Source organism: Moschus berezovskii, chromosome 8 (genome assembly GCF_049115385.1).
Source record: "Moschus berezovskii isolate FMDL1 chromosome 8, NW_MosBer_1.0, whole genome shotgun sequence".
NCBI lineage: Eukaryota > Metazoa > Chordata > Mammalia > Artiodactyla > Moschidae > Moschus > Moschus berezovskii.
Genome location: NC_142467.1, coordinates 48955494 through 49099672, shown reverse-complemented (window position 1 = coordinate 49099672; position 144179 = coordinate 48955494). Strand labels below are relative to the sequence as shown.

Genomic DNA, 144179 nt, shown 5'->3' with positions numbered 1-144179 from the left:
GACCAGGGATAAACCCGAGCCCCCTGCATTGGAAGCACAGAGTCTTAACCACTGGACCACCAGGGAAGTTCCCCCAGGTCTCACTTTAAATTCATTTGAGAAAGGCACCCCAGACTCCTCACGTGGCCACCAGGAAGAACCTTTTCACCCACCTCTCCTCTGAAGGCCTGTTTCAGTGCCTGACATTTCTCCATAAGACTCGAGGGTCACTTCTGTCTAAGGAAAAGCACATAAGGAGTTTCACTTGGCACAAAGCAGATTGTGTTCTGCTCTGGGGTCTCACGAGTACACTTAGTTTTGGGCAGGCAGGGCACTTAGAGGATAAAGAGATGGGGACGCAGTGTACTAAAGGAAGATAGGCTCAAACATCACAGACCCACTTTTCTCATTGTTTCATTTCTCATTATAATGGGTGTTCATTATAGATAATCAAAAGATGAAAAAAAAATTAAAGCCATGATTTTACAATCCAAAGATAGCCTGCATCATCACATCATTCTTTATCATAACAACAACAGCAATAGAAACAAGATTTATGGAGAACTCACGTGCCACTGGAGAAGGGAGTGGCAAACCACCTCAGCATTCCTGCCTTGAGAGCCCCATGAACAGTATGAAAAGGCAAAAAGATAGGACACTGAAAGATGAACTCCCCAGGTTGGTAGGTGCCCAATATGTTACTGGAGATCAGTGGAGAAATAACTCCAGAAAGAATAAAGAGACGGAGTCAAAGCAAAAACAACACCCAGTTGTGGATGTGACTGGTGATAGAAGCAAGGTCCGATGCTGTAAAGAGCAGTATTGCATAGGAACCTGGAATGTTAGCTCTATGAATCAAGGCAAATTGGAAGTGGTCAAACAGGAGATGGCAAGAGTGAATATCGACATTTTAGAAATCAGCAAACTAAAATGGACTGGAATGGGTGAATTTAACTCAGATGACCATTATATATACTACTGTGGGCAGGAATCCCTTAGAAGAAATGGAGTAGCCATCATAGTCAACAAAAGAGTCCGAAATGCAGTACTTAGAGGCAATCTCAAAAACAACAGAATAATCTTTGTTCGTTTTCAAGGCAAACCATTCAATATCACAGTAATCCAAGTCTATGCCCCGAACAGTAATGCTGAAGAAACTGAAGTTGAATGATTCTATGAAGACCTACAAGACCTTTTAGAACTAACACCCAAAAAAGATGTCCTTTTCATTATAAGAGACTAGAATGCAAATGTAGGAAATCAAGAAACACCTGGAGTAACCGGCAAATTTGGCCTTGGAGTACAGAATGAAGCAGGGCAAAGGCTAATAGACTTTTGCCAAGAGAACACACTGGTCAGAGCAAACACCCTCTTCCAACAACTCAAGAAAAGACTCTACATATGGACATCACCAGATTCTCAACACCAAAATCAGATTGATTATATTCTTTGAAGCCAAAGATGGAGAAGCTCTATACAGTCAGCAAAAACAAGACTGGAAGCTGACTGCGGCTCAAATCATGAACACCTTATTGCCAAGTTCAGACTTAAATTGAAGAAAGTAGGGAAAACCACTAGACCATTCAGGTATGACCTAAATCAAATCCTTTACAGTTATACAGTGGAAGTGAGAAATAGATTTAAGGGACTAGATCTGATAGACAGAGTGCCTGAAGAACTATGGATGGAGGTTCATGACATTGTACAGGAGACAGGGATTAAGTCTATCCCCAAGAAAAAGAAATGCAAAAAAGCAAAATGGCTGTCTGAGGAGGGCTTACAAATAACTGTGAAAAAAGGAGAAGCAAAAAGCAAAGGAGGAGGTGGGTCTTGGAGGATCCTGCTGTGATTTATGTCAGAGAGTGTTTTGCCTACGTTCTCCTCTAGGAGTTTTATAGTATCTGGTCTTATATTTAGCTCTCTAATCCATTTTGAGTTTATTTTTGTGTATGGTGTTAGGAAGTGTTCTAATTTCATTCTTTTACAAGTGGCTGACCAGTTTTCCCAGCACCACTTGTTAAAGAGACTGTCTTTTGTCCATTTTATATTCTTGCCTCCTTTGTCAAAGATAAGGTGTCCATAGGTGCGTGGGTTTATCTCTGGGCTTTCTATTTTGTTCCATTGATCTATATTTCTGTCTTTATGCCAGTACCATACTGTCTTGATGACTGTGGCTTTGTAGTAGAGCCTGAAGTCTGGCAGGTTAATTCCTCCAGTTCCATTTTTCTTCTTCAAGATTGCTTTGGCTATTCGAGGTTTTTTGTATTTCCATACAAATTGTGAGATTATTTGTTCTAGTTCTGTGAAAAATATCGTTGGTAGCTTGATAGGGATTGCATTGAATGTATAAATTACTTTGGGTAGTATACTGATTTTCACAATATTTATTCTTCCAATCCACAAACACGGTATATTTCTCCATCTATTAGTGTCCTCTTTGATTACTTTCACTAGTGTTTTGAATGGAAGAAAATAATAGCAAATGAAGCAACTGATAAAGGATTAATCTCCAAAATATACAAGCAGCTCCTGCAGCTCAATTCCAGAAAACTAAGTGACCCAATCAAAAAATGGGCCAAAGAACTAAACAGACATTTCTCCAAAGAAGACATTAAGATGGCTAACAAACACATGAAAAAATGCTCAACATCCCTCATAATCAGAGAAATGCAAATCAAAACCACAATGAGATACCATTTCACACCAGTCAGAATGGCTGCTATCCAAAACTCTACATGCAATAAATGCTGGAGAGGGTGTGGAGAGAAAGGAACCCTCTTACACTGTTGGTGGGAATGCAAACTAGTACAGCCACTTTGGAGAACAGTGTGGAGATTCCTCAAAAAACTGGAAATAGAACTGCCATATGATCCAGCAATTGCACTCCTGGGCATACACACCGAGGAAACCAGAATTGAAAGAGACACATGTACGCCAATGTTCATTGCAGCACTGTTTATAATAGCCGGGACATGGAAGCAACCTAGATGTCCATCTGCAGATGAATGGATAAGAAAGCTTTGGTACATATACACAATGGAGTATTTTTCAGCCATCAAGAAAAATGCATTTGAATCAGTTTTAATGAGGTGGATGAAATTGGAGCCAATTATACAGAGTGAAGTAAGCCAGAAAGAAAAACATCAATATAGTATACTGACGCATATATATGGAATTTAGAAAGATGGAAACCTGAAACCTGTGTACGAGACTGCAAAAGAGACATAGACATATAGAACAGTCTTTGGGACTCTGTGGGAGAGGGTGAAGGTGGGATGATTGGGGAGAATGGCATTGTAGCATGTATATTAGCATATGTGACCAGTCCAGGTTCGACGCATGATGCAGGATGCCTGGGGCTGGTGCATGGGAATGACATGGGGGGAGGATATGGGGAGGAGGGAGGTGGGAGGGGGGTTCGGGAGGGAGAGCACATGTACACCCGGGGCGGATTCATGTCAATGTATCCCAAAACCAACCAATATATTAATGAAAGGTAAAAAAAAAAAAAAAAGCAAAGGAGGAAAGGAAAGATATACCCATTTGAATGCAGAGTTCCAAAGAATAGCAAGGAGAGAGAAGAAAGCCTTCCACAGTGATCAATGCAAAGAAATAGAGGAAAACAATAGAATGAGAAAGACTAGAGTTCTCTTCAAGAAAATTAGAGATACTGAGGGAATGTTTCATGCAAAGATGGGCTCAATAAAGGACAGAAATGGTATGGACCTAACAGAAGCAGAGATATTAAGAAGAGGTGGCAAGAATACACAGAAGAACTGTACAAAAAAGATCTTCACGACCCAGATAACTACGATGGTGTGATCACTCACCTAGAGCCAGAAATCCTGGAATGTGAAGTAAAATGGGCCTTAGGAAGCATCACTATGAACAAAGCTAGTGGAGGTGATGGAATTCCAGTTGCGCTAATTCAGACCTTAAAAGATGATGCTGTGAAAGTGCTGCACTCAATATGCCAGCAAATTTGGAAAACTCAGCAGTGGCCACAGGACTGGAAAAGGTCAGTTTTCATTCCAATCCCTAAGAAAGGCAATACTAAAGAATGCTCAAATTACCACACAATTGTACTCATCTCACACGCTAGTAAAGTAATGCTCAAAATTCTTCAAGCCAGGCTTCAACAATACGTGAACCGTGAACTTCCAGATGTTCAAGCTGGTTTTAGAAAAGGCAGAGGAACCAGAGATCAAATTCCCAACATCCGCTGGATCATTGAAAATGCAAGAGAGTTCCAGAAAAACATCTATTTCTGCTTTGTTGACTATGCCAAAGCCTTTGACTGTGTAGATCACAATAACCTGTGGAAAATTCTTTAAGAGATGGGAATACCAGACCACCTGACCTGCCTCTTGAGAAACCTGTATGCAGTTCAGGAAGCAACAGTTAGAACTGGACATGGAACAACAGACTGGTTCCAAGTAGGAAAAGGAGTACGTCAAGGCTGTATATTGTCATCCTGCTTATTTAACTTATATGCAGAGTACATCATGAGAAATGCTGGGCTGGAAGAAGCACAAGCTGGAATCAAGATTGCCAGGAGAAATATCAATAACCTCAGATATGCAGATGACACCATGCTTATGGCAGAAAGTGAAGAACTAAAGAGCCTCTTGACGAAAGTGAAAGAGGAGACTGAAAAAGTTGGCTTAAAGCTCAACATTCAGAATACTAAGATCATGGCATCTGGTCCCATCACTTCATGGCAAATAGATGGGGAAACAGTGGCAGGCTGTTTTTGGGCTCCAAAACCACTGCAGATGGTGACTGCAGCCATGAAACTAAAAGATGCTTACTCCTTGGAAGGAAAGTTGTGACCAACTTAGCATTATTAAAAAGCAGAGACATTACTTTGCCAACAAAGGTCTGTCTAGTCAAGGCTATTGTTTTTGCAGTAGTCATGTATGGATGTGAGAGCTGGACTGTAAAGAAAGCTGAGCGCCGAAGAATTGATGCTTTTGAACTGTGGTGCTGGAGAAGACTCTTGAGAGTCCCTTGGACTGCAAGGAGATCCAACCAGTCCATCCTAAAGGAAATCAGTCCTGAATATTCACTGGAAGGACTGATACTGAAGCTAAAACTCCAATACTTTGGCCACCTGATGTGAAAAACTGACGCATTTGAAAAGACCTTGATGCTGGGAAAGATTGAAGGCGGGAGGAGAAGGGGACGACAGAGGATGAGATGGCTGGATGGCATCACTGACTCAATGGACATGATTTTGAATAAGCTCCAGGAGTTGGTGATGGACAGGAAAGCATGGTGTGCTGCAGTTCATGGGGTCACAAGAGTTGGACACAGCTGAGTGACTGAACTAAACTGAATTGATATAAACATCTGGCCTGGAGCCTAACACACAAACACTCAATAAGTGATAGCACTATTAATTTAAAGGAGCCTGATTATACTTGATCATACCAAGATTATGTAATTCTAAGAGTCTATAAGTGTTTATTTCTAGATAAATAAGTATTTATTAAAAGACGCTTACTCCTTGGAAGGAAAGTTATGACCAACCTAGATAGTATATTAAAAAACAGAAACATTACTTTGCCAACAAAGGTCTGTCTAGTCAAGGCTATGGTTTTTCCCGTGGTCATGTGTGGATGTGAGAGTTGGACTGTGAAGAAAGCTGAGCGCCGAAGAATTGATGCTTTTGAACTGTGGTGCTGGAGAAGACTCCTGAGAGTCCCTTGGACTGCAAGGAGATCCAACCAGTCCATTCTAAAGGAGATCAATCCTGGGTGTTCATTGGAAGGACTGATGCTAAAGCTGAAACTCCAATACTTTGGCCACCTCATGCGACGAGCTGACTCACTGGAAAAGACTCTGATGCTGGGAAGGATTGGGGGCAGGAGGAGAAGGGGATGACAGAGAATTAGATGGCTGGATGGCATCACCAACTTGATGGACATGAGTTTGAGTGAACTCTGGGAGTTGGTGATGGACAGGGAGGCCTGGCGTGCTGTGATTCATGGGGTTGCAAAGAGTCGGACACGACTGAGCGACTGAACTGAACTGAAGTGTTTATTTCTAGATTCTCTGTTAGTTGCTCAGTCATGTCCAGCTCTTTGTAACTCCATGGACTATAGCCTGCCAGGCTCCTCTGTCCATGGAATTCTCCAGGCAAGAACACTGGAGTGGGTAGCCATTCCCTTCTCCAGGGGATCTTCCCAACCCATGGGTTGAACCTGGGTCTCCTGCATTGCAGGCAGATTCTTTACCATCTGAGCCACCAAGGAAGCCCCTCTCTAAGAATCTCTGATTTTTCTCACAAAGATCAACAGTTGTAGGGCTCCATCAAGGGTACAGCCTGAAGGATTTCTGACAGTCAGTAAATCCTCAGAGGAGGCTGAGTCCCCAGGGAGACATTCTTCTATCTCTCTGCTTCCAACCGTCCCAGGAAGAGGCTGGGGCTGTAACAATCTCTGGGAGAGAACAGTTGTGATGAAATAGTATTTAGAGAGCTGGCATCACCCCAGATGTCCTCTCCCAGATCTGTCTAGGCATTGGCACTAGGTATTCCCATGTGGTGCTATCAGATGCTCTTTAGAGAGCCTCACATGGAAGGGAAGGGCAGGCACCCTCTTGATAATAAGGCGGCAGTTTAAGAAAGGGTTAATTGTTGAGACTGGAGGGTTTATTTGAAGGAGAAGGAGTTGGAGGATGGGGGTACTGGAGGTGATGTGGTCATACATTTAGAGCATGGGCACTGAGAATGATCCTTGAGAGCTCATCCAGACCAGAAATTTAAAAACTATGCCTGAAGGAATTCATTCTATTGCCTTACTGCCTACTTTGGGGTCGGGACAAGAGCAGGGGAGGGTAGTGTTCGAAAAGCTGGTTGGGTGAGTCTCAGTTCAGTCAGTTCAGTTCAGTCGCTCAGTCGTGTCCGGGTGAGTCTACATCCCCCTCAATTCTTCAACCAGAAGAATTCCCCCGCTTTTTTTTTTTCTCAACATGTCTAGAGAGGGTTCTGTTATCTAGAGTGTGTCTATTCATTGGTTTGTTTTTTAAACTTGAAAATCTTGGTTTTCCAACCTCTTCATTTTATAAGTTCAAAAACAGGTCCAGAGACAGCAAGATGAGGAATAAAGAGGTAGTGTTTAAGAATCTCCATCCTGGGAGGCAGGGCCTCTGCTGGTGAAGTGTTTGCAGCCGCCCTGTAATCAGGGTTTGCTCTGGGTCCTGGCTGAATCCAGCCAGGGCAACCCCAGCACTGGGAGCTGCTCTATCCTAGTCAGTGGTCAGATTTCAACTCCAGACCAAATAGGGTTTCAGACCCAAGTCCCAGAGATACCCCCAGCTGGTTGCTCTGACAAGATCTTCTCAATTCGGGCAATCAAAGAGCCAGCCAGTGCTCCTGGCCTCTCTTTTATCCTGCCCACTGATTGGTGGCTTCACTGAAGGCTCCTATCCATAGAGGTTTGGCTATTAAAACATTAGCTTTAGTTTTAAAAAATATACTATGGCCTCCCAAAGATGTCCACATCTTCATCCCCAGAACATTATATAGCAGAAGCATTGAGCTCACAGATGGAGTTAAGGTTGCTGATCAACTGACTTAAGGATAGTATGCTAGGTTATTCATTCAGGTGGGCCCAATGTAATCACAAGGATCCTTAAACATGGAAGAAATGAAACTTTGGGTTAAATCCGGTTCACCTACCTTCACTAATCAGGTCATTTTAAAACTTGCATGTCCTCCAAGCATCATGGAGCCTGAAGGATAAGATGTTTGCCCAAGTTATGTTCTAGGACTTGGAATCAGCCATGTCTAGTTTGAGCTGAGCTGGTGAAGACTGGATGGGACCACAGACCTTTTAACTGGGCAATTGTTAGTGACCTTTGGACATCAAAGGGTGGAAAACACCATGTTCGGAACATGTGGCCTAGTTACGCCTACACAGAATAATACTTACTGAACCTTTTCCGAATCACCTTTCCCCACGCCACAGACCAAGCTGCTTCTTTATTTTTCATCCTGTAGACACTCCGAGCCCCTTGCCTTTGGGATGCGAATTTGAGACTTGATCTTCCTGTTCTCAAACTCCAGTGGCGTCACAGGGTTTTGACTGTCTATTCACTGAAAAAAACAAACCTGGTTCTGTAACAAAGGGACTCACATGAGAGAGTCAGAGAGGTGGCACCATGATGAAGACTTGGTCCAACGAGGCTGGCTTTGAAGACAGAGAAAAGGGGGACGTAAGCCAAGGAATGTGGGCAGCCTCTAGAAATCGGAAAAGACAAAGAAACATCTTCCACGAGGCCCTGCTGACACCTGAGTTTTAGCCCCATGAGAACCATTTCAGGCTTTTGACTTCCAGAACTATAAGATAATAAATTTACGTCATTCTAAGCCACTGAGTTTGTTACAGTGCCAGTAGGAAATGAATAAATTATTCATGATAGCTGTTTATTGAACTTCTGTCATATTTCAGGCACTGTGTTAAGTGTTTCACATTTATTACTTAATGCATATAATAGTTCTATAAAGCAGGGGTTCTAAATTTTCTAAATTTAGAAAAAGGGACTCAGGGAAATTTAGTGACTTGGCCAAGGTCACACAGCTAGTGTGTAGCAGAGCAAAGAGTCAAGTCCAGCATCTCTAGCTCTAAAGGCCATGTGCCATCAGCCTGTCCAGGCTCACCTCTGCTTATCTGGAGTGGCTTAGAGAATACCTCCTCAGGGAATCTGTGTTTTCAGATGACAGACCTCGGTGTTCTAGGCCAGGGGTCCCCAGCCTCTGGGCTGCGGACCAGTACCTCCTGTCGGATCAGTAACAGAATTAGATTAAAGTGCACTATAAATGGATGTGCTTGAATCACCCTGAAACCATCCCCCACCACTTCCCAGTCTGTGAAAAAACTGTCTTCCACGAAACCAGTCACTAGGCCAAAAAGGTTGGGGACCACTGTTCCAGGCCGCCTCTTCAGTATTTTGAGTCCAGCTGTTCTCTCAGAGGCTTCAGTTCAGTTCAGTTCAGTTCAGTCGCTCAGTCGTGTCCGACTCTTTGCGACCCCATGAATCACAGCACGCCAGGCCTCCCTGTCCATCACCAACTCCCTTAGTTTCTTATAAAAAGAGGGTCATAATGCTCATTGGGTGCACTTTTGGGCTATGGCGACATTTAAACCAGAATGTGGGTGGTAAAATTCTCTGAACTGTTAAGTGTTCTCCATGTAAGAAATTCAGAATAAACCTCTTCACACTACCAAGACTTCCCCAAACCATTGCAACATCCTTTCCCTCCAAGGCTAGGAGCGGCTCCCAGGATATTTAACCCCACCAGGGACACCAGGGAGAGCTTTTATATTGTAGTGAAATAAAAGAAAAAAATATACATCGGTCCTCAGTTCCTGACACCAGTTCCTAAAAACCCTTGGAATTTCCCAAGTGATAGGTGCACTAGAAGCATCTTAAAATGTTTGGTCTTTGACCCTAGTTCCCAACACAGAGTTCCTAGAGCTTTTTGGATTTCTCAGGTGACAGGAGTGTCTTTTGTTCTAATGAGGTGACTCTTTTGGGCTCCTGGATGAGGGCTGGTCACCAGAAAGAGCAAACCATAGTTAGAAGCTTGGGCTTTCAGCTCTACCCATGTCCTCTGGGAAGGAGAGAGGGGCTGGAGACTGAGTTGATGGAGGATGTCTACATGAAGAAGCCTCCATAAAAAATTTTTAAATTGAAGTATAGTTGATTTACAATGTTGTGCTAGTTTCAGGCATACAGCAAAGTGAATCTGTTACACAAATACATGTATCCACACTTTTTCAGACTCTTTTCCCGTATAGGTCATTCCAGAGTATTAGGTAGAGTTCCTCGTGCTATAAGCAGGTCCTCAATAGTTATCTATTTTTATATAATAGTGTGAATGTGTCAATCCCAGTCTTTCAATTTATCCTACCCAACCCCCAGTAACAACAAGTTTATTTTCTGTATCTGTAACTTTATTTCAGTTTTATAGATAAGTTCATTTGTAACCTTTATTTTAGATTCCACATATAAGCACTATCATATGATATTTGTCTTTATCTGACTTACTTCACCTAGTGTGATAATCTCCAGATCCACCCATGTTGTACAAATGGCATTGTTTCATTCCTTTTACTGACTGAGTAATATTCCATTGCCTCTCACATCTTCTTTATCCATTGCTCTGTCCATGGCCACTTAGGTGCTTCCATGTCTTGGCTATTGAAATATTGCTGCTAAGAATGTTGAGGGTACATGTATCTTTTTGGATTAGAATTTTGTCTAAATATATGCTCAAGAGTGGGGCTGCTGGATCATATGGTAGCTCTATTTTTAGTTTTTTTAAGGAGCCTCCATACTGTTTTCCATAGTGGCTGCACCAATTTACCTTCCCACCAACACTGTAGAAGGGTTCTCTTTTCTCCATACCCTCTCCAGCATTTGTTTGTAGACTTTTTGATGATGGCCATTCTGACTGGTGTGAGGTGATTTCTCATCATAGCTTTGATTTGCATTTCGCTAATAATTAGTGATGTTGAGCATCTTTTCATGTGCTCTTTGGCCATTTATATGTCTTCTTTGGAGAAATGTCTGTTTACATCTTCTGCCCATTTTTTTTATTTTTTAAAAAATATAACAATACTGAGCTGCATGAGCTGTTTGTAAATTTTGGAGATTAATCCCTTGTTGGTCCCATTGTTTGCAAATATTTCTCCCATCTTGTCTTTGCATTTTGTTTATGGTTTCCTTTGCTGGGCAAAAGCTTTTGAGTTTAATTAGGTCCCATTTGTTTGTTTTTGTTTTTCTGTTACTCTAGGAGACAGATCAAAAAAGATTTTGCTGTGATTTATCTCAAAGAGTGTTCTGCCTATGTTTTCCTCTAAGAGTTTTTTATAGTTTTGGTCTTATATTTAGGTCTTTAATCCATTTGGGTTTATTTTTGTGTATGGTGCTAGAGAATGTCCTAATTCCATCCTTTTACATGTAGCTGTCCAGTGCTTCCAGCAGCATTTACTGAGGTGACTATCTTTTCTTCATTGTATACTCTTATCTCCTTTGTCATGGATTAATTGACCATAGGTGCGTGGGCTTCTTTTGAAGCTTTATATCCTGCAAGGGCTTTTTTCTAGTTCCAGAGAGCTGGGGCTACCCTCTAGTTTCTGTGTACACATACTAATTCTGCCAGCAGCGTATCTGCTTGAGGCAGCAAAGACTGCCTGTGGGGAGAAATGTGCAGTGGCAAGGCCAAGAAGAATGACCTGTCGGTGCTTGGATGCCCGGCTGGAGCGAGCGATCCTTATGTCAAGGACTCCATCACGGGGAAGGCAGGAATAAAGGCAAAATCGGTCCCACAGCATTGCCCCTTTGAGGATATAACAACTGAGTTCAGATTTATCCTGTCTCAGTTGAGTCTCTTAAAATAAGATTTCCTGGGACTCTGCCTCTTTTGGAAGATGGAGGTATTCAGAAGGCCTTTGCTGGCCTGAACAAAGGGACACAAGCAAGAAGCCAAGAAGGGCAAAGGGATTTGTGAGATTCCGTTTGCAGTGTGTGGGCAAGGTCAATGATGGTGGTGGGGAGGGGAGTGGTAGGTGGACCAATTAGAAGTTGCACTTGAGGCCAGTGGGATAGGAGAGCTGGTCAAACTGTGGGTGGGGAGAATTCCCTGGCCATCCAGTGGTTAGGACACCGTGTGTGTTTGGTTCAAACTCTGGCCAGGAAATGAAGATCTTGCAAGCCATGGTGGGTAGGGCCAGAGACCAATATAAATCCTGACAGCTTGACTGGGGATGAGGGGAAGACTGGGTGGGTGGAGCGATAAACGTTGGGGAAGGGGACTGTCAGCTAAACAACTGCTTCTCACTAAGCATCTCAGCTCTTGCCCGTCTCCTGCCCACCCCAGCTGGCACCCCAAAATGAAACCAGCACAGTCAGTTCAGCTGAGAGACTCCGTGGGTGCAGACACAGGGAAATACAGCTGCTGGGCTCTGCACTGCCAGGACAGCACGAATGCAGAAGGAAAAGACCTGCATCTTCACAAGTGCCCTGGAGTCAGGGTCTCCAAGAACCTCAACTCAGAAAGTCCTTCAAACCTGCCTTAAGTACCTCTTCTTAGACCCATCTGTAAAATGAGGGAACTGCACTAGTGGTTCTCTAAGATCCTTCTTGTGACATTCTGGGATTTTTATGGCTAGTTCCACATAGAATGGGGGAGTCAGAGTCCACCTTTGTCCAACAGAGGAAAGAGATGACTCTTCTAGACTCAGCAGTGTCTCTCCCTTACTCAATTCCAAACATAACAGTAATGATGATCAAATGTAGAAGGTCTTGACCATGACTATCAGCATCACTTGGGAGCCTGTTAAAAACAGATTCTTAGACCCCCCTGCCATTAATTCTGGACAGATTCTAGAAGCCTAACAAGTCCTATAGGTGATTTCAATCTTCAGGAAGATTTGATAAGCAGTGTATCTCAACTGTAGCTGCACATTAGGGTCACCTGCGGAGTTTTTATTTTTTAAATATTTTTTAATTGATTTATTGTTTTGCTGTGCCAGGTCCTAGCTGCGGCACACAGTATCTTCTGTCTTCATCGCTACATGTGAACTCTTAGTTGCAGCGTGCGGGATCTAGTTCCCTGAACAGAGATCGAACCTGGGCTCCTGCATTGGGAGCATGGAGTCTTAGCCACTGGACCACTAGGGAAGTCCCCAACCAGGGAACTTTAAAACTACGGGCACCAAATCCTCACCTCAAGCCATGTTCCAATGGGTTTGGTCTAGGGGTGGGGCCCAGGAATTGGTTATCTTTCAGGCACCTCAGTGACCCTACTGTGCAGCCAAAGTTAAGAAATCTATGCATTTGTCTACCTCTGAGCTGCTTTACCCAGTACAGAAGGCTTTTAACAGATGTGGCTATTTAAATCCAAATTAACTAAAAGCTTAAAATTCTGTTCCCAGGTTCCACTAGCTACATTTGAAGAGCCCTATAGCTACATATGACAAGTGGTTACGTATTCAGCAACACAGATGCCACTACAGAAAGTTCTATTGGTAGCACGGCTCTAGAAAACTGGTCCCCAGATATTCATAATTCCTACTCACTGTACCATGATGTACCAAAGAATCTGATTTGAGAGTGTATTACTCAAAGTACCATGAAAGAGTTTGATGAATGTTTGCCTTCCACAGGCCTGGCGTCTCATATCCAGTATCTCATTGGCTTCTTATCAGCTCTGCAAAATAATCCAGAGTAGGATTATTGCTTCCACTTGATAAACAACCAAGGCTCATGGAAGAAAGGGATTTGTTTAAAGTCCCACAACTAGTGAGTGGCAAGGTTAGGAATCAAATCAGAAACCTGGACTTCTAGTTCAGTACTTCCAGTGATGTTTTTCACAAAGGGCCCTTTAGAGACCAGCTGGTGTGAACACCCTCATTGTATAAATGAAGCCACTAAGATCAGAAAGGGAGGGAAAGAGATTGCAGACGCACAGCAAACTGATGACAGGCTGAAACCAGTAAACTGGTGTTTAGTCTTCAGGCAGAGCCCCATATGAGAGAGCAAGGAGCATGGAGAATGGGGATGGGGAGACAAAGTGGGATTTCAGGTCCCCGCCAGGGACCTCCTGCTTGTAGGTAGTGGTGGAACATCAGGAAGCTAGAAGTCAGGCAAGCTCATTCTCTCCTTGCAGACCCAGAGGAGCTCTTCTTCATCCTCAGGGAGGATTATATGAGATGGTACAGCTGTGCAGCTATTGGCCAGTTCTGCCTCCCCATCAGGTGACCAACCTCCTGGCCTAGGGGACACTGCATTGGGAGTTCCCCACTGAAGAGGCTCCAGTGGATGGGACCAACATCTCCCTCTTTTAAAGTTTCATTTTTATAATTTTTAATTGAAGTATAGTTAGTATACAATATGTTAAAAGTGTATAACATAGTGAATCAAAACATACATATTATACTCCATTTACAGCTATTGTAAAATACTATGGGGTGCTGTTAGAGCAAGTGCAACCAATGGCCACTGCTGCCCCACCTGGACCACGCATACTCCAGGCCCCTGGGTCACCTCTGCATCCCTAGATGTTCTCTTCCCGGGTCCTGGCTGCCCTAGACTCAGTGCCAGGCTGTGGTGTGGACTGAGCGGGGCCAGGCGTTCGCTCAGATCGGGGGTTGTGGCGAGGTGGTTGTTGCCAGGGCAGACCTCTGTGCCATGTCTGTCGACAGGCCAGCACCCGTGTAAGCCTCATGAGTGGAGTCTAGGCTCTGCCAGCGTTTCTGTTGGTCTCACTGGTTCTCCAGGCGGCCACAAGGGCTTGTCCTTTCTGTGTGGGACCCTAGGACTGGAACGTCCAGTCTGTGGCTCCACCTGCTCACTCCCCAGGACGAGTGTCCACTCGTGTCATCAGACCCTTCTCAGTCCCCTGCCAGGGTCACAGCTCACCCATTGCTTTGCTTCCCATCCAACCTGATTCTGTGGGAATCTTTTCGTAGCCTTGGTTACACAGGAACTCTTCTAGTTTCCAGATAGTGCAAGATAGTTTCTTGCACACGTAGATGTGTTTTTGGTGTGTTTGTCGGGGGAGGTGAGCTCCACGTCCTCATACTCAGCCATTTTGTTCAGGCTCCAACTTGGATCTTTATTCCAACCATTCTAACAATCAGTTCAACATGCGTGTACCCACGTCTCTCCCCTTCTCTGCATGGCAGACCCTCTTCCTCCCCTAAACCCACCATCCAAGCTTCAGCGACCTTGGTACGGAAGAGTGCGACAAAACCCATTCCAGGAAGTACCGAGTTACCTTATGCCTTTCCTCCAGCGGGGAGGAGCCCTCAGCTTCCCTCCAGGGACCTGAACAGCTCATCTTTGTCCACAAATACCTGGCTTTTCAGGGGCTCTGATGCTGATGTGTGACCTTGGCCAAGTCACTCTTCTTTCACTCTGCCTCTTGCCTGCCTACCATGCCCCGTTCAGAGACAGCACCTGGGGCAGCTGATAGACAGTAAAATTTTGTCCCTGCAGCTGGGCCCACCCCCTGATGTCAGCGCCAGGCCTGCAGCGATGTGGGCATGATGCGCTAGGAGAGCCAGGTGGGATGCAGGGAACACCTCTGTGTGGAAAAGACCTGGGCCAGGGATGCTGCCATTGATACCTGCCAGGCCAGGAACCTTCAGGGTGTGGGGACAGCTCCCACCCATGTCCTTGTGTCCCCCTGCACCCTGACCCCTGGCATCCAGGTGTAGAGCAGCGGATAGAAGCAGGGACAGGTAACTGTGTGAACCTTGGTGGTTTTGATGCCGAGGAGGTGCCCCCTAAAAAGCAGAAAGAACCTTCACCATCACCCTCACACTCTGCCAGCCCATCAGTGCTTTCACGTCTTGTTTCAGCCTCGGGGCCTCACTCCAAGCCTTGGCCTATTCTGACAGGCAGCATCTGAGCAGCCTTTACTCTGGCCCCAGCCCCCACTCCAAGCCTGGGTAAGGCTAGGGCCCATGGGACGCCAGTTCCTGAGAAGTCCCGAACTGCTGATGAGTCCCTCAGCTCCCAGGACTGACTTACTCCGCCTGCCCCCAGCAGAGGCCTTGTGTGAAGACCCACTTCCTCTCTCTCCCAGGAAAGCCAGGCCAGAGGAATGCAGTATCAGGTGTTCTTTTTATTTTCCATAGCTTGCCTGCCCCAGGGTGAAGGTATGACCACAGTTCACCTCTTCACAGCCACCACAGGCTACGCAAGGGAAACCCCACCTCACTCAACCTGCCCCTTCTCCAGCCCTGCCGGGCCCTTTTCAATTAGAACAGTGTTTTCTAATTTGCATTCTGCAGCCTGAAGTGCTCAGGCTGAGGGAGAAACTTGGTTAAACTAAGATGTTTAAGAGACGCTGGACTCTTTGCTCCTTTGTGAGTTTGCAATGCACATTAGCATATTAAAGGCTCTGAGAAGTTCTGTAGTTTGCAGAGCTGTGTAACTTGAGTGAACCTGTGTGGTTAGTTGCTCAGTCATGTCTGACTCTTTACGACCCCATGGACTCTAGCCGGCCAGGCTCCTCTCTATGGGATTCTCCAGGCAAGAATACTGGAGTGGGTTGCCATGCCCTCCTCCAGGGGATCTTCCTAGCCCAAGGATTGAACCCAGGTCTCCTGCATTGTGGGTGGATTCTTTGCCGTCTGAGCCAACAGCAGAGCTGTGTAACTTGAGTGAACTTAGAGTTTCCCAAATTACTTGGCCACCCCTTCTTTTCTCGGTTGTGACCATTCATATCCACAGCTGTCCCCAAGGCTCCCAGATAATGTGTTTGCACAGGTTTGGAGAAGCAGAGTCACATCTGAATACCTCGAAGGAGAAATGGATGAAGCCCAGATCGAGCGGGATGAAGAAAGTGGTCTGGGTTGATGGAGGAAACCCCTGTTCCCATGAATTGACCTTTCCTACATGCTGGCCCCCGGGAGCTGGGGGACCTCAGGCAAGGCCCACTGGATTTTGAGATCTCAGCGTGCTCTCTGCTAAAGCTTGGAAAGAAGTTGCTGTGAGGATCTTTCACGGATGGGGAGTGAGGTGTATGTGAAGGCATTTAATCAAAATGCTTATAGAGAGACAGGATTGTTACTGTCTTCAGATGACCCAGTGCTTCCTGAGAAGAATCTTGAATCCACAGATGGTCAGGCCTGGACAGGCCTGCCGAGGTTAGTTACTCCAGCCACCCCTCTGCTCTGATGGTGAGGCTGAGGGCCAGGATCTACAGGCCTGGGGTCGGGGTGCTAGAAGGGACTGAGTGGAGAGCAGGACTGAGAGACTGGACAGGGTGGGGCAAACAGAGCAAGGAGAAAGACCACGTCTCATACACGACCTCCTAGACGACAAAGTACGCTCGGATGACAGATGAGCCCCAGTCCTGGCTCTGGGTCCCTCTCTCTGCTCGGTTTCCTCATCTGCATGGGGATGAGGTTCCAGCTCTGGCTGTTGAGGGTACTTAGATCCACTAGGGGGCACCCGAGTCCTGATGGTACCGAGGCTGCGGGAGCAGGAGGGTGGCAAGTGAACCCTGCCTGGTCCAGGAGGAGTAGCTCTGGCCTTAGCCCTTGGATGGATCAGACTTTGGGCCTGGGGCTGGTGGCGTGCCCGATGGTCTGCCCAGTGGGCAAGGGACTCCAGTGCCTCCCCACTTTGATTCACAGCGTGTGGTCCCCATCCTCCCCTGCTGACCCCCAGCCCGTAGTCTGACCTTCAGACAAGTCTAGAATGGAACAGTGAGTGACTCAAGGGCAGTCTGCTCAGTTGCCCTAACTGGTTTAGAGGCTGAGGAAAGGCCAGGCGGGGTGAGGTGGCTGGGGCAAGTTAGGTCACTGAGGAGCTGGCGGCAAAGCTGACAAGTTAGGACCAGGGGCATGTTCCCTCTTGGTCGGATGCCCAGTGTGGCACGGTTGCCCCTGGGGAGAGCCTCAGTGCTCCCTGACCTGAACTGAGAGAAGGGTTGGGGGCGGGGGAACAAAAGGGTTCCTCTCGCTTGTCCCCTGCACCGACTTGAGGGAGGGAGCTGCTCGGGGCCTAGGCAGCCCCCAGGTGATTCTGTGTGGCCCAAGCCCCCAGGGCTCACTGGGCACACACCCTGGCTCCCCGTCTCACTTCCGCCCTCATCCCCTCCTGGGAAAAGGACAAGAGGTCCCTGCTGCCTTCTCTACCAGGTCCTTGAGAGGAAGCTGTGACCGCAGGCATCCTGGAGGCTCAGGCCCTATGTGGCCAGGAAGGAGACCTCAGTGGGAGTGACAGAGGCCAGCGGGAAGGCAGGGGAGGTATCAGCCCCGAGGACCCGGTAAAGCAGCTCCTCCTTCTCCTGCTGGAGCTGCCGCCGTGACTGTGACTCCTTCTCCAGGGCCTCACGGGCAAGAAGCAGGTCCTCCGAGAGCTGCCTGTGGACATAGAGCCAGCGCTGCCCGAGGGGACCACCTCTCGGGGCCTCCAGCAACTGCAAAGACCAGCCCTTTCCTCCAGGAAGCCTGCACGGTGGCCCCACTTGAAAAGGCAACTCCAGATGTTGACCAAGGTGGCCCTCAGTTTTGGGTTCAGATCTGCTCCACTACTAAGAAGTGTAATTTCTTAGTAGGTATTTGCCCAGGTATTCACTCTGGGCAAATTTGCAAAATGGAATGCTAACAGGACTGGCTCTTAGAGTCATTATAATGACTAGGATTAGATGAGATAATATGTTGTCAACAAATTACATCTGACACATGATCTCAGTTCTCATTGACCGACCCCTTACCACTGATTCATTCATTCTTTCGGCCCCTTGAACCCTAAGCTTCCTGTTCCTTCTTCCTGAACTGGGCTTTCCCATGGAGTCCACTCAGCTAGGATGGGGACAAACATATTAATCAGTCCTGCCACTTCTGTTTCCGGGCAGAGCTGGTCCCTTGGGATTCCTGACCCCCAGCAAAGAGGAGCCAACCTCCTCCCCCAGACAGGCTTCTCCTGGAGACTCTCCCAACTGGAGATTCACAAAAAATAAGCGGTGGGGATGGGAGGAGCAGGGCGTGGGAGCAGCTACCTTGACACAATCATCTGGTTGTGGCCTCTGGCATGGAGGTCCTCATTCTCCTGCTGGAGGGTGGTGATCTTCTCCTCCAACAGCAGATTTTTTTCTTTCTGTAACAAATCAGAGTGAGCTCAGAAAGCCCCTGGTACAACATGTGCTATCACCTCCCTCTTATCCGCAGCCACCAAAAACACTGATTCACTTTAGACCAAATGTTACATTTCACGAGGCACTAAGATTACTTGGAACAATGCAACTAAGGCGTGAACACAGGACTGCCAACTTTTCACTTAACCAGATGAGTATTAAAAAAAGAAGACAGCCACTACCATCTAAAATCTCCATAAGTTCCCAAGAGAAAAAAAATAGTTTGGTTCTCCAAAAGACAGAATTAAATAATGTATATAAATGTAAGTGTATCTGTTATGCTATTCCACAAAAAATGGTTGAACAAAATGGATAAGGATCCACTGAAATGGTCTGACTTTAGGTTGTGTGGCACACAAGAGGCCAGGGAACTTCTTCCAGGACAATGTAACATAATCTGTTTGGATTCAATCCTAAGTCCTCCAAGGCCTTCCCTCTGGAGACAAAGCCACTGGTGTCCCTAACGCCCACCACTGCCCAGGCCCGTCCTTGCTGACTCTGGTTTCCCATATCTGTCTGATTTTTTTTTTTTCCGGCATCGACTCCTTCCTCAAACCTTCCCAGACCTGTGACATCTGCCAGCCCCTCCTGGTTAGCCAGGCTATTTGCCCTGGTGTCACCCGAGTGACAGCAACACGCACAGTCAAAAAGTACAAGACCAGGATGAGAAGGAGCCACTGCTGGGCCCAGACCAGCCCCAGTGACTCAAGGGCCAGCACGGGCGGCAGGTCAAAGCTGGTGTGGACCTGGCTGGGCCTTCCGCAAAGTATAATTGATACCTACCCTCTGCACACAGGACAGAGGAAATGCCCAGAAAGTGGAAGCGTAAAGCTGCCTCCCCAGTCCCCCTTCCCCATCCCTCCATTCCAGCCGCTGCCAGCCACGGACCACTGTCTCCATGAGGATCAGCCGCTTGTCCAGCTCATGGATTCGCTCGTTCTTCATTTCGATGACAAAGTGTAAGCTCTCCAGCTCCTGCTCCCAGAACTGGCTGAGGCTCCCGTGCTCCTAGACAGGAACACAGAGCGACCTTAGAGCGGCCAGCATGGGGAGGGGCGGGGGCGGGGAGAGTGGGCTGCCTCCCTCTCCCCATTCTGCCCCCAACTGTGTGGCAGGTCTGCTCCTGGCGCTTTATTCTGAGTCCAGAGCGTGAGCACTCGACCACCCACGTGCCTCTCTGATCTTTACGTTCCCCCTCAGTGACACGGGGACACTGTTTCTGCCAGACCCTCATTAAGGTAAGAGCATCAGTTCTAGCCCCAACCTTGAAGAGGGACTGGCCTTTCCTGTCGCCCAGACCTGGACCATTCTGGAAACTGAAGGAGGACAGGCTGTCGGTACCACCACCTACCTGGATGTGCTTCTTGTAGTCTCGGCTCAGGATGGACTCCTCTGCCCTCTTCATCTTGGCCTGGAAGGCCTCCAGCTGTGCAGTCAGTCTGTCAATGGTCTCCTGGAGGGGGGAGCAAGCAGGAGATGATGCAAGCCTGGCTCATAAGGCTGGAGGTGGACTTCTCCACCCCTTGGGGAGGGGTCAGTGTTGGCTTCTTCAGTCTGTCTTTGCTCTACCCAGCACTGCAGGCTTAAGCTACTTCAACCACTGTTCAAAACGTACAGCCCCATCTGCCCGTACCCTCCGGGATGATGTCAGGGTACTCAAGGCTGGCGGCAGACTGTCATTCAAAGTGCATGCAAGCCAGGCTCAGCGTCCTTGCTCTGCCTCTTCTCTCACGGTGCCCTCTACATGCCTTCTCCTGCAGCCAACATCACATCACTCTTGCAGATGCCAGGTACATGGCTGCCTCCCTACTGCTCCCCTGTCAAGGATCTTCCTCCACCTAAACTTTGTCCATAGCCTCTAGGATAGGGCACCCCCTTACTAGGGCTCACAGACTCCCATCGTTTGGTCCCTCCTCCCTCTCTGGCCTCCACTGTTTCCCCCTCATGCTCTATACCCAGGCCTCCTGGACTTGTTTCAGTTCCACAGGTACTCTGTATTTTTTCCCCTTTTCTCCATGCATTTAAACACACGTTTTTTGTTTGTTTGGTTTCTGCTAAGGCACTTTTCCTACCTTTCTTCATCTGAAAAATTCCAACCCACCCTCAGATTCCACCTTAGACTTCACCCTCTCTAGGAAATCCCTGACCAGTCAGTCTGGGTCAGAGGCCTGCCTTCGTGCTTCCACGGCTCACTGTGCAGCCACCCACGACTCTAATCACACCATGGCACCAGGCCCACAATGTCTCCAAGATGTTCCCAACCATCCCTGAAAAAGAGGCCAACCCTCATCTCAGACCAAGACCTCCCGAGCTGACAGCAGGGTCGCCACATCACAGAGACTCACACGGCCCAACCCTTCTCACCTGCAGGGCCACCTTGGCCTCCTGGAAGGAGTGGGTAAGGGCTTCCTTGTCCTGCTCATAGGAGGCCTGGAGGGCTGGAGGGAAAGGAGACACAGTTAGCTCAGACCCCTGACACTTCACCCCACAAGGGCCAGAGAGCCCAGATGACCCCTTGGGACCATAGGGGTCAGGAGTCTGAGAATGCTTTTATTCATCTTTCTATCTCATGGGCTTGGGGCTGAACTCGAACTAGAGTAGATATTTAATAGAAGCTCATGGAAAGGGAAACGAATGAGATCCTGGGAAGATCTTGCACCCTGCCTCCTCTACAAAGTTCCTTTTGGAAAATTCCAACCTTGTCTCAGTTGAAAGAAGACAAGAGGGAAATGACCAGTCACTGGGTGGGATGGGAAACAGGAAAGTGTAATACAGCCCAAAGCCCAGGTATGCAAAGGGCCTGTGTCATAGGGGCAGTGACACAAGGAAAAGAATGCTCAGTAATATATGTGATACAGCTGTCAAAATTGATACTGTCAGCTCTATAAAAACTACATAAATTATTATAAAAACTAATTTAAAACTTTTTGATAAATTATGGGACAGGTAATTTACCAAGACAGGTTCAGTTCCAAGAAAGATGGAGGAAGCACATGCCATCCAGTCTCCTGAATTTAGCTATAAAACCAGGACAGAATGAATGGCACAACTATTTTCAGACTCTGAACAGTAAATGGTGGCAGGCAGACTGGGCAAGAAGATCAGAATTCAAAGCACTGCTCAACCAACGTATTTATTTAATTTAAACAAGACCCAGAATCTGATGTATTCAAATATTCAAAATGTTCAAATGCAATAAAAAATTGTTCAGCATACAAGTCCAAAATTCCTCAGGTGACAAGTCTAAATATTCAGCATACAAAGTGGGAAAATCTCATCTCCTCTCAGAAAAGACATTGAACAGATGCCAATACTGAGGTGCCACAGATTTCGTCCTCCAGGGGATCTCCCTGACCCAGGAATCAAACCCAGGCTTTCTGCATCGCAGGCAGATTCTTTACTGACTGAGCTACAAGGGAAGCCCGTTGGAATTACGAAGGGACCTTAAGGAAGCCACTGTATATATAGGGAAGCTCTGAAATAAAGGTTAATGCTCTTCCAAAGAATGAAAAATCAGAAAGTGTAACCAAACATTAAAACCAGGAGGGAATTTTAGAACAACAACAAAAAATGAAAACTCACTTGGTGGGCTCAATAGAGGAACAGGGATGACATAAAAAGAGTCTGTTGGTGATGAATTCTTTTAGTGTTTCTTCATCTAGAATGTCTCTATTTCACCTTCTTTCCTGAAGAACATTTTTTTCTGAAGATAGGATTCTTGATTTACAGTTCTTTTATTTTAGCAGTTTTAAAATGTTCTTATTCCTTGTAGCCTCCAAGCTTTCTAATGAGAAATCCACAATTCATTCAAACTTATTTCCTCTATGTAATGCACCATTTTTCTTTGGTTCTGTTCCAGATTTTTTTTTTTTGTCATTAGTTTAAAAAAAGAGATATGTTTGAGTGTGGATTTTGTTGGGCTTGCTTTGGGGTTCAATATGCATCTTTCACTTGTAGAATTATTTTTTGCCAAATTTGGGAAGCATCCAACCATTCCTTCTTCAAATAGTTTTTTTGCACTGCATCCTTTCTGAGTCTTAGACACAAATGTCAGACATCCTAGGATTATTTTATGGATAACTGAGGCTCTGTCCATTTTTTTCCAATATTTTTTTGGCTTTTGTTCAGATTTATGGTAATTTCTATGGATCTTCAAAAGTTCACTAGCTCTTTTTAATTCCTAGAAGATACCTACATTAAATATGTCACAGGTAGGTTAAAAATAAAAGAATGAAAAAGCAACATTTAAGAATAAGGAAGATTCTCAGGGATGAAGAAGTACATTACATCATGATAAAGGGGTCCATTCTCCAGGAAGACATAACAACCTTAAATATCTATACAAGTATAGTCATTCTTCAAATTACATGAAGCAAAAACTGACAGAACTGAAAGGAGAAACAGACAAATACACAATTATAGTTCAAGACTTTAACATTCCTCAATACTCGATAGAAAACATAGGCAGACAATGAGTAAGAATACAGACCTGAACAATACTGCTGATTTGTTTTAACTGATTAATTTATAAAGTACTCAACAGCAGAATACACATTCTTTCTGAGTGCACATGAAGCATTCATAAGATAGACCATATCTTGAATCATAAAATAAGCTGTAACAAGTTAAAAAAGGAATGAACTATAAACTATGTTCTCTGACTGCAAAGGAATCAAACTGGATACCAGTAACAAGAAAAGAACTGGAAAATGTCTGAACACGTAGAAGGAAATACCCTTCTAAATTGTCAATGAGCTAAACAGGAAGTCTTGAGGGAGATTAGAAGGTATTTTGAACTGAACAAAAAATATAAAACATCAATTTCTAGGATGCAGATAATGCAGTGCTTAGGGGGAAATTTTTAGCATTAAGGGCTTACGTTAGAAAAGAAAGCGAAAGTTGCTCAGTCACGTCCAGCTCTTTGTAACCCCACGGACTATACAATCCATGGAATTCTCCAGGCCAGAATACTGGAGTGGGTAGCCTTTCTATTCTCCAGGGGATCTTCCCAACCCAGGGGTTGAGCCCAGGTCGCCTGCATTGCAGGCAGATTCTTAACCAGCTGAGCCACCAGGGAAGCCCACTGAAGTTAAATTTGTACTTAAATACTTCCTGGAATAGAAATGGCAGAAATGGCATGTCTTTGCTTGTGTTTATCTGGTGTCTGTGTATCCTCCATGGTCAAATATCTGTTTAAATCTTAAGGTTTCTCTGACAAATTCTATTGAATATTTTAAAATGATATAGTACAACTCTCTACAATCTCTTTCAGAGATAGAAGAGGAAGAAACATTTCCCAGCTCATTCCATGAGGCAAGTATCAGGCTTTGCCCTGATACTACAACCAGACAGATGGTACAAGAAAACTATAGACCAGTAGTCCTTATAAACACAGATGAAAATCTTCAATAAAATATTAGCAAATCAAGTTCAGCAACATATAAAAAGACCAAGAGAGGTTTTGTTAATGTAAGTTCGAAAATTGAAAGCTCAAATTAATGTAATCTACCATGTTAACAGTATAAAAAAGGGAAATCACATGATTATACTAAATGTAAAACTTAAAGCCATATAATTTTTGGAAGAAAAGAGAGAAGATCTTTGTTACCTAGAGTTCAGCAAAGAGTTCTTACACATGACACCAACAGCATAATTGATAAAAGAAAAATGACCTAGAATTTATTAAAATTAAAAGCTTTGCTTTGTGAAAACCATTAATGGGAGGATGAAAAAAAACACACAAACAAATCTTAAACACACACACACAGACTAGGAGAAAATATTTGTAAATACAAAGGACCTGTATCCAAAATATATAAAGATCTCTCAAAACTCAACAGCAAGAACAAAACAAGCTAATTAGATACAAAGGACTTGAACAGATATTCTGCCAAAGAGGTTACACAGACAGCAAATAAACCCAAGAAAAGATGTCCAACATGATTAGTCATTGTCGAGATGCAAATTATACCCACAATGAGATATCACTACCTATTTATTAGAGTAGCAAAAAAATAAAGTCTTGACAAGTGTTAGTGAAAAGGAACAGTGGAACTCACTCATCACTGATGGGAATATAAAATGATGGTCCCTTAGGAAAGCAGTTTAGTCAATTCTCACAAAGCTGAATATACATGTACCATGTGACCTATCCACCCCACTCCTAGATATTTACCCAAGAAACTTAAGAACACACAGAAACCTTACACAAATGTTGAGAAGAGCACTATTCATAATTACCTCCAGTTGGAAATGACCTGTCCCCACTTGGACAAGGGGATGAGTGAACAATGGATCACAATTCAGCCATGAAATAGAAGGCACTCCTTATATACCCAGCCACTTAGATGGCTCTCAAATGCACCATGATTAGGGACAGAAGCCAATGTTAAATATTATATTGTATTATTTTGTTTCTGTAATAATCTTAAAATGACAAAACCATGTGTGGAGAACAGATCAGTGTTTCCCAGGGGTTGGGGTGGGAGAGGATGTGGATACAAATGGGCAGCCTGAGAGAGTGTTTTGGGGGTGATGGGACTGTTTTATACTGGATTATGGTGGTGGCTGCATGAATCTATACATGTGTTAAAGTTTATAAAGCTACATTAGAAAGTCCATTTTAATGTATAATAATTAAAAAACAAAAATAGAAAATAAAAGACAATAAAGTGTCATCAAGTGTAAAAAAACAAAACAAACCACTAGCCTCTCCCAGTCATACTTCCCCCATGGTATATTTCTAGTCATTTATTTAATGTGCACTTGGTTGTTGTCATTTAGTCACTAAGTTGTGTCTGACTCTTTTGCCACCTCATGGATTATAGCCCACCAAGCTCCTGTGTCTGTGGGATTTCCCAGGCAAGAATATTAGAGTGGGCTGCCATTTCTTTCCCCAGGGGAATCCTTCCAACCCAGGGATTGAACCATATCTCCTGCATTGGCAGGTGAATTCTCTGCCACTGAGCCACCAGGCAAGCCTTCGGCAGCACCTAACAGGTGCCAAGCAACTGAAAAATAACTATAAAAGAATTCTGACTGTTGGGAAGAACTCAAGACAGGCAGTCCCTTCCCCTCTGGGTTTTTACCATAGGAAAATTATCTTATTAATATCTTCATTACGCTAAAACTAGTATCAAATCAATGCTTTGCTTGGAGAAGAAAGCTGTTTTACCATAATAGCTTTGAGAAGGAGGGAAGGATTTTAGAGATATAGATACTGAAATGAGATTCAAGGTAAGTTTCAGAGATACTGTAGAAAGTGAACTAAGGTCTACTGACAGGCCCAGTTTCACAGGGTACATTTGTGCCCTTCAAATTCGCAGGGCAAAGGCTTCAATTCTATTTCAAAACGTTTTATGCTAATGTTGCAATATGTTTCAAGATTCTTAAAATTGTTCAGACCTCTGTTCTAGTTATTTCATTTCTGGAAATCTAAGGATATAAAGCAAAATATGGGAACATCTTTAGGCAAAACACATTTAGTGCAGTATTACTTAAACAGTAGTTAAAATCTTTACTTCTAGACTCACAGGAAATAAGGAAAACCATGTGTGCAGTGGTCTACACTTTACAAACATTTTAGCAGCAGACGAATTACTTGCAAACATGTTTGACACAATGTTAAATAAAAAGAACAGTATATAAAATTTTACATATAAAATAATTTGAACTGTGTTTTTAAAAGATAAAAATTTCTGGGGTAAGTCATAGAAATACTGATGATGAAAAAAAAATTAGTATCACTTTTTTGAAGTCAATTTCAATAGCATCAAAAATCTAGATAACCTTCCCCAAAGAAGCTATACAAATAACCAACATGCACATGAAAAGATGCTCAGCAAAATTAGTCATTAGGGAAATACAAGTTGAAACCACAGTGAGATATCACTTTGCATTCACTAGGATGGCAATAATAATAAGAACAATAATGACAGAAACTAACCAGTATTGGCAAGGATGTGGTACAACTGGAACTCTTGTGCATTGATGTTGGAACTGAAAAACAGTACAGCTACTATGGAAAACAGTTTGGTGGATTCTCAAAAAGTTAAGCATAGAAATACCAAATGACCCAGCAGTTCTGCTCCCGGGGGTACACCCAGGGAAACTGAAAGCAGGTGATCAACCAACTGCTTGTACTGATGGCACTTGTTCACAGCCCATCCATCAACAGATGAATGGATAAAAGAGAGTGTGGGGTGCCTTGGCAATGGAATATTATACGCCACAAAGAGGAATGGAATAATTTTTAAAATGGTGTTGGGGAAAGGAGTGGAGTGCCCATGCACACTGCAGCACAGATGAGCTTTATGCTGGGTGAAGGAAGCCAGCTGTGGGGGCTGTGGGAGTCCATTCACATGAGTGTCTGGAGTGGACAAAGTCATGAGACTCAGAGCAGATTGGCAGTTGCTGGGGGGCTGGAAGGGTGAGTGTGGGGTTGTGGAGTGACTGCTTAGTGGGTAAGGAGTTTGCCTTTAGGATGAGAGAGTTCTGGAAGGGTACAGTGGTGATGGTTTCAGGGGACTGTGACTAGACAAAATGTCACTAATGGTAAATTTTATGTTTATTTTACCAAAATAAAAGGTATATATACAAAATTTCGTCATACCAACCCTACTAGAATGCTTTTCTAATGATAAAATCATGAATGTGGCAAAGATTTTACAAAATGGGGTTCACTGTGTATCACTGATGTTATAAACAATGGTAAAAGTTTGAACTTGCTAAAATGCCTAACCCAAGGGGCTAGTTAAAAGAACAAGGGAACACTACTGGAATGCTACATAGTTACTAAAAGTTGTGCTGCTGCTGCTGCTAAGTCACTTCAGTCGTGTCCGACTCTGTGTGACCACATAGACGGAAGCCCACCAGGCTCCCCCGTCCCTGGGATTCTCCAGGCAAGAACACTGGAGTGGGTTGCCATGGAGTTTAATGACAAGATGTTAATACAGTGCAAAGTGAAAAATCAATTTATCTCCTCCCTGCAAAGTACGTGTGTGTATAGATGTATATTCTAGGTAAATACACACTAAAGAAGTACAAGCGATCTATATCAAAGGGGTAACAGTGACTAGTTCTGGGTGGAATTATACACAATTTTAATTTTCTTAGTAATAAAATAATAAATGCTAACAAATACTTGCTAAGTATCTTGCAAAATATCAGAGACTGTTCTAGATTCCTTCATCTGTCTGCCTGTTTGTTTATCTATCTATCCATCTGTAAATTAAATTGCTTGACTCTCTGAAAGACCCTATGAATAAGAGTTAACTGACTTCTTCAAGGTTACACAGGTGATAAATGGTGAAGCTGGGATCCAAACCCTGAGACCATGGCTGCAGAGGTTGAGCTCCAACCATTACAAGAGCATTTTTTTAATCCATACATTCTAAATTTTCTATGATAAGCATTATCACATATAAAAGATATTTGAAAAAAATAATCAACCTAAGCATAGAGTTGTCATCATTGTGGGGGAGAAAAATGGGTATTTAAATATTCTCCTATTTGTCTAAGTTTTCCAAATTTCCCATAATGAATACAGATTGTTTTTTAAAATGGAAAGGGAAAACCATCTCTCAACTAAGGCAAAACAAAGCATGGGGTCAAATATTATATGCCCGAAAGGACACGTCTTAGGACCCTGCAGACTCCAGTTCTGAAGTGACAACTGCTTAGGGACCAGAGGTGGCTGAGAAGGGGAAACGGGAGTCCCATGTGAGCTCAGCAGGTGGAACAGAAGGAGTCTGGTCCATGGCCTTCCAGTGCATCTCGTCCTTACCTCGCAGGGCCTCCGCATGCTCTCCCTCTAGGACTCTTCGCTGTTCTTTCAGTTTCTCTCCAAGTTCTACCTCCCTCTCCTTCTCCACCTGGGGGCAGAGGGTCCCAGGCAGAATGAGATTCAGTAGGTTCAGGGCAGCCTCACTTATTCACTCACCAACCCTGGAGCCTTTTGGAGGTTGGTGATCAGAGTCCCACCCGCTGATGGGCGCAAGGCCTCCAAGACATAGCTGATGTGACTGACTTCACCCTCTTTAGGGCTTAAGAGGGGGCTTCCAGAGCTTTACCACGCGGAAGGAGATTTTGGAGTCTTCCAATCCTGATGGCATTGAAGGCAGAAAGCCCTCTGCTATGCTGGTGGTTCCCCCCTTTTATTCCATAGAATAAATTAAATGAGTTATATGCCCACAGTTACAAATATTTATTCAACAGATACAGGACTCTTTTCTGGGCAAAAGAGTAAGAGATACTTACAACAATAAAACCAAAAGTTGGCCTTGCTCTGGAATTTAATGAGGTTAGTGGAGCAGGAGGAAAAGAAAGGGGTTGGGACTCACCTGCTGCGCCCATTTCTCCCTGTCCTCTTCATGTTGCTGTAGGATTCTGGTGATAGCCTTCTGGTGCTGCTCAGCCTCCTCAGATGCAAATACATGGTCAGTTGTGGCTATAGGTGAGGGAGAAAAAATCACAGAGTGGAGGTTGGGTCCAGGCCCAATGGAGAGGGCCGGGGAGGCTGGAGCTACAGCGTGGGGAGCCTGGTCTCCCCCTTAAAAATGGTTTCAGTTGGGGGATCAACTTCTAGAGGCAGCTCCTTAAATCTCCCTGCCTTTGGAGACCCTCCTTCATGAAGTGGAGGAGCCAGAGGCCTCATTTTGCCCCTAAGATCTACAGGAGAACAGGTGACTCACAGAACACATTCAGCCTATAAAGGTGCTGTTTGCTCCATCCAGTGTCAACATTAAAAACAAACAAAACAGTGGCTGACTTAATAACTGGGCAGCTTTTCCTTAATACTACAGATTCCCAACTTTTTTTAAAAGTCCTGATTTAAACTTTTATTTATTTATCGTCTTTATTGCTGTGTGGGCTTTCTCTGGTTACGGCGAGTAGGGGCTAATGTCTAGTTGCAGTGCGTGGGCCTCTCATTGTGGTGGCTTCTCCTGTTGTGGAGCAGGGGCTCTAGGGCACACGGCTTTCAGCAGTTGTGGCAAGACAGATCTTAGTTCCCAGACCAGGGATCAAACCCGTCTCTCCTATATTGGCAGGTTGATTATTAACCACTGGACCAACAGGGAAGTCCTCCAACTCTTTTTGAAGAAGTCAAAGAAGCAGCAGTGTGCGATTCAGTGCCCAGCAGGAGCTGGCCTGAGGAACGGCGGCCTCCGCCTCCATCCAGGATGTGGTTCTGCCATTCACCACTGTCCTCACCTCTCCTCTCCTCACTGAGGGGCTAGCTGGTCACTCGCTTTGTCTGTTGGGCTCTGTGTCTGAGTGTGACACCTCACAGCGCAGAAAGGCTGCTGTGAGCAGGAAGAAGACCTTGAAAACAGGAAATCGAGACATTGCTGAGGGAAACTGCAAAACAGGCCTGGTGATGCCACTCTGGTGAGTCCAACAGGCTCTGGGTCTCACCTAAGGCGGGGATCCACCCTCTCCGGGCCTCTGTTACCTAATACATTAAATCAGGATAATAATAATACCTACCTCATAGGGCTATTGAGATGATTAAGTCAGAAAACAACGGCAATGAAAATAACAACAGCATGTAAAGAATATGGAGACTCAACAACAAAGAATACCAAGAGCTTACTATGCTCAGAAACATGCCCAGCTCCGCTCCAAGTGCCTCACAGGTATTACTTGCTGAATGCTCACAGCTGCCCAGAGTGGTGCGTACTACGATTATTCCCATTTCACAGATGAGGAAGCTGAGGGACAAAGAAATCATGCAACCTGTCCAAGATTACCCAGTTCACAACTGGGGTAAGGGGCTGTGAACCTACACAAGTTGATTCCACAGCAAACACTCTGAACTACCATGTTGTTCTGTCTGCTCATGCATCGAAACAGTAAGTGTACCAACACATGGAAGCAACCTAAGTATCTTTTAACATATGAATGAATAAATAAGATGGACAACAATAAAAGTCTACACATACAAAGGAACATTATGCAGCCATAGAAAAGAATTAAAGTCTGCTATTTGCAACAACATGGATGGACCTAGAGGGTATTATGCTTAGCACACTAAGTCAGAGAAAGACTAATACTGTAGGTAATCACCTATTTGTAGAATCTAAAATCTACCACAAACAAATGAATAAAATACAAAAGCAGTAGGTGTTGTGCCAGGCATTTGGAGGTGCTCAATAAGTGCTCTTTAGGACTTCGCTGGTGGTCCAGTGGTTAAGCTTTCATACTTCCACTGCAGGGGGCACAGGTTTGATCCCTAGTCAGGGAACTAAGATCCTGCATGCTGCGTGATGTGGCAAAAAAAATGCTCTTCATTGTTCACTAAATGTTCTCTAAATGTTTCTCAGGGCTCATGACAGCACTCAAGGCTTATATTAGCATTGTTATAAATGTAGCAATATAATGTAAAGTAATTAGCCTCCAATTAAAATAAATAAATTTTAAAAATAAATAAAAAAGAAAAGAAAAGAAAAGAAAAAAAAGTAGTAATAACATTATTACAGAATTTCATAGGCCAGGTTGGCTACAAGGTATAATGAGAAGTGTGAAGAAAGAGGCTGTGGTCAGTCCATCAGATAGGAGCCCTGGGTCTGGGGGAGGTGGGGCGAGAGGAGACAGTGGTCAGGATCATGGAGTTCCAGGCTCTCATAAATCATGTGGCTCAAGATCTCAAATGTTGGTCAGCAGTACCAAACTGGTCTCAACTTGTGTGTGGGGGTGCTACTTATTACAGGGATTTACCATCACTAACAATGCAGACTGTGGATCAGATCATGAACTCCTTATTGCCAAATTCAGACTGAAATTGAAGAAAGTAGGGAAAACCACTAGACCATTCAGGTATGACCTATATAAAATTCCTTATGATTAGACAGTGGAAGTGAGAAATAGATTTAAGTGAAAAGCAAAGGAGAAATGGAAAGATATACCCATTTGAATGCAGGGTTCCAAAGAATAACAACGAGAGATAGGAAAGCCTTCCTCAGTGATCAGTGCAAAGAAATAGAGAAAACAATAGAATGGGAAAGACTAGAGATCTCTTCAAGAAAATTAGAGATACCAAGGGAACATTTCACGCAAAGATGGGCTCAATAAAGGACAGAAATGGTATGGGTCTAACAGAAGCAGAAGATATTAAGAGGAGGTAGCAAGAATACACAGAAGAACTGTACAAAAAAGATCTTCATGAACCAGATACACAATGGTGTGATCACTCACCTAGAGCCAGACATCCTGGAATGCAAAGTCAAGCGGGCCTTAGGAAGCATCACTACAAAAAAAACTAGAGGAGGGGATGGAATTCCAGTAGAGCTATTTCAAATCATAAAAGATGATGCTGTGAAAGTGCTGCACTCAATATGCCAGCAGATTTGGAAAACTCAGCAGTGGCCACAGGACTGGAAAATTCATTCCAGTCCCAAAGAAAAGCAATGCCAAAGAATGCTCAAACTACCGCACAATTGGACTCATCTCACATTCTAGTAAAGTAATGTTCAAAATTCTCCAAGCCAGGCTTCAACAATACATGAACCGTGAACTTCCAGATGTTCAAGCTGGATTTAGAAAAGCCAGAGGAACCAGAGATCAAATTGCCAACATCCACTGGATCATGGAGAAAGCAAGAGAGTTCCAGAAAAACATTGATTTCTGCTTTATTGACTATGCCAAAGCCTCTGACTGTGTGGATCACAATAAACTGTGAAAAATTCTGAAAGAGATGGGAATACCAGACCACCTGACCTGCCTCTTGAGAAATCTGTATGCAGGTCAGGAAGCAACAATTAGAACTGGACATGAAACAACAGACTGGTTCCAAATAGGAAAAGGCTGTATATTGTCACCTTGCTTTTTAACTTATATGCAGAGTACATCATGAGAAATACTGGGCTAGATGAAGCACAAGTTGGAATCAAGATTGATGGGAGAAATATCAATTACCTCAGATATGCAGATGACATCACACTTATGGCAGAAAGTGAAGAAGAACTCAAGAGCCTCTTGATGAAAGTTAAAGTGGAGAGTGAAAAAGTTGGCTTAAAGCTCACCATTCAGAACATTAAGATCATGGCATCTGGTCCCATCACTTCATGGCAAACAGATGGGGAAACAGCAGTAGATTTTATTTTGGGGGACTCCAAAATCACTGCAGATGGTGATTGCAGCCATGAAATTAAAAGACGCTTGCTCCTTGGAAGGAAAGTTATGACCAACCTAGACAGCATATTAAAAAGCTGAGACAATACTTTGCCAACAAAGGCCCATCTAGTCAAAGCTATGGTTTTTCCAGTAGTCATGTATGGATGTGAGAGTTGGAGTATAAAGAAATCTGAGCACTGAAGAATTGATGCTTCTGAACTGTGGTGTTGGTTAAGACTCTTGAGAGTCCCACGGACTGCAAGGAGATCCAACCAGTCCATCTTAAAGGAAATCAATCCTGAATATTCATTGGAAGGACTGATGTTGAGGCTGAGAATGCAATACTTTGGCCACCTGATGCAAAGAACTGACTCACTGGAAAAGACCCTGATGCTGGGAAAGATTGAAGGCGGGAGGAGAAGAGGATGACAGAGGATGAGATGGTTTGATGGCATTAACGATGTGATAGACATGAGTTTGAGTAAGCTCCAGGAGTTGGTGATGGACAGGGAAACCTGGCATGCTGCAGTCCATGGGCTCACAAAGAATTGGACAGGACTGAGCGACTGAACTAGCTAACTAATAGTGCAGTCTTCAGCCCCACTCCTAGAGATCCTAATTTAGTTGGTTTGTGGTGGGGCCTCAGAATTGGTATTTTTGAAGATCCACCCCAGGTAATTCTTATGTATAGCCAGATTGGAGAACATATAAATTCTGACCCAGTTGCTTATCTGGTACTTTAACTTCATCTACAATATCCTGATAGTCTCCAGGTGGTAATTAAACACTTTCAGAGATGGAGAGCTCATTCTATCAGTAGCTCTGATGATTTTAAACCATCAACCAGACAAAAAACTTCCTTTGAGACTGAACTGAATTCTGCCAGTGTGTTTTGGCTACATTCAGGCCCTGGTACTGATCTCTGGGTCACACTGAACAAGGCTCATCTTTCTTCTCTGTGAGGGCACTTCAGTCACTTGGAGAGAGCTGTTGTGTTTTATTGCAACATCTTCTATTTCTTTAACTGTTCCTTAAAGGACATGGTTTCCAGATTCCTCATCAACCTGATTCTTCTCCACTGTACTCTCTCCATTTTTTTCTGGATTTCTCTGAAAATGTGCTTTTCAGAAATAAACTCAGCACTCCAGGTGTGGTAGCAATAGCCAGGATCAGGAAAGAACTATCACCTCCCTGATTTTCGAAATGATACTCCTAGTAAAGTAACCTAACTAAAATCTCAGGAGATAATTAAATAGCCATATTGTGTTTGTTGACTATAGAGTAGGAAACCTCACAGATGTCAGAGAGGGCATTTATAGTGCTGACTGCTCACCTGTGTCACCATTGAGGGGACCCAGTTCCTGAGGCTCTGGTTTGGGAGGCTGATCTGGTCTTTGGCGCCTCTGGAAGAAATGAGATAACAGTGAGGATGAAGGTAGGAAGTTAATGTGAGGATAGATGCTATGGTAATTCTTCCAAAGGCAAGATAGGAATTCCAGTTGTGCCAACCCCTGCACTACGCCCAGTTCCCTTAGGCTTTCTTCCTCACAGTCCCAAGGCAGCAACCGCTCTGTGGGGAAGGGGTTCCCAGATAGGATTTCATTTTGGCCGGGGAAACCCTCAGCGGGGAGCTTGGTGCTAGCTGACATCTCCTTAGATTCTTGTACTTTGGCTCAGCTACCAACCATGGGCCCCTCCCTGCCCTTATCTTCCTTCTCCATGGACTTGGCCAGACCTTATGCTATTACCCTCATCCGAGTTATGGCCTTTAAGTGTCTTAAAACTTCCCAACCCCCAGTTTAGAGACAATTCCCCTTCCTCCTCAGGGCCCTTGGCTACCACAGCTTTCAACAAGTTCCCTGTATTGAAGGCAGGGCCTCAAACTTCAAGCCATGGTTTTACTAGGTTTCTTCTCTGTTTCCCCAACTATATGGAGGTAGCAGTATATAATGTGACAGTTGGAGGTGAAATACTGCAGCCAGGTCATACCAGGCACTATCTCAGCTAATCTTCAGAAGAACCCGGGAAATATGTATGTCCCCTGATTTAAAAATGAGAAGGCTGAGGCAAAAGAGGATTCCATCAGGACAGATCGGGGGATATCTGGCAGAGTCAAGTATTTGACCCCTACCTAGAGGCACTTTAACTAACCTTGGTCAGTGGGGGTTGAATCAGAGGAGAGAACTGATGCAAAAGGGCTTTCTATAATAACTTTTAAAAAATACTTGTTTATTTAATATTTATTTACTTGACTATGCTGGGTCTTAGTTACAGCACACAGGATCTTTCACTGTGGCATGTGAACTCTTAGTTGAGGCATGTGGGATCTAGGTCTCCGACCAGCGATCAAACCTAGGCCCCCTGCACTGGGAACGCAGAGTCTTAGCCACTGGCCACTCGGGAAGTCCCAAGAGGGTTTTCTATACCACAAAACAGTGGCTATGAGATTTTGGTTTTCATAAATAATATTCTCAAATAGGAGATTTGGTATGGGTTGACAAGCAAGAATGCTGAAAAAATATTTACAGACTACCACTATCATTTCATAAAATAGAAGACATTTTAACCTTTCAAAATATACTAAGGAAAGCTCGAGATAGTTCTTTCAGGAAAGGAGAAATAACATCTTACTCAAAGTTCTACACAAGGAACACCTTTAATTTTCTCATTTCATCCCAGAGAGGTGAAAAGTTGGTCAAAGTCTAGCACTGGTCACTGGACCAAGATGTGGGGTATAAAGAAGTTGAAACCATTTTGTATACTTTTCAAAATGTTCTAAAATGTTAGCTAGACTTACTGTGATCATTTCACACTGTGTACAAATGTTGAATCATTCAGTTGTACATCTGAAATTAGCATGTTATTTTTTAATTGTACCTCAAAAAAGTTTTCTGATTTTAAAAAAAGATAGTCTAAGCCCCATTTTAGAAAACACTTCAATAACTCAGCTCATGAAAAACCTATGAAAGTGTTTGATTGTGAATTATCACTGTAAAAGAAAACCTTTACTTTTTACTGTGGTAATAGATTAATTGATTAATAGAATAAAAATTATTAACAATTTCCTGAACTCGAGAATGAATGAAATGCTGCTGGAAAGCATAGTTCTGGTTGGGGAGGGATGAGAAGGGCAGGCTTCTAGAACCTTCTGCTCCTGCCCCACAGTGCCCAGCACAGAGCCTGGTGCAAACTGAGCCTGGCAAACTGAGCAAGACAGTGTCTCCCCCGGGTCCTGGTCCCCAGGATTTGCTCAGTGGCTGGCAATCCAGCCCCCCTCCTCCACCCACACTGTGAAGTCTCGTCCCTTCCCGCCCAGGGGAGAGGGGACGCTTGGCCCAGGAACAAGCTGTCAACACAGGACTCTGGGGTAATGACAGGAGCCAGCCTCTCCCCCTGGGCTGGAGGAAGGAGGCAGACAAACAGCAACGGCTGATCGTCCTGTCCCTGTTGCCACTCCTGGTTACACTTAATCTGGCCAATGTTTTTATGGGAGTAAGATTTCCAGAATTCCAGTCTCAGTTCTTCTACAAACTCAGACAAATCTCTTCCCTCCTCTGGGCTCCCGCTTTCTCCTTTGCGGAGGAAGTGGAGGTGTGAGGCGTTCTTACTTTCACTCAACAATGCCCACGGCGTTCAAACTCCGAGTGTCTGATCTCAGCTCTTCTCAACTGCACTGAGAGATAAGGATTATTACAAGGGAGGACACTGGAGCTCAGGGAGGTAAGACACAGTCATATGCGGCCTGGATGGCAAAATCAGCATGAGAACCAGGTCTCAGAAGAGTACAGACCAGAACAGTATTGTTAAGAACTCTGGGATTCTAGGGACTTCCCTGGTGGCCCAGTGGTTAAGACTCCACACTTCCAATGCAGGGGGCATGGGTTTCATCCCTTGCTGGAGAACTAAGATCCCATATGCCACACAACACAGCAAAGGAAAAGAAAAACAAACAAACAAACTCTTGGATTCTAAAATCACCCAGATCTGGATTCAAACCCTAAATCCAACACTGTGTGACCACATTGCCTCTCCAAGCCTTGATTTGCTCAAAGGTTATTTTAAGGATTAGCTGAGATAAAGCACCTATGACTCCATAATTTTAACTGCTCATGATGACATTTATCACTTTATATCTGAAAAAGCATGGCAGGAGCTAAGACCACAGTGCTTTGCTAGACTGCTTAGGCTGCCACTGGCCTCAGGTTGCCTAAAATAAGATCATAAAGCCCATGAGAAACTGTCTTCTCCCAAACCACCACCATGGAAGGTGAAAAACTCTTCTCCACTAACAGCTTTCAGACCTTAGGCAGGACATGGCCTTATGCTTGAGTCTACAGATCCTGACAGCACCTCTGCCCCCAGGATAACCCTCCAGAATCAAGGCATTCAAGACTCATCTTAGGACATCCCTGGGGGTCCAGGTCCCTGCAATGTGAAGGACGTGGGACGCCCAAGCTGGAAAGCTCAAGCCCCACAGTGATTCCACAGGCCACACCTAGGGCCCAACTCCACCAAATAACTATTTGAAAAATAAACATTTTTAAAATATTTTAAAAAGACTCATTATAATAGTCCTCATGCTACTGTTCTCTCTATTAGCACTTAAATATTGGTAAGCATCTTTTTCCAAATATAGTGGTAATAAAGAATTCACATTTATTCACTTTTGGAATTTATATATATTCCCTTATATCTCATTTTTTCAAATATAAGCATTTACTACATGGCATTAAATATTTTGTAATTAATTTTAATGATTTCAGTATGATATCTTATAGATGAATTTAATCATTTAATCAATAATCCACTGTTAAATGGACTTCCCTGGTGGTTCAGACGATAAAGAATCCATCTGCAATGTAGGAGACCTGGGTTTGATCCCTGAGTAGGGAAGATACCCTGGAGAAGGGCATGGCAACCCAATCCAGTATTCTTGCCTGGAGAAAACCACGGACAGAGGAGCCTGTGGAGTCTGTGGGGCTGCAAAGAGTTGGACACGACTGAGCGCCTAACACTTTCACTTTCCACTGTTGAATATTTACATTATTTCCATTTTTAAATTTTCAAATCATGCCTTATGGAACATAATGATTGTAAGACTTTTACACGTCTAAAGTTACTGTCTCTACACTTCAGAAAGGCTCTACCAATTAACTAACCCACTAGTAGCATACAGAAGGCCAGTTCTGCTGCAACTCTGCCAACATGGACTAGTGTCTTTTTTTAATTTTGATCAATTTGCTAGGCCAAAACCAAACCAAAAACAACCTACTGTACTCCTGGCCCCAACACATACAACCATGTGTTCAACACCATCCCAAGTTGCTCAAGGCCATCCCAGCATGGCATATAGTCAATAATTTCTCAGGCCTCCAGGCCCAGCTCATATATAATTTCTACTTGGTCTCTCCCCAGGGCTGAGTTAGTTCTTATCAGCAGGCCTGTTCAAACATCCATGTGATTAGTTTCCCAGTTACCCGTGCTTCTCCTGTTAATCCAAGGGGGCTCCTTGAGGACAGGGACCAATTTTGAAATTGACTTTGGATTTGATGCTTGTTGTGATGCCCAGACAGTATTTTAAGGGATTTCGAGGCCTAATAGAAGGTCTCCAATTTCAGGACCACCTGAAGCACTTGCTTAACATAGCTCCCAGGCCCAGTTCTGGACCTACAGAATCTGAGGGTGGTATGTGCAGTCTGGGAAGCTCCGATCTACCACCCCTTTAGGATTCTGAGGCTCTTAAAGACACACAGCCCAGAACTGAGCAGGAATCAATAAGCAACTACTGTATGGAAAATTCCCATGGCGGGGCCTTGGCTGCTTTCTCCTCAGAGGTCATGGAGCAGAGTTCACTCTACAGTGGGTGAGGATGGGAGCTGGGAGGGGGCCACAAGGATTTCCCCTTCCAAAAGCAGAGTGGGGCAAGCCTCAGGCTGGGAGGGTCATCCGGCTGAGCTCTGGAAGAGGGCTGGAGGCTTCCTGTGTCAATGGAAACTTGGGAGAAGAACACTATGAGGTGGCTACTAGCAGCACAGAATGGAGGGAGAACCCAGGACCTTGGAGGAGGGGGAAGGCCAGCACACCCAGGTCTCAGCTTCACTGTGTGACTTTAGGGAAGTGCTGTCCCCTCTCTGGACCCTCTTTGATAGGTCAGGGTTGGAACAGAGGTTCTCCTCACTCCTTATGGGCTCCAGGCCAGCCCTTTGACCAGGAGGGCTGAAAACAGGGCCTCTCCATCTTGGGAATGTACACAGTTCTGGGGCCCGGCTCCTTGCTGTCAAGCAGACCAGAGCCCTGCTTTGGGGTCAACCGGAAGTAAACCTGGTCTGTGGCAGAACATGGTTTCGAACACAGAGTCCAGGCAGAGCAAAAGGACAGCACCCAGAGTGGCGGGGAGAGCAGCAAGCTTGGACTGGTCCTGGCAAAACCCCCTCGCATTTGCTTGCATTTTGGAGGGTAGATTGACAGGAGGAACTAGTAATGGTTGATCAGCCTTGAAAAATAAAAAACGTGAAAAACAAAGACTCTGGACTCTGGCTTCAAATCCCTGCAGGACCACCATGAGGTAAAGGCTGCTAGTGTGTGGTCCACAACCTCAGAGGACAGGATGGTGACCAAGAACTAGAAGTTTCAAGAAGTTTTAGTGCAACATGAAGAATCTCAGAATGGTCCCAGAGATAGGCTGCCATCTTGGAGGGTGGAGTGGGCTGGTGGTATAAGCTCTCCATCACTGGTAGCATGCAAGAAGAAAACTTCATTTTGCAGGTTGGACTGACGGATCTCAGAGGCCCCTACGCTCCAGCAATCAACTACAACAATCCAATTTTGTAAGATATTCTTGACGTTTAAGAAGTAAATATCTGTGTAAAACAAAATGTTTAGCTAGTGCTGCTGCTGCTGCTGCTAAGTCACTTCAGTCGTGTCCGACTCTGTGTGACCCCATAGACAGAAGCCCACCAGGCTCCCCCATCCCTGGGATTCTCCAGGCAAGAACACTGGAGTGGGTTGCCATTCCCTTCTCCAATGTGTGAAAGTGAAAAGTGAAAGTGAAGTCGCTCAGTCGTGTCCGACCCTTAGCGACCCCATGGACTGCAGCTTACCAGGCTCCTCCATCCATGGGATTTTCTAGGCAAGAGTACTGGAGTGGCTTGCCATTGCCTTCTCCGTTAGCTAGTGCAGTGGTATGAAAAACACACCAATAGTAACAGAGTCTCAGTGGGTTCTGTTGAGTATTATTCAAGTTGAATTCAGGGTGAATTTTCATAGTCTTATACTAAAGTGTCAGGGATAGACTCCTCAACTTCCCTCAAACTTGAGCTAGAAATTTCTTTCACCATGAAAGACTGAGGAAGGTAGAAGCAACTTAGATAGAAGCTGCCCAGCTATTCTCCCTCTGGGATCCTACCAGGATGGAAGTCGAACCCTGAGGATGGCACAGCCTCCTGAAGACACTTGGCCTCACCTTGCTTTAGGGACCATCATGTCATCCTTTTCACGGCCCTTCAGGCATTATGCGTTTCTGATTGAGTGGTGTGATTTATGGATCGATCCTAGGGATGAGGGAGCCTGGTGGGCTGCTGTCTACGGGGTCACACAGAGTCGGACATGACTGAAGTGACTTAGCAGAAGCAGCAGCAGCAGCAGCAGCAGCAGCATCCCTGACTAGCTTAGAGAATTTAGTAATCAAAGGATCCTTGAGAGTTCACCAAGCTCCTCCTCTGTCCCCATAAACTAAAGACCTGGCTTCCCTTGGCCGTGTAGTTCTGTCACATCCTCCTTGGCTGTGGAAGGCTTACTGGGACCCAGAAGATAGGGTTGGAAGGGACCCTGGAAACAGCTTATCCAATCCCCACCTTCTATTTCCAGATGGAAAAACTGAGGCCCTAAGGGCAGGGCCTGTTAGAGGCCACAAAGCAGGATCAGAGCCTCCTGGGAGTCCAGACTTAAGAGGGAGCCCTTCCCCTTCCTTCGTGAATGTGCCAGATTGATCCAAGCAGTCCAACATCTGCTTGGATCAATCTGGCATATGCACGAAAGAAGGGGAAGGGCTCCCTCTTAAGTCTGGACTCCCAGGAGGCTCTGATCCTGCTTTGTGGCTGTGAGAGTTGGACTGTGAAGAAAGCTGATCGCTGAAGAATTGATGCTTTTGAACTGTGGTGTTGGAGAAGACTCTTGAGAGTCCCTTGGACTGCAAGGAGATCCAACCAGTCCATTCTAAGGGAGATCGATCCTGGGTGTTCATTGGAAGGACTGATGCTAAAGCTGAAGCTGCAATACTTTGGCCACCTCATGCGATGAGTTGACTCGCTGGAAAAGACTCTGATGCTGGGAAAGGTTGGGGGCGGGAGGAGAAGGGGACGACAGAGAATGAGATGGCTGGATGGCATCGCCGACTCTGTGCACATGAGTTTGAGTGAACTCCGGGAGTTGGTGATGGACAGGGAGGCCTGGCGTGCTGTGATTCATGGGGTCATGGAGAGTCGGACATGACTGAGCAACTGAACTGAACTGAACTGAGCCTCAAGGGACTCAGGTCACACTCCTTTGCTACGTCAGAGCTGCCTTTCCGGTGTCAGGACTCGTGCATGGGTGGGGCCCCGGCACCACTGGTTTTCGGGATCTGAACAACCACAGGCAGAGCCCATTGGCTGAGGGTAGAGGCAGGAAGGAGGTGGGGTGGAGACCCAGGGGGCTCCCTCCAGGGCCTGGGGTGGAGGAAAGGTGGGGCCTAAATGTTCAGAGCTGTTGAGAAATGTTAGCCTTCATACCTAGACTACAGAGGCTCAGAGGTAAGAACACCACAATCACTGGCCTCAGCTTCTGCATCTCTAAGATGGGCAGAAGCATTTTGCCAAGCAATGCCTGAACGTGATTTCATTTTCACGCAGCCAGGACAACTAAAGATTGACTTTGACTCGTTCATTTTACACGTTACAGTGTCAGGCATCACCCAGTACCTGCCTGGGGACATACCAACGTGACCACATAGTCCAATGAAAGGCAGGAGCAACCTCAGGTTCCTCCTGGCTGTGTCAGGAGGCCCTGCCTATTCTCCGAACACCTGCAATGCCCCCAGAACACCCTGAGTCAGGGGCGGATGTGGTCTCCAAACTTCCTATCTGACTAGCTGATGAAAGGTCTCAGAGGAGGACAGAACCACTTCCCCCCAAGCACCTGCTGAGACCGCCCACGCCAGACAGTGAGGACAGGGCCCAGCCCCTCCTGCACAGATGAGAGGCTGAGGCCTAGGCAAGGGTTTCCAATATACCATAGCTCTTCCTTCCTCCCTAGAGCCCACTTTCCCCTGTCCTGTATCAGCCTCACATGGGTCTGCCTGCTCTGATCTCCTGAGAGGGGCCAGAGGTGGCAGAAGCACTCAGCACCATTTCTGGCATTTGGGTCAGCCGATCAGGGAGAAGGACCCTGAAGGAGCAGGGCAGAAAATGGTGTTAGTGGCCACCATGGGAGAAGAGACAGGCTAGGACACAGACACACAGCCGGATATCCACCTGTCTCGTCAACCCAATGGCAAACCCCGCAGTGGGAGTGCAGAGTCAGGGCCCTGACTTGGTACTTGCTTGCTGTGTGACCTTGGGGGAGCACCCTACCCTCTCTGGCATGGAGTTGGGCAATGGGATGCATCATGGCCCTTCTGATCTTGATATGCTATGGACACAAAAGAAGCGGCAGAGTGAGGTCATTCTGACCCCCACCCTCTATCAATCCTGTCACGCTTGCTGGTTCCCAGCACAGCAGGGCTGGTGGCTGCACACACTCAGCGGTCAGCCCCCTCATGCAGAGGGCTTCTCTGCAGGACAAGGCAGGAGGGGTGCTTGCTCAGGAGGGCCTGCGGGGGGAGTGTCCTGAACCCTTCAGACCACCCTCTGTTCTTGAGCAGCCCCTGTGGGGAAGTTGCAAAAGGGGGGGCTGGAGTGCCTAGAGAAGAGGACATAGTCCAGCAGCCGCCACGCAAAGAACAGGCAGCAAGCGCCCTGCCTCAGAACAGCCAGCAGAGAGAGAGGCACCCATTGGTGAGGACGATGGTCCCTGCAGGGTGCTTGGGGCAGGGTCACTTAGAACAGGGAAACACTGGAAACCAGCCTCACATCTACAACGGGGCATTGGCTCCATACACTGACGTATCAATACATGACACTATGCAAGGCCACTCATCTGTTTAAAAAAAACAAAATAGGTATTTACCAACAAAGGTGGAAAGTCGTTTGGTAGAATATCAATAGCAAAATAAACTATTTCTACTGTACAAATATGCACAGGAAAAGTTACCTAGAAAAGCACACACCAAGGGCAGACAGTCATTATCTCTGGAGCAAAGACTAGAATTATTGTGGTCAAGGAGGGGGAGCTGCAGTTTTGCCTAAGTTCTTAGAATTTTTAAAACAACGGTGTAGTCAAGTTTGACTTCTGTACAAAGAAATGGACAGCAGACAGAATTAATACGTCTTTTGGAACCTAAAAGCAGCCAAGGGGGTCATTTTACAGGTGGGAAGGTCAAGGCCTGGGTAGCGATCACACAGCAAGTTAGTGAAACAGGAAGGACTAGGACCCACTCCTGACCCCGGCCCGGTATTCTTTCCTCTGCAGACGCTGCAGCCACTGTCCGAAAGCCCCGGGGCCGTGTCCGAGCACCTCCTCGTGTGCCATGCTCCCTACTCTGCTGCCAAAGAGGAGGCACTGGGTCTCTCCTGCCCACTGCAACTGGTGGCCAGGTCAGGGAGGGGTGAGAAAGGGTGGGGAATCAATAAAATATAGACATCTCCTAGGGTTGCTGAAACAAAGTTGGTGACCTGAAACAACAGAAATTTCTTCTCTTCCAGTTCTGGAGGCGAGAAGTCCAGAGTCAAGGTGTCAGGTGGATTGGGTCAGTCTGGAGGCTCTGAGGGAATTTCTGCTCCATCCGTCCTTCCTAGCTTCTGGGGGTCGCAGCAACCCTTGGCGTTTCCTGGCTTGCAGACGCATCACTACCATCTCTGCTTCTGTCAGCACATGGCCTTCTCCCCGTGCTCCTCTGTCCACATTCCCTTCTTCTCACAAGGACATCAGTCCTTGGACTGAAGCCCATCATCCCCCAGTATGACCTCATCTTGACAGATTACATCTGCAAAAGCCCTGTGTCTAATAAGGTCACACTCACAGGTCCGGGGTGTACATGAGTTTGGGGGCGACACTATTTAGCCCATTACAGGTAACTTTTCTGAGGTCACAGCTGTTTCCTCAAGGAGGGGGCAGGGAGTAGGGTTGCACAGGGTGAAGGAGGAATGGCAAAGTTCGTTGTGTACTTTGCAAAAGAACTCCACTCCCGGGGAGGAAGGAGAATTGGAAGTAGGTCAGCCTGTACACCGCTTATCTGGGGAGAAAGCATGGGATGTGGGATGTGTGGGATGGATGTATTATGAGGCGTTTGGCCTAGATGTTCTGGAAGATTCAGTCTTGAAAATAAAGTGACACAAGATAAATGATTTTTAGGGATCAATATTTACCTGGTGAGAGAAATCGGATGGCTTGTCTGCAGGTGATGGACAGATTTAGATCTATCTATGCTAAAGATGGATGGATTTTCCCATTTTCTCTCGCTCTTTCTCTCTGCCTGTGGTGGAGTCCCGGTTGGTCCCTCTGTCAGACCTATATATGTCACAGTACTATGTATGGAAGCTTGGATTGGCTTTAACTGGGATGAGAGGGCATTATATTGTGGGCTGGGCAAAAACCAGCTGGTGGCTCAGCTGGTAAAGAATCTGCCTGCAATGAGGGCAACCTGGGTTCAATTCCTGGGCTGGGAAGATCCCCCAGAGAAGGGAAAGTCTACCCAATCCAGTATTCTAGCCTGGAGAATTCCATAGACTGTATAGCCCATGGGGTAGCAAAGAGTTGGACATGGCTGAGCGATTTTCACTTCACTTCATGCCTAGATAAAGGTCTAAATTACTGAAGCTACACAAAAGATCATGGCATCTGGTCCCATCACTTCATGGCAAATAGATGGGGAAACAGTGGAAACGGTAACAGACTTTATTTTTGGGGGCTCCAAAGTTTGTGTGAACTCCGGGAGTTGGTGATGGACAGGGAGGCCTGGCGTGCTGTGATTCAAGGGGTCGCGGAGAGCCGGACACGACTGAGCGACTGAACTGAACTGAACTGAAAGTCACTGCAGATGGTGACTGCAACCGTGAAATTGAAAGATGGCTTGCTCCTTGGAAGAAAAGCTATGACCAACCTAGACAGCATATTACAAAGCGGAGATATTACTTTGCCAACAAAGGTCTGTCTAGTCAAACCTATGGCTTTTCCAGTGGTCATGTATGGATGTGAGAGTTGGACTATAAAGAAAGCTGAGCACCAAAGAATTGGTTTTTCTGAACTGTGGTGTTGGAGAAGACTCTTGAGAGTCTCTTGGACTGCAAGGAGTCATTCCTAAAGGAAATCAGTCCTGAATATTCATTGGAAGGACTGATGCTGAAGCTGAAACTGCAATACTTTGGCCACCTGATGCAAAGAACTGACTCATTTGAAAAGACCCTGATGCTGGGAAAGATTGAAGGCGGGAGGAGAAGGGGATGACAGAGGATGAGATGGTTGGATGGCATCACCGACTCAATGAACATGAATTTGAGTAAGCTCCAGGAGTTGGTGATGGACAGAGAAGGCTGGAGTGCTGCAGTCCATGGTGTTGCAAAGAGTTAGACACGACTGAGTGACTGAACTGAACTGGGCAAAACCCACTAGCTCGAAGCCACATACACACCAGTGTCCCCACAGTGTTTGGGACAGTGCCTGGCAAAGGCCATTTCCTTTCACAGACTCTCTGTACAAAATGAGTTAAAAAGTCAAGTTTGCCCTACTCCTATGGCTCAGGTGTCAGGGACCCTGCATCCTGTGTACCCCGTCACCCTGACACATGTGTTTGGACCCCCCACCTTCAGAACACAGCCAAGATGCCATCTCTTCTCTGGGGGTCTTCCCTTTCCCACCTCTTCCCTCCAACAAAAAGGCACACTCTCCCAGGATTAGGATGAAAACACAAGGATGCTCGTGAATAACAAGGCTAGGAGTGGAGAGTGTAAATAACCAAGTGCCCAAACTGGTTAAAAAAGCCACAGCACCTCCACAGAACCTTAGATGGCCATTAAAAATCACATTTCCACAGACTTCTAACATGCGAGAATGCCCCCAGCAAAATATTAAGTATAGGGTTGGTCAAAAAGTTTGTTCAGGTTTCTCTGTAAGATGTTACAAACTTTTTAATCACCCCAATAACTATTAATAGAATATAATCATTTAAAATATATCCCTAATTCTGCAAAAATACTCACACTCACATATAGCATACAAGTGAGGAAAACAGGAGAGAGAATGACACTGAAGTGTACACAGAGGCGGTCTCTTCACGGTGGGATTAAAATCTATTTTAAAATTTCTTTATATTTTACCAAATTTTAAATTTTGCCTCAAACATTATGAAAAATCACAATAATTAGGCGTCGAGTGGAATCTTAGTATTTCCTAGTCCTAGGTTGCAACACCTCTTCTATTCCTCCTCCCCCTTCTATTTCTGTCACAATCACATCTGACCTCTGCTTGAACTCCTCCAGGATGGGGAACTCACTACCCTTCTTCCTGGTGAGAAGTAGAATCTGGCTCCCCTTAGCTTCCCCTCACTGGCCACAAGCTGCATTCTGGGGTCAACAGAGAACCAGGTTGCACTCCATGCTGCTTGACAACACTTCAGAGGCTGGAAGGCAGTGGCCAGGCTCCAAACTTTATCTTCGCAACCGCAGACGGCCTTCCAAGTACATTCATGGCCCTCTTCTCCCGCATCCCTGTTTGCTTTCCTTGGGTGCAGTCCAGGTGGTGATGTCCCTCACCTACATTCCCTGCTAACCAGTCAGTGTATCAGGGACTCTGTCACATGCATTCTTTCATCTAATCTCAGAGCCCTATGACTCAGGAGCTACATCACGTCTATTTTACAGATGAGGAAACTGAGGCATGGAAAACCCAAATGCCTTCCAGGGCCACTTAATGGATCCATGATGGCAACAGGATGAAGTGGCACCTGGCCCAGAGTCTGGAGAGCAGAGTTAATAAATGAATGTGCTCAGTCGCTCAGTTGTGTCCAACTCTTGGCAATCCTATGGACTGCAGCCCCTCAGGCTCCCCTGTCCATGGGATTTTTCAGGCAAGAATACTGCAGTGGGTTGCCACTTCCTCCTCCAGGGGATCTTCCTGACCCAGGGATTGAACCTGCGTTTCCTGCACTGGCAGGCATTCTTTACCACTGAGCCACCAGGGATGTTCCAATAAATGAATATGTGGACCCAGTTCTAAAGCCCATGCCCTTAGTGTCTATGGTTTTGCTTTAGAATTAGTGGTGCCCATGCCAGACTCTTCCATGTCTTTCACTTCTGTATCTCTGCCTCTCTCACCTGGCCTGCTGCCTGAAAGCGCTCATGAAGAGATACTGACCCCAGAGAACCTGTTGTCTGAGGCCCTGCTGTGGGAGCAGTACGGAGCCAGGGTCTCAGGTATGGTGCTCAGGGCTGTGGCATGGGGGCCAGAGCCAAAGCTCTGAACCCTGGGTCACACGAGGCACACACTCAGAGGGTTGACCATGAGGCGCTAGGGTTCCCTCCCCACCTTGGCCCGGATGCGGCTGGCAACTTTTTGGGGATGGAAGGGCCCTAAAATCCCCCAAGTCATCCTACAGGCAAGTCCACAGAGGACTTGTTTCCTTGGCCCCGCCCCCTCTGTCTGACCTTCTCCCACAGCCTCCTGACGTGGCCACAACAGCCATCAGTTCAGTTCAGTTCAGTCGCTCAGTCGTGTCCGACTCTTTGCGACCCCATGAATCACAGCACGCCAGGCCTCCCTGTCCATCACCAATTCCTGGAGTTCACTCAAACTCATGTCCAACGAGTTGGTGATGCCATCTAGCCATCTCATTCTCAGTCGTCCCCATCTCCTCCGGCCCCCAATCCCTCCCAGCATCAGAGTCTTTTCCAGTGAGTCAACTCGTTGCACAACAGCCATAGTCTTTGTCAAAAAGGGTTTAGGAAGGACTATATTACGCAGATGATTCTTCAGTATCTACACCCAGCCTGCTAAGGATCTCCACTCATTTTTTCAAAAGGACTTCAACTTGTCACCAAAAGTCCCAGTAACACTTGGCCCCAGGTCAGGCCTCTCAGTGGGGTCCAGGACAGCTGGTCAGCTAAGGCTACTGGCACTGCCAGCCTTAGGGCCTGGTCCCTGGGAGGGACCTTGAGAAGTCCTAGTGGTCAAGCCCCTATCCCTAGCCAGGGAAGTGCCCCCTGAAAGCCCTGGCCTCATTCCTCGAGGCCGGCCACGCCCACTTCTGCAACCAGCACCATCACTCTGCTTCTTTGGCTCAGCCCACTCAGGCTGCCCTCTCGGCCTCAACTGGGTCATTCCTACCAAACCTTCAGCACCCAGCCAAGAAGCTGTCCTGTGTCTCTCAAGGATAGATGAGATACTCCTGCTGCACTTTGGGTTAATTTCTAGTCCAGCTCTGATGTGACCCTCATTCACACTCAAATATTTAGGAGGCACCAGCTCTGGGCTCTGTGCCAGGCAGTAAGCACCAACAGGAAGGAAGAAAAACCAGGCTCCACTGCATGGTTTGGCCACCGACCTACTGAATAACATCACTCCTCCCTGAACCTCAGTCTCCTCATCTATAAAGCGGAGACGATCCCACAGCTCAGCCTGACTTCCAGGCTTTAGTGAAGTCGGCAGGATGTGAAAGTACTCTGTAAACTGCCACTCAGGGTGAGTCATTGTTGTCGTGACCTGAGCCTCCTGGGGTCTGAGCTCATTTTTGTACATCCCATCCTCAGAGGTTCCCTCTCTCTTAGGGGGCTGACAACCTGCTGGGGGTGAGTTTGGAAGTTCAGGCCTTTTAGGGGTTGGCACCTGAATGAGAAACCGGGCAGGAGCATAGCACAGAGGGATGGAAACTAGCATGAACTTTAAACAAAATCAGCTTATAAATCCTGCCACTCAGGGGCAGGAGCCTGGCACTGCCGGGGAAGAAAGGCAAGCCAGGATGCTCTGAGGCAACAGGGCAAAGGCTTTAATGCCAAAGGGCTTTGGAATCAACAGGAAGCCACTGGAAGCACTGAGTAGGGGCAGAGTCGAAGGACACTGGGCTTGGGGACTGGGAATCTGGGTTCTGCTCTAAGTTGCTCTGTGACCTCAGTCAGGACCCTTCCCTCTCCAGGCTTTAACCTCCCAGCTGCATGTTGCGTGCATCAGCACAGGTGGTACCCAAGGTCCTTTCCCGCTGGGATAGTCTCTGCTGACTGTACTTGCCCTTCCTTCACAGCTTGGGACAGGGGGTCCAGTTCAGGCTGTGCCAGGGATGGACAGGGACAGCTGGCAAGGCTCTCAGACAGGCAGGGAAATCTTTGCTCACTTGGGCTCCTTTTCCAGACTACGGAAGAGTCAAGGCCTGGAACAGGGCTACTCCAGTCTCTTCCCGCCACAGAGTAGATGGAATTCACCCTTGGTGGACTTTGCAAGCTGAGCGGTTAACCCTGGTGCAGAGAACACAGGCTCTCTGACTCCTGGAAATCATCCTGCTCAAAGCCCTCCCTGTCCACACAGAGGGAGAAACTGAGGCACAGACAGCACTGTGGGCATGTTTGTGGCAGAGCCAGGATTAACGCTGAGAATCGATCATCAGCTTTGTTATAAGTCTCAGGCAGGTCTCCGGTTTATCTGTTCATCATCCCATCAGCCAGACTTCTGCTTCCACAGATGGAGGCAACCCTCAGTTTCCCTCTTGGAGCCAGGAAGACAGGAGGGCTTCTGGGTCAGAGCTCCATGAGGTACTTTGAACTGGGAATTAAGGAGGAGCAAGGATAAGGGGGAAGGCGCTGTACTTGGGACAAAAGTCCTTCTCCCTGGACTAGAAACAGAGCAGAAATAGAATCATCCAGGTTCGGGACAGTACTGCATGCTCAACAGGCAGAAAAGCTTGTGCTCAGGCACAAGCAAAGCAGCAGAGGCTCAAGTTCAGTGAAAAATTACTGAATAGTGTCACCGTGTGGGGCCTCTCGGGGCCTCAGGGGACTGATCATCAAGTTCTCAGGACCACCTCTTCCCACCTGACTGCAGGGCGGGCAGTAGTAGGAAGAAGGCTGGGGACTTGAGGGTCCGCCCTTCCCTCTCCGTGCCTGAGGTTGTCCTCTGGCTCCAGGCTCTGACCTTCCGGGCTTGTCAGAACCCAAGGGGCAGCTGGTCCCACTGCCAGAAACCCGAGTAGTGTCTCCTGGGCCCTAACCCAGCTCGGAGGCCCGCTGGGGGAGCGACAGGAAGGGAGGGAAGGGCAGCAGAACGCCGCAAATCTCCTCCCTGGTTGGCCCCTCCCAGCTCCCCCGAGGACAGCCCACATGCACCGGCTCTAGGGCCTGAAGAGGCTCTAAACCAGCGCTTCTCAAACTTTAAAGCGTATTGTAGTCACCTGGGCATCTTATTAAAAGACAAGTTCTATTTTAGCACGTCGGGAACACAGCCGAGATTCTGCAAGTCCTAGGTGATGCCGATGATGTAAATCTGTGGGCCATTCTGCCGTGCAATTAGCGGCCCTAGAGAGAATCTGCCTCTTAATGGTAGGAAAGCCAAAGGCCCAGAGAGGTCAAGTTACACGTCTATGGCCACACAGCGAGCAGCCCCTGACCAACGGAAAAGGGCACCTGCTACAGCTACTCCTAGACATTTCCCACCTCCGCCAGCTGGAATCAGTTGCCTGTCCCGGCCCTGGGGCTGTGTTTGTAAACTCGGCTGCCCCGCGTGGCTCAGCCCTGGGTCAGGGAGAGAGAGCGGCCCGGCCGAGCCTTACCCGCCTCCCCGCCTGCCGGCCTCTAAGTGTTCACCGCCCGGCATCCCCAGTAGACCCGGGGCGCCCTGGGTCCCCAGCGGCGGCGCGGTTCCGCACCCGCCTTCCTTTCCGAAGGCAAACTTCTCCGCCGGCGCCCTTTACCTTTTTGGGGGGTTTGCAGCAGCTCAGTCTGCTGTGTCCGCAGCCCATCCTCCTCCGGGGGCTCCCGGACTCCGCCTCCCAACTCTGGGGCCCCCAGAGAACCCTGCCGCCCGAGCCCCGCTGCCCGCTCGGCGCCCGCCGGCCGGGGCAGCCGGCGAGACCCTGAAACTGAACCTGGAAGCGCAGACTTGAGCCGGAGCTGGGGCGGCCGCGTGCCGTAAATACCCGAAAAGCAGGGCCTCAGGGAAGCCCGTGGGGCTCGCCGCGCTGCCGCCTGAGACAGGTGATCAGAAACTTAGTAAATGAGAGAAAACTCGGGTCAGGGCCGAAAAGGTCCTAATGAACAATGGATTTCTTTCCAGACTCGCAGCAGAGAAAAGGCTAGGAAAAAAACAACTAAACAACTATTTAGTAAACACAACAGCTGTCATTTATCAAGAGTTGTTTCTGACCTGGCTTCCTTGCACATATTATTTCTATTTCTTGCCATCTCCTTGTCGCAAAGGAATTATTAGTTCCTCCACTTTACAGGTGAGGAAAACGAGGCTCAGCTATGTGATATGCTTACTCTCACCCAGCTAGTCAGGACCAAAGCCCAGATAAAAACCAGTTCTAACTCCAGAACCTAAGCTTTCAGCCATTTCCCTACAAATACATAATAATGTGAAAATTAATTGTAATGATCTTTCACTCTGGGTCCATAACTCTTTCCAGTTCACACTCATCTGTAATATTCTACTGTATCCATTTTGAATAGAGGTTACCAATCACAACAACTCTGTGAGGTAGATAGGCAGATGCAGGGAGAATAAGGGACATACAATGTCAGAACCTTGGAAAAGAACTTTTGTTTACCCTTGCTTTGTTATTAGCTGAGGTTTCTGGGAGTGGCAATTCAGGGCAACTTTGAAAGTCAGTGTGAGTGTGTATGTTAGAAAATGATACACAGCCCAGAGACACTTGGAAAGATGTGTTGATGAAAGGGATTTATGGTCGGGAATGGAAAAAGAATGTAAGACCCCAAAAGAACTTCCCCTCCAGAGTAGACCAATCACAGTAGGCTCCAAGAAAGGAAACTGAGGACACAGGTGATGTTAGGTCCTTGGAAAGAAGGTAATAGAAGATGGTGATTCATAAAGTGTGGCCCCCAAGTCAACAGCATCAGCACTACCACGGATCTTTGTGAGAAACAGGAATGCTCGGGACTTCCCAGTGGCCCAGTGGCTGAGACTCCCCGCTCCCAATGCAGGGGGCCCTGGTTTGATCCCTGTTCAGGGAACTAGATCCCACATGCCAAAACTAAGAGTTTGCATGCTGCGACTAAAGATCCTGTGTGCTGCAACTGACTGCAGCTAAATAAATAGAAATAAATATTTACAAAAAGAAATACAAAAGCTCAGACCCCACCCAGACCTACATATCCTGAACTTGAGATGGGGCTCAGGAACCTCTAGCTTCCCAAGCCCTCCCGGTGATTCTGAGCCATGCTCAAGTGTGAGAACCACTGCTGCACAACATGCTGAACGGGTAATGAGGAAAGAGTGCCTACTTAAATTATCAGTGACTGTGAAACAATGCTCATGATTTACTAAAAATCCAAACCAACAAACAAGCAAAAGACTAGAACAGTCTAAATATCCAAGAAAAGGACCTTGGTTAATAAATTATGATATATCCATGAAAATAGAATATCATGTAACCTGCTAACATACTGATAAGGATAAAGTTTTAAAATGTCGTAAAATGTAAAAAATTCATTCTTATTTATAAAAAAAAAAAAGTTGGACTTCTGTGGTGGTCTAGTGCCAATGCAGGGGATACGCTTTGATCCCTGGTCGAAGATTCCACATGTCGCAGGCAACTAAGCTGACGAGTCGAGACTACTGAGCCCACACGCAGCAACCACTGAAGACTGCAAGCCCTGAAGCCCCACTCTGCAACAAGAGAAGCCACCGCAGAAAGAGGCCCACGCACTGCAACTAAGACCCAGGGCAGCCAAAAATACAAAAGTAAATTTATATATATTTTAACAAGTGTTAATAGTGATTACCTCTAGATGAGGAGATTTTGATTACCTGTTTTCTTATTTAAAAAAAAATGAGTATGCACTTACTATACTAAAAAACTTTATTGTGATAAGAAAAAGTTTTCTAAAAGCTATGTTTTTGAACCTAGGCATGAGATTGAGACTAGTTTTCCACCAGCAAGTGGTAAATATAAATATGTGAAATCCCAAAGAAATAGACAATGATTGTGAATGAACTAGTAGAAAAACCATGTAAAGGGCCAACAGGGCCAAAAATGTGCAGGGAGATCATAACTAGCAATGCCCTGTGTGATCCTGAACCTCTTGTTTCTCCTTTGGGAGAGTTTCCCATCTGAACATCAAAGAATGGAGCTTTCTAAAATGGTTCTCCAATTTTAATATCAGGAGTTGAAATCAATAACTTGGGCTGGGGGGTAGGAACCAGGAAGGCAAATTCTGTTTCTGAAGCCTCTGTTCTCAGGAGCTCTTGCCTCCAGCTTCTTTAAACTTCTTGGGAGACCAGGTTCAGATTTCCCACTTTCATACAACCAGCTTTTTGGCTACATGCTTTGAAGTTTCCACTTGAGAAAGAAGCCCTAAGGATTTTTTTTTTTTTTGCTTTAGAAATTTGAGTTTGAATAAGAAGATCAATCCTGGGTGTTCATTGGAAGGACTGATGCTAAAGCTGAAACTCCAATACTTTGGGCACCTCATGCGACGAGTTGACTCACTGGAAAAGACTCTGATGCTGGGAAGGATTGGGGGCGGGAGGAGAAGGGGACGACAGAGAATGAGATGGCTGGATGGCATCACCGACTCTGTGGACATGAGTTTGAGTGAACTCCGGAAATTGGTGATGGACAGGGAGGCCTGGCATGCTGTGATTCATGGGGTCGCAAAGAGTCAGACACGACTGAGTGACTGAACTGACCTGAACTGAAGTTGCTAATGAGATTTTTAAAAGTTGCTGAGCCAGTCAGGTTAAGTTAGGTTTTGCTGCAGTGATGAAAAACATACAAGTTTCAGCAACTTATCATGAGTGAAGTTAAGTTTTGCTCATACCACGTGAAGCCAGTATGCACAGGCTGAGGGCTCTGCTTCACAGAGACATTCGACAGCATCCTAGGATGCAGCCATCCCAACACCATGGCTGCCTTGTTTTTCAGAGAAGACAGTATATGGAGAGTGGTGCATGGGGTCTTAAATCTTTCCACTCAGGAGTGACACACATTAAGTCCACTCACATTTTTTTATTGGCTGAAGCAAGTCACATGGCCATGGGTAACTTCAAGGGGATGGAAACGTGTAATGTATGCCCCGAGGGAGAGGAGAACCAGAAATACTGGTGAACAGCAGAGATGTCTATCACAGACAGCAATCAACAAGCAAATACGATGATGTGCCCATTTCTTGGGCCAGTAGGGTGACTAACTCATCTTGGTCTGCTTAGGATTTCCCACTTACGGCACTCAAAGTCCCACAACCCAGGAAACTCCTCGGTACTAGGTACCCTGGAATGGTTGGTCACCCTATGGCAAGGCATAGAGAAGACTCAGTTTTTGTCTTGAATTAGTTATAATCTTTTTTCTTGATATATACCTATGCATAGTAAAAGATGGAAAATATAAAAACAGGTTATAAAGCAAATGTAAAGTTGCATAGTCCACGTGGGCAGTGTTAGAATTAAGACTCGATCCTGGGAAAGGTTGGGGGCGGGAGGAGAAGGGGACGACAGAGAATGAGATGGCTGGATGGCATCACCGACTGTGTGGACATGAGTTTGAGTGAACTCCGGGAGTTGGTAATGGACAGGGAGGCCTGGCGTGCTGTGATTCATGGGGTCGCAGAGAGTCGGACACGACTGAGCGACTGAACTGAACTGAACTGAAGAGACCTTGGTGGATGGGGATGGGGAAGGAGGATTTCCTGGAGAAACACTAAAGCCAAAGGGCATTCATGGCAAAAGGAATCCTAGAGCCTCAGGTTGAGATGGAATCTGATGCTTTGCTTTCGTTGCTTGCAACTCAGATAAATCTTTTTAATAATTTCTCTTCTATAATTACCCTTCTGACTGTGTTTGTTAAGTCTATGTTAAAATACTTGCAGTGATTACCTATTTTCCATATCTAGGGGGAAGAGGAGAAGCAAGAAGGAGTAATTACAAGAGGGAGGATCAGCTTATAGTCTTTGGGAACATGAATAGAATTTGTATCCTACTGTCACTACTAACAAAGCTAGTGGAGGTGACGGAATTCCAGTTGAGCTATTTCAAGTCTTGAAAGATGATGCTGTGAAAGTGCTGCACTCAATATGCCAGCAAATTTGGAAAACTCAGCAGTGGCCACAGGACTGGAAGAGGTCAGTCTTCATTCCAATCCCAAAGAAAGGCAATGCCAAAGAATGCTCAAACTACCGGACAGTTGCACTCATCTCACACGCTAGTAAAGTCATGCTCAAAATTCTCCAAGCCAGGCTTCAGCAGTATGTAAACCGTGAACTCCCAGATGTTCAAGCAGGTTTTAGAAAAGGCAGAGGCACCAGAGATCAAATTGCCAACATCCGCTGGATCATGGAGAAAGCAAGAGAGTTTCAGAAAAACATCTATTTCTGCTTCATTGACTATGCCAAAGCCTTTGACTGTGTGGATCACAATAAACTGTGGAGCATTCTGAAAGAGATGGGAATCCCAGACCACCTGACCTGCCTCTTGAGAAACCTGTATGCAGGTCAGGAAGCAACAGTTAGAACTGGACATGGAACAACAGACTGGTTCCAAATAGGAAAAGGTGTACGTCAAGGTTGTATATTGTCACCCTGCTTATTTAACTTATATGCAGAGTACATCATGAGGAACGCTGGGCTGGAAGAAGCACAAGCTGGAATCAAGATTGCTGGGAGAAATATCAATAACCTCAGATATGCAGATGACACTACCCTTATGGCAGAAAGTGAAGAGGAACTCAAAAGCCTCTTGATGAAAGTGAAAGAGGAGAGTGAAAAAGTTGGCTTGAAGCTCAACATTCAGAAAACAAAGATCATGGCATCTGGTCCCATCACTTCATGGGAAATAGATGGAAAAACAGTGGAAACAGTGTCAGACTTTATTTTTTTGGGCTCCAAAATCACTGCAGATGCTGATTGCAGCCATGAAATTAAAAGACGCTTGCTCCTTGGAAGGAAAGTTATGACCAACCTTGATAGTATATTAAAAAGCAGAGACATTACTTTGCCAACCAAGGTCCGTCTAGTCAAGGCAATGGTTTTTCCCATGGTCATGTATGGATGTGAGTGTTGGACTGTGAAGAAGGCTGATCGCCGAAGAATCGATGCTTTTGAACTGTGGTGTTGGAGAAGACTCTTGAGAGTCCCTTATACTGCAAGGAGATCAAACCAGTCCATTCTGAAGGAGATCAACCGTGGATGTTCATTGGAGGGACTGATGCTAAAGCTGAAACTGCAATACTTTGGCTACCTCATGCGACGAGTTGACTCACTGGAAAAGACTGTGATGCTGGGAAAGGTTGGGGGCGGGAGGAGAAGGGGACGACGGAGAATGAGATGGCTGGATGGCATCACCGACTCTGTGGACATGAGTTTGAGTGAACTCCAGGGGTTGGTGATGGACAGGGAGGCCTGGCGTGCTGTGATTCATGGGGTCGCGGAGAGTCGGACACGTCTGAGCGACTGAACTGAACTGAACTGTTGTATGAAAATTATATAATCTTAATTATGGTGAATTGGTTCACAGTGCTTTCCAGGTCTACTATGTCCTTCTACATTTCTGTATATTCATTCTACTAATTTTTCGGAGTTTGATATCGAAGCTCCAACTAAAAATCGTAATTTATCTACTTAAAAATAACTGTAATATACAGTGGAACTACAAATAACTGTTCTGTATTTTCCAAATCTCCTGTAAATGTGTTGTCATACTTTAATAATTTAAAAAAAAAAAAGAGAGAGGGAAAAAAAGGGGGAGTATCAAGAGTATGGGTCAAGTCAGGATAAATGTGGAGGCTGGGGACCTGGGGAAGGAGGATGTACTGGTGACTAAGTTGGTGTAAAGGAACAGAAGTTGAGGATGGGGTGAACAATTTTGGGGAAAGACTGGAAAGACCGACATGGGAATTATCTTGAACATCTTTCATATGGAAATTATAATATACTCACACATAAAAAGTTTTGCCTAGAATTTCAGGAAGCTCAGGGCTCCCTGCAGCCCACACACAGTGGGGCTGTGTGTGGATACTGGGTTAAGTACCTCCCAATGCAGCGATCGCTAAACACGTTCTAGCCCTGAAAGTTTTCTCTGTGTGGGTTCTGACTGGGCCCAGTAGTTTCCCGAACATGTTTTCTGCTGGGAGTGACTTTCTTCACCATCTGTCTGTGTGGTTGTCATTCTGCCTGCACATCAGGAAGCAGCTCAAATCCCCTCTTCTTCCAAAAGCCCTACAGCTCCTGTCCTACAGCTCTCATGCTTGTGTGCTTCGTGAGTCCTCCCTAATGGACTACAGGTTACACATCTCTGCCTCCTCCCTCCGCACACCCCCTGCTCCTTAGTAGGTCACGGCAGAGACTTCTAGTCACCTGACTCAACTTCCATTCTTCCTCCTTCCTTAGTGACGGAATCCTGATATTCTCTGGGTCAGCGGTATGCTGGGAGAACACGCTACTCACTCAGCTAGTCAGTGATACGTAAGGGGACATTACTGGTTGGAGCTTCCAGGAAAACATGTAATAGAAGAATGACTCAGCTGGGAGCAGGACTCCCCTTTCCTTGCCCCTGCTTTTCCTGCTTGGAATACAGACATGATGGCTGAATTACAGAAGCCATCTTATTACCCTGAGCAAAAAGGTGGAAGGAGCCTTGATCTCTGAATTGATGCAGCCTCAGGATCGGCTTTGATCAACTCCTTCCTAATATTATCACATAATAGAATAAATAAAATATTTGTTTAAGCTACTGCCACTGAGATTCTGCAGTAGAATGCTATTTCTAATCAGTTCATAAGTCACTAGTTAAAGTTTGTTATATTTAATTTAATTAGAATAATTTACTCTTGGAGATACTGCATGTACCCCAGCTTCAGTTCGAGGGGCAGACAGGAGGACCTGATGAAAAGGTACCCTGGATTTGCCAGACTCTTGACAGAAATGTTAGTTTTGACAGCTTCCTCTTGGAAATATATGTAAGAGAAATAAATGAGAGGGGTCCTAAAATTGTTGAATTCTTAGGCTTCCATTGGAGTGTTTCTCAAGGCGTGGGCAGATCTGTGTGCTACAGAATCATCTGGATCCTTTTGCCATCTATTCAGTCAGGCCCTGCAGGGCTGAGTCGGAGGAATTTTCACACTAAAATTTGAACCTTATTTCTCCAGTGGTTGTGGTGGTTCATCTCTCCAGGGAATCAAATTGCTACATTAATCATATTGAGTTGGGTTGAACTGAATTAATGGGGAGGTCCTTAGAAAGGAGAAGTGAGCCTGAGTCATGATAATTAGCAAGAAGCCATCCCTGCCTATTTTCCCAGAAGCCCAGTGGTTTGGGACTTGGGGCTGCCTTGGGAGAGGCAACAAGATTCACTTTACCATTTCCTTTAAACCAAGAATGATTTCATGCCATGATCATTGTTTAGGGGCTTCCCTTGTGGCTCAGTGGTAAAGAATCCGCCTGCCAATGCAAGAAAAGCAAGTTTGACCCCTGGGGTGGGAAGATGTCCTGGAGAAGGAATTGGCAACGCATTCCAGTATTCTTGCCTGGGAAATCCTATGGGCAGAGGAGCCTGGAGGGCTACAGTCCATGCGGTTGCAAATGATTGGACATGACTTAGTAACTAAACAACGGCAACCATCATTGGTTACTGCTTTCTCTGTTTGATGAAGTTTGGATGGAGGTCCTCATGGGACCTCAAGGAGCTTCTTTGGTGATGCAGAGTAGGACGGTACAGAGCATCGCCAAGGGATTCTAGGGAAAATTATTAATATACATCACCTCTTTAAGTGGGCTCCAGGGTTTGGAGGCTGCTAGTAATGAATAGTAGCAACAGCAACCCCCCCCCCCCGCCATTTTTTTTACATCAGTGGTTCTCAAATGTGGTCTGGGGATCAGAAGCATCAGCATTTCTTGGGAAATAGTTAGAAATGCAAATTTGGGGTCTCCAGCCCAGCCCAGCTGCCTGAGAAATTCTGGGTAGGGGACCCAGGAATCTGTGTTTTATGAATCCTCCAGATAATTCTGATGTGTGCTTACGTTTGAAATGCTCTCAACCTTATGTCTTCCTGACATCCATTTTTTAATGGGCACAGAGATGAGAGATTGAGTGGGGTCCAGGGCTGAGTCCATGAGTGGTGCCCCATTTTCCATATTTTCTCAACTATGTCACCTGCTATGTAATCAAACTTTAAGCAATCCTTTTCTAACAGATAGCTTGCACTAAATCCCTCCTTCCTGGAAAATCTGGTGTTTCCTGCCCTGATGCCTCCTTCCTTGCTCAACTCCAATGGGAGCATCTTCTCCACAGGAAACTAACAGGAGCGAGAATTGGAAGACGGTGAAGCGGGAACTGTTTTCTAAGGCAAAAATTGGAACACATGATTTAGCAAAGCAATTCGTGACATGTACATTTTTAATTTACCTGATTCTACTCACTTACTCTTTGCCAACATACTGGAATTTCTAGGGCATCCAAATGGTTTATGGGGACAAGGAGGCATAATATTTTGTAAACAGGAGTAACTCAGAACATATGAGAGGTATGATCCAGCTCCAAGGCTTAAAACCTGTCTATGAGACTGGGAAGACATAAATGAGGAGAGGCATAAGACAGGGACGGGATGTAAACCAGGGACCACATGCCCCTCTAAAAGGAGCACGAGGGGATGTGTTGCGGTGGATGGTGTTTCAAGGAAATGAAACCCCAAGCTGGCCTGACCTTCCAACTTTTCAAGAGAAACTAGAAATCTTGGGGGATTTTTAAAATCTGGTTTTCCTTTCCTCTCTCTCTCACACACACCATCATGCAAACTAAAGAAAATATTTCCAGGCGGTTACATCTCTTCTAGTCTAGGTAGGCAGATAATGTAACAAGGGGTGTGGAAAATTACCATGGAAGCAAAAGGAGTGACCAGTACTGGGAGGAAAAGGAAGGGCGGCTTCCCCAGGGATGTCACATTTGACCTGAGCTATGTAGACTAAGCAGGGATTCTTCTTATCAGGAAAGTGGGGAAGTACAGCTCTGTGCGGAGATGGCTGTGTTAACTGACCTTATTGTGCTGATTATTTTGCAATCTACACGTGTATAAAATGAAAAGAAAGTGGGGAAGAACACTTGTGCCCCGTGCACAGTGCTGGGTGGGTTTTCAGAGGGGCTCAGCTGCTTTGCGTGTGTCCGGCGAGAGCAAGGAGTGTGGGGGACAGAGATAGACCAGAGAACACTGAAATCTTGGCCAAGACGTTCTTATTTAATCATGTGGGCAGTGGGAGTGTCGCAATCGGATTGGTGTTATTATTCACGGTCACTCTCGCGGCTCAGGTGGAGAGCGGACAGAAAGTGCTCTTCCGAAGCTCTCAAACATCTCCTGGAACTGTTCAGGAGGGGACGGGGGCGGTTCCCAAAGGCACTAGGGTCCAGAAGGCCTGTAGCCCCCAGGTCCGCTGAGTTCCCGCTCTCGCTGAGCTTCCAGCCAGAGATAATATGGTAGGGAGGCGGGAGCTGCACGGAGGCTGAGCATGAGTGTCTGCCCCGGAGTAGGCGGGTAGGCGGGGAGCAGTTTCCTCTCCTCTCGCATAGGAGGCGGCTGTAGCAGCCGGCAGTGTTGTGGTTACCAGGGCCTTGGGTTACAGCACATTTTTTTTTTTTTTTAAAACCGTTGCAGTACCTTTTAAATCAGGGCCCTGGACAGGATCCAAGGACAGTAGCAGGACCAGTTCCTATGATGCTTCTTAAAGAAGCAGCTGCAGAGGGAGGGAGCTGGAACCTGGACTGCTGGGGGAGCCCGAGGTCAGGAAGGCCTTGGAAGTTGGGCAAGGTGGGAAGGAGATCAGGTCTTCAGGTCACCCCACTGCCACTGTGCCTTTTTCAAGGCACTTTTGCATCTCAAGCACTTGAAGATGATCAGTGTTCCTGGAAAACTAGAAGCAGTGGGTAGAGCAATCAGGGATTGTTGGAGCTCCAGCTCCTTGGGAAGAAAAACCTTCTACTTGGTCCAAGATTCAGGGGTCCAGCTTGGCAGGGAGTGAGGTCCCCATTGAGGGAGGCTAACACTGGGAGGTGAAGCATGTTGGAAAAAGCATGCAAGGGCCTGCTGGGGTAGGGGTCCTCAGGGAATGGGCGCTCAGATCCATTGTGACTGGAAGAAGTCTTTGTTGTGGTCCCCTTTCAGACTTGGGGACACCGTCTGATGGCTCAGACGGTTAAGAATCTATCAGACTGCAATGCAGGAGACCTACGTTCGATCCCTGGGTTGGGAAGATTCCTTGGAGAAGGAAATGGCTATCTACTCCAGTATTCTTGCCTGAAGAATTCCATGGACAGAGAGTCAGACAAGACTGAGGGACTATTTTTTTTTTCCAGACACAGAAATTCTTCCTCAAAGAAATCAAGATTGGCACTCAAGACACTTGCATTCTGGTACATGTTGGTGGGAATATAAAATGGTATAGTTGCTATGAAAAACAGTATGGAGGGTTCTCAAAAAATTAAAAAAAATACAGTAATATAATCCAGCAATCTCACTTCTGGATATATATTCAAAAGAATTGAAATCAGGATGGTGAAGAGTTATTTGTACTCCTAATGTGCACTGTAACATTATTAACAAAAGCCAAGATCTGGAATCAACCAAAGGTCCGAAGACAGACAAATGATTGTATGCATACAATCAACGTTTAGTTAGCCTTTAAAAAGAAATTCTGCCACCTGGGACAACATGGCTGAACCTGGAAAATATTGTGCTAAGCAAAAAGAACCAGTCACAGAAGGACGAATACTGCATGAATCCACTCATATGAGGTATCTCAAATAGTGTCTTAGAAGCAGAGAGGAGTTCGGTGGTTCCAGAGATTCTGTGGAACAACACAGTGTCTGGAGTTAACAGTAGTATTGTGCACTTGAACTTTGTTAAGAGAGTGGATCTCATGGTAAGTGTTCTTGCCACAAAAACAAAACAAACAGAAACAAAAAACAAAGGGGAGCAAGGAAAATTTCGGAAGTGATGTACATGTCTATTACCTCGAGTGTGGCGACGGTTTCAGGGGTGCATGCATATGACCAAACTCATTCAGTCATATAGGTTAAATATGTACAGCTTTTTTATTTTTGCATATAAATTGTACCTTAAGAAAGTTCTTTCAAAAAAGAGAGACTTTCATTCTAATCTTTAACTTGCTATTGGTTTCCATTTTTAACCCTGGATAATTCACATACATTCCCTTCTCAGGCCTCACATCCCCCACCCCATCCTTTCCCCATGCCAGACATGGAGTAAGCTCTAGCAAAATCTGTTGAACAAATGAATGAAGGGTTGAATTAGCTGAATTGGGACCAAAGTTGGACTGGGATCATCAGGGTTCAGAGGCTACCCGAACCTTCTGAAATTACATTCACAACTGTACATGTATGAGCAACTCTATTTTCTGAGTAGAAGGTCTGTAGCTTTAATCACTCTTGCCATAATTTACTGAGGATTTGTTATGACAGGCTAAGGTCTGTACATATTTTATCACATTTAATCTTTAGGAACCATGATGGAGGTTGTGGGCGGGGGCGGGAGGGGGTTACTATTTCCACTTTACTGAAGTGGAAACTCAGGTTTGGGAAGTGTAAGATCTTGCTTAGGGTCGTGTGCTGCAGTTGAACTCAGGTGCATCACACTCCACAACGTAAGCTCTAAACCAGCTTGTAGTGGTAAATTACTATAGCTTCTCAAAGAGATCTGTGACCCCAGAAGATGAAGAAAAAAACATTCCAGGATCCTGGAGTTCTATTTCTCTGCGGGACTGTGGGGAATGGGAAGAAGGGTGGAGGTGGAGGAGGAAGCCAGCCAGCCAGCCAGAGCAGGACAGCACCCACGCCAGCAAGGGCTGCTATTTAGAGAAGCCCCAGAGCCCCCAGAAAGGATGATAAGGGGCAGGGCAGGGAAGAGCAGTTGTAAGAGGAGCCCAGGGAGGGGGGACTCTCTCCTCCCCCGCCCCTGCTGCCTCCAGCTCACTCTGTCGCCTGATGTCTAAATAAGGCTTAGAGGCACATTCTAGGCAGCTAAAAATAAACTCCGGCTCCCCCTCCTGCCCTTGGGCTCTGGCGACCTCCCCGGTCCCGTCAGGGCTCCCCTGGTCAGGACCAACATGCATGCCAGTCTCGTCTCCCTGAGGACCCCAGGGTTCTGGTGGGAATGCTTCCCATGGCAAGATGACCTGGACCAGAAGTCAGGACCCTGGGCCCCAACTCTTGGCTCTGCCCTAACAAACCTGGGCAAGTCTCTCTTTTCTCTGATCCTGTCTCTCCACATGTCAAAAGTGAGCATTAAATGAATGATGTGAAGCCCTGGCATTTTTGAATGAGTTTCAGGATCCCACACTTTGGGGTCAACTTCAGAGTGTGCCCACTCGGATTATTTAGGGCTATCTGTCTTACAAACTTATTTTTAACTTACAGTTTTTTTTTTTTTATTACGATCTGAATTCTCTGCCCATCCTTAACGATTTGAAACATTCACATAAAAATCTGGATTCTCAGCTTCTCTTGAAAAACCAGGTCTGTCCACTCTGGGCCAGTGTGTCAGGTAAGAAGGAGCCCGAATTGGGTAGCGGTCTCCCCCTGCTGGCGGCATGAATGTACTACAGGTGGTTGCTGACAGCTACTCATTTCCGACCAACCCTGCAGGGTGTGAGGTGCCTGAAGCGATAGAAGTGAGCACACCGAGTGCTGGCAGACTGCATCCCAGGGTTGGGACATTGGCACTGCTCTGCCCAGCAAATGCTTGTTGAATGAATGAATGAATTAGATAGCTGATAGCAATCTTTGGAAACTGTTATTAATATTACCAAACCAACTCGGATCTGCTCCTCCAATGCGCAGGAAAGCCAATGTACTGACTTGGGGTGGTAGTGAAGAAAAGAACAGCACTTACCGCAGGGTGCCACAGTAGAGAACTGGGAGACAGGCCTCAGAGATCCACTCCAGTGCTGTCACTGATTAGGGGTTTCTGTAAGGGGAGGAACAAAGAGGTTGGAATTAATTATCCTTGTGACATTTCTTAATCGTAATTTCAGGAGGTCAGGATATCTCTGGTTTATGATTCTCGAGCCAGGTGATCCATGGCTCGGGGGTCTATTAGCTCATCTTGCCCCTCAAAAAGCAACCTGAGTTTGTACATTAAAAATGATATCTACAATAGTGATTTTGGTACATTAACATGTTATTGACAGCAGCAATTTTAGTTCTCTGACTCTAGTTGATTAGTTTTCAGTTAGTACAGGCTTGAGGTCAGAGAGGACAAGAAAGAGAATAAAGTTTTGGATAGAGAGGGAGTTCAGTTTTAGGGGGACTCAATTTCAATTGTAAAGGCACACATGAAGGAGTTTTGGCCAAGGTGCTGTCCAACTGAAATCTGTTGCATTGTGACCCTATCCCTGAGTCCATGTCCCAAGCCCTTAGAAGGGACAAAGTTCCTAATACTCTCCCCCTCAATTAGGCATTGCCCTCCTTCCTCATAAATCAGTGGGGTTGTCCTTGGTTGGAAGGTTACCGGCAAAAAGAGCCAAGGTCTGTTTGATTCAAACTATCTTGAGAGCCACTTTGGAGGCTAGTGAAGGGGCAGGGAAGGAGTCGGTAGGAAGGGTAGGAAAGGTTGAGGAGAGTTGTTCAAAGAACAGACTTTAGGCCAAACTGCCTGGATCCACCCAGCTCCCCTTGGGCAGCTCACTGGAGCCAGACACTTCACAGAACCAAAGGAGGCTGCATCTGCATCGACCTTCAGACATCATGGAATCCATCCTGCCTCGACATGCAGCGGGGCAATGAGGTGTAGTGTGAGAATCTGGCAACAGCTGAGGCTTTGTCCTTCCTGCTCTGTTTCAGTAAACAGAGGAGGAGGAAATAAGTTCACCAGATGCCTTTCTTGGGAGGAAATAGAGATTCCATTTGTATCCCACCCCTACAACTCAAGGGTGGAGAGTGTCTGGTCCTGACCCTTGGTCTCCTGGATAAACCTGGCCTCATCAGCAGCTTCTTAGAAACACAGATTCTTGGGCTCTACCCGGACCTGCTGAAGCATAATCTTCATTTTAATGAGATCCCAGGTATTGTGCATGTTTATTACCGTTAGAGAAAAGCTGCTTTTGTCCAGTAGTTCTCCAAGTTGGCTGCACCTAGGAATCATCTGGGGGTTACTTAAAAAAATGTTGCTTCCTGGGTCCCACCCTGGGGTGCAGCCTGGGCCTGGGCTCCTAGGTGGTTTGCTTAAGGCTCTCCTGGTGATTCTAGTGTATAGCCAGCATTGAGAATCACAGCTCTTGGCAAAGGCTCTAATGAGATGAAACTTTGGGGGAATGAAAACAATGCAAATTTGAATGGGGCGTCCTACCCTGGATCCTGTGGCTCCTTCCCCAGCCCTGCCGGGCCTGCCTGAGTAGTCCAACCTCTGCTCCGTAAGGCCCTGTCAGGCCTCCAGCTGCTTTCATGGTTCTGAAGGGTGAAGTGAGAAAGAGGCTGTGCTTTTGCAATGCCACCCAGAGGTGCGACCCTGAGCGAGAGGCCAGAAACCTGGATTATCATCCCATTTCTGCTGGGTAGCCTTGGGCAAGGTCTGTCCCTCTCTGGGCTTCAATTTCTTGATCTCTAAAACGGGCAAAGGGGATTGAAATGACTTCCGGAGCATTCTTACCAGTTTTCTACAGGTATGTATGTGTTTTTAAAATTTTATTTATTTTTAATCGAAGGATAATTGCTTTACAGTATTGTGTTGGCTTCTACCAGCCATCACCATGAATCAGCCATAGGCCCACCTATGTGTATGTGTTAGTTGCTCAATCGGGCCCTACTCTTTGCGACCTTTTGGACTGGACTATAGCCCACCAGGCTTCTCTGTCCATTAAATTTTTTCAGGCAAGAACACTGGAGTGGGCCACCATTTCCTCTTCCAGAGGATCTTCCCAATCCAGGGATCAAAGCTGTGTCTCCTGTATTGCAGGCAGATTCTTTACCAGCTGAGCCATTCAGTTCAGTTCAGTTCAGTCGCTCAGTCGTGTCTGACTCTTAGCGACCCCATGAACCACAACACGAAAGGCCTCCCTGTCCATCACCAACTCCCGGAGTTCACTCAAACTCATGTCCATCGAGTCGGTGATGCCATCCAGCCACCTCATTTTCTGTCGTCCCCATCTCCTCCTACCCCCAATCGCTCCCAGCATCAGAATCTTTTCCAATGAGTCAACTCGTCGCATGAGGTGGCCAAAGTATTGGAGTTTCAGCTTTAGCATAAGTCCTTTCAATGAACACCCAGGATTGATCTCCTCTAGAATGGACTGGTTGGATCTCCTTGCAGTCCAAGCTGAGCCATTAGGGAAGCTCAATCTACATGTATAGACAGACTCTCAAAGTTGAAAGGGATCTTGGGGATCATCTAGTTTGGTTTTACTTTCTAACAAATGGGGAAACTGAGGCCCAGGAAAGTTAAGGGCATCAGGGAGCTTGAATAAACCTCTCATCCTCATCCATCAGCGGGCAGACAGAATGAAAACCATAATCACAGAAAATGAATCAAAATGATTACATGGATCACAGCTTTGTGTAACTTAATGAAACTATGAGCTATGCCGAGTAGGACCACCCAAGATGGACAGGTCATGGTAGAGAGTTCTGACAAAACGTGGTCCACTGGAAAAGGGAATGACAAAGCACTTCAGCATTCCTGCCTTGAGAACACATGAACAATATGAAAAGGCAAAAAGATATGACACTGAAAGATTAACCCCCCAGGTCAGTAGGTGTCCAGTATCTACTGGAGAACAGTGGAGAAATAGCTCCAGATGGAATGAAGAGGCTGAGCCAAAGCGGAAACAATGACCAGTTGTTGGTGTGTCTAGTGGCAAAAGTCAAGTCTGATGTTGTAAAGAACAATACTGCATAGGAACCTGGAATGTTACGTCCATGAATCAAAGTAAGTTGGAAGTGGTCAAACAGGAGATGGCAGGAGTGAACATTGGCATTTTAGGAACCAGTGAACTAAAATGGATGGGAATGGGTAGATTTAATTCAGATGACCATTATATATACTATTGTGGGCAAGAATCCCTTAGAAGAAATGGAGAAGCTTCATAGTCAACAAAAGAGTCCACAATGCAGTACTTTGGTGCAGTCTCAAAAATGACAGAATGATCTCTGTTCATTTCCAAGGCAAACCATTCAATATCACAGTAATCCAAGGCTATGCACCAGCCACTAATGCCAAAGAGGAAGAAGTTGAACAGTTCTATGAACATGCACAAGACCTTCTAGAACTAACACCAAAAAAAAGATGTCCTTTTCATCACTGGGAACTGGAATGCAAAAATAGGAATTCAAGAGATACATGGAGTAATAGGCAAGTTTGGCCTTGGAGTACAAAATGAAGCAGGGCAAAGGCTAACAGAGTTTTGCCAAGAGAAGGCGCTGGTCGTAGCAAACATCCTCTTCCAACAACACAAGAGAAGACTCTACACATGGACATCACCAGATGGTCAACACCGAAATCAGCTGATTATATTCTTTGCAGCCAAATTTTGAGAAGTTCTATACAGTCAGCAAAACAAGACTGGGAACTGACTGTGGCTCAGATCATGAACTCCTTATTGCCAAATTCAGACTTAAATTGAAGAAAGTAGGGAAAACCACTAGGCCATCCAGGTACGACCGAAATCAAATCCCTTATGGTGATACAGTGGAAGCGACAAATAGATTCAAGGGATTAGATCTGATAGAATGCCTGAAGAACTACAGATGGAGGTTTGTAACATTTTATAGGAGGCAGTGATCAAAACTATCCCCAAGAAAAAGAAATGCAAAAAGGCAAAGTGGGTGTCTGAGGAAGCCTTACAAATAACTGAGAAAAGAAGAGAAATGAAAGGCAAAGGAAAAAAGGAAAGATATCCCCATCTGAATGCAGAGTTCCAAAGACTAGCAAGGAGAGAGAAGAAAGCCTTCCTAAGTGAATAATGCAAAGAGATAGAGGAAAACAAGAGAATGGGAAAGACTAGAGATATCTTCAAGAAAATCAGAGATACCAAGGGAACATTTCATGTAAAGATGGGCTCAACAAAGGACAGAAATGGTATAGACCTAACAGAAGCAGAAGATATTAAGAACAGGTGGCAAGAATACACAGAAAAATTGTACAGAAAAAGTCTTAATGACCCGGATAACCACGATGGTGTGATCACTCACCCAGAGCCAAACATCCTGGAGTGTGAAGTCAAGTGGGCCTTAGAAAGCATCACTATGAACAAATCTAGTGGAGGTGATGGAATTCCAACTGTGTTATTTCATATCCTAAAGGATGATGCTGTTAAAGTGCTGCATTCAATATGCCATCAAATTTGGAAAACTCAGCAGTGGCCACAGGACTGGAAAAGGTCAGTTTTTGTTCCAATCCCAAAAAAGGGCAATGCCGAAGAAAGTTCAAAGTACCACACAAGTGCACTCATTTCACATGCTAGCAAAGTAACGCTCAAAATTCTCCTAGCTAGGCTTCAACAGTACATGAACTGAGAACTTTCAGATGAACAAGCTGGATTTACAAAAGGCAGAGGAAACAGAGGTCAAATTGCCAACATCCGCTGGATCATAGAAAAAGCAAGAGAATTCCAGAAAAACACCTACTTCTTCTTCATTCATGCTAAAGCCTTTGACATTGTGGATCACAACAAGCTGTGGAAAATTCTTAAGGAGATGGGAATACCAGACCACCTTATCTGCCTTCTGAGAAACCTGTATTCAGGTCAAGAAGCAACAGTTAGAACTGGGCATGGAACAACAGACTGGTTCCAAATCAGGAAAGGAGTATGTCAAGGCTGTATATTGTTACCCTGCTTATTTAATTCACATGCGGAGTACATCATGTGAAATGCCAGGATAGGTAAAGCACAAGCTGGAATCAAGATTGCCAGGAGAAATATCAATAACCTTAGATATGCAGATGACATCACCCTTATGGCAGAAAGTGAAGAGGAACTAAAGAGCCTCTTGATGAAAGTGAAAGAGGAGAAGCTGGCTTAAAACTCAACATTCAAAAAATTAAGATCATGGTATCTGGTCCCATCACTTCATGGCAAATAGTTGGGGAAACAATGGAAACAGTCACAGACTATTTTTGGGGGGACTCCAAAATCACTGTGGATGGTGACGGCAACCATGAAATTAAAAGATGTTTGGTCCTTTGAAGAAAAACTATGACAAACTTGGACAGCGTGTTAAAAAGCAGAAGCATCACTTTGCTGACAAAGGTCCATCTAGTCAAATCTATGGTTTTTCCAGTTGTCATGTATGGATGTGAGAGTTGGACCATAAGGAAGGCTGAGCTCTGAAGAACTGATGCTTTCAAACGGTGGTGATGAAGAAGACGCTTGAGAGTCCCTTGGACAACAAGGAGATCAAAACAGTTAATCCTAAAGAAAATCAACCCTGAATATTCATTGGAAGGACTGATGCTGAAGCTGAAGCTCCAATACTTTGGTCACCTGATACAAAGAGCTGACTGAAGATGTAGTTAACCCAGAGCAACGGAAAATAATCTTTGCCTATAGACAGTCATTTTTGTCCTGTGACTTGTTAAATTGACTTCTCTCCCCCACTATGGAAGAGGCTAATTTTGCCTCCATATGCACTTTTATCTCAATTCGTGATCCATACTTATGTTTGTTCTCTGAACTCTCCTTTACACTGACTGTAACATCTCACAGGTTCGTGCATTAAAGTAGTTAAAAATAAATCACTACAGCAAGCTCATTTCACATCTGTATGAGAGTTATGATTTTACCTTTTTAAAAACTTGAAAAGAATTTAATAAGAATAGTCAAGATTTAAGACCAGTTCAGCTCAGTTCAGTCGCTCAGTCGTGTCTGGCTCTTTGAGACCCCATGGACTGGAGACCCCCCAGGCCTCCCTGTCCATCACCAACTCCTGGAGTTCACTTAAACTCATGTCCATCGAGTCGGTGATGCCATCCAGCCATCTCATCCTCTGTTGTCCACTTTTCCTCCCGTCTTCAATCTTTCCCAGCATCAGGGTCTTTTCCAGTGAGTCAGCTCTTTGCATCAGGTGGCCAAAGTATGGCAATTTCAGCTTCAGCATCAGTCCTTCTAATGGATATTCAGGACTGATTTCCTTTAGGATAGACTGGTTGGATCTCCTTACAGTCCAAGGGACTCTCAAGAGTCTTCTCCAACACCACAGTTCAAAAGCATCACTTCTTCGGCAGTCAGCTTTCTTTGTAGTCTGACTCTCACATCCATACAAGACTACTGGAAAAACCACAGCTTTGACTAGATGGACGTTTGTTGGCAAAGTAATGTCTCTGCTTTTTAATATGATTTCTAGGTTGGCCATAACTTTTCTTCCAAGGAGCAAGCATCTTTAAATTTCATGGCTGCAGTTAACCATCTGCAGTGATTTTGGAGCCCAAGAAAGTAAAGTCTGACACTGTTTCCACTGTTTCCCCATTTATTTCCCATGGAAGTGATGGGACCAGATGCCATGATCTTAGTTTTCTGAATGTTGAGCTTTAAGCCAACTTTTTCACTCTCCTCTTTCACTTTCACCAAGAGGCTCTTTAGTTCCTCTTCACTTTCTGCCATAAAGGTGGTGTCATCTGCATATCTGAGGTTATTGATATTTCTCCCAGCAATCTTGATTCCAGCTTGTGCTTCCTCCAGCCCAGCATTCCTCATGATGTACTCTGCATATAAGTTAAATAAGCAGGGTGACAATATACAGCCTGATGTACTCCTTTCCTGATTTGGAACCAGTCTGTTGTTCCATGTCCAGTTCTAACTGGTTTAAAACCAGAGGCCCAGGCTAAATTTGGGATTGAACCTCACAGAGACTGAAATCATTGGAATATCATTTCAGGGGCTCCAAAGAGCTCCAGTACCATAGTCCTTTATGTCCTAGAGCAGAAAAAAATTCATCGAGAGGCTCAATGATAAATAAGAAGTGACTCATTAGAATAGGACTGCTGTGAAGCTTTCAAGTGTGTGGTTGTTGGGGTGCCATGCCTCAAGAGCTTATTGGGCTACAGATTTATAATCAAAGGAAAAGTGGGGAGAGGAGAAAAACTTTGTTTTCCTTGAGTAGATGTCACGTTTCCATCATCAGATCTTCCTCCAGATTGGGCGGGAGAGGTTTTTGTCCCTACATGGTCAAGCTAGGTCCACACATAATTGTTTTTTATGTGTGCAGAGAGCATGTCCTAGGGATCATTAACTTACTGAGCTCACTGGGAGGTATATGGGTCTCACGTCACCACTGTTTTGTTGTTTGGGGACATGTATCATGCATCTACTGTATGGCTTTGTTGCTAAGCAAGTCTGCTTGGTTTTGTGGTTAAGCAAATCTGCTTTCTTGAGTAATCATTAACTTCCAGGGGTCTCCCATATTTTTTCTACTTAAAATCCCCTAGTGCAAATAACTATTTAATCACCTACATTGTCCCTTCACCCTGTCCCTATCATAACCAGGTGGTAACAAAAGTGAGAGTCACATGGCCTGTAGGGGCTGTGGAGACTGCAGAACCCCACCAAGGACAACTCAGTTTCAATGGACTACTCCCTGTGGGAATGCACCGAAGTGTTTTAAAATTCTCTGAGTTTTTCAGGAAAGCTGGAAATACATAATTTAATGAGAAACCACTTGCTTTTATTATACACTGGCAACCAAGTATACACATTACTACATATAAAATAGGTAAATAACAAAGTCCTATTGTATATGTAGCACAGGGAATTCCATTCAGTGTCTTATAATAAATGATGAAAGAAAAGAATGAAAAAGAACACAAACATGCATATGTACACACACATATGTGTGAGTGTGCATCTGAATCACTTTGCTACATACCAGAAACTAATACAACTGTTGAAGCCACGTGTTCCGGGAAACAAACTCACTCAGAAGGACAATGCAGATGGTGGAGTGCAGTTTATTACACCGGCAGGCCCAAGGCAGAGTCTCCTCTTAGCCGAGAACCCCGACCAGTTTTTATGAAAACCTTGTATACCCTAAGTGTACTTGCTCAAACCCACCTCCCCAAATTCCTTGAAACTAGTCTGGACAAGGTAAAAGAGAGATACGATCAAAGTAAACCCGTGATTCGTGTGTCACAAGACTAGATCAACAGTGGACATTTATCAATAGGCCTGTGGTCATATCCCGATAAACATAATGGAATTTATCACTTTGTTCTGTTACAGAGATAATTAGCATATTCTTTTAGGTGATGGAGAGTCCAAGTCCTGAGGTTCTTTTATCCGGGGGATCTGATTTTCCATTGGTGTGCCATTTCTATAGACACTGGGCACAAAGTTCAGAGTCCATTGGGAGGGTGACCATTGGTGTAGCCTAATGTTTGCAGCCTGGCCTAAGGTGGAGTCCAGCTCTGTCTGTTTCCACCTTCATTTCCCCTTCTTGATGCTCTTAACTCATATTATGAGCATCATTCACAGGGATATATTGCACCCTGGCTCTCCAACCGCCAGTTTGGGAGAATGACATCAACCTTCGGGTTACAAAGTTCATCAGTTCAGTTCAGTTCAGTCACTCAGTCGTGTCCGACTCTCTGCGACCGCATGAATCACAGCACGCCAGGCCTCCCTGTTCATCACCAACTCCCGGAGTTCACTCAAACTCATGTCCACACAGTCGGTGATGCCATCCAGTCATCTCTTTCTCTGTCGTCCCCTTCTCCTCCCGCCCCCAATCCTTCCCAGCATCAGAGTCTTTTCCAGTGAGTCAACTCGTCGCATGAGGTGGCCAAAGTATTGGAGTTTCAGCTTTAGCATCAGTCCTTCCAATGAACACCCAGGACTGATCTCCTTTAGAATGGACTGGTTGGATCTCCTTGCAGTCCAAGGGACTCTCAAGAGTCTTCTTCAACACCACAGTTCAAAAGCATCAATTCTTCGGCGATCAGCTTTCTTCACAGTCCAACTCTTACAGCCATACATGACCACGGGAAAAACCATAGCCTTGACTAGACGGACCTTTGTTGGCAAAGTAATGTCTCTGCTTTTTAATATACTATCAAGGTTGGTCATAACTTTCCTTCCAAGGAGTAAGGGTCTTTTAATTTCCTGGCTGCAGTCAGCATCTGCAGTGATTTTGGAGCCCAAAAAAACAAAGTCTGACCCTGTTTCCACTGTTTTTCCATCTATTTCCCATGAAGTGATGGGATCAGATGCCATGATCTTTGTTTTCTGAATGTTGAGCTTCAAGCCAAACTTTTCACTCTCCTCTTTCACTTTCAGGGTCCACAAAGCAGAACTATCAAGGCAATTATAATAATGGTAAATATAGTTTTCCACCAATTGCCCTTCACCCAAGATAGGACCGAAGTCCAGAAAGGAATGTTTTCATTTGACATTGCTTTTACCTGGTTTTTCATGTCATCTAAAGCAATTGATACATTGCCAGATAAGTCAGGAATGCATACACAACATTCAATCTTAACTGTAGCACAGGTCCCTCCTTGAGCAGCTGTGAGAATGTCCAAAACCATTCTATTTTGAATTACCGCTTTTCTCATTTGGATTTGCTCTTCATTTAAAGGCTTGGATGGCTTTTGTTTTATCTAGGAAGGCCTGTTTTGTGAAATTAGTCAAGGCCTCTACTTTAATCATAATATCTCTTGTCCCTATAGAGGGTACAAATAAGGCAACAATATACTCATACTATTGAAACACAGATATTGTCCACCTAGCATGTAAATAAGGTAGATTTACCAGAGCTTGTTGTAGGTTAGGCTTTTGTTACACTGGCATTTATATCAAATGTAACCCTATGACCCGGGTCTATTGACTGCAGGTCTGACTTATAGCCAGAGAGCAGGGAGAGTTTATGATTGTGTCCCAGAAAAGAGCAGAGGGGTTTAAAATCTCCTTGGTGGAGCAGTGACAGCCACCAGGGAAGTCCATCCATCACAGACAGAGGCATAGCCCCACATACCCAACATTTGGAGGGATTGTGAAGTCCGCGTAGGAATGTGCACGTTGATGAGACCAAGCAGCAGGAGTTGATTATGCGGCTTCATCCTCAAGGGGCTCGTCTGGGATCTTCTTTTCCTTCTTCTTAAGGATGATCTTGGTCTCTCAAGGGTCAGTGGGGTCCCTCTGTGCAGCCCACTCAGCGTTTTCTGGGTCTGCGTGGTATGCTCTCTTCACCCTCGTATGATGGATCCAAGGGGCAATACCTGCAATTTTAACTGCAGTAGGGGTAGTTAGAATAACAGTATAAGGGCCCTTCCACCCAGGGGCTAGTAAATCAAGTTTCTAATCTTTGACCCATACTTGCTCACCAAGCGTAAACTCATGAATCTGTTCCCCAATGGGGGAATGGCACCCTTTCTTGTACAAACTTAGTTACCCGATTTATTACCTTACCCAGTTCCACCTGCTGTGAAATCCTATCCCCCCTTACCTGAGCCAAATTTGTTGACACCTGTTTTATTATGGGAAGGGGCCTCCCATACACAATTTCGTATGGAGAATGGCCATGAGACCGTGGGGTCATCTTGAGCCCGAGCAGAGCCATCGGAAGCAAGTCCACCCAGGAGCAGTCAGTCTGTATGATCCACTTGGAGAGTCTCTCTAAGTGTCCGGTTGGTTCATTCCACCATCTCAGAACTCTGGGCCTATGTGCAGTGTGCAGTTTCCATTTGATGTTTAAAGTTTCGCTTACTTGTTGTACTAAATCAGCTACGAAAGCCGGGCCATTGTCTGATCCAGTGCTGGTAGGAAATCCAAATCTGGGAACTACTTCCCTAAGCAGGCACTGGGCTACTTCTGATGCTCTTTCAGTCCAGGTGGGAAAAGCTTCTACCCACCCCGAGAATGTACATACCATGACCAGCAGGTAACCATAGTATCGGTGAGGTTTCATATCAGTGAAGTCCACTCCCAGGTGTTCAAGGGGCAGCGTGCCTTTCAGCTGAATCCCTGGAGGTTTTTGTCTGAATACCCGAGAGGCAGCATTGACCTGTGAGCAGGCAGCATGGCCTAGGTGGGTCGCCTGGGGTGTTTGACTTACCAGAGTGTGTGCCAGCTCCTCCAGTACCAATAATTTGCCACTTGGCAATTCCCACCATCCTTTTCAGTCTTGATGACCCCTCCTGCTTTGGCTAACCTGACAGCCGTTGTCCTTGTTTTATCAGGCTAGTGCCATCAGTATATAGGACCCAATTAGGGTCTGGAAGCTTGTGCCCTTCTTTAAAATAAACCCAGATACCTTACCTCCTCTTTTAGATCTGTGCCTTCTTCTTCGACACCTGGTAACCTGCTTCCATCAGCAGCTGGAGCACTGCTTTTGTCCCTTTCCAGCATTCTTCCTTGGTCTCGGCAGCCAGCAGCAGGTCATCCACGTATTGTAGGAGACAACATCCAAAATCTTTCAGATGGAATGAGTCCAGGTCAGAAGCCAAAGATGGTTGGGGAATTCTTTTTTTGTTTTAATTTTTTTTTTTTTTATTGGAGGCTAAGCCTGGAGAATCCCAGGGATGGGGGAGCCTGGTGGGCTTCCGTCTATGTGATCACACAGAGTCGGACACGTCTGAAGTGACTTAGCAGCAGCAACAGCAGCAATTACTTTACAATATTATATTGGTTTTGCCATACACTGACATGAATCCGCCCCGGGTGTACATGTGTTCCCCATCTTGAACCTCCCTCCCACCTCTCTCCTCCCCTTATCCTCCCTCCGAGTCATCCCCGTGCACCAGCCCCGAGCACCCTGTATCATGCGTCGAACCTAGACTGGTGATTCATTTCACATATGATAATATACATGCTTCAGTGACATTCTTCCAAATCATCCCACCCTCACCCTCTCCTACAGAGTCCAAAAGACTGTTCTATACATCTGTGTCTCTTTTGCTGTCTCGTATACAGGGTTATCATTACCATCTTCCTAATTTCCATAGATATGCGTTCTGTTCCGTCGCTCAGTCGTGTCCGACTCTTTGCGACCGCATGGACTGTAGCCTACCAGGCTTCTCCGTCCATGGGATTCTCCAGGCAAGAATACTGGAGTGGGTTACCGTTTCCTTCTCCAGGGGATCTTCCCGACCCAGGGATCGAACCTGGGTCTCCCGCATTGGAGGCAGACGCTTTAACCTCTGAGCCACCAGGGAAGCCCATATATGTGTTAGTATACTGTATTGGTGTTTTTCTTTCTGGCTTACTTCACTCTGTATAGTAGGCTCCAGTTTCATCCACCTCATTAGAACTGATTCAATGCATTCTTTTTAATGGCTGAGTAATACTCCATTGTGTATATGTACCACAGCTTTCTTATCCATTCTTCTGCAGATGGACATCTAGGTTGCTTCCGTGTCCTTGCTATTATAAACAGTGCTGTGATGAACATTGGAGTACATGTGTCTCTTTCAATTCTGGTTTCCTCGGTGTGTATGCCCAGGAGTGGGATTGCTGGGTCGTATGGCAGTTCTATTTCCAGTTTTTTAAGGAATCTCCACACTGTTCTCCATACTGGCTGTACTAGTTTGCATTCCCACCAACAGTGTAAGAGGGTTCCCTTCTCTCCACACCCTCTCCAGCATTTATTGCTTGTAGACTTTTGGATAGCAGCCATTCTGACTGGTGTGAAATGGTACTTCATTGTGGTTTTGATTTGCATTTCTCTGATTATGAAGGATGTTGAGCATTTTATGTGTTTGTTAGCCATCTTTATGTCTTCTTTGGAGAAATGTCTGTTTAGTTCTTTGGCCCACTTTTTGACTGGGTCATTTATTTTTCTGGAATTGAGCTGCAGGAGCTGCTTGTATATTTTGGAGATTAATTTTTTGTCTGTTGTTTCATTTGCTATTATTTTCTCCCATTCTGAAGGCTGTCTTTTCACCTTGTTTATAGTTTCCTTTGCTGTGCAGAAGCTTTTGATTTTAATTAGGTCCCATTTGTTTATTTTTGCTTTTATTTCCAATATTCTGGGAGGTGGGTCATGGAGGATCCTGCTGTGATTTATGTTGGAGAGTGTTTTGCCTATGTTCTCTCTAAGAGTTTTATAGTTTCTGGTCTTACATTTAGATCTTTAATCCATTTTGAGTTTATTTTGGTGTATGGTGTTAGGGAGTGTTCTAGTTTCATTCGTTTACAAGTGGCTGACCAGTTTTCCCAGCACCACTTGTTAAAGAGATTGTCTTTTCTCCATTTTATATTCTTGACTCCTTCGTCAAAGATAAGGTGTCCATAGGTGCATGGATTTATCTCTGGGCTTTCTATTTTGTTCCATTGATCTATATTTCTGTCTTTATACCAGTACCATACTGTCTTGATGAATGTGGCTTTGTAGTAGAGCCTGAAGTCAGGCAGGTTGATTCAGCTGGGGAATTCTTAAACCCTTGTGGGGGAGTCCAGGTGAGCTGTTGTTTGGTGCCCCCGACTGGATCTTCCCATTCAAAGGCAAAGATGGGCTGTGACGCTGGGGCGAGGTGTATGCAGAAGCAGGCATCCTTGAAATCTAGGCAAGTATAAACTTTAGTCTTCAGTGAGGGAAGCTAAGTAAGGTATAGGGGTTTGGAACAGTGGGGTGTAAAGTCACAGTGGCCTAATTGACCAGCCTGAGATCTTGTACAGGCCTATAGTCCTGTCCTTCTTCCTTTTTGACTGGCAGGATCAGTGTATTCCAGGCCGACTGGCATTCTACTAGAATGCCCGCTTGTTTCAATCTATTGATGTGGGGCAGTATGCCGGCCCAGGCCTCTATCGGTAGCGGGTACTGGTGCTTTCTAACCAGGATGGTGCCTGGTTTGAGTTCTATTATCACTGGGGCTTGATGTTTAGCCAGCCTGGGGGAAGCGGGGGGTTGTCTTCTGCCCAGACCTGAGGGAATAATTGAGTTAGCTCTCTCTCATGCTCTTCCGGCCCACCCGGTTCTTCCTTCGGAGGCTCATGCAACCTCCTCTCATCTCGGGGTAGGGGGTGGGGGTACTGAGAGAGAACAAATAAGTCAGAGTGCCCATCCGGAAGGTGGACCTCTCCTCAGGGGAGAAAGTCACTTGTGCTCCTAGTTTGGAGAAGTCTTTTCCCAACAGGGGTACTGGGCACTCAGGAATGTAGAGGAATCCATGAATCACTTGGTGCCCCCCCATCTGACATTTTCTGGGCTGGCAAAACGATTTACTCATCTCTTCTCCCGATACCCCAGTTACAGCGGCAGTCTTTTTGGAAGTGGTGCCGCAGTTTCTGTTACTACCGACAGTTCTGCTCCTGTATCCACCATGAAGTCAGTGTTTTGGTCCCCCACTTTCAAGGTTACCATGGGCTCTCGGGACCTGATATCTCTGAGCCCCAGCAGTCCTATTTAATTTCCAAGTCAGCAAGCCCCACAACTGTGGGAGCTTCCTCTTCCTTCCTTGCCTTAGGGCATTCATTCTGTCAGTGGCCAAAACCTCGGCACCTGGCACACTGGTTTGGCTGTAATGGGGCCCGGGGCCTCCATTAGGACTGGTGAAGGACTGTCCTGTCCCTGGGGCAGAGGAAATTTTCCAGAGGGTTCCGAGATAGACTTTCCCAGAGCAGCAGCTATCATTGCAAATCTCTTGTCTGTTCTCTTTCGTTCCCTTTGGCTCTCTGGTAGAGCACAGTTCAGTTCATTCGCTCAGTCGTGTCCGACTCTTTGTGACCCCATGAATCACAGCACGCCAGGCCTCCCTGTCCATCACCAACTCCTGGAGTTCACTCAAACTCATGTCCATAGAGTCAGTGATGCCATCCAGCCATCTCAGTCTCTGCTTAATTCCAACGTCTCCCTCCCCTTCCTGTCTGTACTCACCAGGAGAGGCGGGTATAGCTTGAACGGTTAGGCTGGAGCCAGGAGTGTTGGCCAGAGGCTTCTGCCACTGGGATAGGAGACTGCCGAGGTGGCAGCTCTATGACCTCTAGGAGAGCTGGCGGAGGAGCAGCGGCTGCTGCAGGAACTTCACCTGGCCCTGGATTGGGCATTGAGGCTGTCTCTGGTCCTGGTGGCGCACTGGGCCGGCGGGCCATCATCATCCAGTATGGGGGAGGGGCAGGTCATCCTCATCCAAATCCTGCCAGATCCCAGAGGGAGAAGGGGGATCGGCGTGTCTTCACCTGCCGGTCAGCAAGGGCGAACCAGAACACCACGTGGTCCAAGACTGTTTCTCCCTTAAAATCCGTTCTGCCTTGGTGGGCTTGATCAGGTGTGGATGAAAACATAGATGGGTTAAATATCCCATGTCCCAGGCCGTCTCTGGAAAAGCCAATTCATGCTCACTTCTGTATTCCCCTCCTTCTAGCCTGACAATTCCGGGGGGGTTAAGAATTTCACAGCAGCCGGGACACCTCCTGGGGGAGGGCAGAATATGAGCATATAAGGACCAGTTTCCTATCCTAAAAATCATCTGGCGATCACTGGTAATAATTTTCCCCAGGACGACATGGACACACCTCCTAAATGACCTTCACAAATTCCCTTCCTAAGCCCTAGCATGCTTGTCGACCTGTATACCAAGCAACTGCCTCCTGCCTATTCCAGGCTCCTGTGGGTCCCCGCTCCTTCTAGTCCCTCCCACGGGGGTGATCAGGCCCCTCTTCCACCCTGCCGGGTGGGTTCCTCCTCACCCGAGCGCTCAGCTTCCCTGCTGCCATCCACTACCTGCTAACGTGAAACGGGCGTTGAGAAGCAGAATCCTTCCAGAAGGGTGAGCCGCCTTCCCCCTTTTAGAAGATTCAAGTCACAAGGCCTTGGAGTAGCCCCAAATGGGACTTGTCTCCTCAAATGAGGAGTTTCTCAGCCAACGCACCAAATGTAGCCACGTGTTCCAGGAAACAAACTCACTCAGAACAACAATGCAGATAGTGGAGTGCAGTTTATTAATCCGGCGGGCCCAAGGCAGAGTCTCCTCTTAGCCAAGGACCCCAACCAGTTTTTGTGAAAGCCTTATATACCCTAAGTGTACTTGCTCAAACCCTCCTCCCCAAATTCCTTGAAACTAGTCTGGACAAGGTGAAAGAAGATACGATCAAAGTAAACCCATGATTCATGTGTCACAAGACTAGATCAACAGTGGACATTTATCAATAGGCCTGTGGTCATATCCCGATAAACATAATGGAATTTACCCCTTTGTTCTGTTACAGAGATATTTAGCATATTCTTTTAGGCGATGGAGAGTCCAAGTCCTGAGGCTTTTTTATCCAGGGGTCTGATTTTCCATTTGTGTGCCATTTCTATAGACACTGGGCACAAAGTTCAGAGTCCATTGGGAGGGTGACCATGCGTGTAGCCTAATGTTTGCAGCCTGGCCTAAGATAGAGTCCAGCTCTGTCTGTTTCCTCCTTCACAATATTATAAACCAACTATACTTCAATTAAAAAAAAAGCAAAAATTCTAAGAAACACCACATAGACAAATGATGCTTGAGGCTTGTGTTGCTGTCTGTGACCTCTTCACACTACCAAGAATTTGAGGAGGTAAGCATTCCTCACTCGGAGAAGTCAATGGCACCCCACTCCAGTACTTTTGCCTGGAAAATCCTATGGACGGAGGAGCCTGGTAGGCTGCAGTCCACGGGGTCCCGAAGAGTTGGACACGACTAAGTGACTTCACTTTCACTTTTCACTTTCATGCATTGGAGAAGGAAATGGCAACCCACTCCAGTGTTCTTGCCTGGAGAATCCCAGGGACGGGGGAGCCTGGTGGGCTGCCGTCTATGGGGTCACAGAGAGTTGGACACGACTGATGCGACTTAGCAGCAGCAGCATTCCTCACTACATCTGAAAATGAGCAGGACCCTCCAGGACATTCCTAGGTATAAAGACCTTTCCTTGTTTCCCATTTCTTGTCTACAGAGAAACCACGTTAGTCTACTAGACCTTCCCTGAGTTCCAAAGGGCAGATTTAATCAGTTACTAATCAGGAAAGAGAGGGAATGCAACAACAAAGGAAAAACAAAGAAAAACAACAGGTCATTGAGGAAACAGAGTCCTAGCTCCTCAGGGTATGTGCACAACAAGGTCATACATACCTTTATCAACTATGAATTGGCACTGGCCATCTACCTCAACAAAGATTAAATCATGTGCCTCTGACCTTCAGCACGCCCTGAAAGGTGTTTAGAATGGAGATCAGGAATAAGTGGGGGTGGTGAGGGGAGGGGGAGGCTGGCAGGACGGGTCATCAGAGAGTTAGATACTTTCAGAAGCTGATTTTATGAGCCCAGTTCTTTGTTGTTCAGTCACTGAGTCGTGTCTGACTCTTTGTGACCCCGATGGACTGCAGCACGCCAGGCCTCTCTGTCCCTATCTCCTGGAGTTTGCCCAAATTCAAGCCCATTGAATTGGTGATGCCATCCAACCACCTCATCCTCTGTCACCCTCTTCTTCTGCCTTCAATCTTTCTCAGCATCAGAATCTTTTCTAATGAGTTATTTGCATCTAATGAGTTCTTTCTAATGGCTCTTTGCATCAGGTAGTCAAAGTACTGGAGCTTCCGCTTCAACATCAGTCCTTCCAATGAATATTCAGGGTTGATTTCCTTTAGTTTGACTGGTTTGATCTCCTTGCTATCCAAGGAACTCTCAAGAGTCTTCTACAGCAGCAGAGTTACAAAGCAGCAATTCTTCGACTTTCTGCTTTCTTTATGGTCCAACTCTCACATCCATACATGACTATTGGAAAGACAATAAAAGCTTTGACTAGACAGACCTTTGCTTTTTAGTACACTGTCTAGGTTTGTCATAGCTTTCCTTCCAAGAAGCAAATGTCTTCTAATTTCATGGCTGCAGTCAACATCTGCCATGATTTTAGAGACCAACAGGAGAAAATCTGTCACTTCTTCCACTTTTCCCCCTTCTATTAGCCATGACATGATGGGACCAAATGCCACAATCTTGGTTTTTTTCAACACTTAGTTTTAAGCCAGCTTTTTCACACTCCTCTTCTTGTATCTCCTCACATCTAGAAAAGCACTAAAATCCTTCATGGCGGTGACTGTTCCTTATGATTAGCAAAAGCTTCAGGAGACTAGCAGAAATCTTCTGGAAAGATATGTGCATGACTGCACATATTCCCCCTTCACCAAAATCTCATATATACTGCCCTTGCCTGCTGCTTCTTTCGAGCAGTCTCTCAGAGCTGTCTGAGGTGCTGTGCTGAGGGCTGCAGTCCTCATTTTGCCCCCAGTAAAGCCTAACTTGAAACTCTCACACTGTGCACTTTCTCTTTTAAGTAGACACCTTTGAGTTGTTCTACAGAAAGCAAGGTTTGCTTTGTTTCCAGTCACTGTGCCTCCGGCCTTCCACAATTGCATCCAAAGCCCTTCAGGTGGAAATGTCAGTCACTCTAATCCCCAAGGAATATGGCTGTTTGTTCATCGAGAGGTTCTCCTAGGTGCCCAGGAGATTTGACCTTTAATTGCCCAAGACCCCACTGACATCTAACGAACTGTGGAAAATTCTTAAAGAGATGGAAATACCAGACCACCTTACCTGCCTCCTGAGAAATCTGTATGCAGGTCAAGAAGCAACAGTTAGAACCGGACGTGGAATAACAGACTCGTTCCAAATTGGGAAAGGAATAAGTCAAAGCTGTATATCATCACCCAGCTTATTTAACTTATATATGGAGTACATCATGTGAAATCCTGGGCTGGATGAAGCACAAGCTGGAATCAAGATTGCCGGGAGAAATATCAATAACTTCAGATATGCAGAGACACAACCCTTATGGCAGAAATCGAAGAGGAACTAAAGAGTCTCTTGAACAAAGTGAAAGAGGAGAGTGAAAAAGCTGACTTAAAACTCAACATTCAGAAAACTAAGATCATGGCATCTGGTCCCATCACTTCATGGCAAATAGATGGGGAAGCAATGGAAACAGTGACAGACTTTATTTTCTTGGGCTTCAAAATAACTGCAGATGGTGACTGCAGCCATGAAATTAAAAGACACTTGTTCCTTGGAAGAAAAGCTATGACCAAACTAGACAGCATATTAAAAAGCAGAGACATTACTTTGCCAAAAGAGGTCTGTCTAGTCAAAGCTATGGTTTTTTCAGTAGTCATGTATGGATGTGAGAGTTGGACTGTGAAGAAAGCTGATCGCTGAAGAATTGATGCTTTTGAACTGTGGTGTTGGAGAAGACTCTTGAGAGTCCCTTGGACTGCAAGGAGATCAAATTAGTTCATCATAAAGGAAATCAGTCCTGAATATTCATTAGAAGCACTGATGCTGAAGCTGAAACTCCAGAACTTTGGCCACCTGATGCAAATGATTGACTCATTGGAAAAAACCCTGATGCTGGGAAAGATTGAAGGCAGGAGTAGAAGGGGATGACACAGGATGAGATGGTTGGATGGCATCACTGACTTGATGGAAATGAGTTTGAGCAAACTCCAGGAGTTGGTAATGGACAGGGAAACCTGGTGTGCTGCAGTCCATGGGGGTTGCAAAGAGTCAGACATGACTGATTGACTGAACAAAACTGATTGACATCTTGTGTGCCTGAGGCTGAGGGAATGGAGTCTTTAACAGCTGGAAGGAAACGGTGTAGGGCTGCATTCTGCAGTCCTGCAATCTTTGCCATCGCCTAGCTCTGAGACTGAAGAAGGAACCCTGAAGGAGTCAGAGACACAGACATCAATTATTGGACAAGGGATCTTATAAATCAGAGGCAAAGGACCTGGAAAGATCCCCCACTGAGTACCAATGGCAGAAGGCATGACACAACTGCAATCTCCACTACACAGGGGAGGAGGAGGCTACTAGTTGCAGTGGACATGACATCAAAAGGGCTCCTTGGATGCCATGGGGACTTGTAACTCACCTCTCCCACAGCTCTTTAGGTACACAATCCTTGCAGGCAGTCACTGTTTCCTGTGGATGATTGAACATGCTGGAGCTGTTCTGGTTAGAGGACTAGAAACGTTATTAACTTGATCACACAAGCTTCCTAGGTGGCTCATTGGTAAGGAATTCGCCTGCCAGTGCAGGAGAGGAAGGAGACATGGGTTTGAATCCACTCCAGTATTCTTGTCTGGAAAATCCCATGGACAGAGAAGCCTGGTGGGCTATAGTCCATGGGGTTGCTAAGAGTCGGACACAGTTGAGCATGAACATGCATACCAGCTGATCATACAGGTAACTGTTGATTAAACTTTCACCTTATACATATATATAAGGGAATATTACTTAACTATTAAAAAACAACCATTTGCAGCAACATGAATGAACCTAGAGACTGTCATACTGAGTGAAGTAAGTCAGACAGAAAAAAAGAAATATCTCCTGATATCCACTATATGCAAAATCTAAAAAAAAATGATACAAATGAACTTATTTACCAAACAGAAACAGACTCTTAGAGAAAGAACTTATTGTTACAGGGACTGGAGTGGATAGTTTGGAACTTACATGTACACACTGCTATATTTAAAATGGATAATCAACAAGAACCTACTGTATAATACAGGGGAACTCTGCTTAATACTCTGTTATAATCTAAATGGGAAAAAAATTTGAAAAGGCGTGGATACAATATATGTAAAGCTGAATCACTCTGCTTTACTCCTGAAGCTATCATAGTATTGTTAATCAACTTTACTCCTATATAAAATTAAAAACTTTTAAAATAAAATAACTTTCACTTTAGGAAGGGGAGATAATCATGCAGATAATATAAGGGTGAGGCAGGGCCAGATTGGGCAGGGGATATACAGAAGCAAGAGAGGAGTCATCCTATGGGGCCTGACCATAGAAGTGGATAATAGGGTAGTGGGGCCTTGACAGGTGCAAAGAGGAGGCAGGAATGCTGCTGGAAGAGAGTTGCACAGCCCCCTTCTGGCTTCCCAGTGAGGCTCCAGGTCATCCACCACCTACATGTCCACCAAGCAGCACAGTCCCAAGGACACCTCTTACACCTCTTTGAGAACAGCTTCAGGAGAAGTGTGTTCTAGTTTTGTTCCTGCTTTGTGACATTGGGAGCTTCCCCAGTGGCTCAGTGGTTAAGAATCTGCCTGCAATGCAGAAGCTGCAGGAGATTCAGGTTCTATTGCTGGGTTGGGAAGATCCCCTGGAGGAGGCATGGCATGACATAGCATAACTTTGCATGGCAACCCACTCCAGTATTCTTGCCTGGAAAATCCCATGGACAGAGGAGCCTGGTGGGCTACACACAGTCCACAGGGTCGCAAAAAGTTGGACGCAACTGAAGTGACTTAGAATGCATGCATGTGACATTAGACAAGGCTTCTCACTTGGGGGGCCTGAAATTGCACTTGTGTATAATCAAGAGGTTGTGCTAGATGAGAGAGGGAAGGGGTTATCAGAATGGAAGGAAGGTGTGCAATTGCAAAAGCATATTAAAAGATTAGGTGAAATCTGGAGTTTAGTTAATACACCAATGCGAATTCTTAGTTTTTATAAGAAATACCCTTATATCTTAATGTTAACAATGGAGGAAACTAGGAGAGAGTTTTGTGCTATTTTGGCAACTTTTCTGTAACGTAAAATTAATTCAAAAATAAAATATTTCTTTTAAAAGATGATTCAGTTCAGTTCAGTTCAGCCTCTCAGTCGTGTCCGACTCTTTGCGACCCCATGAATCACAGCACGCCAGGCCTCCCTGTCCATCACCAACTCCCGGAGTTCACTCAAACTCATGTCCATCGAGTCGGTGATGCCATCCAGCCATCTCATTCTCTGTCGTCCCCTCCTCCTCCCGCCCCCAATCCCTCCCAGCAACAGAGTCTTTTCCAGTGAGTCAACTCTTCGCATGAGGTGACCAAAGTATTGGAGTTTCAGGTTGTTTTAAATTCTATTCATGCGTTCATTTTTTCAATAAAGATTGATTGCCTATTATGTGTCAGGCACTGGGTACACATTACTAGTGACCATAAGCCATGGTTTTACCCCCTGTGGGGTTTACAATTTGGTGGTAATTTGACAGGAATAGTATCAGTTCAGTTCAGCCTCTCAGTCGTGTCCGACTCTTTGCGAACCCGTGAATCACAGCACGCCAGGCCTCCCCGTCCATCACCGTTTCTTCAGTGGTAAAATGGAGGAAAAAAAATAGAGTCCCTATTTTACAGTGCTTGGTATGAATAAATTGTTAGTTGTCATAATAGTTATTAAAAAGACAGTGATTTGTAACGCGGCTCTGGGGAAGCATAGTATAGACAGGAAGTAAGACATTTTTGTTAAGAAAGACTTGGATGTGAAAATATGATGGTGCTTCCAGCAGTGACGCTAACAGCGGTGAGTTCAGAAGCAACAGCCCCGCCCCTCCCTCGCACTGGGCCCATCCCAGTCAAGTTTCGCCCCTCCCTCGAGTTCCCTCCCCGGTCGCGCACTCATGCCCCGCCCCTTTCCTCTGAAGGCACCGCCTTCACCCTCGGAAGGCGGGGCCTGACGCCCACGCGTGAAGCAAGGGCCTAAACGAAGAAACTCTAGGGGGCGGGGCCGGGAGAGCTCTGCCCAATCCCCGGCCAAGAAATCTCAGATCCGGAGGGGGCGGGGCACATTGGGAAGTGGCCGCATTTAGCTTTACATAGCAATGCACAGCTTTGCATAACCAATACGGGCAGGTATTTAACAGAGTCGTCTCCTCCACGAACCTGCAGTTAACCAGGCGAGGACCCACCCTTTACGATGAGCCCCCTGTTGCAGGCTCCCTTCCTGATCTCCCTGGGCTTGCTTCTTGCTGGCCCAACGCTTCCTGCACGCATTCTTCAGAACCGGGTGAGTGCTCTCTCCTTTAGGAGGCTGCTGCCAGCATCCCTGCCGAGCTCGGGCTGTGCGGCTTAGGGTGGTCTCTCCGGTCTCTAAGGAGGTGGTCTCTCCGGTCTCTAGAATTACTTTTTTGCAGTAGAACTTCCCAAAGTCACTAATCGTGGGGCTCTGAGTGGGTCCTTTTCTCTCTGCACGTTTCAGTTGGGTTTCGGTTTCCCTATCTGGACAGAGGGTGGGCTGTAAGGCCTTGCTCTGCTCCAGACTGTTTTGGAAGGATTAATCTCACTCTCTCCTGTAGTCTCCTGTCCTCTTTCCAAATGTCTGAGTGAAGTTTTGTAGAATTGCAAGACCAATTATCTACTCCCAGGCCCAGAGACTTAGCCCCATTTACATGTCCTCTCTTTTACCCCATGAGAAGGCCTGGCACCCAACTGCTCCCCTCTGTATTTCTCTGAGGCGCTGCCTGTTCTGGTGGGTGGGTGGTTCTGAGAGGCTGTTCAGGCCAGAAGGTCCAGACTTGCTCCTCTGGCAACAAAGCTGCAGCCCTGCTCCTGGGCGTGAGTCATGGAGAGGCTCCAACCTACAAATTTCCCCCTTGTCTTCTCACTGTGCTCCAGACCCTTGGGAAAGGGAAGTTCTGTCATTCTGAGAAGTAGAGAAGTCTATTTCCATGGCCTCTGCTGCACAGCTAGGAGTCAGACACTTGATATCTTTGGCAGCAAAGAGAGAGGCCCAGCCTAGGTACCCTCCCTCCAACCAGCTTGGAAATGTTTGTCAGAGCCAGGAATAGGGCAGTATGGGGGAAAGAGGAATAGGACTAGGAGGCTTGGCTTCTGATCCCTCCTCTGTCTCTAATCCTTGGGCGTGGCATTTGGGCTCCTTAAGCCTTGGTCTTCTCATCTGTAAAATGGGCTTGATAATACCAGCCTGCCTTTCTCAGTGGCTGTGGATGAAGGGAAATGCTTCCCTGGATGGAAAGGCTCTTAAATCTCAAACTCAGAAAGTGATAGAAGCCAGTGTGCTCAGTCTCATCCTCCCCAGGGGCAAAGAGTCTATTTTGCCAATTGAATGGAGGAGCAAAGAGCTCTTGGCTTTACTACCCCAGAGAATTCACAGTTAGTCCCTGAGTGTAGGTTGAGAATGTTTCTCTGGGCTCCAGATGTGACCACTATGGGGTGGAATCCAGCTAAGACTGGAACTTTCGCTGTATCCCCGCTCTCCTGCATATCTTGGCTGTGGATGCCATCCCAGACCAGAGTGTCTTAGGTTGGCAGTTTTGGAGAGGCCATGAGACATCAGGGAGTTAACCCACCTTACCCAGCCACAGGGAGGATGGTGCTCATCTGAGATTCCACAGTAACGGGTACTTCTTTCCATCCTTATCTTCTATCATCTGGGTTTTCTCTGGGCTCATGTGATTTGGAACCCTGACCTTGAGACCCTGGGCCACATGAAGGCTTGGGGTGACAGTGAACAGTGAGCATCAGGAAACCAGATTGAGTTCCAGTTCCTCTTCTCGCATTAACTGGGTCTCATGGCCTTAGGCTGTGGTGAGCCTTAGATAACAGGGGAGAATGCCTTGCCCCAGTTTGGGCATACAATAGGTGCTTAATAGACTCTCTGATACTGTCTGATATCATTTACTGTGCACACATTATGTGCTGTGTGTTGAGCCATGTGCTTTTTTCCCCCTAATAAGCTTATTTTAAGGGAATAATTCTAGAGTTACAGAAAAGTTGTAAAGAAAGTATAGAATTCCCACATACCCCTCACTTGGTTTCCCCTGCTAACATCTTTTTACCGCGGTGGGGCCTCCCCGGTGGCTCAGTGGTAAAGAAACCACCTGTCAATGCAGGAGACAGGTTTGATCCCTGGGTCAGGAAGGTCCCCTGGAGGAGGGCATGGCAACCCACTCCAGTATTCTTGCCTGGAGAATCCCATGGACAAAGGAGCCTGGAAGGCTACAGTCCATGGGGTCGCAGAGTCGGACATGACTGAAGCAATTCAGCATACACGTACACATGCATGACCATGGTACGTTTGTCAAGACTGAGAAACCAACAGAGGCACGTTACCACTAGCTAAACTCTTAGGCTTCCATTTGGATTTTACCAGTTTTCCCCTGGTGTCCTCTTTCGGTTCTAGGGCGAGTCTGGTGTACCACGTGGCATGTGTTGTCCTGTGGCTCCAGCCTCCTCTGGTCTGTGACAGTTTCTCAGCCGTGTGTTTTCAAGCCTGTGACAGTGTTGAGGAGTTGGGACCTCGAGCATTTGTACACTTTCTGTTTACAAATGTCTCACTTACCATAGTAGCCCTGTGAAAAGATGTAATTATGCCCACTTATTAGATGAGAAAATAGAGCCTCAAGAGGGGTCACCTGACCCCTGTTCTCAGCTAGTAAGAGTGGCTGCAGTGTGGTTTTAATCCAGGTCTGTGACTTGCATCCATATTTCTGCATCCACAGCTGTACCTTTGCCCTCTTCCATATGTTGCTTCTTCCCGTATGTTAGTCTGGGCTGGGATGACAGATATCTGGTGCCAGGTCTGCCCTTAGTGGGCACTGCTAAGGCATCATACCTCCTTCTCCTGATGAGCCTGGACTTGGCTGCAGAATTCATTATGACAGAAGCCTCTAGTCAGTCATCGAGAAATCACTTTGTTAAGTCTCCTCAGGGATTGGGGGAAGGAGAAGCGGGACACTTTGGACACTTCAACCTGGAATCAATCCTCACGGTGAGTCAGGCTGCCCTGGCATCTGTGGAAGCGGCAGTAGAAAATGGCCAGTCCGCCTACCCACCCTCCAGCCCAACTCTTAGTCCCAGGCACTCTTTCATTTGATATTGGCCTCCTAACTGGTCTCCCCTTTCCAAACAGGACTCTCTGCAATCCATTCTAACCATAAACTAGAGCAGGGAACTCTCCTGCAGTGGCATTCCGTTGCGTTTATAGGAAATCCAGCCTCCTGATGATAACCTATGAGGTCTTGCATTTATTAAACGACCCTGCCACCACTCTACCCTTATCTAGGCGCCTTGTCCATTATATCTAGCCCACTGGCCTTGTAGGGCCCAGAACAGTTGAGTGTCTTCCCAACGCAGGGCGCATGTTCCTTTGCTCATGTTCCCTCTGCCTGAATGGCTGGCTCCTCATCTTGCAGGATTATCCCTTCTCAGCACCCTATTTAAGTGAGTCCTTTGTTACTCTTAACATGATCCTCTCTGTTTGTTTCATTTATGACACCCAGAGATCATAGTTGGTGATATTTATTTACATTAGGGTATAAGCTCCTCACTGCAGGGCAGGCACATCTCTAATTGTCTACCTCTATGAATAGCACTTGTCCCCGGGCCTGTGATCATTGCTCCATAAATATCTGTGGAATGAACACTGAAGGAAACATTTGTTGGTACCTACCCTCAGGGGCTGTGGGGAACACAGGGATGAATCAGGCCTTTCTTAGTCATGGTCTGATGCTTCATTCCAAGGAACGAAGCCCATTCCAAGAAGCTCAGGTAAAGGGAAGTTTATTCCAGGTATACAAGGAATCTCATGGAACTCATGGCAGGACGCAGGGACTGGGACGTCTAATGGCTATCATTTAGGGAGCCAGCTCATGCTTTGTGTCTGGCATTGGGTTATGAGCTTTATATATTACATGCTGTCACCCTCTCAGCACTGTCACAGGTCTGAGAGGAAAGCAGAAAAGACTCCACTTAAAAGATGAGGAAACTGCTGCTCCAAAGGGGAAACTGGCCTACAGAATCACATGATATGGTGGTTAAGCTAGGGTTTCAAGTCATGTCTACTGACTAAAGCCTTGATGTACCCCATGTCTCACTCTAAAAACATGTTCTTGGCTACTCTTCTGCACTGCCTATTTAGATACGGGGCAGGGGAAGGGGCGACTCTATCTGTTCTCTTTTCTACGGACCAGCAGAGCCCTTAGTTCTTGACCCTTTGACTTGGTCACGAGTCTGTGTTCTGGCTCCATCTTAAAGTTTATGACCCCATGACCGCTCAAAGCCCAAAATCCTCTGAGTGATTTTGCTTCTGTCTCACTTCCCAAATTGGAGGCAGAGAGAATCTGTCAGCCCAGTCTGTGTTAGGTATTGTCTTCTGGTCCACCTACCTGTGGCTGTGTTGATGATGGAGGTTGACTTGGGGATGTGGGGATTGGCAGGTTTTCCTTCTAAGATGGGCTGTGCGTGGGGGGAATACTGAAAGTCTCTCGTAGATGGCCTTCACGGGGCTGGGAAAAGTGCGAGTGGGTAGGCGGAGCCTGCAGGGTGTGGGGAGTGTGGTCACAGGATTCTGTGGGAGTGGGGAGTCAGTGGTCATTTGTAGTTAGACCTGATGATGGAGTCAGGGATCAGGAGACCTCTCGGGGGATGTGGAGGAGGAGGAGGAGGATATGGCTCAGCAGAGGGGAGGGGGATGACTTGGGGTGTGGGACCAGGCAGGGCATGAGCAGTGGGATGGGAGTAAAAATGCACTGGTTAGAATTGGGAAGTTTGTTCACTAGGGATTGTTCATCAACAAGTGGCCCCCTGGGGATCTTTTCATGTGTGTCCTAGTCCCTCCCTGAGTTAACTGTCCCTCCTTGAGGGTGCGGTGTTCCATGCTGTTATGTTCCCCATTGTTTTGTGTTTCTTATTGTTTCTGGTCCTGGATTGGGCCCAAGGTGTGATGTGAATCAGGTTCTGGGCATGGGCTGTAAGGGTGAATCCTCCAAAAACTTCCCTCTGAGAAGATGCCAAGACTAGCAGGAGAGGTGGGTGGAGCAGGGAGGTGAGGGATCAGAGAAGGTAGATATGGCTAGTCACCTAGTTTGAAGTTCAGGGTCTGTGATATTGTCCTCTATAGTTCACAGCATACATTTGGGAGATTGTCTTTTAAGTCTTTTAGTTGAGTCCTGCCTACAAAATGGGTAGGACCAGAGTTATCCTAGGTTTACAGATGTGGAGTTGCAGATGAAGTTCAGAGCCAGCAGGTACCTCATCCATGGACACGTGTTCAGTAACCGCTCTGTTAATTCTTCTAACCTTTTGTCAACTCTACTTTTCTTTCCTTTCTGCTATATGTCCTTGGCTCTCCCAGGTGGGTAGCTTTTCCTGGGATAACTGTGATGCAGGGAAGGACCCTGCAGTGATCAACAGCCTGACTCTGGAACCTGACCCCATTGCCATTCCGGGGAACTTGACCATCACTGCTGAGGCCAAGACCAGTGCTGTCCTCAGTGATCCTCTGAAGGTGAGCCCAGGGTCAGGGAGGCACTGGAAGGAAGGTGCTATGGGCCAAGGGCAAGGCCCTGAGGCAGGTGCACTCAGGGGACTTAATACTTTTGGAATCCTGGAATCCCAGAGCAGCAAAAACAGCATAGGTTTGTATAAATGTCCTTTCATAAGTTTGCCTTTTGTATTTTTGTTTCAGAGTAACCGGTTCATTCATGCCTGCTGCCTGTTTTGGGGGTCGATATTTGTTTTCATACAAAAAAAAACAGAAGCTTTCTGTGTATCCACGGCAATTAAATGTATCACAGTCCTTTCCTCATTGCTACCTTTATACCATATGCTTCTATGCCTGTCCCCGTGCAGATCTATTCTGGAAACAGTTTGCATCGAACTCTTTAAAAAGTTTTCTGATTTGGAATCTGTGTCCCTGAAACTGCCTTTTGACTTGGTTAATCACAAGCCCTACCGCATATGTTTCTGAGCTCTTCTTGAGTTAGTAACATGGACAGTGCTTTGCACAGGGCCTGGCATACAGGACCAGCTCAGTACACATTCAGTCAGTTCAGTTCAGTTGCTCAGTCATGTCTGACTCTTTGCAACTCCATGGACTGCAGCACGCCAGGCCTCCCTGTCCATCTCCAACTCCCAGAGTTTACTCAGACTCATGTTCATTGAGTCGGTGATGCCATCTAACCATCTCATCCTCTGTTGTCCCCTTCTCCTCCTGCCTTCAATCTCTCCCAGCATCAGGGTCTTTTCCAATGAGTCAGTACTTTGCATCAGGTGGCCAATTATTGTAGTTTCAGGTTCAACATCAGTCCTTCCAATGAACATTTAGGACTGATTTCCTTTACGATGGACTGGTTGGATCTCCTTGCAGTCCAAGGAACTCTCAAGAGTCTTCTCCAACACCACAGTTCAAAAGCATCTTCGCCTTTCAGCTTTCTTTATAGTCCACTCTCACATCCATACATGACTACTGGAAAAACCATAGCCTTGACTAGATGGACCTTTGTTGGCAAAGTAATGTCTCTGCTTTTTAATATGCTGTCTAGCTTGGTCATAACTTTTCTTCCAAGGAGTAAGCATCTTTTAATTTCATGGCTGCAGTCACCATCTGCAGTGATTTTGAAGCCCACAGAAATAAAGTCTGCCACTGTTTCTCCATTTATTTGCCATGAAGTGATGGGACCGGATGCCATGATCTTAGTTTTCTGAATGTTGAGCTTTAAGCCAACTTTTTCACTCTCCGCTTTCACTTTCATCAAGAGGCTCTTCAGTTCTTCTTCACTTTCTGCCATAAGCGTGGTGTCATCTGCATATCTGAGGTTCTTGATATTTCTCCCATCAATCTTGATTATTCCAGCTTGTGCTTCTTCCAGCCCAGTATTTCTCATGATGTACTCTGCCTATAACTTAAATAAGCAGGGTGACAATATACAGCCTTGACGTACTCCCTTTCCTATTTGGAACCAGTCTGTTGTTCAATGTCCAGTTCTAACTGTTGCGTGCTGACCTGCATACAGATTTCTCAAGAGGCAGGTCAGGTGGTCTGGTATTCCCATCTCTTGAAGAATTTTCCATAGTTTATCGTGATCCACACAGTCAAAGACTTTGGTGTAGTCAATAAAGCAGAAGTAGATGTTTTTCTGAAACTCTCTTGCTTTTTCGGTGATCCAACATGTGTTGGCAATTTGATCTCTGGTTCCTCTGGCTTTTCTAAATCCAGCTTGAACATCTGGAATTTCATAGTTCACATACTGTTGAAGCCTCACTAGGAGAATTTTGAGCATTACTTTGCTAGCATGTGAGATGAATGCAATTGTGCAATAGTTTGAACATTCTTTGGCATTGCCTTTCTTTGGGACTGGAATGAAAACTTTTTCCAGTCCTGTGCCATCATGGTTATCTGGGTCAATAAAATCTTTTTTGTATAGTTCTTCCTTGTATTCTTGCCACCTCTTCTGAATATCTTCTGGTTTTGTTAGGTCCATTCCATTTCTGTCATTCGTGCCTATCTGCATGAAATGGTCTCTTGGTATCTCTAATTTTCTTGAAGAGATCTCTAGCCTTTCCCATTCTATTGTTTTCCTATTTCTTTGCATTGATCACTGAGGAAGGCTTTCTTTTCTCTCTTCGCTATTCTTTGGAACTCTGCAATCAGATGGATATATCTTTCCTTTTCTCCTTTGCCTTTCACTTCTCTTCTTTTCTCAACTATGTGTAAGGCCTCCTCAGCCAACCATTTTGCCCTTTTCATTTCTTTTTTTTGAGGATGATTTTGATTACTGTCTCCTATACAATGTTGCTAACCTCCATCCATAGTTCTTCAGGCACTTTGTTAAATCTAAATCCCTTGAATCTATTTTTCACTTCCACTGTATAATCATAAGGGATTTGATGGGCCTAGTGATTTTCTCTATGTTCTTCAATTTAAGTCTGAATTTTGTAATAAGGAGTTCATGGTCTGAGCCACAGTCAGCTCCTGGTCTTGTTTTTGCTGACTGTATAGAGCTTCTTCATCTTCAGCTACAAAGAATATAATCAGTATAATAAACCTATAATAAGTTGAAAATATCATAAATCAAAAATGCATTTAATACACCCAAGCTATGTAACTTCAGAGCTTAGCTTCCCCTACCTTATCCATTCTTGGAACATATATATTAGCCTATGGTAAACAAAGTCATTTTATGATATCATATTGCATATCTCATTCACCAACTCAATGGACATGAGTTTGGGTAAACACCGGGAGTTGGTGATGGATAGGGAGGCCTTTATGCTGCAGTCCATGGGGTCAAGAGTCGGACACAACTGAGCAACTGAACTGAACTGAACTGATGGCATATCTCATATATTTACTGAATACTGTACTGAAACGAAAGCCAGAATGGTTGTCTGGGTGCAGAATGGTTTAAGTACATCAGCTTCTGTGATCACATGGCTGACTAGGAGCTGTGACTTCCTGCCATTAGTGAGCATCACAAGAAGAGAGAATAGTACTGTATATTGCTAACCCTGAAAATGATCATATTCCAAAATGGGAAGTACAGTTCCTACTGAATGTGTATTGCTTCTGCACGTCGTAAAGTTGAAAAACTTTAAGTTGAGCCATGGTAAGTCTGTACTTTATTACTTGTCATAAATTTGGGCCATTGAACTTTTTAAAATTGGACTCAGATTCCCACTGTCCTTTCCCTTCCTCTTATGTTTCTCTTATATAATGTATATGCTTCTGATTTGGTCCCTTTATCTTTGCATAGGGTATATGCATGCTGCTGCTGCTGCTGCTAAGTCGCGTCAGTCATGTCTGACTCTGTGCGACCCCATAGACGGCAGCCCAACAGGCTCCTCCATCCCTGGGATCCTCCAGGCAAGAATGCTGGAGTGGGTTGCCATTGCCTTCTCTGAGGGTATATGCATACTCTTTATTAAATGAAAGACTCTCAGTACTTTTGTTGGAGAAAAGGTGATAAGCCTTTTACAGATAAGGGACACTGAGGCTCAGAGAAGGATGTAACTTGCCCCAGGTCAAGGCTGGTGTCCTTATCTAATGTTTCCTGTTCCTGAACTTTTTCTGGCAGGGAAGTAGAATTAGTGTTTGAAGTTTAGGAGGAGAGTACCCCAGGACTTTGCTCTTATCAGCAAAAACCCTGCCTAGGAGAGCTGCCCAGACTCAAGTACCGTATAAGCCTGAAGGGCTCTTAAGGTCAATGACTTCCCTCCTTGTTACTGGGACCCAGAGAAGAGTGACTGGTCCAGGTTCTGCAGCCTACTAGTGGTAGGAGAGACACTTCCTGCTTGTCCTTGCTGAAGTAAAATTTCTTCAGTCAAAAGTTCCATTTGGAACCTGGATGAATTTGATGCCAACTGCTAGTCAAAGCTTTGGTTTTTCCAATAGTCGTATATGTATGTGAGAGTTGGACTATAAAGAAAGCTGAGCACCGAAGAATTGATGCTTTCGAACTGTGGTGTTGGAGAAGACTCTTGAGAGTTCCTTTAACAGCAAGGAGATCCAACCAGTCCATCCTCAAGAAATCAGTCCTGATTATTCATTATAAGGACTGATGCTGAAGTTGAAACTCCAATACTTTGGCCACCTGATGCGAAGAAGTGACTCTCTAGAAAAGACCCTGATGCTGGGAAAGATTGAGGGCAGGAGAAGAAGGGGACGACAGAGGATGAAATGGTTGGATGGCATCACTGACTTGATGGACATGAGTTTGAGTAAGCTCCAGGAGTTGGTGATGGACAGGGAAACCTGACATGCTGCAGTCCATGGGGTTGCAAAGAGTCGGACACAACTAAGCGACTTAACTGACTGCAATTTTTAGAAGTCAGATGCCTCAGATTCTGTGAGCCATGGGCAAGACTGGACTCTGTCCAGGAATGCCTTTTTCTTTTGATGTGTTCCACAAGGTTTGGCATAATTTAGAACTCCCTTCTTTGAGCTCTCAGGTTCTGGTGTCTGAGACCTTGGTTTCCCCATCCTCAGGAGTGGTAAATTGCCACCATATTTGGCATGTACACGTATTTCAGGCTTTTAGACACAGGGTGTTTAGGCCTGATGGGTTAGCTTTCTTCTCTCTCTAAAGTCTTGTACCTGCAGTGCCTTTGCCTGAGTCCTTTGTCTGAGGTGTAAGTGCCTCTCCCAATCTCATCAAATGGCCCCCCTTCAAGTCAGTGCGTCTCTACCTACAGCTACTTATCCCTGAGCTAGAGGAGGCCAAGAGAAAAGTCATTGTTTTCAACTTGCAAGACATTTTACTCTTAGGATGCCATATCTTGTAGGTCTCTTCAAGATCATGACATCCAAATATTCCGTGGTCCAAATGGAGGAGCAGAGGCCTGAGAGGGGGAGGGACTTGCCCAAGCACCCTGGTGGGTACGGAGATCCTGATTCCATTACCTGCGAGTGCCTCTGTCTGTCCTGTGTTGCCAGGTCCTGTGATACAGGGGTTTATTTAAGTTGAGCTGTGGAGGTGCTAAGGAAGTCCTGGACTAGACGGACTGATGGTCCCCTTATTACTCAGCCTTGCTTGCTCTTTTTTTTTTGGCCACGCTGGGTGTCTTACAAGATCTTAGTTCCCCAACTCGGTACATGGCTGGAAAGCACCAAGCCCTAACCATTGGACCATCAGGGAACTCTCTTTGCTTTCTCTTCTGAGCCATGAGAGCAGGTAGACTGAGAGCAAGGACTAGAAAATCAGTCATGGTTTGTAATCCCCCAATAGCAGTAGCAGGCTTGGCTATTGCTTAAGTTTTAGGCACCCCCACCAAGTACCTCCTGTGCTATGCTTGTCCTGGCTGGGGGACACCTAGCACCTGGTAGATGCAGCCCCACAGGCTTCCACTCCTGTAGGAGCCCAGGCAGGACTTGGTCCCCGGTGGTCCCCTTAGCTGGGTGTTCTTGTTCAGGGCAGAACTGGCTTAACCATTTTCACTGGGATGTTGGCAAAAGCAGGAATGGTACTGGCTTGGTACTGGCTAAGAGAAGTCCCATAAGAAGGAATTTTTGGATTTCAGGCAGTGTGCTAACTATTTGACAGGCATTGTGTCACTCAGTGGGACCCTGCGAGAGGCTGATCCTAGTTTGGAGATGAGGGAATGGAGACAGAAGAAATTCCCCAAGGGTACTATACTAGGGCTTCCCTGGTGACTCAGATGGTAAAGAATGCACCCCTCAATACGGAAGATCTGGGTTTGATCCCTGGGTTGGGAAGATCCCTTGGAGGAGGGCGTGGCAACCCACCCTAGTATTCTTGCCTGGAGAGTCCCATGGACAGAGAATCCCATGGACCAAGGAGCCTGGTGGACTACAGTCCATAGGGTCGCAAAGAGTCGGACACAACTGAGCGACTAAGCACACACCGTACTAGGAAGTGGCTGAAGTAGCATTCACTTCCAAGCCCTCGGCTCTTCTAGGTAAAGGGTTCATTGAAGCAGGCTTGGTAGGAGAGGAGAGGGTTGGGCTGGGAGGGGCTGTGTGTGACTGGGGGTGGGGTAATATGTGGGGCAGCAGAGTGGGAGAAGGCACATTTGAGTCTGTCCACTCAGGATACATGGTGCATGGACTGCTCTGTCCTGGACCTGGGCCCTGACATGTGGGTAGTTGGAATGCTGAGTCCAGAGCCTGGAGAGCCAGCCTGAGCCCTGCAGGCTCAAGGGAAATAAATGCCTGTCCAGGACTTGCCTCTGAGAAATGGAAGTACGGGATCAAGTGAGCCTGGAGGCTGGGATTCATAGAATGCTGTGATGTTACAACTGCGAGTGATTCCCTGCTGTAACACCCACAGAGAATCAGACTTCTGCCCTTTGCCGACAGTTTTCTCTGATACCCTGGGGGGATGCGAGAACATGGTCCCTAAGGGACAACTCATTTAGCTCTTAGGCAGCTAATACTTAGTGAATGTTTAGCCCATGCCAGGCACAACTGGTCAGCCCCAGCCTCCAGAAGGGGAGCAGAACCATGGCCGTGTGGAGGTGTGCAGCACTCAGAGGTCTCCTCACCCAGCTTCTCTCTGGGTGCGGGAAGTCCTCCAGGTTCCTCAACTGGGTCTAGGACCCCACCTCTTCCTGAAGTAGTTCCATCCCTTGTGACCTCACTAACATTGTTAAGATCCTCCTCATACCAACCCCCAAAGTGATCTCCCTGTAAATTCTTATTGTTTTCAATTCTGTCTTCTATGGCCGCATGGAGGAAATAGGATCCAGGAATAGCAAATAGGTTTCATCTTGGTAAGCAACTCCAGTCGGCTGGTGGTAGCTGCCTGAAGTCCTAGGAAGGAAAAGGTTCTGAAGCCAAGACTGGGCTCAGAAGGGAGGTCTAGAAGCAATGCCATAGTTGGCCAATTAGCAGTGACATGACAAGTGAATTTCACCTTCAACCGATGGATAGTAAATACCTAAAGAATGCTAAGACGGTGTGTTCAGTGCAGGGGGAAAACAAAGTCACATCTGATTATTAATGGTCTGCTGTGGGCATAGGAAAGGGTAATACTGGGGCATGAGCTGCAATATTGTCATTTCTGGATCAGAGTATTGCCAAGATCCCATCCAGTTAAAAACTCTGTTAAAAGAAAATGCTGACCTTTGAAAGAGGCAGAGGAACTGGTTCATCTGCCTTGGAATTGTACATTTTCTCCAACTCTCTCACCAGGTGGAATTAACTGTGGAGAAGCACATAGCCGGCTTCTGGGTCAAAATCCCATGTGTGGACAACATTGGTAGCTGCACCTATGACAACTTCTGTAATACACTTGAAATGTTAATTCCCATTGAGGAACCCTGCCCGGAACCACTGCACACCTATGGGCTCCCCTGTCACTGTCCTTTCAAAGAAGTAAGTACAGGGAGGGGAGAGCATTTCCCCGTGACTGTGTAGAGACGTGGCATTAGGAGACATTCTCTTGCAGACCTGGACATTTGTGGGTGTAAATTGACCCGATCTATCCTGAATCACTTACCTTTTGGGGGCCTCGGTTTATCCATCTGTGAAATGGGAAACTTGATGCTTGATCTGACCGCCAGTGCCCTTCTGCTATTACATTCCATGCTCTACATGACTCTTAGGAGAGCAGGAAGAGGGGCAGTTCACAGCTGCAAACTTAGAGGTCACTCCAGGAGAGAATCCTGTCTGTAGGGTCCCACTGACCTGCAGTCCACTGGCTTTCCCACAGGGTGCCTACTCACTGCCCAAGTCTGACTTCATGCTGCCCGACCTGGAGTTGCCCAGCTGGCTCAGCACGGGGAACTACCGCCTGCAGACCATCCTGAGCAACAGCGGGAAGCGGCTGGCTTGTGTCAATATCTCCGCCTCCCTTAAAGGCAAATAAGGTGGCACCTGCCACTGCAGAATGAAGAGGGTGTGAGGAAGGCATCCTCTTCCTCTGTCTTACGTTGGCCAAGGCCAGATTCTACTCTCTCCTTTCTCAAGCCCTTTTCTACAATGATGATGTTCCCCTGCTGAAAGTCATCTTATGCCACCTACAGAGTTTAAGTGTGGGCCAGCAGCCCTGACCTAAGGGAGGATGAGCCTGGTGGTTTTTGACAGCCCAGGACACCTACTGGGGTGGCTACTGCACTTTCAGCCTCACCCCCATGGCTTTCTCTCTAACAGCTTAACTCATTTTCTAAGGAGGCTAACATGTTTTATAACCCCCACGTTCAGAGTGACCCAATCTTGGTCTCCTGAAGTACTTTTATGATTTTTCTCGTTGATTTTTCATGTATGTCACTGACCTAAAAGCAGAGTAAAAGTACTAACAGTTTTCATTTTACTCCCACTCCTTCTTACAAGGAAGGGTCTGAAGGAGTTGATCTAAATCTATGCCTCTGTTAACTTCTATAATTTAGTGTTCTTTTTCTAGACTTTCCCAGTTAACAGTGGGGCGCAGCGTATCCTGGAGAGACAGGGCATGTGGGAGAACAACTGAGAATGCTCTGTGTATTTAAGATAGTCTGCAAATTCAGGTGCTTTCAGGGCAAAGCGCGGGACATCCGTGAGTGATGAGGGCCATGAGAAGCATGTTGTTTCCAAGCATATCTTGCGTTTGTACAACAGCACTGATCCAAGGCAGCTGCTGCCCCATCTTGAGCTGGAGCTCTAATCAGGGATGTGGAAACTGGGCTAAGTTGGAAAGGGTACTCCCAGTAGGGGCAGTTGCTGTCCAGCTATTGCCAGTGAGTTCCACAGGAAACTGTGGGCCCAGCATTACCAAATATTCTCAACATTTTTCCCCTCAAGAGGCCAGAAATCCAGACTTTTATATGAAATCCATTTTTAAATATTGAGAGTGAATTAAAAAAAAAAAAACACTTCTCAGGCAGAAGGGGCCAAACAGACTTGTCGGTAAGGAAATCTGGCTCATGGGAGGCCAGTTCATGGCCTTGGATGTAAGAACACACATGCCTTGTCCTTTTAACCTTGAGACAACTCCAGCGTTGTTTCTCCTTCTGTGGGGCCGAATCCATCATGCCTGACCCGGCAGGCTCCTCTGATGCTGGGGGAGTGAGGTAGCCTCAGAGCTAAGAGCTTAGGGCCTCCTGCCCTGGCCCAGAGTGTTGTCAGGGTGAGGGAGGCAGAGCCTGAAGAGGTGGCCCCACCAGCAGCCATTCTGTGGAGCAGGGATCCGTGATGAGAGGTGGACTTATATCAGGTGCCTGGGTTTATTCATCATCCTGTCCTCCTATGACCAGTCTCAGGTTTGGGGCTCACACGAAGCCTGGAATGGTAATAAACCTTTTTGACTTGCTGAGAGTTCCTTCTTTGTTGGGGCTGCATATTTTTTCCCACTGATCGCATCTCAGAATTTCCAGCGCTTGTCTACTGGGTTGTTCCTGCTGGAAGAGTTTATGCAGTGGGACCAGAGCGGAAGCAGCGCCAGGGACTGGCTCTTCTGTTTCTGTCTTGTGTGCTGCTCCGTGTCTCTGCTTCACTCTGCCCCAGCACCATCCAGCTTCCCTTTTTTTTTTTTTGACCTTCCGCCTCACAGTATGGCCTCTCCAGCCTTTATTTCCCCTCCTGGATCTTTGGGCATTATTCTCACAGACATATTTTAGTTCACATCCTTGCATGGAAGGACGTTCAGTAGTTTGGTTAGTCTTCGTGTATGCCGTGCTTTTGGCTCAGATGCTCCTCCAGGTCTTGTTGAGGGGTGGCGAATGGTAAGTATCTCAAATCACAGAGCAAAGTGAACTTTTTAACAAATGGTGCTGAGCCAAATGGAAAGCCATTTGGAAAAAAGTTGAAATTGGATCCATACTTAATGTCATAGGAAAGAATAAACTTCAAATGAATCCAGGGTCTAAGTATTAAAAATGAAACCATACAAATACTAAAAAGAAACAGGTGAAATGTCCAGAGAAAATAAACACTGATAAAGTTGACTGCATAAGAAATAATGTGCTTGGCAAGAGACACAGTCAAAAGACTGGAAGAAAATATTTATAGCACATAACATAGACAAAAGGTTAATAATATTCCTACTATAAAGAATGAAGTATCAAGGGGTCAAACACCTGATAGAAAAATTGGGAAAATAAATGAACAGATAAACTCTCACATAAAGACATAAAAATGACCCTTAAACATAATAAGATATATAAACTCACTTCAAAATCAGAAAAATGTAAATTGAAACAATATTAACATAACATTTGTCAATTTCTTGGGTTGGTAAGAAAATCAGCACACTGCCACAAACCACTAGGCAAGGCTGTGTGGAAAAAGGGCCCCTCAAACATAACTGGTAGGAATACTGACTGGTTCAGTCCTTCATGAGGGGGATTTGTCAGTGTTACTGTTCATGTAGGCTTCCCTGGTGGCTCAGAAGGTAAAGAACCCACCTGCAATGCAGGAAAACCAGATTCAATCGCTGGGTCAGGAAAATCCCCTGGAGAAGGGAATGGTAACCCACTCCAGTATTCTTGCCTGGAGAATCCCATGAACAGAGGAGCTTAATGGGCTACAGTCCAAGGGTTGCAAAGAGCTGGACATGACTGAGTGACTAAACACACACACACACTGTTCATGTAAGAAAAATATGCATGTGTCTGCTCATATGTACATAAGGAAAAATGAGCTGGAAACTAATGAACTGGTTATTTACACAGAGTGGAAAGAAGAGGGAAATGGTAACAGGGTATAAAGGATGAAGAGGATGGGATGCTTCTGAGTATATCTTGTTGTACATCTGACTCTTAGAACCATAATAATGTTTCTGAGTCCCAAATCATAAATCAAGCAGGAGATAAGGGAAATTCAACATGGAATATAAACAGTAACAAAATAGATTTCAAATAATACAACAACACTGAAGTGGGTGGGAAAACAAAGTTACAGTGTTTTGATGGGGTACTGTAAAGCAACAGAAAAAAGGAACTGCACACAAATACTGTATATAGTATATACACTAGACTGTGTATAGTTTGTTTTTCACAGGAATAGCATTAGCAATTCTAGAAGTATTTCCTGTGTGTATGAGGACTGAGAAAATAAATATGGATGATGAGAGCCTGGGGGCACACTGAAAGGGCACAGGAACCAACTGGGGGGAGCTCTCAGTGGCCAAGTCTTGGACAACCTGAGAAAGAAAATAAATAATGACAGTAATAGGTTATAATCCTTTGAATGGAAACAAACATCCATGAGTCTGTATACAACAGAATCCCAACTAAATATAGAAGGAATGGTATTAACAGGAAAAAAATATCATTAGGTAAATGCCACTGTCAGTATTGTTGCATATAAGGAACATCTATGGATGCTAAAATTATTGGATAAACTTATAATGAGAAACAGGATTTTGCACAGTCTCAGGATATCTCCTCATAGGATACAATTACAAAGGGGGAAATGTAATGGTGGAGAAACCTGGCAGATAACACTTACAAGTGATCCAAGTTAACATCACCAATAAGTAATAAGACAAACTGACATCATGCAGCTCCCAATACGGTGCACTGATAAAGGACAGTGACACTTCTCTGGCATTGCCCAAAATGTGTAACCTCAACTTCATCACAAACCTAAATTGAGAAACACTACAAAAGAACTGGCCAGTCCTCTTCAAAAACGTCAGGGCCACGAACAGTAAGGAAAGACTGTGGAACAGTCACAGATCAAAAGAGAATAGGAATTGTGAGATATCGGATTAGATGCTGGATTAAAAAAAAGAATCAGAAATAGGATTTCACCAGGGTCAACTATTTAGGTTTAACGATTGTGCTATGTTTGGGTAAGATGTTAACATTGGTGAAAGTTAGGTGATTTAAAGTTCTTTGAAAATAAAAAAGCTATGACAAACCTAGACAGCATATTAGAAATCAGAGATATCACTTTGCTGACAAAGGTCCATATAGTCAAAGCTATGGTTTTTCCAGTAATCGTGTATGAATGTGAGAGTTGGATCATAAAGAAGGCTGAGTACCGAAGAACCGATGCTTTCAAACTGTGGTGTTGGAGAAGACTTTTGAGAGTCCCTTGAACAGGAAGGAGATCAAACCAGTCAATCCTAAAAGAAATCTACCCTGAATATTCATTGGAAGGACTGAAGTTGAAGCTCCAATACTTCAGCCACCTGATGCGAAGAGACGACTAATTGGAAAAGAACCTGATGCTGGGAAAGATTGAGGGCAAGAGAAGAGGGTGACAGAGGATGAGGTGGTGCGATGGCATCATCAACTCAGTGGACGTGAGTTTAAGCAAATTCTGGGAGATAGTGAAGGACAGGGAAGCCTGGAGTGCTACAGTTCATGGGGTCACAAAGAGACACGACTTAGTGACTGAACAGCAATGACAAAAATAAGATAAAAAGTTGTAAAAATATATTGCAGAAGTTTCTCCATGACAATTGAGAAGTGTTACAAAATAGAAGCTTATCAGGGCTTGCAGAGTCTGGGTCAGTGGGTGAAGTCAGGGCGGGGTTTCCTGAGGAAGTGATAACAGATCTGACAAATGAGTAGAAGTTAAGCAGGTAGAGACAGGAGGAAAGAGTTCCAAGTGGAGGAAACAGTATATGAGTAGGCCCTGCAGCAAGGTGAAGCTGCTTTTTGGAGACTGGACAGAGGCGGGTGCGGCTGGAGGGGAAAGGTGCCAGAAGAAGTGAGAGAGGCAGGGGAAGAGCAGACCACAGGGACTGTGGTTCACGTGAGAGTCTCCCTGACCAGCGAGTCCAACTTGCTAAGTTATGGTCCACTTGAATATTTTTCCTTAAGAGGGTCATATCACTGTAATTTCACTTCCAAGAGGTGTCAGCATGCCAGACATTCTGCTGTCCCCACTGCCCCAGCTTTTTTTGAACCTTTAATCTTAGATCAGGGAACTGCTTGAGGGTCTCCTTTGTGGGTTTGAATTAGGCACTGTGTCTGGATGCTGTTTGCTATTAACAAATCTCATGACTCCTTAGAGTATTGCCTGTCAGTTTCATTCCCGGGGGTCACAGTGGCTTATAAATCACTCCTGTCACTTGTGTTGACTTGGAAGTCAACTCTTGATGCTTCAATTTCTGATGGACAACTTCCACTGCCACCCCCATGCAGGGCTCATGTTGCTTAGCAATCTCAATCTGTGTTCTATAGCCATCTCAACCCTCTTATTCCTCTTTCTTTCTTTCAATGGGCTTGTTGAAGATCCAAATTCAGCTTCTTAAAATGGTTCTGTGTAACATTCCCCTCAAAGCCCCAACCACAGTCCATCTCAGTTATGTTAAGACGAATCACGTTCTTGGAGACAAGAAATGCAGTGGGAAATGATTCTGAAGGTTCTGGGGGTCAGGAATCCTCCTATAGCCTCTGTATCCTCCCAAATATCTCTATTCCAACGACCAGGTCCCAGTTTTTGCCAAGGAAGCACACGGCAGCAGAAAATTCACTACACATTGCTAAAATTGGAAAGGCCAATTTGGGTCCCAACAGTGATCTCAGAGTGCTGGCTGCAATCAGAAACTGTTCTGTACCAGTCATATGGTGGCCTGAGTCTCGTTATCTGGTAACTTACTTCCCTAATCTGAGTTTGCATATCATTCTATTCTGCACTCAAACCTTAGTGCCAGGGTTGGCTACCCACCATCTGCAGACTGTTCAGTGCTACAAGGAGCAGAAATTCTTGCATTCATTTTTTCAGAGGTTCTTTTGCAACCCAGAGTCTATTAGTTTCATGGGGTTTGCGATTGCTCTTAAAGTTGCATGCAAAATTTAGTATGTATATATGTGAATTGTATGGAAGGGGCATCCATGGCTTTCATTAGATTCAACAAGGTGTATGACCCCTCCAAAAGTTATAAACCACTGTCTTATTTGCATTTTATTGTTCTATATTCTATAGTAAGGCTTCTATATATGCATAAAGCCTCACCTGCTCTAGGCGCATGGTCTGGGTCCCCAAAGAGCAAAGATTTTATTATTGGCATATATTAATAGCCTTCTTAAGTCTTGATAGGATGGTCCTCCCTACCTCCTCTTCCTTCATGATGCCATAGCTACTTCACATCTCCAAGAGGTTGTTCCTTGACATCTGACCATTGCTAAATGAATGAAGGCGCATTGCAGGGTAAGAACTCTGCCAACTCCAGCTGGGATTCCTGTTATTTAGGCCATAGACCCAATCACCAAATGGAAGGCAAGGCTGAAAAATGATGTTACCTAGAAATACTCATTATTCTGTAGATGTATGCTTTGCATACTTTTCCATACGATAATATAGTTTGCTATAAAATGATTTTAAGAAGTGGTGCTTCCATTAGAGTGAAACAGATCATTAAAAGTTTCCCTCACATGAAGTTTCTTTAGTTATAAAATCAACACATTATTGTTAAAAATGTAACAACACAGGTAAGAAAAAGAAAAAACATAGGACTCCCCTGGTGGTCCAGTGGTTAAGAATCCACCTCACAATGCAGGGAACATAGGTTTGATCCCTGGTCCAGGAACTGAGATCCCACCTGCCACAGGGCAACTAAACCTGTGTGCCACAACTACTGAAGCCCATGTGCCCATGCTCTGCAAGAAGAGAAGCCACCACGATGAGAAGCCTGCACACAGCAACTAGAGAGTGGCTCCCGCTCGCCACAACTAGAGAAAGCCCATGCATGCAGCAATGAGGACCCAGAGCAGCCAAAAATAAATAAATTTACCTCCCCCACCAAAACCTACCCAAAAACAAAACCACCACCACCACCAAAAACCTACAAAATTTCACTCATAATTGAACCCACTTGGAGAAAATTCCTGTAACATTTTACTGGGTTGGCCACAAAGTTTATTCAGGTTTTTCTATAACATCTTCAGAAAAATGGGAATGAATTATTTTGTAAACCCAATATATTGCACATATCCTTCAAAACTATTTGACTATATGCACACATGCTTTTTTAAAAAGAACAAAAATAGCATCAGGTTTCACATTCTAGTTTTAACAGATATATAATGAAACTTATATATTGTACAACTGAATAAAATTTGACATATATATACACCTGGGAAACCATCCTCACAGTCAAAATAGTGAACATATTATCCATCACTTCTGAAAGTTTCCTCATGCCCATGCTCACCTCTCTCACCTTCAAGGAACCTGACTTTCTTTTAGTCCCAACAGGTTAGGTTGCTTTTTTTTTTTTTTTAAATGAATAGAATGATACAATTTGCCACCAGCCAATGCAGGGAATACAGGTTCAATCCCTAGTCCGGTAAGATCCCACATACTGTGGACCAGCTAAGCCTGTGCTCCACAACTACTGAAGCCCGTGCACTCTAGAGCCTGTGCTAGACAAGAGAAGTCAGCAAAATGAGAAGCGCAAGCGCACCACAAAAAAGAGCAGCCCCTGTTCACCACAACTAGAGAAAGCCTGTGAAGGAAGGAAGACCCAGCACGGCCAAAAACAAAAAAAGATTCATCCATGTTATTGTGTGAATTGATAGTTTGTTCCTATTTATCATGGGATTGTACTCCATGGCTTGGATACACCACAGTTTATCCATTCACTTGTTGATGGACATTTGGGTTGTTTCCTTTTTGCAACTGTAAATACAGTTACCATAAACATGTGGGGACAAGTCTTTTTTTTTTTGTGGCTGTGCCGTACAGCTTGCAGGATCTTACTCCTCAACCAGGGTTTGAACCTGTGCCTTTGGCAGTGAAAGCATGGAGTCCTAACCACTAGACTGCCAGAAAATTCCTTTAAAGTCTTTTTATAAGTAGAAAATCCCTTTCCTTTCAGGTAAATATCTTGAGGTAGAACAGTTGGATTATATGGTAGGTGTATTGAACTTTTTAAGAAACTACCAGACTGTTCGCCAAAGTGGTTGCACCATGTCCGTCCACAATAGCAGTATATGGGAGTTCCAGTTCCTCAACATCCTTGATGAGTATCTCAGTCTTAAAAATTTTAGTCATTCTAATGGGTAAACCGTACCATGTATGGTTTTAATTTCAATTTCCCTGATTATTAATGATGTTGGGACATCTCTTTGATGCTTATTTACCATCCATGTATATTTTTTTGGTGAAGAATGCATTCATATTCTTTGCCCATTAAAAAAATGTTGTTTCCTAATTGTTCAGCTTTAAGAGTTCTTTATATGTTCTGAATGTATCTCATTAAACACAAGCTTCTCAAAGATCTTCTCCCAGATGGTGACTTTTCCTCCTATCCTCTTAACAGCACCTTTTGAAGAATAAAGATTTCAATTTTGATGGAGTTCACTTTAGTAATTTCTTCTCTTTTGGATTGTGCTTTCGGTGTTATATCTGAGAAAGATCTTAGCCCAAGGGTCACAACATTTTTCTCTCCTATATTTTCTTCTAACAATTTTTAGGTTTTACATTTACATTTAGATCTAAGATACACTTTAAGTTGATTTTTTTATATGTGATGTAAAGTATGGATCCAAGTTTTTTTTTTTTTTTTTTGGTGCTGGAGATCATAAAGATTTCCAATTCTTGCACACAACTTCCTTGAAAAGGTGATCCTTTTTCTACTACCTTGCCTTTTCTTCTGAACCTTTTTCAAAAATAAGTTGCCCACATATGTGTAGAGTTATTTCTGGACTTTCTATTCTTTCCACTGAACTATTTGTCAATTTTGGTGCCAACACCATGCAGTTGTTTTGGTTTGTTTTTGGCCACACTGCATGGCATGTGGGATCTTAGTTCCTTGACCAGGAATTGAACGTATGCCCCCTGCATTTTAAGCACAGAGTCATAACCACTGGATCACCGGTGAAGTCCCAACACCATGAAGTTTTGGATTACAGTTTGGATTACAGTTATGATTTTTTTAAATCAAACAGTGTTAGCTCTTCAGCCTTGCTCTTTTTCAAGAAATATTTTGGCAATTCTAAATGTCTTTGCATTTCCATGTGAATTTCAAAATCAACTGGCTAATGTATAAAAAATTAAAATACTTTGCTGAATTTGATGAGAATTGACATCTTAACTATAATGTGTCTTCTGAGCTATGAATGAGGTGTATCTCTCCATTTTTTTGCTGTTCAGTCACTAAGTCATGTCTGACTCTTTGAGACCCCATGGAGCACGCCAAGACTCCCTGTCCTTCATCATCTCCCTAAGTTTGCTCAAACTCATCTCCATTGAGTCAATGATGCCATCCAAGCATCTAATCCGCTGTCGCCCTCTTCTCTTGCCCTCAATCTTTCCCAGTATCAGGGTCTTTTGCAAAGAGTCAGCTCTTCTCATCAGGTGGCCAAAGTACTGGAGCTTTAGCTTCAGCATCAGTCCTTCCAACTAATATTCAGGACTGATTTCCTTTAGGATTGACTGGTTTGATCTCCTTCCTGTCCAAGGGACCCTTCAAGAGTCTTCTCCAGCACCACAGTTTGAAAGCATCAATTCTTCAGCACTCAACCTTCTTTATGGTCCAACTCTTACATCCACACATGACTACTGGAAAAACCATAGCTTTGACTATATGGATCTTTGTCGGCAAAATGGCGTCTCTGTTTTTGAATATGCTATCTAGGTTTGTCATAGCTTTTCTTCCAAGGAACAAGCGTCTTTTAATTTTGTGGCTGCAGTCACCATCCGCAATGATTTTGGAGCCGAAGAAAATAAAATCTGCTACTGTTTCCACTTTTTTCCTGTCTACTTGCCATGAAGTAATGGGACTGAATGGGTCTTAATTTCTTTTAGCAGTATTTTATAGATTTTAGTATACATATGTTTCACATCTTTCATCAGAATTAACCCACACTATTGCATGTTTTTGGTGCTTTTGTAAGTGCAGTTTCTAATTGTTCCCAGTCACAAATTTTCAAATAATAAACCAACCCTCTATTCCTGGGATAAACCCCACTTGGTCATGATGTATTATTCTTTTAATTTATTGCTGAGTTTGATTTGCTAAAATTTAGTTTAGCATTTTTACACCTATGTTCATGAAGAATTTTGTTCTGTAGCTTTATTTTCTTGCAGTGTCTTTGCCTAGTTTTGGTTCACACAGTGTTTTAAACCAGCTTTTAAAAACTGATAAATCAAAAATATAGGCATTTTAATGTTGTATTTTGCAATGTTTGGGGGGCATCACAGCATTTTATTTTGGATGAATCATAGTTTAACCTAATGTTGGATATTTGTTTCCAACTCTTTACTGTTATAAACAATGCATCCAGGGACTTCCCTGGTGGTCCAGTGGTTAAGAGTAAGCCTGTTAATGCAGGGGATATGGGTTCAATCCCTGGTGCAGGAAGATTCCACATGCTGTGGGGCAGCTAAAGCCATGTGCCACAAATACTGAGCCTGCCCTCTGGAAAACGTGAGCTGCAAATGCTGAGTCTCCACGCCAAAACTACAGGAGCCCACGTGCCTTTAGAGCCTGTGCTCTGCAATGAGAGAAGCCACTGCAATGAGAAGCCTGCACACCACAACTAGAGAAAGCCGGTGTGCAACAACAAAGACTCCGTGAAGTTAAAAATAAAATAATAAAATTAATATAAAAAATTTTTTTAAATGCATACATTTTTAAGACATAAAAGATTCTTAAGATAAACCCCTGAAAGTGAAATTAGTGGGTCATAGGGCTATGCATTTTAAGATATATACTGTAAAACTTCCCCCCAGAAAAGTCATAAAAATGTGTTCTGCCATCTTCAGAATATAAGATTGTCTGTTTTTCCAAACCCTTACCAAAAGTAAGTATTATTTTTAAAAGGTGAGTAGTCCTTGTCCATGATGAAATCCTTTCCGTCACACAAACTGCTCAGTCTCTTTAGCCTAAGTTAGCTCTAAGTGGTCTTAAGGCATCTGAGAAGGTAGGATGGGTGGGGAGGGAGAGGGGTGCAGAGAGAGAGGAAGAGGGAGAGAAAGAGAGAGCTGATATCCTTCTGAGTAGGAAAGTCATTTGTAATGAAAGATTGCTAAGGAATGTTTTCATCCCTTAACTTACTTGTGGGATCCCATATCTCCAGGGCAACCGGGTAACTTGCTGATGGAAAACCCTTCAATTTTCACACATGTGGTTAAAGGATAAGTCCATTTCTTTTTGTTTTTTTCTTTCAGAATGTCAGAACTGGAAGAGCCCGTAATAGCCAATCAGTCCAATCCTTCATTTCAAAGAATGTGAAAATGAGATGGAGAGGGGGAGAAACTTGTTCAAGATCCCACAGGAAATCAGTGGCAGAGCCAACGGCTAGACAGCATTACTGCTAAGTTCTATTTTTGTTCTGTGACTCTTCACTTAGAACCATATCTAGAAACCATAGAAACTCGTCTTCACCCAACATACTTTTCTAAACCTGATACTTCAAGGGCAGAATAGAGAGAATAACTGCTTTTGCACTTATATTTATGCTTGGTCTGTTTCAAGGACATGGGCAAATGGCATCATTTTTCCCATTAAATGAGGCAGATAATACGAGTGGTTGAATGTGCTTTTGGTTCACAGGTACAAAAGGCCTCCAGAGAAATCCCAAAACCAGAAAAGACATAGCCTGAGAGGTACCAGTACTGACTTGTATCATCTACATTTCTCTTGGAAAGATAAAGAAGCCACTGATTAATATCGAGATGCTGGGGTTTGATGAATGTATATAACAGCCACAACAGAAGTCAAACTGGGAATGGGAATATGGGAGAACTATCAGAATAAAAATAGATAATTATGCATAGACACCTGTGGAGTTGGCTATGGAATGGTTGATGGGTTGGGTCAATTCATAGAGGGCTTGGTATGTTCCAAATACACACCCCAAAAGGCCCAGGATGCTGATCATGATGTCCTTCACAATGGTGATACAGTTCATGTCTTCAGGGTAAAAGGTGATGAGCTCCAGGAAGGGAGGGATGATGAGGGCCAGGGCACTGCTGCTCACGGAGCCCACCAGGGAGATGACCAGGTCCAGGCGGGGGATGAGGATGGCTGAGACACCTGTGGGGGGAGAAGAGGTTTAGAATCATGGACGGTTCCTTTAGGAAGGGAGCCAGAAACAAACCATTTGTTTGGAGCCTTATAATTCCCAGACACCTGAGACACCGTCTGGAGAGGTGGGAAAGGAGCTCATTGTGAACTTGAGCGGCAGGTCAAGCGCTGTGGCTCTGGACTTCCACATCTGTTTTACATGCTCTCCTTTCATGCTTTATCTATTGAGTTTTTTCACATATATTTATTGATAAGGATTCTCTGTCACGCATCTGTAATGATCTTCTCATTGCATAGTTGGGGAAGTCTAGAACTCTAGAGGGAATGGGTCATGCCCAAGGTCACATAGAGCTGAGACGAGAATCCAATGATATGCCCAATATAAGGCCCTATCTACCCTACTAGGCTGCCCTTAATGTATGTGAAAGAACTTGGTACACTGTAGGTGTTTGATAAATGCTTGACCCATACTCAGACACTGCATCTACAGTCAAGTTGTACTGATTGACACAATGCAGTCACTGTCTAGAAGCAAGGATGGATAAGCAATAAGAGATGGCTCTGCTGCTGTCAGGGTCTCAACCACTGGTTGTCCTACTCTTAGAAGGAAACTGATAATAAAGGAAGACATAGAATATGCAGACAGCATTAGGTGGCTCACTCACTTTCTCTTCTCTTCCCATTAACACTCTTAGATTTCTATATTTTATAAATACAATGAACATGTATCACGGATTTTCGGGGGGTGTCCAATTTTGATAATATTTGAATGAACAAATATATATGTTAATAATTTATGTGATTGAACTTTACACAGCCATATGCTTTTCCTATGAATAAATTAAGAAAAACCTCTTATGGAAAGCACTCAGACTGCTTGCTGGTTCTTGAAGAAAACAACACCACTTTTTGAAGCTGCTCCAGCACGTCTAATCAAAGAATGAGACAGACTCATAGACTCTTAGGGTTGAGAATCCATCACCTCTCTGATGGGATGATCCTTGTCCAGAGCGCTCTTTCATTAGATATTTAATAAATTGCTTACTGGAGGAGGTACAGAGAAAAGTCAGTGTCTGTTCTTTAGAAGAGCTCATGCAGATAGCACGGAGAGAAGACATGCTCACAGAAAGCTATTATGTAATGTGGAGTGAAGGAGTGCTCTAGAAGGGTCAGATCTGGTCATGCTAACCCATTGCTCAGGGCCCTTCCATGGTTCCCCACTGCCTCATCTCCTTAGCATAAGGTCCCTTAGGACTATAATTTGCTTTGTGTCTTATCCTCCCCTATGCTTTCAGTTCTCCAAAGAGGCCATACGTAAGTGCTGACCTCCAATCTTTGCATACCCCGCTCCCTATACGTGTACATTCTCCACTCCTCCCTGCCTCTTAATTATCTTTAGGTCTTAACTGAGAGATTACTCCAGTGGAGAGGACTTCCTGACCTGGCTCAGGCTAAGTTACAGGACCTTCTCAGGCGCTCTTAGAGCAGCCTCCTCTTACAGTCTTAACTATCATCTGGTACATAACTGTGTACCATCTTCACGTTCACCACAATGTGCTATAGTTATTTCCCTGCATATATTTCCCACTCAAATTCTAAGCGTCATGAGGGCAGGAATCATGTCTTTTTCATGACTCATTATTGTATCCCTGGCACCTAGCACAATGTCAGGCACACAGTAGGATTATGATTGCTGAATGAGTGAAGGATAACTGAATTGACAGATGAGTAAGCAAGGAAGAAGAGGTCTCTCAGTGCAGAACAGAAGCAGCACGTGTCATTGAAAGTCAGCAGTTTCCAGTGATGCTCTTTCCCTGATATCAAGTGGCCTGAACTCTTCAGTGCTCCTCTTCAAAGGACACCTTTCCTACTGGGAATGACCTCAATACAATACACTTACAGGTTCCTGATGTCTTGGTACAGACTGGGAACCTTCTGTAACGCCTTTAAGCCAAGCAGGTGTGCTGTTTCTGCTTCTAGAACTCCAGTTACAGGGAGTATAGCATCTGGCACTGTACTATGCTGTTGGTCTGCTTCAAGACTTACACACTTTCTTCTGGCCATGAAATGAGATGGGATTCCCTCAACTGTAAACACAGAGTCCTGGAGACTTTAAGACGAAATTTACTCTCTCTCCTGCACAATAATCCTACAGCTGTTTGAGATACAGATACAGAATTTACCCAAGCCTTTGTTTCTCCAGGGAAAACCTCCCTAGTTCTTTCCATCATTCCTCACAGGCCACCATTTTAAATTTTCTTAGAGAAAGCATTTCCCAGCCCTATTCACAATGTTTCCCAAACATCTACAGTGGCACCTGATACAAAATGAAGGAGGAAATGAATGAGCAGAAGGAAGAAAGGGAGGGATGGGGGGAGGGAGGAGAAAATGACTCCAAGAATTTAATAAAGCAGCCCTTTGAGGTTCTTCCTATAGTTAAACACCACCTTAAGAGGACTTCACGTTACTTTTTGATAGGAAGGGATATGGCCCAGTGGAAAACACAGACTTCGGGGCCACACAACCTGCACCCAAATCTCAACTCTGTCACTTAGCAGCTATATGATGTGAGTGTGTTACTTCATTTCCTGGGTCACAGTTCCGTCAGCTGGTAATATTACATAGTTAGGCTGTCCCGAGTATTACACAATCTCAGTGTTGTGCCTGACATACATGAGGCATATAGGAATGAATAAATGGCACTGCTTTTTCCCAGAAACCAGCCAATGTATTCTATGTGTAGACAGTAGAGGTTACTGTAACAGTTACTCTGTGACACTTCTGTTAACCCGTTTTTCAGCTGGAAACTTGAGGCTCGGGGAGGTAAAATATGTTGCTTGGCTGGTGGCCGAGCCAGCGATCGTGGGGTGTAGTGGGGGATAGTGTGGCTTCAAGCCACAGCATTGGGCATAGAGAGCCCTTTCGTCCTACTCACAGGTCAGACAGACCAAGGCTGTGCGGACAGACAGGTCTGCAAACAGCGCCCAGCTCTCTGACACCTGGGAGATGACGACGGGGATGATGATCTCAGCTGGGACGTGGAACTGGAGGGCATAGGTGAAGAAGATGCCCATGGAGTACATCAGCTTGACTGACTGGTACAACCTGTAGAGACAGAGGGACAGCACATGAAATTCGACGTGGCTCCAGGGCAGGGCCATGCAGGATTTGTTCACTGCTTGGAAGCTGGGATCGTTGAGTTATATCACTACCTAACTTCCACTGACTCAGCCTGACTTGTCATTAGAGACACTTGGGAAGTTTATTAAAAGTGCACATTCTTGGATATTCTCATTTAATAGGCTTGTAGCTCAGGAATCTGTGTCTTCTTTTTTCTTCTTTTTTTAAGGTATATCTGCATAGAGTAAAGTTCACAGTCAAAGGTCATATTCCCTCCCACCTTTGCTTCCCAGTCTCCAGTTCCTCCCTCCACAGGCAACTTCTTTAACAATTTTCTTAAAGCCCCTCCAGAAATACTGTAGACACAAACTTATACAGAATGTAGGTACATATGCAGAAGCACCCTTTATGTACCACTGATTTGTTTTTATTCATTAAATATTTCTTAGATATTGTTCCCCATCAGTACACATAGATCTGGCTCTTCTATTTAATAGCTGCTGATATTCCAATTGCATGGATATACTATAATTTGTTTAATTTTAAAGATATTTTTACTGGAGTATAGTTAATTTACAATGTTGTTTTAGTTTCAGGTATATAGCAAAGTGGATCAGGTATATATATATATATATATATATATACACACACACACATATCCCCTCTTTTTTTTTAGATTCTTTTCCCATATAGGGCATTCAGTTCAGTTCAGTCTCTCAGTCATGTCCGACTCTTTGCGACTCCATGAATCACAGCACACCAGGCCTCCCTGTCCATCACCAACTCCCGGAGTTCACTCAAACTCACCCCCATCGAGTCGGTGATGCCATCCAGCCATCTCATTCTCTGTTGTCCCCTTCTCCTCCTGCCCCCAATCCCTCCATTACAGAGTACTGAATTGAGTTCTCTGTGCTATAAAGCAGGTTCTTACTAGTTATCTATTTTTATAATCTTTAACTGCTCCCCAATTAATAGACATTTAGATTATTCCTAGTCTTCTGTCAGTAAACGATGCAGCAAAGAATATGCTTGTACATATACCTATGCACATGTAATATACAACCCCAGATGTAAAAATGCTGAGTAAAAGTATAAGTGATAACTCTCATAAAAGGGAACCCTCACACATTGTTGTAAATTGGTGCAGCTGCTGTGGAAAGCAGTTTCTTAAAAAACTAAAAACAGAACTACCGTATGACTCAGTAATTCCACTCCTGGGTATGTAACTGAAAAAAATTAAAACTCTGATTCAAAAAGATACATGCACTCCCATGTTTGTGTGAAAGTTGCTCAGTTGTGTCCAACTCTTTGCAACCCCATGGACTATACAGGCCAGAATACTGGAGTGGGTAGCCTTTCCCTTCCCAAACCAGGGATCGAACCCAGGTCTCTTGCATTCCTGGCAGATTCTTTACCAGCTGAGCCACAAGGGAAACCCCTATGTTTATCACAGCATTATTTACAATTGCCAAGATATGGAAGCACCAGATGAAAAGATAAAGAAGAAATGATATATGTATATGATGGAATGCTGTGCTGTGCTTAGCTGCTCAGTTGTGTCTGACTCCTTGTGATCACATGGACTGTAGCCTGTCAGGCACCTCTGTCCATGGGATTCTCCAGACAAGAATACTGGAGTGGGTTGCCATGCTCTCCTCCAGTGGATCTTCCCAAACCAGGGATTGAATCCAGGTTTCCTGCACTGCAGGTGGATCTGAGCCACCAGGGAAGTCCATCAATACTGTAGTGGGTAGCCTATCTGTTCTCCAGGGGAATCTTCTGACCCAGGAATCCATCCAGGGCCTCCTGCATTGCAGGCGGATTCTTTACCAGCTGAGCTACCAGGGAAGCCCATAATGGAATGCTACTCAGCCATAAAGAAGAATGAAATTTTGCCATTTGCAACAGTGTGGATGGACTTGGAGGGTATTATGCTAAAGTGAAATAAGTTGGACAGAGAAAGACAAATACTGTATAGCACCACTTATATGTGGAATCTAAAAAATAAACTAGTGAATATAACAACAAAGAAACACACTCACAGATACAGAGAACCAACTAGTGGTTACCAGTGAGGAGAGGGGTGGAGGGAAGGGCAAGATAGGAGTAGGGAACGAACAGGTACAAACTACTATGTATAAAATAAGTGAGCTACAGAATATATGGTACAACACAGGGAATGTAGCCAATATTATATAATAACTATAAATGGAACATAACATTTATTAATAAAAATTGTGACTCACTACGTTATACACTGGAAACTTATGTAACTTTGTACATCAACAATACCTCAATAAAAAGAAATAAAATTTTTGATAGCTCTTGACATATTGCCCATTTGTTGTCCGAGCACAGTGGAGTGCTCCATCCTTGGAAAAACATAGTGTGTGAACACATGCTGGTTTGTGCCATTGTGTTTTGTAAAACTGACATTTCTATTATTAGGAGAGAGACCAGTTTTTCAAATATATACATTGTCATTTTTGTTTTAATTTGCCTGTGAACTATTTGCTCACATCCATTTCTTCTTGGTCTTTTGGTTATTCCTTCTTTAAGGCTCTTCTGGAGAATTTCATCACCAGCCAGGCTCAGAGAAGGTGTGAGGTCCTTATGGCACCTGATGCCCATTTTTTCCAGCTGATATCCCAGAAGGAAAGTGTCCTGCCTAAGGTAGTGGCAACCCAAATTCCCCAGAATAAGAACAGCACATTAAGTTGGTATCTTACTGGTATAAAATAAGTCACAATTTCAAGGAAATTACACATTAATTATCTCATCCGGTCATTATCACAACACAGTGAAATGGGTAGGACTGGTGATATTTTTCTCATTTCACAGCTGTGGCTTTGTGGGAAATGAATACCCTCCCCCACTCTTCCCGTATTCTACAGACTTCCAAAAGACCAAGGCTGTGGGGGAGACTAACAATGATAAGCTAATACTCAGTGAGCATTTACTGCATACCAGACACTTTTCTAAGCCTTTTATGTCTTTGAAGCCAATTTGCCCTCACAGTCACTCCCTAAGAGACAGTGTGGCAGTCATTTGTGCTGCTCAGCTGCTCACCAAATACCTCCGAGTCTTTCAGACATGTGGCAGAATTTCACTTCTGTGTCCTCTGGAGTGAGGCATGGTCACTTGTTTTGATTGATGAAGTGTGAACAGAAGAGACAGGTCACTTGCCAGAGAAATTTTAGGGCCTTCATGGTGAAGGGTGTGATTCAATGTGCTCTTTGCCATGGCAACCAATGAAGTTTCAGGGAGTGGCTGGCTGATCAGTCTGGGTCTTGGAAGTTGGGATGGTGCAGAGCTGAGCCCCAGCCTTCCCATACTGGACATGTAGCATGAGCATACAATTAAACATTTGTGTGTGTTCAGCCACTGAGATTCTGGAGTGGCTTATTTTGTTTATTACCAGAGCATAGCCTATCCTGACTGATACAAATAAGCAAGAGTATTATTATCCTTATTTTACCGAGGATGGAAATGAGGTCTGCAAGATTAGGTAGCTTGTCCAAGGTCACATGAGAACCAGGATCAAATCCCATTGCTCAGATGTAGAATCTGTGCTCTTAAACACTTGGTTCTACTGACAGCTTAGTCATTCTGCACCTACTACTGCCAGGATAAGGACAATGGCTAATACTCGATGAATGCTATATGGCAGTGCCCCAAGTGTTTCCTGGATGAATGAATGAATGAGTAATGCAAAAACTTCAGTCAAAGTTCCAAGTGGGGCACAGCAATGGCAGTCTAGGCCCATTTCTGGAAGTGGGGACCTGAATAGTTGTCCATACGCAGGACCCTTAATCATTACTTCAGAGTGATACTTTTTGTTATTGCTGTTTCTGTTCCCTAAGCCCTCCCAGATCATTCCTGTTTGAAAGCCTTTGAACCACAGAGTCAGACAGAATTCAGTTTCAACTTCTCATGAACAACATGAACTGGGAAAGTCACTTACAGCTTTTTCACATATCAACTTCCTCATCTAATTCAATGGAGTTGATAATAATAATGCTAACCCTTAGGGCTCTTGAGAGAATTAAATGAGATGATACACAATGCCTGGATTATTAAATGTACCTGTTATTATAACACAGATACTAGCAGTCAATATTTTGTTGTTGATAATGACTCAAGGATGCCCCATTCTGCTGCTGAGGCTCAGACTCCATGACTCCCCTCCTCTTCCCCCCAGTCCCAGAAGGGCAGGGACATACCAGCAATTGGGCAAGTTGAGGGTGATGCTGGCCTGGGTGTTCGACCCAAACTTCATGTAGCCCAGTGTCCCCAGGCAGATGTAGAGGATGATGACAAGGGACATCCCCGAGTACAGAACAAAGGAAAACTGCTGTGGATACTTCATCTGGTTTTTCAGAGGTAGAACCTGGAGGTGAAAGGAGGTTAAGAAAGAATAGGTAGAAGGAGAGAAAGCAGGTTTCCTCTCAAGGTCAGACATCCTTCTCCAGGTGGCCCAGAGTTAGGAAGGGTCCACATGCCCTTTCGTCTCCTCCCACATTTTCTATAACCAAGAGTGCCCCATCTTCAAGGCTTGGTGTGTACAGAGCAGGTGGCATCCTGCAAATGGGGACTGACATTCCCGTCTGCCACGAGATCATATTCTGCATTTTTCATAAGTACTACTATTTAAACACCTGGAACAAAGACTGGGTTCCATAGAGAGAACTGGGGACTCTCAAATTCCACACCCATCTTACCATGCCGACGCCTTCAAATGTGAAGATGGCTGTACCGAAGAACAGTAAGAAGGTTTTCCAGCTTGCCATCAAGGGTAGGTTCCTGGGATCCGGAATCTCCTAAAAGGAAGAAGAAGAAGGGCATTGGTTTTCCAAGGCATAAAAGTTACCCCAAATCTGGTAGAGAGTTAGGCTTGCCTGATGTCAACAGGGACAGTATTAGAAGCACCCATGAGAGGTCTACATCTGAGTCAGCCTTCTCAACTTTTAAAAAAGTTACTTCTTTTACACATAGCATACAATTTACCATTTTAAACATCTTGAGTGTACAATTCAGTGGCATTAAGAACATTCACATTGTTGTACAATCATCACCAATTCCATCTCCAGAACATTATCATCATTCCCAGCTGAAGCTGTGCACCCATTAAATAATAACTCCCTATTACCCAGCCCCGCTGGAAACACCTATTTGACTTTCTGTCTCTATAAATTTAATTGTTTCAGGTACCTCATATAAGTGAACTCATATAATATTTCTCTTTTTGTGATTGACTTATTTCACTAAGCATAGTGTCCTCAAGTCTCATCCATGTTGTAACATGGATCAGAATTTTATTCCTTTCCAAGGAATACATTATGTATGTTTAATTTTGATTTACCACATCTTTACATGAAAAAAGGAACCCAGGGAGGAGAAGGAATTGACCAAGGCCACTCTACCAGTCAGTGGCACAGTCCAGATATGAATTCAGGTCCTGCATTTTCAAGTTCTCTAACACCTCTTTCCCATCACTTCTCTCAGAGCTGTGGAGTATTGGCACAGCAGCTACCACCAATCTAGAAGGAATGATTATTTTAATAAGATTCCTGTGGGCAGAATAATGTCCATATCATAATCCCTGGAACCTTGAGTATGTTACATTACTTGGCAAGGGAGAATTAAGTTTCTAGACTGAATTAAGGTAGCACCACAGTTCAAAAGCATCAATTCTTCAGCGATCAGCTTTCTTCACAGTCCAACTCTCACATCCATACATGACCACTGGAAAAACCATAGCCTTGACTAGACGCACCTTGGTTGGCAAAGTAATGTCTCTGCTTTTTAATATACTATCTAGGTTGGTCATAACTTTCCTTCCAAGGAGTAAGTGTCTTTTAATTTCATGGCTGCAATCAGCCTTCTCAGTGATTTTGGAGCCCCCCAAAATAAAGTCTGACACTGTTTCCATTGTTTCTCCATCTATTTCCCAGAGAAGAATCTTGAGAGTCCCTTGGACTGCAAGGAGATCCAACCAGTCCATTCTAAAGGAGATCGACCCTGGGTGTTCATTGGAAGGACTGATGCTAAAGCTGAAACTCTAATACTTTGGCCACCTCATGCGACAAGTTGACTCACTGGAAAAGACTCTGATGCTGGGAAGGATTGGGGGTGGGAGGAGAAGGGGACGACAGAGAATGAGATGGCTGGATAGCATCACCGACTCGATGGACATGAGTTTGAGTGTACTCCGGGAGTTGGTGATGGACAGGGAGGCCTGGTATGCTGTGATTCATGGGGTCGCAAAGAGTCGGACACGACTGAGTGACTGAACTGAACTGAACTGAATTGAATCAGCTAAATTTAGTAGGAGATTACCCTGGATTATCTGAGTGGGTTTGGTATAACCACAAGGGTCTATTAAAGTAGAAGAAGGAATCAGGAGAGAGAACCAGAGAGATAGCAGCATGAGAAAGATACGGCCTGACACTGCTGGCTTTGAAGAGGGAAGTGGGCCTTGAGCCAAGGCCTGAGGGCGGCTTCTAGAAGCTGGAAAAGGCAAAGAAACAGATTCTCCCCACAAGCTTCCAGAAAGAAATGCAGCCCTGCCCAGTGAGACCTCAAGAGTTCTGAGATAATTCTGTGTTGTTTTAAGTTACTAGAGTTGTGGTCATTTGTCACAGCAGCAGCAGAAAACTAATACAACCCCAGAGACTTTCAAAGAAATGAAACTGTAACAGGGAATTTCAGGGCCTATAATGATAGCAAAGCATGGGCTTTGTGAGGCAAAATGACTGGATTTAGGGGGAAAATTACTGTTTATCAGTTTCCTTGTCTGTGAACTGGGGATAAAGTAGCACTACTTCCATGACAGCATCATTGTGAAGGTTTAGTGAGTTAATCAACATAAAGAAATTGGCACAAAGTAGACTGAATTCCTTTATCATCCATATATCCCTTCTCAACCTACCACTATCACAGTTTTCATTGGTTACTTGACTGAGGTTTATCTCCCCAAGTGATTGTAGCCTCCATGAGAGCAGACAGCTCCTCTGTTTTACTTATCACTGAATCCTCTGTCCCCTGTACAGTGCTTGGATCACAGAAGGTATCAATAACTATTTGTTGAAAGACCCATTGCTATCTAATGTGACGACGACAATGATGATGATGGTGAGTAGCTTTTACAGCCTGTGGGGCAGAAGGGTTCACAGACATTGCTTGAGCAGGAGGTCACCTTTCTCGCTCTCATCTGCCCATAACAACAGGGTCTCAGAAGCCCTGGACCTTGACCCTTCTGCAGTGGTTTTGGGCACAGACCTGCATGATATACTGAAAGATCAAAGCCATGCTCCCCAGGGTGGTGATGTTGGCCAGCGTGGAGAAGATGGACAGCACCCTGAGGTTCTGGATAAACACCAGCAGGATCAGGAAGGGCAGGATTGTCAGCATGTAGAAGCGAATGTCCACGTTGGGGGTCAGCACCAGGATCTTCCTGGGTTCACAGGTTTTGGAGGTCACATGGACTTCTTCCACCATCTGATGTGAAGCACAATGAAAGGCAGTATAATTATAGCTGCTACATTAACAAATGAAATCCAGTTAAGTTTCAATTTCAGTTAATTAACAGGTAACTTTTTAGTAAAAGTATGTCCCAAATATTATACAAAGATACACTTGTAGTAAAAACAAATTTCTGCTTATCTGAAATTTCAACTTAATTGGGTTTCCTATACTTTTATTTGTCACATTTGGTAATCCTAAACTGTAGTACCCATGATTGTGACAACCAGAAACCTTTAGAATCATCAAATCTCAAGGCTGAAGCATCATTCTGTCATCTAGCCCAACTTCTTCTTATGTACCAAATTGTTTCTTTCATATATCCAGAGAAAAGGAATTGATTACACAGGAGTATCTTCAACTTTAGATAGTCTTAAAAGTTAGAAAGCTAAGAATTTGAGCAAAATCTGTCTGCTTGAATATTCTATCCATAACGCTTGTCATAGTTTTGACTGTTGGAATGCACAAAAACAAGTATACTACTTCTATTTCATGAAGCCAAGAAAGAATGCTATGATTGACTTGTAATGCCTGTTAGGAATGCAATGAGGGCAAGACTGCAACTTGTTTGCTTTAGTTATCTTCTACATGACAACCTTGAGATACCTAAAGAAAATCTCATCAACACTTCCAGGCTAAAAATTATCAGCTATTTCTGATTGGACATGACTGTAAGCCATCCTGGCTGCATTCCTCAGATGTTGCTTTGGCTTCCCTACGATCTGTTTAAAGAGTGATTCCCAGGACAGAAAGAACTCCCAACTGAAGCCTGATTAGGGAGTAGAAATAAAGCCTCTCCTACCATGATCCAAAAACTTTACTTTTGCTAATGCAACCCTAGCAGCAAAAGGTCTGCTTTCCCCCTACTCTGCCCAGAAAAGGCCTCTTTACCTGTTGTAAATTGTCTGCCATAAACATAAAATAAACACTGCAGAAGCCCAATTGGGTGATGATTAATAAGAAGCTGACAGTGTACCTGAGAAAGAAGAGGCAGACAGAAGGAAAAATGAATTATTTTTAATGCATTTATTTTTATTTTTTGAGACAATTATTTCTTTTGTTATTATTTTTACTATTTGGCCATTTTTTAACTTTCAAGTTTAAATTTCAAATCCACAGTAAAAGTTGAAAGACTAGAGTAATTAACATCATATACCTTTCACTAGATATACTGATTGTTAACTTTTAGGTCTAGCTGCATTATGTATAGATGGAAGAATGTGTTCACCCATACACACACACACACACACACACGTGTGCATTTTTTCAGAACTACTTTAAAATTAACTGCAGATGTTATAACATGTCAACCTTAAAGACTGTAATACCTTCCTTAGGACTATGATATCCAACTTCAATATCCTCAAATATATAGTCTATGTTTTACTTTATTATTATTTATTTTTACTTCTTTTCTTGGCTGTGCTGTTGGGCCTGTGGGATCTTAGTTCCCTAAGGACTGAACCTGGGTCCTCAGGAGTCAAAGCTCTGAATCCTAACCACCAGACCGCCAGGAAATTGCCAAATATTTTAAATAACCCAATTTTCTCCAAAATATCTTTTATAGCTGTTTTTAAAATTTCTTTGATTCAGGATCTAATTATATGTCATACGTTGCATTTGCCTATGTTTCTTTAGTCTTTCTTTTCAGGTAGAGCAGTCCTATACATATCTACCCTTTGTGTTTCCCATAACATTGGTTTTTTGGGAAGAGTCTAGGCCATCTGTCTTGTAGAATGTCCCACAGTGTGGACTTACGTGACTGTTTCCTCGTGATTCAGAAAAGCAAGCCTACCACATAGGTGACACTTTGTACTTATATTTCATCATATTGGGAGGCACAGGATGTCCTGTGGTTCTACCGTGATGTGAATTCTAGGCCTCTCCATTACAAGTACACATTTCCTGCTTTGCAACCTGTAGGTAAAACTTTGAGATGGCATGGATAGCCTGTCTTCCTCAAGCCAAAGGTTTTAACATTTATTGACAATCTTTGCTGAATCAATTATTTCATTGGTTGGTTGCAAGGTGTTGTCATTTTATCTAAGTTTATTAGCTAGCATCTAAGAAAAATGCATTCTCTTCCTCTTTTTTTATCACAATAAATTCACATTAATGATTCTTTATTTAATATATTATATTCTGCTATTGTCATTATTCTTCTGGATTCTTAAATTGTCCTGAATTTGGAGATGTATTTATTTACTTTTTCGTGAGAACATTTTGAGAGTTCTACATTTAAAAAAATTTTTAATTGGAGGATAATTGCTTAACAATGTTGTGTTGGTTTCTGATGTGTAACATCATGAATCAACCATAAATATACACATATCTCCTCCCTCTTAAGCCTTCCTCCCACCAACTCCTCTGTCCCACGATTTATTTTTTTCAAAAGAGCAAAAATATGTTCCTCTACTTAGGTTCTAATGTTTAGATCCACGTTTTTCAAGACTTGGGTTATAGTAACCAGTGCATCAGAATCATCTGAGGTTGGTGATTCCTGGCTCTCATATCAGCCTACTGAGTCAGAAGCTTGGCAGTGTCATGTGAGACTTAAGGGAGATTTTTTTTTTCTCTTTATAATGAAGATTTTCAAACATACAAGAACGCAATATAGTAATGACTCCTCATGAGCTCGTCCCAGTTTCAACAATTAACTTTTAGGCAATCCTCTTCCATCTATTCCTTCACCCCCACTGCACACAAGCTTCTTCTGTTGGATTATTTGAAGTTAAGGGAAAAAAATAAGCAAGGTGAGGGGAATATAGCAAATTAAAGTATTTGTCATATTTCCCCTGTAAATGATTCAGTACACAGTTCTAGTGGACAAGAATTTAAATAAAATATAACCATCATGCCTTTAATCACCCCTTACAAAATTAACAATAATTTCTTTATTTTTAAAAATATTTACCCATTTATTTGGCTGCACCTGGTCTTAGCTGCAGCATGAGGGATCTTCGATCTTAGTCGCGGCATGTGGGAACTAGATCCCACATCTGATCTAGGGATCGAACTGACCTGGGATCGAACCTGGATCCCCTGAATGGGGAGTGTGCAGCCTAAGCTACTGGACCACCAGTGAAGTCCCACAATAATTTCTTATATCATTTAATATTCCACCATAGTCAAATTTTTCCAATTTTTTTCAAAAATACCTATTTCAGAGTTGGTTTCTAAACAAATCTCTACATTGCATTGTGTTATTAAGTCTCAAGTTTTTTAATCTGCTGTATTCCCCTTGCCTTGTTTCTTTTTTTCTCTTGCAATTTTAAGTTTTTTGGTTGGTGTTGAAGATAGATACCAGAAAATTCAGTTGATGAATTCATAATGTCATTTACCTTGCTCTTCTATCCCCTGTATTTCCTATAAGCTGATATTAGATCTAGTGGTTTGATAAGATTGATGTTCTTCCTTTCTGTTTCTGGCAAGGGTATTTCAGAGGTGGCTCTCTGTACTCCTTATTGAATCCTATTGTAAGACACATTATGTCTGGTTGTCCAATGTCCAAACATGAGATGACTAGAAGGGGTCAGATGATGCCTGTGTATTCGTCCTTTATCATTTTCCAATGACCTTTCACAATGAAGATTGTTGCTTACATGGAATAGATAGTTTTTAATCAAACTCCCCAGGTATCTCTTAGCACACTAAAGATGACAAATCATTGGTTTAATTAAAATAGTTTCCTAATTCTTTCTCAGTTACTGGCATTCTTTCTCATTGCCCCAGAGAAATGGCACAGTGTAGTGGGTGAGAGCTGAATATTCTAGATTTCAGTCTGTGCTCTGTCATTAGATTCCTGGGTAACTTAAACCAAACCTATGGCTCTATCTGGTCTTAATTTTCTTCCATTTGAATAGACATAGATATACTGATCTTCAAGGATCCTTCTTGCCTGAAAGTTTTATTCAGGGTGCCATCAGAAGCTGATAACTTGGTGAGAAAGGAAGGACAACTGTGAGATGTCTGTTATTACTGCCCCGTGCCTCTCCTGTCTGACAATCACAGTGATTCTTGACATTCTCAAGAGAGGAGTTGCAGGAGGGATCTTGGCAGGTGAGGGACTGACTACTTCTTGAGGGCTCTGCTGGGAAAGGCTAACATGTTAGGTGCTTGCTTGAAACTCTGCTTCTCCACTACCTGTGTTTTTGACACTAGACATGTTATTCTATCTCTCTGAGCCTTGGTCACCATATTTCTTCCCAACAAAGATGCACCACCTACCTCCCGAGGTCATTGAAACGATCAGAGACGATCAGATACAGGAAAGCATTTTCTATACCATAGAGCTTTTATCCAGTGAGTGAAAAAGCTAAATTGTAATGTTCACTATTAGGAGGAGGATTAAATAAAACCACAGGATCCATCTATATGGATGGGGAATATTGTGAACCTTACAAAACAATGAAGTCAATTTGTGTGTCCCAATGTGGAAAGAAATTAGAGACATAATGTTAGATGAAAGAGCAAATTTCCAATAAATATTTCAATTAATATACAAGAAAATACAAAATATATATTTCCACTTGCACACATATACCCTGTTCATGCAGAGAGAAAAGTCTAGAGGGATATTTGCTAACTAGATATCAGTGACTTCATTTTATTTATTTATTTTTGGCCATACTGCACAGTTTGTGGGATCTTACTTTCCTGACCAGGGATTGAACCTGGGCCCTTGGCAGTGAGAGCTCAGAGGCCTAACCACTGTACCTCCAGGGAAGTCCCAGAGATTACTCCTTGAATGAAGAGGGGGATGAGGGATGGAGCTATCAGAGGAGATTCTCTATATTGGTCAATAGTTTTCAATAAAAACATATTCATTTAAAACTTTTGTTACTCAGGTGGTGCGGTGGTAAAGACTCCACCTGACAATGCAGGAGATGAAAGAGACATAGGTTCAATCCCTGGGTTGGGAAGATCCCCTGGAGAAGGAAATGGCAACACATTCCAGTATTCTTGCTGGGGAAATCCCATAGACAGAGGAGCCTGGTGGGATATAGTCCATGGGGTCAAAAAGAAGCTGGACACAACTGAGCATGCACATGCAATGTACTAGCAGCAAAGGAAGAACAGATGAGCGTTATTATTGCTGCTGTTGTTATTATTACTACGCCTGTGATATCTGGGCTTCCCTTGTGGCTCAGCTGGTAAAGAATCCGCCTGAAATGCTGGAGACCTGGGTTTGATCCCTGGGTTGAGAACATCCCCTGGAGAAGGGAAAGGTTACCCACTCTAGTATTCTGGCCTAGAGAATTACACGGACTGTATAGTCCATGGGGTTGCAAAGAGTCGGAATTGACTGAGCGACTTTCATTCATTCATTCATTTGTGATGTCTAGGACTACTACCTTCCCCACACTGAGTGTGTCCTCAGCCAGGCATTTGGGCAGGTTTCGAGGCTGTACATCATGGCTTCTCCATAGTTCACAAAAGTCTTCTGCAGCCTAAAGAATGGACAAACAATGCATACCTTAATTTCTTTTAAGTACAATTTATTCCCAAAGGGAGTAATTACTATATGTTCATATATTAATATGGTTCCATATTAATTTTGGTAATTTTATAGCAATGGTATCATTAAGTTATTTTATAAGGTACACTTTTAAAAGTTTTAGAATACTGTCTCTTATTTTTTGTAGTTGTCTTTATTTAACACTAATTTTTAAGTGGATAGTATTATTATTATTATCTAGGTGGACAGTAGCTTGGAATTGATTAGGTCAGCAAACAAGGACAGTGAGGATGTGGAAGCTGTGAGGTGTGCAGGGGGAGGGGAAGAGAGGGGAATGAGGTGTAAGTAAGGCCAAGAGAGTGGTTCTACCTTTTCTGAACTGACATTCCCTTCTTCACTTCTGAGGGTGCTGGAACATTTAAGATGCTTGCCCTGGACCAGATCCCATTCAAAGGTGGTCTTTAGCCTCCTGCCCAGCACCCCTGTCGGATGTGACATCCCAGGTCTAGCCCATCCCTCTTCCCCATCCCTCCTTCGCCAGACGGCCCTTCCTAAGGGAGGCGGAGGCCCTCTGGAGCATTGCTGACAAAGCAAGTGGGAACAAGTTGCCTAAGTCCCTGGAGTTACTTGCATGACTGAGGGGAGTAACTTGGAGAGAGAAAGAGACCCAGACTTGTCAGGAAACCAGCGTTTAAGTATGAACACATCCCCCTCCGATGGCCAGGAGACCTTGAGCAAGTCTCTTTATACTTCGGGGCTTCAGCTTTTTTCTTCACATGCAGTCTGGGTTTTGGGGAGAAGACAGTGAGAGATGGATATGATGATGCACTGGGAACACGGCACAATACTTCTGTTTTCATTATTATTCATTGTGCCTGGCATTTGAAATACAGATGAGGTTACATTGCAAGGACTGGCAAGTATATTAGTCTGAGGATTGCAAATTCAAAAGCAATGGGGGCCAGAAAGCTATCAGTATTGTGGTGAGAATGACTGGGTGTGAGACAAAACAGGGAATCGTGGAGACAGAGGTCAAAGCTCTGGTACATGTTGTGTTCCAAAAGGGGTTGATCAGGATGTGGCTTTAGCTGAATGATGCAGGAATGAAGCCACAGAGGTAGCAGAATGTCTAACTGGTAAGAAGGTACAGATTTTTTTTTTTTAATGTGAAATCTCCAGGTTTTTAAATGTTGGCTAAAGACAAAAAGCCAAAAAAAAAAAAAAAAAAGACCTGTAGAAGTCCTCCACAATATATCTAAAAGCTATTATGAGTCTGTAACCCTATATTAGAAAAAGAAAAGGAAAAACAAATCAACAAAAACAAAAGTCAGGGAAAGGCTATAATGACATATACTAAAAGGCTGTATGGTGGTAAAATGGTCCCAGCAGGCTTGAGGGAAGAAAAAGATTTGCAGATAGGTTAAGGGGTAGAGTGAGTCAGGTCTTGGAATACCAGCTCTGCCACTTCCTAGCTGTGTGACATTCAGCAAGTCATTTAACTCTCCCAAGCCTCAGTTTACTCATATGTAAAATGGGAATAATGGTGCCTACCATAAAATTTTACTGTAAGGAGTAAATAAAAGAAGGCTTGCAAAGCTCTTGCCATGTACCTGGAACAATGTAATTGTGCAATAAATTTAATTGCTAAATGAGTAAATGCTCTTAACAGTATTTCATGAGCTGGAAAGTACTACACAAGTTAGGTATGACTGATACATACTCCAGATGCACCTATTTGGGTTATGATAATTTGACTTTATGAGGAGCTTCATTTAACATCTCTACTTTGACTCACAAGGCCTTTCTGCACAATTATGAGGACATATTTAGATTTGCCTGCCTTGGGAGCAGCTGAGTCCTGTGGAGAGAAAATCTCCAGGCTGTGGCTGTAAGGAATTGCTAATTACTATGAGTTGCTAGTTTATATATATGAAATTCTCAGCATTGTTTGTTTTCACTGCATTTGCCTTTTTTTCTGGAATTTTGTTTTACATTAAAGTTTTAAATATGTAAACATTGTGTTGTATATATGCTTTATTAGAGATTGAAATAACAGTGAATTATTCATCTCATTGCTAACTTTTTTTTTTTCTATTACTAAATTGTCCCAAAAAGGACCTGCTTGGAATAAATTTCCTTCCAAGGTCTGTGTATTGGAGCTGGGGGAAGACCAGGAGGTGGGAGGTAGAGAGATTAAGAGGACGTATCTCGAATACACATGGGTGTGATTAGAGCAAATTTGCATTTTTTATTACTTCTGATCTTTCTAGGAATGGATACTTGGGCTCACAGGAGCTTGGCAAAGTGCTCCAACTAGTCAGCAGCAGAGCTGTGCCTGGAACTTGGAGTTTCTTTCCAGTAGAATTTTAATCACTCCCTTCACCGTCTCAGAGCAGCAGGGGTGGTGGCCTGGAGAAGTGGCCAGCTAATCGGGAATTGGGTCAGTGGTCCAGGGAAACTTAGCACACCAGATGGAACCTGGTGCCATTTGGTGATAGAGATGATAGAGAAGCAGAACTCTCACCTCTGACTTAGGTGATGAGCACAATTCAACAGGATGACCATGCAATGCACGGTGAGGATCCCAATGGCCAGCAGGCTGAAAGGACCGACCTGGAGGGGAATGGAGAGGTGGGCACAGTGAACCACAAATGGATGCTCCCACACCTGGCCCTCTCTCTGCTTAGGTGCTGGGGTCCCTCTTATAATAGAGATTTGGGGATGAGAACCCTAGGATGACAGCCCCTGACTGAATGTCCTTGTACCCCTAGATGCTCTGTTTTGAATGCTCTTCTTAGCATTACTGCAAAGTGGCTGTTCAACCTGTGCTAAAATACTTCTGATAACAGAGAGATCATTACCTCCCAGACAGCCCATGCCTTTCCTCAACTGCCTTTAGTTCCACTTGAGAACTCTCATTCCTTATCATATCCCAGCCCTTACCTCCTCCAAGATCCTTGAAGACCAAGGTTCCTCTTAAGGAACCTCTTCTAGTACAGGGTTATCAAAAGAGGCACTATTGATATTTTGGGCCAGCTGATGTTTCTGTTGCAGGGGGCTGTCCTGTACATTGTGGGTTACCCTGGCCTCTACTCGGGAGAAGGCAATGGCACCCCACTCCAGTACTCTTGCCTGGAGAATCCCATGGATGGAGGAGCCCGGTGGGCTGCCGTCCATGGGGTCGCACAGAGTTGGACACGACTGAAACGACTTAGCAGCAGCAGCAGCAGCTGGCCTCTACTCACTGGATTTCAGAAGCACTCCCTCTCTCTCTATCCCAATTTGTGACAACCAAGACTGGCTCTAGACATTGTAAATGTCTTAGGGTATGTGAGTCACTCAGTTTGGTCGAGCTCTGTGCAACCTCATGGACTGTAGCTTGCCAGGTTCCTCTGTCCATGGGATTCTCCAGGCAAGAACACTAGAGTGGGTTGCCATTCCCTTCTCCAGGAGATCTTCCTGACCCAGGGATCGAATCTGTGTCTCCTGCATATTTTTAAAGTATTTATATTTATTTATTTATTTAGCTGCTCAGGTCCTAGTTGCAGCATACAAACTCTCAGTTGCAGCATGTGAGATCTAGTTTCCCAAACAGGATCAAACCTGGGCCCCCTGCATTGGGAGTGCAGAGTCTTAGCCAATGGACCACCAGGGAAGTCTTTCCGTTTTATCTTTTTAACTAAAAATTGTATGTACTTAAGAGAAGGCAATGGCACCCCACTCCAGTACTCTTGCCTGGAAAAATCCCATGGGCAGAGGAGCCTGGTAGGCTGCAGTCCATGGGGTCGCTAAGAGTCGGACATGACTGAACGACTTCACTTCCACTTTTCACTTTCATGCACTGGAGAAGGGAATGGCAACCCACTCCAGTGTTCTTGCCTGGAGAATCCCAGGGATAGGGGAGCCTGGTGGGCTGTCATCTATGGGGTCTCACAGAGTAGGACATGACTGAAGCAACTTAGCAGCAGCAGCAAAGTAAACAATATGATTTGATATACATACACACAGAAATGATTACTAGAATCAAGCTAATGAACAAGTCTTCTCCTCACATGGTCTCCATTTTTTAAATATGTGATGAAATTATAAAGTAGGGCTTCCCTGGTGGTCCAGACACACAAGATTAAAAAGTAGAGCTCAGTATTATTATATTTTGGCAATGCTGCGTGTGGGATCTTAGTTCCCCGACCAGGGATCAAACCTGTGCCCCCTACAGTGTGGAAGCATAGAGTCTTAACCACTGGACCACCAGGGAAGTCCAAGCAGTCCTCATGATTAATCATTATCTCCCAAGTGATATCACAGGGTGGAGAGCAAAGAAGGACTCTCTCACTGTCTTTGTGCTGGACACCTGTGCCTTTATAGATACGACCTATGCTAACAGTATCATGAAGAAACAAATGACAGATGAAGAGCACCACTAGAGTTCACCAGAATGTAGCTTCCATATAGCAGAAGACTGTTTTTTGGTCTTGTATACATCTATATTCCCAGAGCTTAAAAATAATAGATGCTCAATATATATTTCTCAAATGAATCAAGATTAGAGGTTCAGATGGGACTTGGAGGATAAAGAAATCACCTAATAACTCTTAAGAAGCAAAAATGAAAGGATAAAGGAGTTGTCTTAAAAAGCAAAGACTGTACCGGCAAAGAGAGACTGGCTGAGGGCCATGTACTAATAATGTTCTTCAAAAGTTCTAGAACCCTGAGAATTCTAAAGGGGGAAACATCCCATCTCTGTTGGAACTGATACAGATTGGAAAGTCATGTCAGAAACCAGGGTCTCAATGTGCCTTTTTTAGACACGAGGGCCATTTACAGGCTTGGAGAGGAGAAATTTGCTTCAACTAAATTGAAATCATCTATCTATTCAATTCTGTAGAACAAACTGGAACTTTCAGTGTGCCAGTATCTACAGCAGGTATTGTATAAAGGAGGGTGTAAAGATGAATCAGAGAGTTCCTGCCCTCAAGGATTTCAGGTAACTGAGGAAGGTGGGAATGTAAAAAAATGAGCATGTTCCATCTTTGTAAGTACTGTAAGAATTCCAGGTTAGATAAGTTCTAGAAAAAAACAAGGTGAAGGAATTTTAATAGCAGACAGAGGAAGGGGATTTCAGAGGACTTCAGAAAGGGAAACCAAGAATCGGGATTTTCAAAATTTTACAGAGAAGAGGGATATCAAAAGACGGAAATAAGGAAGATGGGAATAGCATAAGATAGAGGACAGAGGTGGGAGGGCACAGGAAGTGTCATGGGACGGGTGGAGCCTTTGTCACCCTCATCTTCCAAAATTACTTTCTCACAGTCAAATGGATGGAAACAGGAGTTACACATTGAAATGCCTGGAGGTGCCAGGCTGCTGATATCAATGAATAAAACGGCAAGGATATAATCCTAGGGAACTGGGAGAACTGTGGCAAAGTAGATTCTGAATTAGTATGTGAGTTATGGTGAGTCTTTAAGAATAGTGGTGGGGAGGGGGAACTGGATGAAGGTGGTCAAAAGTAACGAACTTCCAAATGTGAGATAAATAGGTACTGGGATGTAATGTACATGACAGCTGTAGTAAACACTGCTATGCAAAGAGAGTAGATCCTAAAAGTTCTCATCACAAGGAAAAACAATACCTATTTCTATAATCATATGAGGAGACAGATATTAACTAAACTTATTGTGGTAATCATTTTACAGTACACACGGTATGTGTGGTAAGTCACTTCCGTTGTGTCAGACTCTGTGACCCTGTGGACAACCATAGAGCCAGCCAGGCTCCTCTGTCCATTGGATTTCCCAGGCAAGAATACTGGAGTGGGTTGCCATGCCCTCCTCTAGGATACGCTGCTGCTGCTGCTGCTAAGTCACTTCAGTCGTGTCCAACTCTGTGCGACCCCATAGATGGAAGCCCACCAGGTTCCCCCATCCCTGGGATTCTCCAGGCAAGAACACTGGAGTGGGTTGCCATTTCCTTCTCCAATGCGTGAAAGTGAAAAGTGAAAGTGAGGTCTCTCAGTCGTGTCCGACTGAGTGACCCCATGGACTCAGCCTACCAGGCTCCTCCATCCATGGGATTTTCTAGGCAATAGTACTGGAGTGGCTTGCCATTGCCTTCTCCGCTAGGATACGCAGCATACCTTAAATTAATATAGAGGTGGTTGTCAATTATATCTCAATAAAATTGGGGAAAATATGGCCTGTCCCCTCCAGGCGTCTTCCATTTAGCTCCAGGTTGGCTCCAGGAGATTGATGCCAATAGGTTCATTTCCCATTGCAAAGAGTGCTCCCAAATTGCCCATTGATAAACAATGCTAAGGCTGTAGGAGCCTGCCAACCCTTTCCCTTAAATGGGGAGACGTGCCTCCCATCCCACAGGTCCATCTTACCAATAAGCCGGCATTCTTCATGGCCAGCGGAAGTCCCAGGAGCCCTGTGCCAATGTTGCATTTCAGTAAGTGAATCAAGGTTTGCATCATCCTGCAGGGGGAGCACAGGGCAACAAAAGGGTATGTTTTATATATATATGAAGTTGCTCAGTCGTGTCCGACTCTTTGCGACCCTGTGGACTGTAGCCCACCAGGCTCCTCCGTCCATGGGATTCTCCAGGCAAGAATACTGGAGTGGGTTGCCATGTCCTTCTCCAGGGAAAAGGGTATGTTAGTGGAAGAAAACGTGACCCAGTGCTCGGGCTTCTTTCAGTCTCTCCAGCACCCTCTGGTGGGAAGATGGACAAAATCAGATGAAATGAACTCCGTTTCACTCTCAGTTCCCAGGATCTGTTCTGCAACCTCTGATCCAGAGCTAGTGCTAGTTCAGGTGACTCAACAAATATGTACCACACACTGTGCTGTGCTGTGCTTAGCTGCTCAGTTGTGTCTGACTCTTTGTGACCCCATGGACTGCAGCCTTCCAGGCTCTTCTGTCCATGGGATTTCCCAGTCAAGAATATGGGAGTGGGCTGCCATTCCCTTCTCCAGGGGACCTTCCCAATCCAAGGACTGAACCCAGGTCTCCCGCGTTGCAGGTGGATTCTATACCATATGAGCCACCAGGGAAGCCTACCAAACACTAGGTTCTAAATAAAAAGTTAATAACCATTGCTATCATCCTGGATAACTCCCTTCTGCTGCTACTACTGCGCTATGCTCAATTGTGTCTTACTCTTTGTGAACCCCCCTGGACTGTAGTGTGTCAGGCTCCTCTATGGGATTTCCCAGGAAAAAATACTGGAGTGGGTATTTCCTCCTTTAAGGGATCTTCCTAACCCAGGAATCGAACTCATCATCTCTTGTGTCTCTTGCATTGGCAGCCAGATTCTTTACCACTTGAGTCGCCTGGGAAGCCTGGATGACTCTGGGCTTCCAGATAACTGTAACCTGCCAGGCAAGAATACTGTCCATGTAATTTACCAGGCAAGAATACTGGAGTAGGTTGCCATTCCCTACTCCAGGTAATCTTCCTGACCCAAGGATTGAACCTGCCTCTCTTGGGTCTTCTGTATTGTCAGGTGGATTCTTTACCACTAGCGCTGCCTGGAAGGCCCCTCCAAACCCTTATGTTTTCATACTTTAAAATAATCACTCATTGTGTCTGAACTATCCATATCACAACTAGATCTGAAGTCAAGATCTGGCTTCAATAAATTATCACTCATACCTGTGTTATTATCTCATTAGGAAAAATTCCTGGAATGGTATTATTGATCAAAGGAATTATTTATTTAGTTACTTATACTTAAAAAACCCTAAGTAACACAGTATGAAGGTAAAAAGGTAAGACAAAAGAAGAACCAAAAAAACCTTCTATAGTGAACATAAACGTCTCTTCTATCTGCCTCTCAGTTTCCCAATTCAAGCAGCCACTATGGCCAGTTGTGTGTGTGTGTGTGTGTTTAAAAAAAAAGGGATATGCCAAATACTTGTATGTTTTATATAAATATGTGTTAGGACTTGACCTACTTTACAGCATTACCATCTAGAAAGCTACCAATTTAATTCTTCACAAACAACATGAAAGTGGGCATTTCCTGACATCCTTATCAACACTGGGTATTGTCATTTACAATCTTTTTATGCCATGGATATTATATGATCTGATTACTAAATAATAGCCTAATTGGCAATAAAGCCCTAAGGAAAAGAGCCATGTGTCTGAGTTTATGGCAGTAAAAGTAGGGACAGAGGGCTAGGAGGTGAACTTTTATTTTCTGGATGGGTTTGTATGAGGAAGGGAGGGGACGGTGGGGAGAGAGAGAAGAAGGGAGAGAGAATATGAATAACAGCAGTTATTGAAGGAGTGGAAAGCAGCCAGCCTGAGATAGAAACTGCTAAAGAAAGAGCAGTCAGCCTGGTGTAGAAAACTGTTCCTGGAATCAAGAAGTTCATGTTGGGGATGACTACCTATGATTTTTGTAAAACCTGTGAAGAAGTTTGACATGGGTAAAACTTTTTAGATTCTAAAGGTTTCATCTTTAATCCATGTGTCTCCTGTTCAGTGGGGTTAAATGTGGCCCAGTGCCGTGAAGGCAGCAGTGCCTGACCTCAGATGTGGAAGGGCAGTGTGGCCACTTACGACAATCCATTGGCTTCCTCTGCAGCATGGATCCTCTCTGAAGTGACACTACTACTACTCTCCGAGAGTGACTTGGACCCGTCATCCAAGAACTTGGGCTTGCTGTTGTTGTCCCTTGCAAGCAATGAGATCTTCAACATGGTGGGAGGGTGGTGATGGCTGAGGGTTAAGGCCTGTAACAGCCTTGAACCAGTCTCCCATGGGGTTTTCTCCAGAGAAAATGAGGCTGCAGGCCTGAGAACCTGGTTCCCAATTCGTGGGCTGGTCCTGGCGCTGGTGACAGGGGAAGCCGATGTTGATTACAGGCCTCGCCTGGCCTTGGGGACTTATGAGAGTCTCATCTCAGGATGGTCCATCAGTGCCCTTGTGACTGCCTGGCCGCACACTAGGACTTGCCTGGACTTTCAGCTGCTTCCAGTTCAGCCCTTAGTGCTTTTGGGCAAAGTGAACCGTGTGGCTGGGAGGAAGAAAACACCATTGGACTGGAGGTCCTGGTGCCTGGATGTGGGGCCAGGCTCAGGACCTGTGTCTCTTTGGTAAGGGGGAAATCAGAGCTACCTCACAATGGAGGCTGCCCAGCCAACAAGGTGCTGCTCAATTGCAGGATGCAGGTGTGGCCCTACAGAGGGTCCTATCACCTTCCTTGTGTGGGGATGGAGCAGCTTTGTTTTTAAATTGATGTATAGTTGATTTACAATATTACATTAGTTTTAGGTGTACAACATAGTGATACAAAATTTTTTTGGATTATCCTCGAACTAAAGTTATTATAAAGTGTTGGCTATATTCCCAGTGCTGTACAATATGTCCTTGTAGCTTATTTATGTCATACATAGTAGTTTGTACCTCTTAGGCCCTTACCCCTGTCTTGTCCTTCCTCCCCCACTATTGATATCCATTAGTTTGTTCTCTGTATCTTTGAATCTGCTTCCTCAGAGCTTGTTATTTTCCTTCCTTTGCTTCATCTTTTAGATTTCACATATAAGTGATAACGTATAGTATTTGTCTTTCTCTGTTTGGCACTGCACCTTATAAGCATAATAACCTACAGGTTCATCCATTCTATTGCAAATTTTTATCCTTTTTTATGACTAATAATGAGTATATATATATATATATACACACACTCACATTTTCTTTACCCATTCATCTGTTGATGTATACTTAAGTTGCTTCCATACCTTGGCAATTGTAAATAATGCTGCTGTGAATATTGGGGTGCATATATCTTTTCAAATTAGTGTTTTGTTTTCTTTGGATATATACTCAGGAGTAGAACTGCTGAATCATATGGTAGTTCTTTTTTTAGTTTTTTGAAGAACCTCCATACTGTCTTCTATAATGGTTGCAACAGTTTTACATTCCCACCAACAGTGTACAAGGGTTCCCTTTTCTCCACATTGTCCCAACATTTGTTACTGGCTGTCTTTTTGATGATAGCCATTCTGACAGGTGTGATGTGATATATCTCATTGTGGTTTGGATCTGCATTTATCTGATGATTAGTGATGTTGAACATATTTTCATGTGCCTGTTGGCCATCTGTATGTCTTCCTTGAAAAAAATGCATTTTTAATGGTTATTAATTTTTGCCTTTAAATATTTAATTTTTAACTCTTAATAGAATCCTGGCTTTGTCACTGACTAACTGTGTAGCTTGGCTAAGTCACTTAACCTTTCTGTATCTTATTTTCCTCATCTGCAAAATGAGTAGAATAATACTACAAATGTCAGAGGATTTTTAGAAAGATTAAATGAGTTAATATCTGTACAGCATTTAGAACAGTGCTTAGTATTTGGTCAGCACCAAAAATTTATCACCATTAATACGTTTTCAGAATGACTAGCTAGTTTTTCCAACACCATATATTGAATAATCTTTTCCCTATTTTATTTAAAAGGTTTCTCTTATCATATTCGGAGAAGGCAATGGCGCCCCACTCCAGTACTCTTGCCTGGAAAATCCCATGGATGGAGGAGCCTGGTGGGCTGCAGTCCATGGGGTTGCTAAGAGTTGGACACGACTGAGCGACTTCACTTTCACTTTTCACTTTCATGCATTGGAGAAGGAAATGGCAACCCACTCCAGTGTTCTTGCCTGGAGAATCCCAGGGACAGGGGAGCCTGGTGGGCTGCAGTCCATGGGGTCGCTAAGAGTTGGACACGACTGAAATGACTTAGCAGCAGCAGCAGCAGCTTATCATATTAATCAAATTTCTCTGTAGTATGATCTGTTTTTACATTTCCATTGGTTAGTCTTTTCTAATGCTAGTACCGAATTATTTTAACTACGTAATATATTTAACACTTGATAAGAAAGGGCCACTCATTTTACCTTATTCATATTTTAACTTTCCTCCCTCTGCATTAATTCTTCTAGATAACTTTAAGAATCTTCTAACTCCCTGCCCCAATGCTGAAATGTAGTTGGGCATTTTATTGAGATTAAGTTAGATTGATAGATTATATTGGGCAAAATGGTCATATTTACAATCTGAGTTTTCCAAACTAAAGCATGCATTATAACTGTTTATGCAAATCTTAATTTATGCCTCTTAGCAGACTTTATTTTTCTTCACAGATGTAGATTGTTTCTAGGTGATTTTCTTTCCTATTGTTGTATATAGGATTTCTAAAAACTCCTTTTACTTACTATTATTATTTTTAGATTGAGGTATAGGAAAAGGAGTACATCAAGGCTGTATATTGTCACTCTGCTGATTTAACTTATATGCAGAACACATCAAGAGGAACGCTGGGCTGGAAGAAGCACAAGCTGGAATCAAGTTTGCTGGGAGAAATATCAATAACCTCAGATATGCAGATGACACCACCCTTATGGCAGAAAGTGAAGAGGAACTCAAAAGCCTCTTGATGAAAGTGAAAGAGGAGAGTGAAAAGGTTGGCTTAAAGCTCAACATTCAGAAAACTAAGATCATGGCATCTGGTCCCATCACTTCATGGGAAATAGATGGGGAAACAGTGGAAACAGTGTCAGACTTTATTTTGGGGGGCTCCAAAATCACTGCAGATGGTGATTGCAGCCAGGAAATTAAAAGACGCTTACTCCTTGGAAGGAAAGTTATGACCAACCTAGATAGCATATTAAAAAGCAGAGACATCACTTTGCCAACAAAAGTCCATCTAGTCCATCTAGTCAAAGCTGTGGTTTTTCCAGTGGTCATGTATGGATGTGAGAGTTGGACTGTGAAGAAAGCTGAGCGCTGAAGAATTGATGCTTTTGAACTGTGGTGTTGGAGAAGACTCTTGAGAGTCCCTTGAACTGCAAGGAGATTCAACCAGTCCATTCTAAAGGAGATCAGTCCTGGGTGTTCATTGGAAGGACTCATGCTGAAGCTGAAACGCCAATACTTTGGCCACCTCATGCAAAGAGTTGACTCACTGGAAAAGACCCTGATGCTGGGAGGGATTGGGGGCAGGAGGAGACAGGGATGACAGAGGATGAGATGGGTGGATGGCATCACCGATTTGATGGACATGAGTTTGGGTAAACTCCAGGAGTTGGTGATGGACAGGGAGGCCTAGCGTGCTGCAATTCATGGGGTCGCAAAGAGTCGGACATGACTGAGTGACTGAACTGAATTGAACATGATTTAAAATATTATATAAGTTTCATGTGTACAAGAGTGTTTTTACTTCTCTATACGCTACAGCATATAGAGAAGTAAAAAAGTTTACTTTTACCAAAAAAAAAAGTAAACTTTTACCAAAAGTTTAGTTTTCTTCCTAACACAGCTGTAGCCGTTTATCCATTTGGCCCACCCCCACCCCCCGACCCTGCAACTGGAAGCTACTAATCTTTTCCCTGTATCTATGCATTTGTATTTTTTTGTCCAGTTTGGTTTGTTCATTTATTTTGTTTTTATTAGTTTTTTATATTCCACATATTAAGTGAAATCATAGGGTATTTGTCTTTCTCTGCCTTATTTCACTTAGTATAATATCTTCAAGGTCCATCTCACAAATAGCAAAATTTCATATTTTTTGGTAGCTTAGTAGTATTCCATTGCATATGCATATGTGTGTACTAAGTTGCTTCAGTTATGTCTGATTTTTGCAACCCTATGGACTGTAGCCTGTAAGGCTCCTCTGTCTGGGGGATTCTTCAGGCAAGAATACTGGAGTGAGTAGCCATTCCCTTCTCCAGAGGATCTTCCTGACCAAGGGATGGAACCACATCTCTTATATCTTCTGCACAGGCAGGCAGGTTTCTTTACCACTAGCACCACCTGGGAAGCCTCTACTGTGTATATATACCGCTTATTCTTCATCCACTCGCTTAGCTGCCATATCTTGGCTATTGTAAATAACAACGCAAGGGTTCATTTATGTTTTCAAATTAGTGTTTTTATATTGTTTGGATATATGCCCAGAAGTGGGGTGGATGAATCATATGGTAGTTCTATTCTTAATTTGCTGAAGAATCCCCATACTGTTTTCCAAGTGGCTGTACCAATTTAATTCCCACCGGAGGGATTGGGGGTGGGAGGAGACGGGGACGACAGAGAATGAGATGGCTGGATGACATCACTGACTCGATGGACATGAGTTTGAGTGAGCTCCGGGAGTTGGTGATGGACAGGGAGTGACTGAACTGAACTGAACTGAATAGTGTACAAAGATTTCCTTTGCTCTACTTCATTGCCAACACGGGTTATTTCTTGTCTTTTTTTTTATAATATTATTTTTTAAAATAATATTTATTTATTTTTGGCTATGTTGGATCTTCGTTGCTGCATGGGCTTTATTCTAGTTGCAGAGAGTGGGGGCTACTCTTGGTTGCAGGGTGGGGGGCCTCTCATTGTGGTCGCTTCTCCTGTTGCAGAACATAGGCTCTAGGGCATGTGGGCTCAGTACTTGTGGTTCTTGGACCCTAGAACATTGGCTCAGTAGTGTAGCCCACAGGTTTAGCTGCGGGATCTTCCTGGACCAGGGATTGAACCCATGTCTCCTGCTTTGGCAGGCAGACTCTTTACCACTTAGCTACCAGAGAAACCCCTATAACAGTCATTCTGACCAGTGTGGTGATATCTCATTGTGGTTTTGATTTGCATTTTCCTAATAATTAGTGATGTTGAGCATCTTTTCTATTGGTCACCTGTATATCTTCTTTGGAAAATACCTATCTAGCTCTTTTGGGTTGTTTGGGTTTTGTTGTTGTAGTTTGAGTCATATAAATTCTTTATATATTTTGGATATTAACCTATACTGGATATATCATTTGCAAATACTTTCTCCCATTCAATTGGTTGTCTTTTCTTTTTGCTGACAGTTTCCTTTGTTGTGCACAAGTTTTTTTAATATTTGTCATACATTATTTTTGCTTTTGTTTTCCTTGCCTGAAGAGACATATATAGAAAGGTGTTGCTAAGACTGATATCAAGAAATGTACTGCCTATGTTTTATTTTAGGAATTTTGTGGTTTCAGGTCTTATATTCAAGTCTTTAATCCACTTTGAGTTGATTTTTGTGTAATACAAAGGTCTAGTTTTATTTCTTTGCACGTGAGTATTTATGGAACACTATTGAATGGACTATCTTTTCCCTATTGTATGCTTTTTGTTCTTTGCTATAAGTTAATTGACTATGTATGTGTGAGTTTACTTCTGGGCTCTCAATTCTGTTTCATCGCTCTATGTATCTGCTTTTCTGCCAATACCATACTGTTTAGATCCCTATAACTTTGACACATAATTTGAAATCAGGAAGTATAATAGCTCTAGCTTTACTCTTTTTTTTCTCAGGATCATTTTGGTTATTCAGTGTTTTCTGGTTCCATTTAAATTTTAGAATTTTTTCTTTTTCTGTGAAAAATGCTGAAATTTGATAGAGATTACATTGAATCTGTAGATTGTTTTAGGTAATATGGACATTTTAACAATGTTAATACTTACAATCCCTGAGTATGGAATATTTTCCCACTTATTTGTGCTTTTAATTTAATAATGTATGATAGTTTTCAATGCACAGTCTCTCACCTCCTTGTTTAAATTTATCCCCAGGCATTTTTTCATTTTTGTTGAGATTGTAAATGGGATTGTTTTCTTAATTTTTCTTTCCGTTAGCTCCTTTTTAGTGTATAGAAATGCAACAGGCTTTTGTATATTGGTTTTGTATCCTTCAACTTTATTGAATTTGTTATTTCTAATAGTTTCTGGTGGAGCCTTTAGGGTTTTGTCATCTGCAAATATTGATAATTTTACGTCTTCCTTTCCAATTTGGTTGCTTTTTTTCTTGCCTAATTGCTCTGGCTAGAACTTCCAATCCTCTGCTGAAGAATGGTACATCGAGGAATCCTTGTTTTGTTCCTGGTCTTAGAGGGATGGTTTTCAGGTTTTTAATCGTTGAATTTGGTGTTAGCTGTGGGCTTGTCATATATGGCTTTTGTTATGTCTAGGTACATCCCTTCTCTACCTACTTTATTGAGAGTTTTTTTTTTTAATCACAAAAGGGTGTTGAATATTGTTGAATGCTTTCCCTGCATCTATTGAGATGATCATATGGTTTTTAATCCTCCATTTTGTTAATGTGATGTAGCATGCTGATTGATTTGCAGGCATTGAATCTTCCTTGCATTCCCGGAATAAATCCCACTTGATTATGGTGTATAATCCTTTTGATATATTGTTATTATGTGTCTTGGAAAAGGTCTTTTTGCATTAAAGTAAGTAGGTTTTCTATTTACCTCATGGACTTATATATCCACCTCCTTCCCCACGTTTGGCATTCTTTGGCAAGGCAGTGCCAAAGAACGCTTAAACTACCGCACAATTGCACTCATCTCACATGGTAACAAAGTAATGCTCAAAATTCTCAGGCCAGGCTTCAACAATACGTGAATCGTGAACTACCAGATGTTCAAGCTGATTTTAGAAAAGACAGAGGAATCAGAGATCAAATTGCCAACATCTGCTGGATCATCAGAAAAGCAAGAGAGTTCTAGAAAAACATCTATTTCTGCTTTATTGACTATGCCAAAGCCTTTGAGTGTGTGGATCACAATAAACTGTGGGAAGAGTTGAGAAAGAGATGGGAATACCAGACCACCTGACCTGCCTCCTGAGAAATCTGTATGCAGGTCAGCAAGCAACAGTTAGAACTGGACACGGAACAACAGACTAGTTCCAAATAGGAAAGGGAGTACGTCAAGGTTGTATATTGTCATCCTGTTTATTTAACTTATATGCAGAGTACATCATGAGAAACACCGGGCTGGAAGAAGCACAAGCTGGAATCAAGATTTCAGGGAGAAATATCAATAACCTCAAATGTAGATGACACAACCCTTATGGCAGAAAGTGAAGAAGAACTAAAAAGCCTCTTGATGAAAGTGAAAGAAGAGAGTGAAAAAGTTGGCTTAAAGCTCAGCATTCAGAAAACTAAGATCATGGCATTCAGTCCCATCACTTCATGGCAAATAGATGGGGAAACAGTGGTAACAGTGGCAGACTTTATTTTTCTGGGCTCCAAAATCACTGCAGATGGTGACTGCAACCATGAAATCAAAAGATGCATACTCCTTGAAGAAAAAGCTGTGACTAACCTAGACAGCATATTAAAAAGCAGAGACATTACTTTGCCAACAAAGGTCCATCTAGTCAAAGCTATGGTTTTTCCAGTGGTCA

The 144179-nt window shown here is 44.5% G+C and overlaps 3 protein-coding genes across 4 annotated transcripts; 1 reads left to right on the top strand and 2 right to left on the bottom strand.

Annotated features, from left to right (window-relative positions):
• Positions 1–15602: 15602 nt before the first annotated feature.
• CCDC69 (coiled-coil domain containing 69) lies at positions 15603–50969 on the bottom strand. The gene is made up of 9 exons (XM_055430216.2): positions 50781–50969; positions 34092–34161; positions 28987–29093; positions 28431–28518; positions 21011–21084; positions 19998–20099; positions 19535–19654; positions 18512–18609; positions 15603–17873 (listed from the first exon to the last, which is right to left on the bottom strand). The coding sequence occupies exons 1-9, from the start codon at positions 50826–50828 to the stop codon at positions 17696–17698; spliced, it is 885 nt and encodes a 294-aa protein (XP_055286191.2). The 5' UTR covers positions 50829–50969; the 3' UTR covers positions 15603–17695.
• Positions 50970–86537: 35568 nt separating this feature from the next.
• On the top strand, positions 86538–112622 carry GM2A (ganglioside GM2 activator). 2 transcript variants are annotated; one of them, XM_055430126.2, is made up of 4 exons: positions 86538–86762; positions 91851–92003; positions 99147–99329; positions 111003–112622. In XM_055430126.2, exons 1-4 carry the CDS (start codon positions 86673–86675, stop codon positions 111150–111152), a joined length of 576 nt encoding a protein of 191 aa, XP_055286101.2. In that variant the 5' UTR covers positions 86538–86672; the 3' UTR covers positions 111153–112622. The 2 variants fall into 2 exon arrangements, with proteins under 2 accessions (XP_055286101.2, XP_055286099.1); XM_055430124.2 differs by lacking the exon at positions 111003–112622 and adding an exon at positions 99667–101241.
• Positions 111602–136734, bottom strand: SLC36A3 (solute carrier family 36 member 3). The gene is made up of 10 exons (XM_055430362.2): positions 136534–136734; positions 134349–134439; positions 130488–130576; positions 127860–127955; positions 123397–123481; positions 122263–122481; positions 119703–119801; positions 119205–119371; positions 114797–114966; positions 111602–111870 (listed from the first exon to the last, which is right to left on the bottom strand). Exons 1-10 carry the CDS (start codon positions 136671–136673, stop codon positions 111602–111604), a joined length of 1425 nt encoding a protein of 474 aa, XP_055286337.1. The 5' UTR covers positions 136674–136734.
• Between the last annotated feature and the right edge of the window lie 7445 nt (positions 136735–144179).

Bases quoted from the DNA above. Each gene is read 5' to 3' on its own strand.
- GM2A (XM_055430124.2), top strand. From the start codon at position 86,673: ATGAGCCCCCTGTTGCAGGCTCCCTTCCTGATCTCCCTGGGCTTGCTT. The intron at 92,004-99,146 runs GTGAGCCCAGGG...CTCTCTCACCAG, and splicing joins TCCTCAGTGATCCTCTGAAG to GTGGAATTAACTGTGGAGAA. The intron at 99,330-99,666 runs GTAAGTACAGGG...GCTTTCCCACAG, and splicing joins GTCACTGTCCTTTCAAAGAA to GGTGCCTACTCACTGCCCAA.
- SLC36A3 (XM_055430362.2), bottom strand. From the start codon at position 136,673: ATGTTGAAGATCTCATTGCTTGCAAGGGACAACAACAGCAAGCCCAAG. The intron at 123,482-127,859 runs GTAGTAGTCCTA...CTTCTTTCTCAG, and splicing joins ACACACTCAGTGTGGGGAAG to GTACACTGTCAGCTTCTTAT. The intron at 111,871-114,796 runs GTGAGTAGGACG...CTCCCCCCACAG, and splicing joins AGCCTTGGTCTGTCTGACCT to GTGTCTCAGCCATCCTCATC.
- CCDC69 (XM_055430216.2), bottom strand. From the start codon at position 50,828: ATGGGCTGCGGACACAGCAGACTGAGCTGCTGCAAACCCCCCAAAAAG. The intron at 20,100-21,010 runs GTGAGAAGGGTT...TCCCCCCTCCAG, and splicing joins AGGCCAAGGTGGCCCTGCAG to GAGACCATTGACAGACTGAC. The intron at 19,655-19,997 runs GTAGGTGGTGGT...GTTCCTGTCTAG, and splicing joins ACTACAAGAAGCACATCCAG to GAGCACGGGAGCCTCAGCCA.